General features: G+C 34.4%; 11 protein-coding genes, 1 long non-coding RNA gene and 5 pseudogenes across 18 annotated transcripts; 8 read left to right on the top strand and 9 right to left on the bottom strand.

Moving 5' to 3' along the window:
• Positions 1 to 11,123: 11,123 nt before the first annotated feature.
• LOC120135813 (light-inducible protein CPRF2-like) lies at positions 11,124 to 12,065 on the bottom strand. The gene has a single exon (XM_039152005.1). It carries the CDS (start codon positions 12,021 to 12,023, stop codon positions 11,259 to 11,261), a length of 765 nt encoding a protein of 254 aa, XP_039007936.1. The 5' UTR covers positions 12,024 to 12,065; the 3' UTR covers positions 11,124 to 11,258.
• Positions 12,066 to 36,008: 23,943 nt separating this feature from the next.
• On the bottom strand, positions 36,009 to 38,657 carry LOC120135855 (annotated as a pseudogene).
• A 1,353-nt stretch (positions 38,658 to 40,010) lies between these two features.
• On the bottom strand, positions 40,011 to 42,792 carry LOC120136041 (annotated as a pseudogene).
• A 547-nt stretch (positions 42,793 to 43,339) lies between these two features.
• LOC120136042 lies at positions 43,340 to 44,092 on the top strand (annotated as a pseudogene).
• Positions 44,093 to 47,082: 2,990 nt separating this feature from the next.
• On the top strand, positions 47,083 to 49,242 carry LOC120135829 (annotated as a pseudogene).
• Positions 49,243 to 56,160: 6,918 nt separating this feature from the next.
• LOC120136088 (LOB domain-containing protein 37-like) lies at positions 56,161 to 57,444 on the top strand. Its single transcript, XM_039152200.1, has 2 exons — positions 56,161 to 56,526; positions 56,622 to 57,444. The coding sequence occupies exons 1-2, from the start codon at positions 56,343 to 56,345 to the stop codon at positions 57,095 to 57,097; spliced, it is 660 nt and encodes a 219-aa protein (XP_039008131.1). The 5' UTR covers positions 56,161 to 56,342; the 3' UTR covers positions 57,098 to 57,444.
• Positions 57,445 to 63,535: 6,091 nt separating this feature from the next.
• LOC120136087 lies at positions 63,536 to 69,778 on the top strand (annotated as a pseudogene).
• Positions 69,779 to 70,829: 1,051 nt separating this feature from the next.
• Positions 70,830 to 73,844, top strand: LOC120135859 (casein kinase II subunit alpha-2-like). The gene is made up of 8 exons (XM_039152037.1): positions 70,830 to 71,183; positions 71,438 to 71,567; positions 71,689 to 71,883; positions 72,085 to 72,243; positions 73,012 to 73,094; positions 73,285 to 73,348; positions 73,453 to 73,521; positions 73,736 to 73,844. The coding sequence occupies exons 1-8, from the start codon at positions 71,098 to 71,100 to the stop codon at positions 73,793 to 73,795; spliced, it is 846 nt and encodes a 281-aa protein (XP_039007968.1). The 5' UTR covers positions 70,830 to 71,097; the 3' UTR covers positions 73,796 to 73,844.
• A 1,025-nt stretch (positions 73,845 to 74,869) lies between these two features.
• Positions 74,870 to 79,519, bottom strand: LOC120136086 (aspartic proteinase 39-like). The gene is made up of 12 exons (XM_039152198.1): positions 79,151 to 79,519; positions 78,943 to 79,063; positions 78,237 to 78,664; positions 77,973 to 78,129; positions 77,556 to 77,638; positions 77,340 to 77,436; positions 77,114 to 77,186; positions 76,742 to 76,945; positions 76,360 to 76,484; positions 76,158 to 76,259; positions 75,983 to 76,080; positions 74,870 to 75,311 (listed from the first exon to the last, which is right to left on the bottom strand). Exons 1-12 carry the CDS (start codon positions 79,420 to 79,422, stop codon positions 75,140 to 75,142), a joined length of 1,932 nt encoding a protein of 643 aa, XP_039008129.1. The 5' UTR covers positions 79,423 to 79,519; the 3' UTR covers positions 74,870 to 75,139.
• An 8,389-nt stretch (positions 79,520 to 87,908) lies between these two features.
• LOC120136081 (protein MRG1-like) lies at positions 87,909 to 92,095 on the top strand. Its single transcript, XM_039152196.1, has 11 exons — positions 87,909 to 88,108; positions 88,383 to 88,436; positions 88,584 to 88,597; positions 89,129 to 89,274; positions 89,514 to 89,549; positions 90,090 to 90,130; positions 90,255 to 90,356; positions 90,449 to 90,528; positions 91,016 to 91,185; positions 91,368 to 91,452; positions 91,764 to 92,095. Exons 1-11 carry the CDS (start codon positions 87,971 to 87,973, stop codon positions 91,852 to 91,854), a joined length of 957 nt encoding a protein of 318 aa, XP_039008127.1. The 5' UTR covers positions 87,909 to 87,970; the 3' UTR covers positions 91,855 to 92,095.
• Positions 92,096 to 92,423: 328 nt separating this feature from the next.
• On the bottom strand, positions 92,424 to 94,305 carry LOC120135858 (transcription factor MYB44-like). Its single transcript, XM_039152036.1, has 2 exons — positions 94,247 to 94,305; positions 92,424 to 93,586 (listed from the first exon to the last, which is right to left on the bottom strand). The coding sequence occupies exons 1-2, from the start codon at positions 94,303 to 94,305 to the stop codon at positions 92,524 to 92,526; spliced, it is 1,122 nt and encodes a 373-aa protein (XP_039007967.1). The 3' UTR covers positions 92,424 to 92,523.
• A 2,984-nt stretch (positions 94,306 to 97,289) lies between these two features.
• Positions 97,290 to 108,259, bottom strand: LOC120136079 (phosphatidylinositol 3,4,5-trisphosphate 3-phosphatase and protein-tyrosine-phosphatase PTEN2A-like). 5 transcript variants are annotated; one of them, XM_039152193.1, is made up of 14 exons: positions 108,218 to 108,259; positions 107,025 to 107,503; positions 106,718 to 106,819; positions 106,578 to 106,634; positions 105,687 to 105,752; positions 105,225 to 105,401; positions 105,040 to 105,126; positions 104,877 to 104,941; positions 104,733 to 104,809; positions 104,327 to 104,373; positions 104,118 to 104,248; positions 103,629 to 103,698; positions 102,999 to 103,525; positions 97,290 to 97,300 (listed from the first exon to the last, which is right to left on the bottom strand). In XM_039152193.1, exons 2-13 carry the CDS (start codon positions 107,463 to 107,465, stop codon positions 103,013 to 103,015), a joined length of 1,833 nt encoding a protein of 610 aa, XP_039008124.1. In that variant the 5' UTR covers positions 107,466 to 107,503; positions 108,218 to 108,259; the 3' UTR covers positions 97,290 to 97,300; positions 102,999 to 103,012. The 5 variants fall into 5 exon arrangements, with proteins under 5 accessions (XP_039008124.1, XP_039008123.1, XP_039008121.1 ...); XM_039152192.1 differs by lacking the exon at positions 108,218 to 108,259 and having other exon boundaries at positions 107,025 to 107,239; positions 107,321 to 107,694; XM_039152190.1 differs by lacking the exon at positions 108,218 to 108,259 and having other exon boundaries at positions 107,025 to 107,694.
• Positions 108,260 to 110,226: 1,967 nt separating this feature from the next.
• Positions 110,227 to 118,242, bottom strand: LOC120135857 (cathepsin B-like protease 3). Its single transcript, XM_039152035.1, has 13 exons — positions 118,236 to 118,242; positions 118,009 to 118,146; positions 112,812 to 112,885; positions 112,343 to 112,396; positions 112,167 to 112,247; positions 111,914 to 112,070; positions 111,798 to 111,802; positions 111,636 to 111,710; positions 111,406 to 111,531; positions 110,867 to 111,082; positions 110,583 to 110,696; positions 110,457 to 110,492; positions 110,227 to 110,367 (listed from the first exon to the last, which is right to left on the bottom strand). Exons 1-13 carry the CDS (start codon positions 118,240 to 118,242, stop codon positions 110,227 to 110,229), a joined length of 1,224 nt encoding a protein of 407 aa, XP_039007966.1.
• LOC120136080 (cathepsin B-like protease 2) lies at positions 115,223 to 118,018 on the bottom strand. Its single transcript, XM_039152195.1, has 11 exons — positions 117,936 to 118,018; positions 117,231 to 117,287; positions 117,056 to 117,136; positions 116,801 to 116,957; positions 116,685 to 116,689; positions 116,523 to 116,597; positions 116,301 to 116,426; positions 115,912 to 116,130; positions 115,603 to 115,716; positions 115,471 to 115,506; positions 115,223 to 115,380 (listed from the first exon to the last, which is right to left on the bottom strand). The coding sequence occupies exons 1-11, from the start codon at positions 118,005 to 118,007 to the stop codon at positions 115,246 to 115,248; spliced, it is 1,077 nt and encodes a 358-aa protein (XP_039008126.1). The 5' UTR covers positions 118,008 to 118,018; the 3' UTR covers positions 115,223 to 115,245.
• Positions 118,243 to 122,676: 4,434 nt separating the features above from the next.
• Positions 122,677 to 130,315, bottom strand: LOC120136006 (protein IRX15-LIKE-like). The gene is made up of 3 exons (XM_039152129.1): positions 130,310 to 130,315; positions 125,540 to 125,549; positions 122,677 to 123,700 (listed from the first exon to the last, which is right to left on the bottom strand). Exon 3 carries the CDS (start codon positions 123,695 to 123,697, stop codon positions 122,753 to 122,755), a length of 945 nt encoding a protein of 314 aa, XP_039008060.1. The 5' UTR covers positions 123,698 to 123,700; positions 125,540 to 125,549; positions 130,310 to 130,315; the 3' UTR covers positions 122,677 to 122,752.
• On the top strand, positions 124,979 to 126,076 carry LOC120136007. 3 transcript variants are annotated; one of them, XR_005517299.1, is made up of 4 exons: positions 124,979 to 125,124; positions 125,227 to 125,350; positions 125,463 to 125,646; positions 125,733 to 126,076. It is a non-coding gene; the product is annotated as an uncharacterized LOC120136007 (long non-coding RNA). The 3 variants fall into 3 exon arrangements; XR_005517300.1 differs by having other exon boundaries at positions 125,235 to 125,646; XR_005517298.1 differs by having other exon boundaries at positions 125,227 to 125,646.
• A 12,541-nt stretch (positions 130,316 to 142,856) lies between the features above and the next one.
• On the top strand, positions 142,857 to 143,939 carry LOC120135853 (triacylglycerol lipase OBL1-like). The gene is made up of 3 exons (XM_039152030.1): positions 142,857 to 142,984; positions 143,119 to 143,590; positions 143,690 to 143,939. Exons 1-3 carry the CDS (start codon positions 142,857 to 142,859, stop codon positions 143,936 to 143,938), a joined length of 849 nt encoding a protein of 282 aa, XP_039007961.1. The 3' UTR covers position 143,939.
• The last annotated feature ends 240 nt before the right edge of the window (positions 143,940 to 144,179 follow it).

Here is a 144,179-nt window from a genome sequence, read left to right as displayed (position 1 = left end):
GTCGTATCCCACTAAACTATTAAACCTTAATTAAATTCTCTAATACAATACCAAATGAAATGTCAAAATCTTAACGAAAGCGACCAGATATGGCAGGAAAATTGACTCAAGAAATTAATAAATATTTTATTTCTCCCAAAAGAAAATGTCAGTGACCGAATCCATTATTATCCAAAACTCTTCATATAAGGTCCCTCGATTCTTGTTTTAGTGTAACAAAATGGGACCTGGAAATGGCTATATTGATCTGATTGAATTGAAGGGTCGTGCATGGCCATGGAACGACAAGCAAAAAACATGATGCAAAATCCCATAAATTATTAATGCAATTAACTTAAATATGTACCTAAAGTGTTTCTAAATAAAGATGTTTGGAGGGCAAGAAAATTATTGGTTTGCTGCAGATGAACCAACGTAGTGGCTTTATTTTTCTCGTAAGCATTTCTTAATGAATCCTTTCATTTGATTTACGTTTGGATTTTTCATAAATGGGATTTTGGGTTAGAATCGGAACTAATTGAAGAAAAGGCACGTGGTTTGTTGTTGGAGAAGGGTTATTAGGGCATGTGAAACCCTTCTTTACATGCCCCCTACAAGGATTCAAGGTCCACTAGAGAGGTCAAACTCGGTGCTACAAGTATTGTTTGTTTCTGTTCTTTGGATTTCAAGATTTTATTTATGTTAATATTGGTCCGAATCATGGCTAAACTGAGAGGATAGACAAAACAATTGTCTCTTAAAAATTTTAAATTTTCGAATTTCGATTAGTTAGATGTTTTCTCGAGGTTCGATTGAAGGTACCATTCGGGTTGGACCCAAATAGGCTAGCTAATCCTTCCAAGCGCCAACGTTGACAAGTAACATGACGCAGGAGACAGAACCATGGAACAATCGTCCATGTTTGCTAACCTTTTATTCAATAACGTAGGACCCTCTCCAACCTTACATGAATCATCCCTTTGTCTCTCCTTTGTGAAATTGATGACTCACGTTGGCGGTAACCAATTTCTATGCTGTAAGGTTTAGAGGTCAACGAAAACCATAGATTTTACTATTTAAATTATTTTTTAGATGAACAAATCAAATCATATTTATCTTAATTGTGATGAATATCAAAATAATAATACAAAATTTTGGTTAAACATTAATATTCATATCCGTAAATTAAATTCCATAATGTGATGATTAAAATCCAAGTCTATTTCTTCCCCTTTCTCCTAGACAAATCTTAAAAGTATTTGGTTTTATTTTTTCAAAACCTAATTTTGAGGGAAGTATTGGCATAAGGAAAACAATTGTAAACATTAAACTAGAAGTTTTAAAGTACGTGGAGGAGTTCTAGGTCAATTTTGCATGAAAAATTATGTATATATATGGTACGTAGCAACATATATGTATTGATAAATTTAACTTCGTTTTCTTGAACCACAAAAACGGGAGGGCGTTTCTTATCCAAATAGTTAGCTATCCCAACAAAAATATTAAAATAATACTAATTGCAGGGGCGGGGCTATAGGGCCCGGAATAGCAAGGGCCCTTAAAAATTAGATTTATTATAATAAAAATCTCATTTTTTTTGTTTAACTCCACTTTACGAGAAATGAATTCATCTTCATGATCTCCTTATCCCATATCGTTAGGATTTGAGTTAGTAATATCACCAATCTCCCTATATACTGCATTCAAACTTTACAATTTTTAGTAAGGAAATTTGTAAGGGCCCCGGAAATAGCAATGGCCTATTTTTAAGAATTTGCACAGGGCCTTCAACGTCCTAGCCCCGACCCTGACTAATTGTAAAATAAAATCATGAGAAAATAATTTCAGTGATCGAAAATGCTTTATAATATACGATTTTAACCAACTTTTTTTGGATTTGCAAAAATAACCAACAAAATCGCAACGCGATTTCAAATTCGCAACATGAACTTCAATTTCGCAACACAGTTTCCAAATTCACAACTCGAACATGAAAATTTTCGTAACGCTAATTACCGATATAGGTAAACACAACTATTCGCAAAGCGAATTTCGCAAATCGAATTCGCCAATTTCGCAACTTAATTATCGATATAGGTAAACACGGTAGAAAAAATCCGGTCAAAAATCCGAATTCGCCAATTTGAAAACTGAGTTGCGAATTTGGCAAATTCATGTTGCGAAATGTAAAATCTCGTCTCTTAAAGAAAAAATCATTTCGACAGTTCGTTTGTTTGGTTAAAGTTAACTGAACGAACGAACATGAACATACCCTCGTTCGTGTTTGTTCAATTCATTTACAGGCGTATGTTTAGCTGAGTGATTCATACGTGGACTTAGCAACTGGGATGTCCCAAGTTGAAAACCACTCCAGTGCATTTTATGTCCTTTAATTTTTTCTTTAAGAGGCGAGATTTTACATTATAAGGCATTTTCGGTCACTGAAGTTATTTTCTTTAAAATCATTATCATAAATATTTATTGGGTTGAATAATAAAATGTATTTTACTTATAATTCAAATGATAATTATCAATATACTTTACATAATAAACTTTGAAGATAAAAAAACAAAATATTATTCTTATTGAAACTTGGCCGTCCATTCAAATTAATTGTCCATCGGTATAATTGACCATGCGACAAAGATATCCAACATGACTAGAAAGCAACGTTTTCTATCATTCATATAAATTCATTACTGGCAAAATGAAAACAAACCTAGCTAGCATATACAATAAATTTAATTCAATTAGCTAAACTATATCTTCATTTTTAGGGGACCATAACTACATCATCTATTTTAAGCAGTAATTTCATTTTTTTTATTGATGTTAGTTAATTGTATTAATATTTAAATATTGTTTTTATATATTTTTTGATGTATCATTTCGGATTACTATAAGAAAAATAGATTTTAATAATTGGAATTTACAATAACATTTGATGTAATTGTGAAACATTGCATTAACACTGGATGTGTAAAATTCAAATATTTACAATTCCACAAGATTTATACCACAAGATGTATCGTTATAATTTTAAATTTTATACGTAATGATAAAATAAATTGTTAAATAATAATATTAACAACGATTTTAAAATATAGTCACATAATTTATTTGTTTTGTTTAAAATATAGTTACGTATTGATCAGAACGATATAATCAAATCTGTTTCGTATAATATTATCGATGTACTTCCCTTTCAAATTATGGACTATATGGATTAAAACCCAAGTCTCAGTTCCTTTCGAGACACATAAATTTTTGTCTAGTTATGATATCCAATTGGGTCGATATGTTATCAGAATTAATGGTGGCATGGAGTTGTAGCTGACTCTGATATACATCAGAGGCCAAGCGAGGTCTGCCCCGCTTGCACGGTCGGTGAAGGCTCGTTGTCTGCCTAGCTTGAACGTGATTGTTTGAGCCAATAGTATGACTTACGCTTTTATATGCCATGCTTGATGGGCCTGAACTGCATACACCACTTGGAGGCCAGAGATGATGGTAATTGCTATACTTGCAAACCCTAGAAAACCTAGCTCTTATATATTTTTCAATTATATTCGAGCTAAGAGAATTATTTGAGGTCCAATTATCATTAATGTTGGAATGGATCTCGAATCATTTAAATCTTTGATTCGTAATTCAATCAGTTCGATAACTTTTGTTCCTATAATTTGTTGGAGATATCTCAAGTCCCAAACAAGAACCAAAATGAGAACCTAAAATGTTGGCTGGTGAAGGTTCTCTATGGGTGGCCTGGGTTAGTAGATATGTCATTAAAGAGCAAAATTTTTGGCAGTTTAAACCTGGTCCCAACGTCAGCTGGAGTACCAGAAGAATATTTAAACTGAGATCAAAAGCTATGTCTCTCAATTCTATTACGTGCACGGTGAAGGAAATTTATGAAGAGATTAGAACAAAAGGGCAGAAAGTACCTTGGCATAAACTTATTTGGTTCCCACTACATATCCCGAAGCATAGTTTTATCGTTTGGATGGCTCTTCAAAATAGATTGCCTACTCGAGACTGTATGCAAATCATGGGAATTAACATAGACTCTACATGCGTTAATTGCAGAAACTCTAAAGAGTCTAGAAATAATTTATTTTCTGAGTGTTCTATGGTTGTCTGCTTATGGAATTCTGTTTTGAATCAGTGTGGTTTAAATTCTTCAAATCTGTCATGGGATATTATGGTTAACAGAGCAAACTCACTATGGAAAGGAAAATCTCTTTTAACCTTCATTTTAAAGATTGCGTGGTCTGCTTTCATTTATTTCTTATGGCAGGAAAGAAATCATAGAATTTTCCAAGCTCGATCTAGATCATTTGAACAATTGTTTACTGAAATTTCAGATGTTGTTCGATTCTACCTTAGGGGGAAAAGCTTCAATTGGCTTGATAGTACTAATCTTTTTCTTTGTAATGCTTGGGGCTTATAGTTTTTACCAATCATTGATTTTGTCTAGGTTGTGCACTGATTTGTATAGGCTGTGCAGATTTTTGTTTGGTTGATTGTTTTGTAGCATAACTTTGTTATTTTGGGTAATAATATCTTAATTATCCACAAAAAAATGCCCCCTAGCTACATAGTTTTATTTCCATGACCTTCTTTGCCTGGGAAGATATTATATCGAGCAAAAAAGAAGAAAAATTCATGAGCACATAAGAGAAAATTCACCATAGGTTGTAAGAGGATTGTGAAAATCATAAAAACCCTAAAGAATTTTAAGTACATATGTATACTGGCATTAATATAATCATCTGATCATAATCTTTCTTCTAGAGGACTGGAGAACTTATTAATTCAACACACTCTCTTAATGCTTTTCCTGAATTTCTTTCATCAAATATATTATATCATAAACTTTTTAAAACGATTCAAAAAAAAAAAAAGATCATAATCTTTATTAAAATTATCTAAATCAAATATTACAACCCACTATTTGATTCGAAAGTAATAGTTCATACCTCTTGAACCCTTGTGCAAAAAGAAATTGCAGGGCCTAAAGAACCAACCCTTTTATACTGTACAGTGTTTCCTCTGTCATAGCTTACATGGACTATTGCACAAGCCATCAAGGCTAAAGACGGTGAGGAGGCCGCACATGCATAAAGCCTGTTTATAGGGCGGTTAGGTTAGCCCGGCAAACCTTTCCGTATGAATTGGGTCTCGAATAAATTTTGTTTCTGTATTTAGACGAGGTGATTACAAGGTAATATTTACGTATATCATTTTTCATTATCAGTAACATAAATACACAATGTAGATACACCCACTCAAACTTAAAACTTGTAGAGAGAAAGCAACACTCTATTTAATAACTGAATTCACTTGGATTTAATTAATTTTAAACAATGGACACGAGGAACATGCTCATGTGATTGAAAAAGAAAGATCCAGGTTGTGTGGAAGTTGGTAGGTGTAAAGGGGATAAGATCAACGTGGATCCTTACTTTATAACACTAATCTTTCTAACGTGTTAGCTTCAAAAGAGATTCGAATCAATAAAGTAGAATAATCCCGCAAGCTTCTTTCAACAAAAAGTCGACCAACCGATAACGACAATCTTTCTACTTCTCAACTTCAAGCCATAGCTTTTTATGATAAAAGTAATAATATATCTAAAGAGGATCTACCAATTGTATTTATAAGCGTGAAAATTCTAGAGGTGAGCATCGAATTAAGGAATTTTGTATTAATGCAATCATTATACTTGATAATTCAAAAACAATAATTTAAAACAAGAGATAAATTGTTAATAATCAAAATAAATCTTAATCTTATTAGATATATTACATATATTTGAATACGTCTCTTAATCTTATTAGTCTTATGTTTCCATATTTCTAGTTGGATAGTCGCTAGATATGTACAAAATAATTTGATTTGATTTATTTTTTATATTATCATTTTATAAGCTTGACTATATATATTTATCAAATACATAAATAAACAGTATAATTCTTTTCATCAAATACTTTCCTAGATTTTTTTTTTGGAAATAATACCCTTGGTGCATCTTTATTTAAAGTAGGAAATGCCTTTTTTCTTCTTTTTTTCTTCTGGTATAGGTTTAGTATGTACCTAACCCTACTAATATATGTTATTATATATATATTATAATTTTTTAAAGGTATTATAATTTTATTTCAAAAATATATATTTATACAAATTTTGATACATTAATAATTTATATGATTGAATGATTTTCATATTGATATTATGTTTTTGTATTTTTAATATCTTATTATATTTTATATAATATTTTGATTAAATTAGAAAAGAATATTACGTATTTTAAAAACAATATATAAAACAAGTATGAAAGATAATAAAAATTAATGAAAGTAATCCTCCATTTAAATGGATCAATTAAATGAGTACAAAGATTCGAATAACGTTAAATTTTCTATAAATTTAAGGAGTTATAAAATTACATTAAGATTATTTTTTTCATCCACAATTCAACTCCAAATAAAATATACCTTTGTAGAATCATAAAATGACGTTAATCACTGCCAAACAATATCGTCTAATCGACACCTGATTATCCTTTGGAGGCAATTGTTTTAATAATATGTGTGGGACACTTTTTAGATTTATGTAAAGGTAAATGAGTTTCAATTGTTTGCTTCATGCACTAAGAGTGGCTCAAAATTCATATAAACGTAAAGTGGGAAAAATCTTAAAATTATGACCACTTTCCAATTCTAACAAGAACGAGAAGAAAACAATATATATATATATATATATATATATATATATATATATATATATATATATATTACTGGGTGAATTCACGAGATAATGTTCTCGAACTTTTTTATTCACGATATAATGCACATTTCAGATTAATTGCTGGGATGGGGTGAATTCTACAGTGATCTCGTAGGACGCCATGCAATCCAGGCGATCTTGTAGGACGCCATGCAATCCAAGCGACATACGGGAGACATACGAGTGACATACGAGCCATACAAGCCATATACGAGCCACGAGCCAATGGAGAGGTCGCCATGCAGTATTATACGAGGAGAGGTCGCCATGCAGACGAGCCAGCCAATGGAGAGGTCGCCATGCAGACGAGCCAGCCAATGGAGAGGTCGCCATGCAGTCTGGGCGACCTTGTAGGTCGCCATGTAGTCCCGGCGACCTTGTAGGTCGCCATGTAGTCCCGGCGACCTTGTAGGTCGCCCCGGCGTCACCTAGCTCCCGAGACCATGCATGCACATGCAGCCAAGATAACTTCACGTGCTCCTGCTCCCCGCTGCATGCCTACAGCTATTGATGGCATGTGATCCTAGCTCACGAGACCATGCATGCACAATAATTGAACCATTGTTGTTGGTGAAATAATTGAGGCAGCCGGTTATATATGGGGTGTGCAAATCGCAAGAACATAAAAGAAAGATCACACATAAAAGAAAGAAAGAAAGGGAGAAGAGATTGCAGCCGAGAAAGAAAGAAAGGGAGAAAGAAAGGAAAGTAAGAAGAAGAAAGGGAGATAAGGTAAATTTGTTTATATTTAAATTAGTTTATTATTATAAATGTTAATTAGTTTATTAGTTTAGGGTTATATGATTGTTAGTTTAAGTTATAGTATACATAAATTAAAAATTATTTAATTAGTATATGTTTGATAGTTATATAGTTAAAAAATAATTAATTAGTTTGTTTTGTTAATAGTTAGTTATATAAAAAAATTATTTAATTAGTTATAATTCGAGTGGACTCAGGTCGACCCTTTGGACTTCTGCGAAGCATTGGATTTGGTAGCCATTCATCATGATCCTTTTTGGGCCAATATGATTCATTCGAGATCTGTCTGAACACATAGCTGTAGACATTTAATATCCTACGTAGGTGGAAGCATTCATCAACATAAGTGTATGCGCTTACACCAGCATACATACATGCAGCGACTGCATGAGCACATGGATATTTCCATGCCTGAAAACGACCACAATCACACCATTTGTGTCGTAAATCAACTCTAAATGTTTGGTCTTCTCCTCCGACGTTACGACGTATGCACGACACGACAAAAGTATGACCAACTCGGTCGAAATTATGAACAACCATTGATGTTGCCAATCGCTCATTTGCTTCCATTGATTCCACCACTGTAGGAGCCCAAGTTTTACCTCTATTTATGAGACTCTCAATTTCCTTGCCTTTGTCCGACCAAACTTTACCCAGTCTAAAGTACGTCTCTTTCACCACACTCGCTATTGGGAGATGGCGTGTACCTTTTAGTACCGAATTAATGGCCTCAACAAGGTTTGTGGTCATATGTCCGTATCTCCGACCTTCATCGTATGCTTGCGACCATTTTTCCCGCGGTATTTTTGAAGCCCACTTCCAAACACGCTGATCATCGTAAAATACCTTCAAATTCTCCAATCTCTTGTCAAAATTTGGTCGAAGTAGTTCGTATCCTGTTCCATAATATATTGTGTTAAACCGCAATTAAAAAAACCACGTAAAAAATACACAAATATTGAAATTAAAACTTACCCATGCTGACTATCTCGCTACGAATATGTGCGTTATGAAACTGGTCGATACTATTCTTGCCAATATGACGGATACAAAATGTCGGATATGCATACGGAGGTATCCAACGACTTCCTGGTAGTTCAATTGCCGCCAAAATACCCGTTCCTCTATCGGATATCAAGCAAACTCCATCTTCACGAACGACATATTGACGTAGATTGGTTGACTCATGTAATCCAACCATGGTTCCAATATCATCATCTTCTTCAAGTGGAACTGCAGCATATCTGACTGGGTTGGGGCATATCATAAACCTATACCTCAAACCATCAACTGCAGCTCGAATTTTTCTTTTTATCTTATGCTTCATTTCTATAAATGTGATGTCTTTTTTGAACATCATATTTATTGGTTTTTCAGACTGAAAAGCTACTCCGACCTCATTTTCCATAATCTGTCCATTATAATGGACAATCGTGAAAAAGTTGTTGCTCATTTTCTCTACAAATAAAAAAATAAATTAATTTAGATTAAAATATTAGATAAGATAATTTCATAAAATATTAAATCATTAAATATAATATAATATACTATTATATTATATTAATGATCAAATAAAATTTGTTATTTAACTTGATTAATTGATTAATTACTAATATTATTAATAATGATTTAATAATTATTATTAATCTAATGATTTGATATTTAATGATTTAATAATAATATGATTTAGTCATGATTACTAATAATTATTTATTATAAATATTTAATGATTTAGATTTGATACTAATTATTTAGTTATTATTACTAATAATCATGATTAGTTTGATAATTTTTTTTATTTTTTAAAAATATCAAACAAATTTGTTAGGCAAAATATCGTAATAATTCGTTGGCCGGATTATTTCATTCAATTAATTTTACTCCTTACTAATTTACACATACAATATAAATAAAACAAAATATATTTTTTTTAAACAACACTAAATATTTTTAAACACAATATTTTTTTTAAACAAAAATTATCTCGCACAAATTAGTTTATATAATCTAATATAAACTTACTATCTAACTAATTTACACATACACAACAACAAAAAATAGACAACAAAAAATAATAAATTACTCACGTATTTATGCCTTCCTCCTTTCCTTTCTTTTCCTTCTTTGTTTCTTTATTCGAATCAATTTCAACATGGGCAAATGTTGTGGAATAATGCCCTGTATGTGTAAACCGTTTAATTTATTTAAACAGCAATAGCTCCCACAAATTAATTTTATATAATCTAATATATTATAATATAACTTAAACTAATAAACTATTTCTTTATTATAATATAACTTAGTTAAAATAACACACTAATTAAGCACTAATTAATTTTTTTATAATATAACTTCAACTTCAATGAACAATCTAATATATGTTTAAAGACACTAACAAATTAATTAATATTTTTTTTATATTTAATAACTTAAACTAATTAACTAATTAACTAATTTTTTTTATATAATATAATATATAACTTAAACTAACCAACTAATAATTTATACTAACAAACTAATTAACTAGATTTTAGTTTTACCCTAAACCCTAAACTAACAAACTAATAATTTCATATAATAAACTAAATTAAACAATAAAAAATTACCTCACAAACTATGTTTGATCCTTTATCTTATTTTCTTCTTCTTCCTTTTCCTTCTCTCGGCAAAGTTTATATGTGCTTATGCTTATACTCCTGGTTGTTCTTCTCCTTCTATCCTAAACCCCATATCATTTATATAAAGCAAAAAATCGTTGTACAAAGTCTTTAAAATTTGACTATTGAATAAAATATTATTAGGATTGAATCGTATAACTATTGAGCATTGAAAGTCTTCAATTGAACATCAATATTTGTTGTATTTAACAGCTAAATTAACGCTGCAATCATACAGCTATGGATGCAACGCATGCAGCTACGGATGCAGGAATCTCCCAGCTAGCTATGGATGCAACGCATGCATGAGTGATACAGTTAAAGCTTGGTCGTTGCATGCATGAGTGCTACAGTTAAAGCTTGGTCGCGATGCAGGAATCTCCCAGCTATGGAGACTCCATGGCGACCTACCACCTACCCTACCACCTACCATGTCGTAGGGACTCCATGGCGACCTACCATGTCGTCGGGACTCCATGGCGACCTACCATGTCGCGACCTACCATGTCGCCGGCAACCTAGAATCGATCCTTGGTCGCCCCGAGTGCCCCATGCATGAACCGATCCTTGGTCATCCTTGGTGCATGGCCCATGCAGAGGTTTGCCGAGATCAGACCACGTGAACAAAGCGCATGCGACCTATCCCATGCCTCGTGCATGGCCCATGCATAGCACCAAAGCAGCATCAGCGAGCAACAGCGGCCACCAAAAGCAAATAATGATGGACGCCGGGCGTGCATGGCGACCTTATAGGACGCCGGGCGTGCATGGCGACCTATAAGGACGCCGGGCGTGCATGGCGACCTATGTTGCCACTGTAGAATTTACCCCATTCGAGCAATTAATCTGCCCAGTGCATCATCTCGTAAAATATTTTTTTTGAATCCATTATGTCGTGAGTTTTGCCATATATTACTACCAAACATTACACTAAAATACTCTGGTTTTTAAAAACAAACCGTTTGTTTTCTTCTTCATCCCATCAGTTTGCAAAAGTATTAATATACCCCAAAAGTAATTAAACCCACCATTATATATACATATATATGTGTGTGTCTGTAACCATGTTTAAGTGATTAAAGGTGGGGTTTGATCGGACATGACAGTAACGACATTATTGCATGGCCATGCAGATGAAAACTGCTGGAATTGATTCAAAATCAAAATCTGATGTACGTCCGATAATTTTCGTCGGAGAATACTGTGTTCGGATCGGAGTCGGTCGTTGTCTGTCGTTACACGGTGACAGTGGTAAAGAACGGACCTCAACCGGTTGGTCAGTTCTCTGTTCTCGACTCGAAGCCGGTTCACCTGGTTCCTTAAGTTTTCTAAATGCTTCTGTTTACGCATCCGTGACCTCCTGGCCGATTCCCGGTTGGATATCATACGTCTCCTCTTCCGTTCGTCGACGACGGAGGAATCCAGTTGGTTCGGTTCTTCCGAACCAGAGTTAGAGTTGTTTTGGTCTTGGGTTGGTTCATCTAAAACGGAACCCAATATTGCGTCGGGTTCTATTGTTTGGAAAGTAGAGAAAAGTTCCGGGCAATGATCCCACGGCGTGAAGCCGTTTTCAAAAGCCGGAAACGGATCGTTTTCCAATTTCGAACCGGAGGAAAACATGGCCGGAACTGTGGACAACATGACTTTAGTACTATTACTAATAATAATGGAAACAAAAACAAAAGCTTCTAAATAATATAAGGGAAAGGGAGGAAAGGAGGAGAAAAGGGAGGAAAGGAGGATAAAAGGGAAGAAAGGCAGCGTAGGAGGCTCATATTTATGGACGAACCCGAGGGGTATTGTCGGCTCCACGTTATTGCATGAATAGTGCATCTCAAGGGTATTTTGGTAAGTACATTACATTTTTTTATATACACGTATCAATTATAAACCGTACGTGTATAGATATTAACTTTTGAGTCAGGTGCAACTACGTAAGTTATACTACTTGTTTTCGTAAGCAATTTGGTTCCACTAATAAAGATAGGGTAATTTACATAAATTTTTCATTCATGGTTCTCAATTTTGATAGTTTTTTAAACTTTAATTAAAAATTTTAAACTATATAATGGGTGTATCTTAAGTAAAATATTTTAATTTTATATAAATAATAATAATACGAGCCAACGGTTTCATTTTTTCTTAGTCACGAAGAAACAAAATAGTGTGGGATCCATGGTAAGCACGTGGCGGATTATAATAGGAGGAATATGAAAAGAGCCAATAAATTGGGAGAATGCTGATGTGGAGCCAAGTATGAGAGGAAAAGGCTATGGATAATTTAATTGATATCTTTTGAAACTTACGAGTTAAAATGTTCTCTTTTAATGCAGGTTTTGGTTAGCAGAAAATGTTATTATTAAAGAGAATAACTTTTTTCGAATTTATATTTTTATGTTTGGTTCACGTATAAAATTATAATATGCTAATAACATATTATCAATATTATAATTTTGTAGTTAAAATAGTAAAAATATCGTTACCTTCAAATTCTTATGTATTATATAATTCTCACCACCTTTAGGCAATGATATCCATAGAATAATGAATTCTTTTCATATGTATTATTCTCAATTCTTAGTCTTTGTGTTTTTAATCAAAATTATAAACATAGTAATAATATACAAAGAATTTGATTTAGTAAAGTATTAATAAATTTAAGTAATTAAAATCATTTTATATTTTTAATATTTAATATATTAGTTATCTATAATTTTATAAGGTGGAAAATGAAATTATTGTAAAAATATAATTATTTAAAATAATATTTAGCTTTGAGTTATTAAAAAAAATGGATCTTATACATTGAAAAACAATATCTTTATTCACTCGAGATCACAATAATACTTTTTTACATTATATTTTATATAAATAAATATGATACTTATGAAAATTATTTAAAAATATAAGTTCGATATACTAATTATATTAATTATATGTTAAATGTATTTTTCCTTTAAAAGTTAAATAGTGTAACAATTAAAATATTTTTATAAAATTTCATTCGAATATTTATAATTTAATATTAAAGTTTAACTTGTTGGAAAAATAAACATATATCACAAGGATAATTTGGTAAAATATTCATCCAAGTAATCATATATTTCTCCAACCAAACATTGTAATCTTACATTTCTGTTAAACAAATCAAACAATGTAATACAATATTCTCATAGTAATGTTACATTTCAATAATCTTATTTTCAAAGATAGTTTTATATTCCGTGAACCAAATACCCCCAAGGATAAACTAATTATTTGGTCAATCACTTATTGCTTAGTTTCTATTTTAGTAACTCAATTATTATTTTTAAACTATACTTAATATTACATTTTGTTTTTGTTTTTGTCACCTATCGTTAAAAAGTTAATGATAATGTTGGTGTGTCATCCTAGGATAATGTCACATCAATAATTAAAAAAACTCATGTCAATATCATCGTTATTTGTTAATGGCAAGTAACCAAAATAAAACTAAAACAAAATATTATGTATGATTTTGAAAAAATAATAATTAATTGATTAAAACAAAAACTTAATAGTATGTGGATGGCGAAATAAATAATTTACTCTCCTTTTAATTTAAAAATCTAAGTGATAATAAACCATTTACATATTGTATATTTTTCCTGATCTTTTGAGGCTAGATAATTTTTAAAAATTGTATATTTAACAAAAATAAATAAATGAATTGATAAATGAAATTCTTAAAAAAAAAAATCAGATCTCCCTTTTCTCTCTTGCGTTGCATTGCGCCTTTTTTTTCCATATTTTTTCATTGCCAGCAATAACATTAGTCTTGAAGTAATTGCCAAACGTCTAATTTTGGATTAGTCGTCGATAATTAATTTTTTCTTTTTTTCGTCCTTATCATATTTTATAATTTAACTTATTATTTTAATTAATCTTCTCTTTTTTTTAAATGAAAAAAATAGGTTAGTTTATCTATTTTATAGAATGTCTTATTTTTTTTTTCTTATCACAATTAAATTTGATGTCGTCTCTCCATATCTCAATTACGCATATTAGATTATTTTGTTGATTTATTATTGTTTTGGACCACTTGCATAGATATTGATAGACACTGACAATCATCGACGATATGTTGCAATTGAGTTAAATATTAGTTCGTCAACAAACCTTCATCATCATATGTATTTTTATTTTAATATTAATAGTGTTATCATTACTGTCGATAATGTGTTTGTTTGTATCTATATGCTGAGTTATTTGATTGAGTATTCCTTATGTAATTCTTTTTTATTCATAAGTAACTAGTTTGTATAATTCGATGACTTTTAAAAACTATCCAATTTATATGATTAATCTATTCTATCTTTATAGTTTATTCCTATAATTTTATATATTTACTCTCGATTTATTAAAACTAACACACTACAACAAAATGAATTTTTAGTATCATTTTTAGCTGTAGTGACAGTTATTGTTAATTTTTAAAAAAACATTTATTCCATCAAATTATATTTTTTAAAAATATAAATTTCAATACTTAAATATATCATTGAGATTTTTTTAATAATCTAAATGATTTTAAGATAATATTTGTTCAGAACTTTCTCATTCATTAATAACACACACCCTATAAATACAAATATTTAAATCTATAACCTCTAAAAAAAATTACTCAAATATATCGTTGAGATTTTAAAATTATATAATTATATCATATTATACGGTGTAAAATTCTACGCCATGTTTAAGCTATTATTTTTCTTTAAAACTCGTCTTTCACATTGCGTCAGTGACAATTACTTGCTCTTCGTAATTAAAAATATAATTTACAATTAAAAATTTTGTGTTTATTTAAAAGTGGTTCGAACAAAGTTAAGGCCACGTCACTCTCAATTAATGATTTAAGATTAAAATAAACAAAATGTTTCAACTTTTGGTTTGTGGTTTATTATATATATATATATTCCTTTTGGTACAAAAAAATTATAGACTAAGGGTGATTCCCCACTTTAAGATCAACGCATATATAAGATTGAATTAGAATTTATAGATCAATCCTAAATGAATGTTTAATTAAATGAATGTTTATTTAAATGAATGTTTATTTCTTAACAAATAAAATATAAATTGTTGCTAGGTATATTATTTAGGCATCTAAGTGGTAGATATATGTCATCATCATTATAACATGTATTTGTCTTATATGTATCCAAACCACAATTAAAAAATCAAATATAAAATTAGAAAAGTTTAAGATTAGAAAAGTTTTTGATTTTTACATAATTAATTAAAATCTTATTTTAAATTAAAATGCTTAATTTAAAATTTAATGAATTTAATTCTTTAGTCAATGTCACGATATATATATATATTTATTTATATTTATATTTTTAGTACTTTTTTAAAATATAATTTTTATAACAGCAAGAAAACAAGAAGAAGAAGATGGAAAAAATACTGATCTTACATTGATGTTAATGATACAAGAATATGAAATATATTTAGCAGCCACCACTAAAATAACTAAGATAACAACTTATGTTAACTAACCAAACTGCCTAACTGAGTATATACAAAGTCGTCTGATATATGTATTATAGACCAGCTTGGTAATGAAAGAACGATATACATGGGAGAACGCAGCGTTTTGGTGAATACGTCCGCAAGCTGATCGGATGAGCGAACGTGAAAAAGCTTCAGAAAACCACTCCTGACTTTATCATGAAGAAAGTGGCAGTCGACTTCGATATGTTTGGTACGTTAATGGAAAACTTGATTGGTAGTAAGATAAAGAGTTACTTGAGTATAGGGGTGAGCAATTGATCGAGTCGAGTAAAAAATTTTCGAGTTGACGAGTCGTATTTTACAATTTGAAGTTGACTTGAAATTTTTTCGAGTCGAGTTGAAGAAATTCGAGGCGAGTTGTTCGAATTTATATATAAATTTAATTGTAATTATTTATAGTATTATAATACGGATTTATTCTAATTATTTTGTCTTTCTCTGACCATATAAGATATATATATTTCTTCATATTATTTTCACATTACAATGCTATTTAATATCACATACAATCTAAAATTATAAAATATATTTACAATATTATATTTTAAAGAAAGTGTTTTGAGTATAAAAGATTAGCGAGAGTATAAAGGAGTCAAAAAATGTGAAGAAAGAATTTGTACACAATTGTAGTCAAAAGACTAAATTGAGTAAAATGCAAAGTTAAAGGGCTAAATTAAAAAGAGAGATTATTTTTTAGTAAAAAAAATAAGATTGAAGTTACATAGGTATTTTATAGTGGTTGAGGAGAATGTGGTTTAAATTTGGTAAAAAACGTATTTAAAATGAATGATGAATTGAAGTAATACGGAAATCATACAAATTGAGGGACTAAATTGAAAAAATAAAAAATTTATAATCAAAAGTTGAATTGAAAGTTCATATATATTCTATGATGGTTTAGGAGTATGTAGTTCAAATTTGCTGAAAATTTAGTTAAAACAAAGGAGAGATTGAAGGAATATGAAATCAGAGATCAAATCGCAAATATGTCAAAATACTCATCTAATTTTTTGATTTTTCAAGTTGCTCAAAATTTTTAAATTTCAACTCGACTCAAAATCGAAAACTAATTGATAATTCGAGTTGACTCTAATAACTCGACTCAAATAACTTGAAATTAAAAAAAAATCGATTTTTCGAGTCGAGTCTTGCTCACCCCTACCCTACTTGCTTATCACATTACAACCTTGCGTGAGCCATGGTAATATTAAAAGACGAAAGCAGCGAAAGCAGCCAAACTAGTTCACAAGTTGCCACAGCCATGGCCCGGTATTCAGCCTCACAAGACTATTTCTTTGACTTCCAAGAGACAAGACTGTTTCCAAAGAATGTGCAGAAACTCGTTGTTGAACATCTCGAATCAGCGCATAAGCCATATTCCGAGTCAACAAATGCACTCAATTGCATATCAGAGTTTTCAGAAAACAATAAGCCAAGACGGGGTGATTGCTTTATGTTAGCAAGAAGATGATTCAAAGCAACCATGTGCAGTAGACGAGGAGAAGCCACAAACTGGCTCAACAAATGCACCGTATGAACGATGTCGTGTCTGGTATTTGTCAAATATAATAAACGACCAACCAATCGTCTATACTCCTGTCGATCATCCAACAAAACACACTCGTTGGCACTCAACTTCAATGAATGTATCATAGGTGATTCAGCAGGCTTCACACCCAAACATCCAGCATCTTCCAACGACTGTAGGGCATATTTTCTTTGTGACAAAGAAATACCAGATATGTTAAGGGCAATCTCGAACCCAAAAAAAAACGCAAAGGCCCCCAAACTTTGAGCTTAAAATGCTGCTGAAGAAAGTCTTGAACATCACTTAATAACTTCAAATTCTTCCCAGCAAACACAATATCGTCGACATAAACCAAGAGAGCTACAAACTCATCTCCAGACCCTTTGAATAAAGAATGCTCAAAAGGAGATTGGTGAAAACCTAATTCCAAAATAACAGGCGAGAAGGCATTAAACCATTGCCTAGACGCTTGCTTAAGACCATAGATGGACTTGTTTACCTGACAAACCATATTCGATCCTTTGAACTGAGTCTTGTATTTCAAAAGTAACTTCATGTAGACCTCCTCATCCAAGAGGCCATTCAAGAACGCGTTATTAACGTCCAATTGAAGTAAATACCAATCCTGAACAGCTGCCAAGGCAAGCAACAATTGAAAAGAAGTCATCTTTGCTAAAGGTGAAAATGTATGCATAAAATCAATTCCCTCAACTTGTATAAAGCCCTTAGCAACCAGTCTCGCTTTATAACGATTAATCGTACCATACGCTTTATGTTTTATGCAATAAACTCATTTACAATCGATTGTTTTCTCCCCTTCAGGCAGTGAAACCACTGACCTGTTGAAAAGTCAAAATCCAATTTTGTTGCATTCAAAATTTGGCATTGTTTAAAATCAAGATTCACGGTTGGTCCAAATGATTTGGTTGAAAAAGTAAATGGGAAAATTATTCATTTAGTCCCTATACTTTAAGATATTTCCAAGTTTAGTCTTTAAACTTCAACTATAAATACCCTAATCCATTTAGTTTCAAAATCATCCCATATTATTCTAGCTTTCTCTCAATACTAAAGAATTTAGAGAGTTTTCTTGAGAGTTGTTTTCTCCTTTTTATCAAGAGAGAATTATCATTGTTTTCTCTTTGTTAGATCGAGAGAAGTTGTAATTTTTATTTTCTCATAGTGAAGTTCTTATACATTTGCCCGTGGTTTTTACCCTATATTATTTAGGGGTTTTCCATGTAAAATTTGTGTCTTCTTTATCTTTTTTTTATTTTCTCAAATTATCAGTTGCGATTTTGCTCTATCCAATAGTCGTATTCTGTAACATGACCAAATCCGAAGAGATTCTATGGCAAGAAGCTCTTCATCCATCGCTTCTCTCCAAACCTGTGATTTAGCAGCCTAATGATAATAAGTTGGCTCACAATGGGAAGAAATATGGGCAACAAAGACAACATAATCATGAGACAATCTTGAGGATGAAAGATGGTCTTTAATAGGGTAAACACATGAATAAGAAACAAAATTACAATAATACTTCTGAAGATAACTAGACTTGTAAGTGTCACGAGATGACCAGAGAGGAAGAACTTGAGCAGTCTGAGTAACACAAGAAACATCAGCTGTAGGAATAGACTCTTCAATGTCATGAGAGCTAATATCGGGTACAATTGTTGTGGGAGTATCAACCTGCTCCATCTGCGGCTCATTAAACAAACAAGCTTCTTGTGTTGAGTTAGACTCATTAAAACCTTGTTGAACATCCACCTGACCATCTTGTTCAGAAGGTAAATTGAGAACACCCTCCTGCTGAGCAACCTCTTGCAAATCAATTACAACATTAGGCAAGGATAAATCCTTGAAAGGGTCAACAAAAAGATGTGAAACATTAACATTTTGAAAAGGAAACACATGCTCATGAACTACTACATTACGAGGCTTCACAATCTTTTGATTTTGCAACACAAATACCTTGTAACTCTTCACGCCAGGAGGATAACCCTGAAAAATAATCCGTAATGCTCGAGCAGTAAATTTATCCCGCTGTGAACGTAAAGTAGATACAAAGCAAAGACAGTCGAAAACTCGCAAACATTCATAATTTGGCAGATGACCATACAAAATCTCATGAGGATATTTGTTATTCAAGACTGGCGAGGGAAGTCTATTGATCAAATAGGTAGCCGTAAGTAGACAATCTCCCCGAAATCTAATCTGCACCTTGGACTGAAAAAAACAAAGCTTAAGCCACCGATAACAAGTGTTGATGCTTTCTTTCAACCTCCGAGTTTTGCTGAGGTGTTTCTACACATGAAAATTGGTGAATATTTCCTAAACTAGCAAACAAAACGGAGAAGCTAAGGTCAGGAGCATTATCAGACTTGAAAAATCATCGACCAATGTCAAAAAAGAATTTTGATTGTTATAAGTTCCATGTTTGTAAGGACCCCATATGTCACAGTGGATCAATTCAAAAGGGTGTGTTGTTTGAGAACAAGAATGAGGAAACGACAATCTTTGTTGTTTAGCCAAAGGGCAGATTTTACAAGAATCCATATTGCTTACATTCTTCAAACGCAAAGTATCTTTAAGAAGATTAAGGACCCATGAACTCGGATGTCCTAGTTCACTATGCCATGAATCTAAAACATTACATGAAACCTTATAACATGGAAAACTAGATTTGGAAGCAGGTAATTGCAGGAGGTAAAGGCTTTGGAACAATTCACCCTTCCCAATCACTCGACATAGGTCCTGGAGAATGTAGCCCGATTTGCAAAACACCACACTGATGTCATATCGACTTATCAAAGCACTAATGAACAAAAGATTAAACCGAAATTCTGGCACAAATAACACATCATGTAGAACAAAATCAGAAGAAAATCTGATAGTTCCAGCCCATTGAACAGGAACAACATATTTATCTGGCAAAATAATCGAAGCACTTGAAACATGAATCAAGGAATCGAAGAGAGATTTGGAAAGGCAAACATGCTTAGAAGCACCCGAGTCTAAGATCTAGCAATCTGACGTCTCAAAAGAAAAGTTATTAATGTGATACAAGATCTCACCCTGCATGGTCGTGTTGATTGATGTTAAAAAAATATCAGAGGAAGATTATGCGTGCAACTGAGAAGTGAGCATAGCAATCAACTGCTGACACTGTTGATGAGTCAAAGCATCATTTGAAGATGACGACAAATGATCCTCACCTGAAACTTCTACTGAATTGGCCCGAGCAGAATGATTGCTCTTGGCACCGGTAGAACCAGAAGACCAATTCTTGGAACCATAACCTGGAGGGTAGCCATGAAGCTTATAGCATTTGTCCTTTGTATGACCAAGAATGTGACAGTAACTGCATTGTAGAAGATTCTTGCTATTACCATGAGTGATCTTAACAGCAAAGGTAGAATCAAAAACCAGTTTGACAGATTTTTCATATCTTTGATTTTCTTCTTGGATGATCAATGAGAAGGCTTTAGAAATCGAGGGCAAATGATTCATAAGAAGAATCTGCCCTCTTATGTGAGCATAAGATTCATTCAATCCCATCAAGAATTGTATGAGTTACTCCTACTGTTGTTCTTCAAGCATACGTTTCACACCCCCACAATTGCAATTCAAGCAACTAAACAATTATTTAATCGAGAAAAGTTCATCCCAAATGATCTTTAACTGGTTGTAATAAGCACTAAGAGTCATTTGATCTTGAACCAAATCACTTAATCTTTTCTTCAGTTGAAACAGTCTTGGACCATTAGATTGCTGAAAGCGATCAATAAGATCCTTCCAAATCTCTGCAGCTATGGTATGATAAAGCTGTTGAAAAGTCAAGACAAGTGGCCAAAATTGGTGGCCTAATTTTCCACCGAAAGGTGATTTGAAAATTAGAAATAATAATTCACCTAAAATGTTGAAAAAAATGGAATGGAAAAATTAATTTTAGTCATTAGACTTTAGGGTATTTACAAGATTAGTCCTTAAGCTTTAACTATAAATACCCTAGCTCATTTAGCTTCAAAACCATCCCAAAACATTCTAGCTTTCTTCCAATACTAGAGAGATTTTAGAGAGTTTCTTGAGAGTTGTTTTCTCCTTTTTATCTAGAGAGAATTATCATTGTTTTCTCCTTGGTAGATCGAGAGAGGTTGTAATTCCTATTTTCTCATAGTGAAATTCTTCTACCGTTGCCCGTGGTTTTTACCCTAATTTTTAGGGGTTTTCCACGTAAATTTTGTGTCTCTTTTATCTTCATTTTTATTTTCTCAAATTATCAGTTGCGATTTTGCTCTATCCGATAGTCGTCTTCCGCAACAATTGGTATCAGAGCTAGATTAGAGTGTGTAATATCTGCTTATTGTCTTTGTGGTTGCCACCAAAAGGTGGATCATCCAACATAAGAAAATAAGAAGTTATTACCCATTCTTTGAAGGTTCCAGAGAACTATTCACGATAGTGAAATAGTAGGAGCTATCCATAGAAGAAGCTATGACAACGAAATTTGATATTGAAAAATTCAATGGGAGAAATTTCTCATTGTGGAAATTGAAGATGAAGGTCATCCTAAGGAAAGACGGGTGTCTAGCGGCTATCAATGAAAGGCTGGTGGATTTCACAGATGACATCAAATGGAACGAGATGGACGGGAATACTATGGCAAACTTTCATCTAGCATTAGCAGATGAAGTATTGTCAAGCATCGAGGAGAAGAAGACAGCTAAGGGGATATGAGATCATCTCATCAAATTGTACGAGGCCACATCGCTGCACAATAAAATTTTCCTTAAGAGGAAATTGTACACTCTCCGTATGCCAGAATCTACTTCAGTGACGGAGCATTTAAATACACTAAACACCTTATTTTCTCAGCTTATATCCTTAAGCTGTAAAATAGGAGAACAAGAATGTGTTGACAACGATGACGTTGCAACTGCTGTTCTACAAGAAGAAAATCGGCGCAAAAACAAGGAAGACAGACAAGTAAATCTGCAACAAGCAGAAGCGTTGACAACGATGAGAGGGAGTTCAACAGAACGTGGCCAAAGCAGCAGTCATAAATATGGTAGATCGAAGTCGAGGAGCAAGAAGAATTTAAAGTGCTACCACTGTGGAAAGAAGGGTCACTTGAAGAAGGATTGTTGGAGTCTAAATAAAAACTCCAATCCACAAGGCAATACCGCAAACACTTCAGATGATGGAAATGCTCTATGCTGTGAAGCGTCAACCACCGTGGAAGGCAGAAAAAGATTTGCAGATATATGGCTCATTGATTCGGGAGCGACATATCACATGACCTCAAGAAGAGAATGGTTCCATCATTATGAACCTGTCTCAAGAGGATCTGTGTATAGTTTTAATGATCATGCCTTAGAGATCGTTGGTGTGGGAACCATCAAATTGAAGATGTATGATGGAACAATTAAAGTTGTTCGAGATGTGTGGCACGTGAAAGGTCTGAAGAAAAATTTATTATCTTACGGATTGTTGGATAATAATGCTAGCAAGATTGAAACACGGAAAGGAATCATGAAGGTGTTCCGTGGAGCGCTTGTGGTGCTGAAAGGTGAAAAGATAGCTGCAAACTTGTACATGCTGAAGGGAAAGACATTGTTAGAAGCAGAAGCCTCTGTTGCCTCATGTAGTTCAGATTCTGCAATGTTATGGCATAAGAAACTTGGACACATGTCAGAATATGGAATGAAAGTCCTTGTGGAGCATAAGCTACTTCCAGGCTTAACAAATGTATCACTTACTTTGTGTGAGCATTGCATAATAAGTAAGCAGCACCGGTTGAAATTCAACACATCAAATTCTAGAGGCAAAAGTGTTCTAGAATTGGTTCACTCTGACGTATGGCAAGCACCAGTAACATCCCTAGGTGGAGCAAAATACTTTGTCTCATTTATTGATGACTACTCCAGGAGATGTTGGGTGGTACTATAAAGAAGAAGTCAGACGTGTTTTCAATTTTCAAAAACTTCAAAGCGCGGGTGGAACTTGATTCTGGAAATAAGATCAAGTGTTTCAGAACATATAATGGAGGAGAATACACAAGCGAAGAATTTGATGACTTTTGCAAGAAAGAAGGCATCAAAAGACAGTTCACAGTGGCGAACACTCCTCAACAAAATGGAGTGACAGAGCGGATGAACAGAACCTTGTTAGAAAGAACAAGAGCAATGTTGAGGGACGCAGGCCTAGAAAATTCATTCTGGGCAGAAGCAGTCAATACCGCCTGTTATTTGGTGAATCGAGCTCCATCAATTGCAATAGAGCTGAAGACACCAATTGAGATGTGGACTGGTAAACCAGTTGATTATTCAAACCTCCATGTATTTGGAAGTATTGTGTACGTGATGTACAACGCCAAAGAAATTTCAAAGCTGGATCCAAAATCCAGGAAATGAAAATTCTTGGGGTATGCTGATGGAGTAAAATGGTATCGCTTGTGGGATCCCACTGCCCAAAAAGTGATCATTAGCAGGGATGTTATCTTTGTAGAAGATAAACTACAAAGAAAAGAAGACGATGATAGCGCTGAAAAGTCAGAGACTACTCAGATACATGTGGAAAAAGAGTTTGAAGAATGAGATTCTTCTGAAGCAGAACCAGTACATGATGAACAAGAACCAGAGAGTTCTGAAGCTCCAACAACTCGTCAATCAGATCGTGTGAGAAGACGTCCCAGTTGGCACTCAGATTATGTTATAGAAGGTAATATTGCATACTGCCTTTTAACAGAGGACGGTGAGCCATCAACATACCAGGAGGCAATAAACAGCTCAGATGCTTCACTGTGGATGATGGCGATGCAAGAAGAAATCGAATCCCTTCATAAAAATAATACATGGGACCTTGTGCCACTACCACAAGGAAGGAAGCCAATTGGTAACAAATGGGTTTTCAAAATCAAGAGAAATGGTGATGATCAAGTGGAGAGGTATCGTGCAAGACTGGTGGTCAAAGGATATGCTCAGAAAGAAGGTATTGATTTCAATGAAATTATTTCTCCCGTGGTTCGACTAACAACAGTTCGAGTAGTCTTGGCAATGTGTGCTACATTGAATTTACATTTGGAACAGCTAGATGTTAAAACAACTTTTCTTCATGGAAATCTTGAAGAAGAGATTTATATGCTCCAGCCTGAAGGTTTTGAAGAAGACGAAAAGAAGAACTTGGTTTGCAGGTTGAACAAATCTCTGTACGGTCTAAAACAGGCGCCGAGGTGTTGGTATAAGAGATTTGATTCCTTCATTATGTGCCTTGGATACAACAGACTTAATGCAGACCCTTGTGCTTATTTCAAGAGGTCTGGTGATAACGATTTTGTTATATTGCTGTTGTATGTGGATGACATGTTGGTTGCAGGGCCCAACAAAGATCATATTGAAGAATTGAAGGCACAACTGGCTAGGGAATTTGAAATGAAGGACTTGGGATCAGCAAACAAGATTCTAGGGATGCAAATTCACCGAGACAGAAGTAATAGGAAGATTTAGCTTTCACAAAAGAATTACTTGAAGAAAATCTTGTCACGATTTAGCATGCAAGATTGTAAGCCAATTTCTACCCCTCTTCCTATTAACTTCAAATTATCCTCCAGTATGAGTCCTAGCAGTGAAGAAGAGAGGATGGAGATGTCTCGAGTACCGTATGCATCAGCAGTGGGAAGTTTAATGTTCGCTATGATATGCACAAGACCAGACATTGCACAAGCAGTGGGAGTGGTTAGTCGGTACATGGCGAATCCAGGCAAAGAGCATTGGAATATTGTAAAGAGGATCCTAAGATACATCAAAGGGACCTCAAATGTTGCATTATGTTACGGAGGATCAAACTTACTAATCAATAGGTATGTAGATTCTGACTATGTAGGGGATTTGGATAAAAGCAAATCTACTACAGGATATGTGTTCAAAGTTGCTGGTGCAGCTGTAAGCTGGGTTTCAAAATTGCAGTCAGTTGTGGCTACGTCCACAACAGAGGCAGAATATGTAGCAGCTACACAAGCCAGTAAAGAAGCAATTTGGTTGAAGATGCTGCTGGAGGAGCTTGGGCACAATCAATAGTATGTCTATATATTTTGTGACAGTCAAAGCGCCTTGCATCTAGCAAGGAATCCAACATTTCATTCAAGGACAAATCACATACGAGTTCAGTACCATTTCATTCGTGAAAAGGTGGAAGAAGGGACAGTAGATATGTAGAAGATTCATACCAAAGACAACATAGCATATTTCATGACAAAGGCGATCAATGCTAATAAATTTACCTGGTGTCGATTCTCCTGTGGCCTGTCAGAGACGTAAGCAACATGATGGTACAAGGTAGAAAGAATGGTGTGAAGATATGATTGTTCCAATCAAATCTTCAAGTGGGAGATTGTTGAAAAGTCAAGACAAGTGGCCAAAATTGGTGGCCTAATTTTCCACCGAAAGGTGATTTGAAAATTAGAAATAATAATTCACCTAAAATGTTGAAAAAAAATGAAATGGAAAAATTAATTTTAGTCATTAAACTTTAGGGTATTTACAAGATTAGTCCTTAAGCTTTAACTATAAATACCCTAGCTTATTTAGCTTTAAAACCATCCCAAAGCATTCTAGCTTTCTTCCAATACTAGAGAGATTTTAGAGAGTTTCTTGAGAGTTGTTTTCTCCTTTTTATCTAGAGAGAATTATCATTGTTTTATCCTTGGTAGATCTAGAGAGGTTGCAATTCCTATTTTCTCATAGTGAAATTCTTGTACCGTTGCTCGTGGTTTTTTACCCTAATTTTTAGGGGTTTTCCACGTAAATTTTGTGTCTCTTTTATCTTCATTTTTATATTTTCTCAAATTATCAGTTGCGATTTTGCTCTATCCGATAGCCATCTTCCGCAACAAAAGCAAGCTCGCCTTTGAAACTGAATTCAATATTCATGAATTCACAAGGTTGTTAGCTCGCATCCACGCATTGAGTCTTTCTGGAGAGGAGTCTGGAGCTCAGATGGAACTGTCAACAAATCCTACTTTGTTCTTGGCAGAGAGAGCGAGCACCATAGACCACTTCCAGCTATGAAAATTGTTTTTGGATAATGGTTGTGCAACCAGAACCATGCCCGGATTGTCTGACTGATCCAGGTAATACAGATTGTTGCCATTGTCGAAACTATCACTCAATGAATCAGGCATGATGAAGCGTGAAAAGAAAAAACTCATGATACCATATAACAGCAGGAAAACAAGATGAAGAAGATGGAAAAAAATATTGATTTTACATTGATGTTAACCATACAAGAATATGAAGTATATATAGCAGCTACCACTACAATAACTAAGATAACAACTTATGTTATCTAACCAAACTGCCTAACTAACTGAGTATATACAGAGTTGTCTGATACATATATCGTAATAATTTTATATTACAGAATTGTAATGGTCATGTGATGATAATATTTAAAACTTATCAAAACTAAATGATTAAAATTGATTCAATCTTTTAAAATATTTAGTTGATTTAATATTTATTTATAAATTTAATTAAGTGTAAAAAATTAGAAAAATAATTAATTTTTAAAAAATTAATTACTTCGTATACTCTTTTAAGTCAATAATAAATGGCATATTTACTTTATAATCTTATTAAAAGAATTATTGTTTCACAAATTCTTATTACTTCACTTAGTAACATCAAATTATGTCATTTATTATTATTAATTAAAAATCATGTTTGGAGTCGAGCCTCCTCAAAGTTTTTCAAGCACAGACTTAACCCAACCTGAAAATTTTATAAATAATAGTTGTTTTAAGAAGTAGCATTCAGTAATCCCAGGCTTCAAATTGTATAAAAACATCATGCATAGTGATTATATATATATATATATATATATATTAATAATAAAAAAATTCATATAATTTTTTTTATATATGATGAGCACAAATAAAATTTTAATATAAACACTTTTAATAAAATTGATATTTAATATAAGAAATTCGGATTCAAGATAGGCACATACCCACCCCAATCAATACATACATCCTACACTAGACTGCATGCATATTGTCACGCCCTTGGAACTTCGACGCCTCGGAACGTGCGGCCTTAGTCGCTTTCTTAGTGATCGCGGCTAAGTAAGCCTGAAAATATCCTAAGCAAGGATGCTTAGAACCTCGACGGAAGCTAGACAAGAGAACTAGCACAAGAAGGAAGATAAGAAAGCTTTGAGAGAAGAATGCTCTTATGATTTCTCAAAGTGAATGAGTGAGTACAAATGAGGAGGGGAGGCCTCTATTTATAGCTAAAGCTCCCCTCAATGAATGGCTAAGATCTAATTACATCGACGGTCGAGATTAATCTTTACCTACCAAAAACAAGTGGGCATTATCTATACAAATTTAAATGCCACCTAAGTCTTTGTGGCTTCTAGAAGGTCCAAACCCCCATTTGGGCTACTTCTCATGGGCTAACCTCGGTGTTGCGCTTTGGTCCGTGACATTCTGCCCCACTAGTTCCGGTGACGCCCTCGTCGCTCGTTTGGCATGATATTGGTCTATTCTATTTTTGAATTGCCAAAGTCCCTCGGCATGTTCCCAACTCCCTTCGTACTCGGGTTGCCCCTTCCATAGGACAAAGTATTCATGCCTTGGGCGGTGTCCCTAGCCGTCGAATAACCCTCTCCGCTTGTATGTCTTGGATCTCTTTGTCATATGAGACCGCTACTCCGACTGGCGCTCGGTGTGATTTGCCTCGATCTGGATCCTCGGTATCCTGATGGTACGGCTTGAGCAGACTAACATAGATAACGGGATATGCTCGGATAGTTGGAGGCAACTCCAATTTGTAGGCCATAGTGCCTACTCGCTTCACGATTTGGAATAGACCCTCGTATCTTCGCACAAGTCCCTTGTGCACATCCGCATGGCGCAAAACATTAGCCAACTTTGCAAGGACAAGGTCGCCAACTTCAAAGTTCACGTCTCTTCGTTTTCGGTCTGCCCACTTCTTGGTCCGCTTTCCCGCCTTGTGCAAACAAGCTCGGGCTAAGTCGTGTTGCTCGTGCCACTCCTTGGCAACGTTGTGTGCTGATGGATTGGGCCCTTCATACTTGGTAACAACCGTGTTGGGTGTCAACGGTTGTTGCCCGGTCACGATCTCGAACGGGCTTTGGTTTGTCGCCTCGCTCCTTTGCAAGTTGTAGGAAAATTGGGCCACATCCAACAGCTTTGGCCAGTCTCGTTGGTTGGCACTCACGTAGTGCCTCAGATAGATCTCTAACAGAGCATTCACTCGCTCAGTTTGCCCATCAGTTTGTGGATGAACTGCAGTGGAAAAGTTCAAGCTCGATCCCATCAGTTTAAACAACTCCATCCAGAACCTCCCAGTGAACCGCGTGTCCCGGTCACTAATAATGGTTTTTGGTATTCCCCAGTACTTCACCACGTGCTTAAGGAAAAGTCGAGCGGCTTCTACAGCTGGACACACCTTAGACACGGGTATGAACGTCGCATACTTTGAAAACCTGTCAACCACAACCATGATACTTGAAAGTCCATCAGTTTTGGGCAAACCAATTATAAAATCCATGGAAATACTCTCCCATGGGCGCTCGGGAATGGGCAACGGTTGTAGCAGTCCCGACGGTTTCTTTGCCTTGATTTTTGTCTTGTTGGCATACAAGACAAGTCTTCACATAGGCCTGCACATCTTCATCCATGTGCGGCCAATAGTATTGCTCCGAGAGTAATGCCAATGTTCGATCAACTCCCGGATGTCCCGCCCACTTGGAATCATGGCATTCCTTCATGAGCTCCTTGCGTAACTTCCCCATATCGAGGCACAAAGAGATGATGGCCTCGGTGGTAAAGCAAATCTCCTTCGAGCCAAAACTCTCGGGTTCGTCCCTCTTTGGTTCCCTCGATGATTCGTTCGGCCACAGGATCATGGGGTAATCATTCCTTGATTCTCTCGAGGAGAGTACCTTCCACAGTCTCGATGGCATACCTCCGGCTTAAGCCATCTGCAACACAGTTCACCTTCCCGGGCTTGTACTCCAAGGAAAAGTCGAACTCGGCAAGAAACTCTTGCCAACGAGCTTGCTTGGGAGAAAGCTTCTTCTGGGTGAGGAAGTAATTGTTGGCAACATTGTCCGTGAACACCACGAACTTGGACCTAAGCAAGTAGTGTCGCCATGTGCGCAAGCAGTATATAACTGCTGTCATCTCTTTCTCATGAACCGAGTACCTCCTCTCAGTCTCGTTGAGCTTTCGGCTCTCGTATGCAACCGGATGTCCTTCTTGCATAAGGACTCCACCAATGGCAACATCGGATGCATCAGTGAATACTACAAAAGGCTTGGTGTAGTCTGGCAACGCCAACACGGGTTCACTCACCATGGCCTCCTTGAGCTTTTCAAAAGAGTTGTGGTATGTCATGCTCCATTCCCACACCTTATCCTTTTTGAGTAGCTCGGTCAAAGGTGTGGCAATCTTTGAATAGCCTTTCACGAATCGTCGGTAATAGTTGGCTAATCCCAAGAATGCTCTCAGTTCGGTTACCTTGGTGGGTGGCTTCCACTCGTCAATTGCCCGAATCTTGTCCTTGTCCATCTGGAGCTTGCCACCTCAAATAATATAGCCTAGGAACGACACTTCCTTTTACGCAAACGAGCATTTTTCCTCCTTGACATAAAGCTCGTTCTCTGGTAAGACTTGGAACACCCTCCTCAAGTGTTCAATGTGTTCTTCCAATGTCTTACTATACACAACGATGTCATCAAGGTAAACTACAACAAAACGATCAAGAAAGGGTTGTAGTACCTTGTTCATTAATGTGCAAAAGGTTACAGGAGCATTGGTGAGGCCGAAGGGCATCACAAGGAACTCATATGAATCGTAGCGTGTCACGCAAGCAGTCTTCGGTTCATCGCCTTTCGCTATCCTGACTTGGTAATAGCCCGATCGTAAATCTGGTTTGGTGAACCACCTTGCACCACCAAACTGATCGAATAAGTCCGCAATGAGGGGAATGGGATATTTGTTCTTTACTGTGAGCTTATTTAAAGCTTGGTAATCTATGCACATCCGTAGAGAACCATCGTGCTTCTTTTGAAATAGCACCGGTGCACCATAGGGGGACTTAGATGGTCAGATGTATCCGGCATCGAGGAGATCCTTCAATTGTCTGCGCATCTCCTCTAATTCGGGCGGAGCCATTCGGCAAGGGGCCCGAGCGGGTGGCTTTACATTCTCCACCAATTCAATCTTGTGATCCACCTCCCTCATTGGAGGTAACTTCTTGGGTAACTCGGCAGGCATCACATCTTTGAATTCCGCCAATACTTGTCCCACTTCTCTTGGGACTTCTTCGGTCATTGTGGGTTCAGTTTCTAACAATGAAGCCACAAAGGTGGGTTCCTCCTTGCGCACCCCCTTTGAGAATTGAATTACGGACAACATCTTGGCCTCGATTCCAGGCCCTCGGCTCACTGGAACAATACATTGTTGCTTTGGATCCAGGATGCACAAGCAATCGGCAAAAGGCACTTTGAAAGCATTTATTCGATCCAAAAAACTTAACCCAAGAACAAAGTCGAAGTCATCGAGAGGAATTACCTTGATGGCTTCCTTTCCGGACCAACCTCGACGGTTAGCTCGATTCCTTTGCGACCCCGCAATTGGAACTTCCTCGGCATTCACGGTTTTGATGGATCCCGTTGCCTTCTCCATATGAAGGCCAAGTCTCTTGGCAATTTTGTTCGGACATGAACAATTCTGAGGCACCTGTGTCCACCAGTGCGCTCATCTTTTGGCCTGCGACGGTGATGTCTACGTACATCAATCCCTTCTTCTTGCGGCCCTTCTTGACCTCCATGGTGCTAAGGATTGAGCCAAGTTTGAGAGTCTCACTCTCTACCCCATCATTCTCCTTGATGGCAGCAACTTTCACAAGTTGAGGACAATCTCGTTTCATATGATTTCCTCCACAAGAAAAGCATGATAATTCCCCTTTCTTCTCCCAAGGATTGAAGAGCTTTTTGGGTCGATCATTCGGCTTCCCATGATTTCCCGTTGGCTTGTGAAAGTTTCCTTTGGCCTTCTCTTCCCCACTATTACCTTTGGGTTTCGACCTGTATTTGAGAGAGTCGATCCTTTTTACTTCAAACGGGGCAATAGCCTCGGCTGCATCTAATGCCTTGGAGAGTTCGGTCACTCCCCTCCTTTGGATCTCCATGTTGGCCCAACGTTGTAGTCCATCCATGAATGCAAAGTAACCTTCTGACTCTCCCAAGTCCGGGATTTACATCTTGATCTCTGTGAAGTTTTTGACATACTCCAAGATGGATCGGTCATGCTTTAATTGCTTCAATTTTGCTCGAGCCTCGAGCACAGCATTCTTCGGATATAAATGCTCCTTGAGTTCTCCCACGAACTCTTTCCACGTCCCGATTGGTTTTGTAATCTCGGAACAACTACGATGCCACCATAACATAGCAACATCGGTAAGATAATTGGAAGCAACATTTACCTTGGTGGTATCATCCCCGATACCCATGCCACGGAATAATTGCTCCATGCCCCATATGAAATTCTCTCTACATCTTGGGCAGTTCGACTCCCCTTGAACTCCTTCGGCTTAGGGACGTCGATCCTAGGTTTTGGTGCTTGCGCCTCCCCAGTCACTCCATTTAACACGGCAGCCTTGTAGACGAGTAGCTCGCTCTTGAGCTCCTTTACCTCCCGCATTATTTCGGCCCTCATGGCCAAATACATGCTCTCGAGGCCTCGGGTACGATCGTCTACATTCTCCGTCAACTCGCTGATTAGTGCTTGGGTTTCTTCACGGAGTACATCCTCTACGGACTCCACCTTCTCCAAGCGAGATTCAACCGAGTCTTGAGTCTCTTGGACTTCATTATATCGGTCTTCTAATCTACCGACCCTTTGCTCAAACGAGGCCACGATATCCTTCGAGCTCCCTCGTTTCTTTGCTACGGCAGCGCGAGTCTCCATCACTTCTCTTGTGGGGACCTCCTCTTGGTTGTGTTGTGCCATTTATAATCTTATTAAAAGAATTATTGTTTCACGAATTCTTATTACTTCACTTAGAACATCAATTATGTCCTTTATTATTATTAATTAAAAATCATGTTTGGAGTCGAGCCCCTCAAAGTTTTTCAAGCACAGACTTGACCCAACCTGAAAATTTTATAATAATAGTTGTTTTAAGAAGTAGCATTCAGTAATCCAGGCTTCAATTGTATAAAAACATCATGCATAGTGGATATATATATATATATAATATATATATTAATAATAAAAAAATCATATAATTTTTTTTTATATATGATGAGCACAAATAAAATTTTATATAAACAATTTTAATAAATTGATACTTAATATAAGAAATTCGGATTTAGAAAGACACATACCCACCCCGACCAATACAACATCCTACACTAGACTGCATATGCTTTATGTGTATATATATATAATAAATAAAATTTGGAATATATTAGAAATGTAGTACAACAAAAGAATGCAGTTTTAATCATGCGTACATCTCTTTAAGCTGAAACAAGGATGACAAAGAGAATTAGCTTCCGAAATGGCATAAAATATACCTACATATATTATCTAAGGAACGCTGCTTTGGTCCAAGCTAGACAGAGTTGCAGGACTGAGAATGGGAACGAGCACCATTTATACGACGACGGAGATAAATTGAACCCAAGTGAATCCGATGATGCATCGGAGTATTTTGGTTCTGGTATTCGGTTGATACAATCCAGAAACCATATGCAATCGCTGCGGTGGTGCAACCTGGACAGGCGGAGGTTGGGGCGCCACTCTTTGAAGGCGAGACGACTGCGTTTGATGTTGACCACCGGTAAGCTTTTGAACCAAGTCCCGGAAGTTTATAGGGTCGACCTTGTAAACTTTGGGCGTGTCGGTTGCAATGGCGAAATCGGCTTCTTCCCGGGCTTTCCGATCGGCTTACGAATCGAGTGAAGCGACGCAGGGAAAGACTTCGAGTCCTTTGACCCAGCCATAGAAGAAGATGATGAATAAGCTTCCATTTACGACTAATTTCTAAGTTTTTTTTCTTTTAATAAATCACTTGAGGAGATTGAAATTTATACTTGTAACTTTGGGCGGTGTCGGTTGCAATGGCGAAATCGGCTTCTTCCCGGGCTTTCCGATGGCTTACGAATCGAGTGAAGCGACGCAGGGAAAGACTTCGAGTCTTTGACCCAGCCGTAGAAGAAGATGATGAATAAGCTTCCATTTACGACTAATTTCTAAGTTTTTTTTCTTTTAATAAATCACTTAGAGATTGAAATTTATAACATGGTGACATAAACCGATACATACATATATATATGAAGAAAATAATTAAAAGAAAATGGTAGCGGCGTCGATGGTGGGATGAATCTGCAGATAAGGAAAGAATTCAACTATTCTTTTGTCAGCAGCAGCATTTAGCAGCCCGCCATGGTCAAAGTGCCGAATTTTGACCAATCTTCTTATCCATTAAAAAAATATTTATTTCCCTTTTGTTTTTTTCTTGGCACCATTCGTGAGTTCGACGATGTTTCTTTGAAAGGGAAGCAAAGGTCTGGAAATTTGTATTATCTTTAACAATATTAATTTATATCGATATTTGATGGATTTTAATGTAGAGAATTATCGGTATAAATTGATTTAATGAAAGTCATATAAATTAATTATTAATTTAATTACTGATTAGATTTTTTACACGGAAAAAAATAGTTTTATGTACAAAAATAAATTTATAAAAGTTTTTTCAATTAATGTGGAATGATGAAGGATTTTTTTTTAGAATGATAAGGATTTTATATAAATCATTAATTTCGTATTTAACTTTTAAATTACATTATTTTTAGTTTTTTAGGCATATTTATAAAAAAATAAAAAATTATTACAATAATATTAAATATTACTTAAAGTATTATTTTTAATATTATCACTCTTTTCCTTAAATTATTTTATAATATATTATCTATTAAGCTTCGATATTAGCCAGCTTATATGAAAGCGTTTATATCGTGGCCTCTTTATTGGACTATCTCTATTTATTAACCTCTTATTATATTGATATTAATATTTAGGGTAAAATACACTATAGGTAATTGAATTATATTTAATGATATTTTGGTTAATAAAGTTTTAAATTGTAAAATAATCATTAATTTATTAAAATCTTATAAAATTTACATTACACGTTATAATAAATTGTAAAAGCTTGATAAATTTAATGATACTTTTATAATATTGTGGTATTATAGTTTTTAATTTGATACATTAGTGTTATTTTTGTATTTTTTTTAATATATTATATTTTGTAAGATTTTAATTATTTTTTTTGTTCCTAATCATCCTTTCTGGACGCCTTAACAACAACCGTACGTCGTGTTCATACTCTATAACTACTAGGGTATGTAGTATGTGCTCACAATTTTTTTTCTGAATATTTAATTCAAAATTAATCGGATATCAATAATGCCATCAGACTTAAGCACCTCTAGGTCATTATCATCGAATCATCGAGGATTCGTTAATCCTCTCCTCACACCATAAGCATATCCCTATAATAGCTGTAGGCGACGAGCCATATTAGCAGCAGAATCCGTCCCTCCATCAGCAAAGAGCGACACGGTTCCACTGCCTTCCGACGGCTCATCATCATGACGCCGGGGTTTCTTTTCGACTGACCTTAGAGTTCTCTATTTATATATTAAATTAATTATTTTCACCATTGTTTTATTATCGTTTGACTCAACCTGGTCAAAGCATGATGAATGTCTGACTGTCAAATATGTGAGTAAATGAAGATGAAAAGAAAACATAAATTATGTTACTGTTAATAGCAGTCTTAATTTAGTAACTATCCAGTGATGGTACGCACAAACTTCCCCGCCTCTATGATTTTGACGTAATGTTAAAATTAACCTTCAATATTTATTTAAATTATTATTTTAATCTTTATATTTATTTTTAAAATATTTTAACTCTTAGCATTTCAATCTTTGATTAAAATGACTTATACGGGATAAAAATCATTAGTTTACTAATAGTCATATATGTTGCTATTGTGATATTTTCATGTGTTAAATTACTAAGTCACATAAGGTGATAATGTGGCATGTCACATAAGGTGATAATGTGGCATGTCACCATCCAAGGTGAATATGTGAGGTGTGCCATGTCACTCGAGGTGATTATGCGACATATGCTATGTCACTTAAGGTGATAATGTGGCATGTACCACATCACTTAAGATGATTATATGATATATGACACATCAATAATTTAACACTTGTAAAAATATTACATCAACAATATATGTTAGCTATTAATTAACTTGTGATTTTCATTCAAGAGAGATCATTTCGATAAAAAATAATAAAACATTAAAAGTTAAAATGGTGAAATATAAAAAATATAGATCAAAGTTGACCATTCATATAAATCTTAGGGCTAATTTTGATATTATGCTAATAGGCTTTCAAAAGTTGGATTTCACTTTTTGGACTTGTTAGTCTTAGGCTTGCTCTACGGTTTGGGCTTTCATTTTCTTGAGTTGTAAGAGACTGAGGAATATGGGTTCGGCCTTGCATTTTAGTTATTCTCTTTTAGTCTCTGGACTTGAATGTATGGACCTCTTTCTATTAATGGAAGTTTATGTTTTACAAATATAGCTCTTCATACAACATGATCATTGCCTTTAAGAAAGTTAATAGGTATATGCAGTTTCCTAGAAATAACTCCAGAGCAGAGTAGAGTAATGCTCCTTTGCCATCGGTTTATCTAGTATCTGTTCTTTTAACATCCATTTCTGTCCGCCGAGGTAAACCAGTCCGGCTTGATAATGAGTGACGGCACCGGCAACAACCAGGACGTGAAAAGTTGGTGGCTGTTGCCAGCAATGTCGAATTTCCCAGGCATCCACCGCTGGAACCCTTGCAGCATAGACCAAAGCTCCAACACCATACAGAACCCCCATCAGGATTTCGTACAAGGCACCGCTCTGGAACCCTTGCAGCATAGACCAAAGCTCCAACACCATACAGAACCCCCCCATCAGGATTTCGTACAAGGTTGTGTGAGTGCCTCGGGCTGCTGCCAGAACAGTATAAGCTTGTGAAGAATGGGTGCTACCCCAGACATGCCCATCCCAAAGAAGAGGGATGCCCTTATTTTGCGAAACTCGGGTCTCTGAAACATTGGCAACAAGGAAAACAAGATCGTTGTGATCCCCAAGGAGGTTATAGATCCCAAATAGAGGTTGCAGAAAAACGGATCACACATGAAAGAGTAATAAACAGGAGGATAAAAGGAAGTTGCTATAAGTGCAGCAATCCCATAGTCACTCTGAGCAGATATACGATAGGCGTTCAGAGTGGCACGAAAGGAGTGGCAGGTGCTGCTAGCTAGCAAGCAAAACATTGCACCACCCAGAAGGCGAAAAAAAGGCCATCGTGTTATTGGCTCCCTCATACCTTGCTGCAATTTAGAAAGAACATAAAAAGTATAGTTGCATGAACCTCCCAAGATGCAAAGTCAATCATTAACAACCAAAATAATATCTTAAGAACATGAAACATACCAGAACTTGAGAATCAATGGATTTCTGGAAGAGGAAAGCTCAGGTAAACAATTATACAGATGTTCCATAACATGCCAACGTGAGAGTGTAGGACTCAAATTCATTAAAGGATAGAAGTCTTTAACTCCTCTCGAAGATTTTGCAACAGGCATGTTTGTAAGGAAGGCAGACAAGTCAGGATATCTGATTGCAATTTGTGTAAATCAGCCTTTTTCAATGCATCAGAAATCTGCTGCAGAGCTTCTAGATCGACAACCTTTGGAACCTTCATTGCAGTGTATATGGTAAGGGAAAGGAAAATGAAGAACCCAATCAAATGCCTGAAAAAGGTAATAGTCATACCCAACATACCATAGCATAAGTGACAACATCAATCCACGATCTTACAAAGCAGCAGTCACCTCAGAAACATGAATTCATAGAGTATAATACTAAAGAAAGGAGTATATTTCAATTGATAACAGCAGAAAGTTACTTCACAAATCAAGACGTGTTGACATTTCTTCCCAAAATCTCTAGTTCTTCTCTTTCCAATTCTAAATAGAAAGGTCAAAACACAATTCATTTGCTCATCGCAATTTTCACATGCCAACCTCCTTTGAGAAAGCCAGGTGTACTAGAGTTGGTACATTCTGATGCATGTGATCATATGAAGACAGACTAGTGTGAGTTCGTACTTTGTCAACTTCATCAATGAACATTCAAGGAAATTTTTGGTTTATACATTAAAGTCAAAGGATCAAGTGCTACAAGTGTTAAAACAGTTCAAAGCTTGAGAGAGAAACGGGGAGGAAGTTGAAATGCATCAAAACAGAAATGAAGGTGACTCACATGGACCTTTTGATGAATATATAGAGACCAAAGCGCATGAGATTCGATATTATAAGACACCTCAGCAAAATGGCTTAGCTGAGAGAATAAATAGACCAAACGGAAGGGCAGATGTTTCCTACGTTCACTTGCGAGTTTTTGGATGCATGACACACAGGGCACATTCCCAAAGACTAGAGATGTAAACTAGACGTGAAACTTAACAATGATACAATCTATCTCATAACAAGTTTAGCCATAACTCATAAGTTATGATCCAATTCAAAAGAAAATAATCATCAATGGTGATGTGCTTGTACAAGATCAACCACTGCTATTGATAAGGTAGAGACCTAGCTAGCTAGCGTCTGACAACAAAACTAAAAAAGGGTAGTAGTAAACAAGAAAAAAGCTTACGTCCAAACATTCAAGTCTCGTTGTGAATTCTGAAAATGCTAAGCAAAATCTGCTTCATTGGCCATTTTGATCTATAATGGCCTAAAATATACTCATTGTCCCTCAAAAATCCAGGCAATGAGTGGTACTCTACCATCTGATACTTCATCTTTTCCCACAATCTCTTCCCTGTCCCATCCTGTGGGGCCTCACCAAACATATCTCCACAGCATCAGCTGGCATATTTGGATCTTCATCAACATCCATACTCTGCTTTCAACCAAACACATTTCATAAACTTAGAAACAACCCATAAATATTTAAGAAAAAGTAATCCTTATGCGAAAGGAACAAAAAATTTCATCCAACTCAAAAAAGAAATAAATAAAAAAAAGACCCAATAAGGAAAAGGAATGAAATGAAAAGAGAAAAGGGAACCTGAAATAAAACAAAGAAAGTTGAAGAATCACCAGCTAAGAAACCCAGATGGGATCCTTCAACAAACACAGAATTCTCAGGTGGAGGACTCTAAAACAATCAAAATCTACATACAAATATTAAGACACAAACGAAGAACAATTTATATTTAATAAGAAAGAAGATGGCAAAAGAAAAAAAACAACCGCAAAAATCTTAAGCAGAGCAAAGTCCGTTCCTAGCAACAAAGACCAAAATTTTAAGGGGAATGCGAAATGCCAAGTTAAGAAAACAATCAAAATTCACAAAGAAGGGAACATTGAAAGAAAGATGACAGAAATAAAGAAATAAATTCGTTAAAGAGATGCGGAAATACCGAAGGTGGTTGTTTCGTTTGGTTTCTGCTGTTTGAACGAAACAAACCAGGATTAAAATGTCATGATATATATAAATGACGGGGACATGTTTAAAAAAGGAAAATAAGGGATTAGATATATATTTTTGGTCAGATTCCGTCATTAACCCCCTATCCATGCATAAATTATAGATTTAATCCTTATTTTCTTATTTGCTCAATTTGGGTTGTGTACTTTTACAATTTTAAGATTTCAATCTTGGCCAAAAATGATAGGACTCAAGAGCAATGTGATTAAGCTAAACATGAATAAAATCTATAAATTACATATAATATGAAGATTAGTAGAAATTTGACTTGATAGATATAAAAGATTTAATAGACATTACTTATATCACGATCAAAATTTTAAGAAAGTACAGGATTAAAAATGACCAAATTTGTATATAAAGGACTAAATCCATAATTTATGTATGGTGTATGATTAATAGAAAATTGATCACTCTTTTTTGCAGTGGACCCCTACACTTTTATGGATTTTGCAGTAATATCCAATTAACTTTGAAAACAGAATTTGATTGGAGGTGTACTTGTCGTTGCTTGGAAACTTCATAACTAGAATCAGATGAATAGAAAAGTCTTCGTCTAAATCCTCACGTTATTTGCAATTCGATCCTACTGTTTATTCCAGGATAAAATTTAAATTAAGGTCTATATAAAAATACTGTATAAATCTGTTATTATTTGATGTTTCATTTTTTTTTCTGTTTTAATACAAAATTGAAAGTGGTTTGCATAGGTAAATAATTTGCTTGTTTCATCCCTTAAGATTAAATCAATTGAAATGTGATGTTTGTTGAAAGAAAAAATAATTTTCATTTTGAAAATTACATATCCTAGAAAAATATCTTTCTTTTTCATTGAAAAATTGTGTGGCGACAATTATTATTTTATATAGATTTTTAAAAGAAACGTAAGCAAGAAAGAAGTGTTGGTGGATGCATGAAATTTGAGTGGATTTGATTCGAGCTTTCAACAATGCAGGCAAGGTGCTTAAGTTGGAGTAACATACATAGAAAATTTGTTGTCATGGCAAAATTCACTACTCAAATTTATGCTGTATCTTCCATTGTATTTCACATACCAGGAAATGTACGTTTCAACAAACGTAGATTATATCTTAACTGTACCGTAAATGAATGGCGAAATCAGATTAAATGGTTAACACCCATCTGGTCGCTGTTGATCAATTTATTTTAATCCAAATTGTCGACAAAAAAAAAAAGATACAGCAGAAATGTGCAACAGAGAAAAAACCTGAGCAGGAGTCTTGAAACTTGATTTATGGCTGAAAAAAGAAGCAGGATCTGCAAGATAATCTATAATCATTCTGCAGACACCGCAGGTCCCTTCCACTTGAAGTTATCCGCATATGACTTCGGCTGCAAACAGATTTTACGAGATAATACATACTTCCTGTGGAACTCAGTTATAACATCAGGGGTCAATGAATACAATGGAAACTACCTAGATAATCTCTTAACCATATATTACATATATTGACCACCTAATAGGGGAGTATTTACTTGACCATTTCACCAATGTTTGAACGTTTTGCATCTAATGGCCGTTGTTCAGGATGTTGGGCACTCTAACTGGCATATATGGTCGTCATATATAACCCTGGTCTAGATGCCCAACCGAAGTTAAAAGCTCGACCCTTGTGCTGATATCAGTGATAAGTGCACTAGTAAAATGTCGATATTTAGATTTCAAAGCATCTTTAAGAAGATTCCAATGTGGTAAGAGGGCCTAAGAACTACAGTTTCTAGTACAGGCCATGACTTTAAATCAATCAAATCAGCTTTTGGAAATATAGCAGAAAATACTATGGACACACTTATCTATCTCTAAGTTAGAGTTTCCTTACAGATATAGGGTTTTCCTAAGTGCTTTCTTTAGAATGTCTCATTTCAAAGAGGGTGTTTGTATGCTTTCAAGATCTTTTGGTTTTTTTGGATCTTAAGAGAATCCTGAGGCTAGCTAATGGGGCAGCTCATTGGGTTGCAGTCAATTATTGCAGGAGGATGTGTCCAATGAATTGGTTTCAAACATCTTTGTGTGGTGTCTTGTCACAACTCACAAGATGGGTTACCATGTACCATCCTCGATATGGATTCCGGCTGTTTCTCTTTCAAGCTTTGTATTGCCAACCAAAAAAGAGGGAATTACTATGATTCCAAAGAAAAATGTCTAGTCAAGGATCAAGACAGTGCAGGGCCTGAATGCAGTCATTCCCATAAGCTAACAATGTTCAAAACCGATGATGCAGTTGTTTGTTTAATAAATTTCCTTAAGAAATTTAGAGTTGGTTTTTGTCCTTCTGCCTAGCTGAAATTATTAACCATGATTTTCATTCACAAACCTGCTACTATGTAGGCTCATGTCAAAGAAACAGAATTTGTGGCACAAAAGCAAAAGGAAGAGTTTAAAGTTTCAAACCTTTAACACTGGTGTCAGGCGCTTTTTAACCTGCATAAATGAGTTCAAGATTTAATACCAATTAGTTTCTCACAAAAGATAGAGAATAGTTCATTAAAGGAGAAAAACAGTACTGTAACAGAATAACATCTAATAAGTGATGAATCAAAACTGACTTTGCAGCAAAAGAGTGAAGGGAAATTTAAGACAGAGCATACCACATAATCCCCCCGTGTCTCTCAGCAAAAGACTTAGCAGCTTCTTCACTATCAATCAAGTGCAGAATCACCAACATTAGCATAAGGGTCCCCTGTTGATGTCCAACCCATCAATGGGTTCTCCCACCTGCACCATATTATTCAACGACAAGATACTATTGGTTTTGAAAATCAAGGGAAAAAACATCTGAGATATACTTCCAGCTGACCAGATGAACTTGTGGCGCAATTTCAAAAAACAAGTTTTCAACAATAAAACCTATGTTACTCGAACTAAAGCGTGTGTTCGATATGACCATCTGCTGACACGGGTATGTTCCAATTTTTCTAGATTTGTCTATGTATTTGAATTATCCTTTTGAAGGCCATATCCCTATACCCAAGTTCAAAAATGTGTTTGGAAGGAAGTGTAATGAAGAGTAAGAGCTACATAGAACAAAACCACAACCCAGAAAGAACCAAACAAAACCTTGATTCAATTAAAAAAAATCTTCAAATTGGGTTACTTGCAATAAAATACGCAAGGTTGAAGATTAGTACTAGCTTAATTCTATCTTTTTATTTTCTTCCATTTACAAGAATCGGCACATATTTTCTTCCATTTGCAATAAAATACTTAGGATCGCATTTAACTAGAAGAGTTAATAATATTCTAACAGGAAACTGGCAAATTGACACACAAAAAGGATCAGCTTCTACAACTTAAACAATAGGAAACTTAAGGTTAAAGGGAAAAGGGTGGAAAACATACTTTTGTGTTGACACAAAATTGATCTTCCACCTTCCAACTTTCCCAGATCCTTGTTGAGTTGCAGTTCTTGCAGGCGAGTAAATCACAACCTACGACGTAAATCAAGCGTCATGATAGTTCTATATTTCCTTATTCTTTCAAAAATTAGAAGAGAAAACTAACGATCGATAAAAAAATCCTAAAATTCGACTAAAAATGAAATTTACCCTCCTACGATGTTCGTCGGGGATTCCAGAACCATTCCGACCTCGCCTGGCTTGACCTCAACTACTGCATCTGATGAGAAGGTTCTCGAGAACCCAAGGCAGTCCGAGCCACTCGAACTTGGCTCGTTAGTTTTCGCAGCGAGTTTCGCGGCGGCCATCGTCTTCCTCAGAATCTATGCTCTCCTGAAAATTCAAAAAGACCTCTTCGATTTTAAGATCATGAATCAATTTTAAGCGAAAAGAAATGGTAAGTGAAAGAAAGGCCAAACTTTCCTATTAGCCCTTATACTATGTTAAAATTGTATATTTAGTTTATATTTTTCAATTTGATCATTTCTAATTTTTATACTTTTAACTTTTCGAACTCCGACTCGAATTCTAGCGGTGAGGTCTATTAAGTTAGTATTGCTTAAATAAAGATACTTACTCAAACATTGATGGAGTCATGAAGAACATGAGAACAGTCATGCCCTCCAAATTGTTTTGGTTTAATCAAATTTAGGTATTTATAAGTTTGAATATTAATAAATAAGTATTTTTCTTTTAACTTTTTAAATACTTCTAGGTTCTTAGTTACTTTGTTTTTTGATATTATCTTTTGTATATTTGTGAAATTGGCCCTAGTTTTGTCGTTTGTAAAATTTCCTCCTATGTTGGATATATAAAAGCCCATCACAAGCATATATGTAGAATTCTCATTGAAACTGTGTTCTTCGGCCACGGATATGAGAAATAGCCCTCAGATTAAGTTAGGCCTTCAAAATTATTTTAGACCCAAAAGGCCGACAAATACCAAGTAACCCTAGTTTCACATCGATTTCCCACCATATATGTTTCTCAAACCCTGGTTTCCCCGCGTACACCATTATCCATCTCTAAGTAGAAGAGGAGCTCCTATTCCCTTTTACCCGCAGCAAAAATGAAGTACAACCCACGCGTCTCCTCCTCTCGCCGCAAAGCCGCAAGGCCCATTTCACGGCTCCTTCGTCTGTCGTCGCGTCTTGATGAGTTCTCCACTTTCATCGGATCTGAGGTCCAAGTACAACGTCCGGTCCATGCCAGTTCGCAAGGACGACGAAGTCCAAGTCGTTCGCGGAACCTACAAGGCCGGGAAGGGAAAGTGGTTCAAGTTTATCGCCGCAAGTGGGTGATCCACATCGAGCGCATCACTCGCGAGAAAGTGAACGGTTCGACCGTGAACGTCGGAATCAACCCATCGAAGGTTGTAATTACCAGCTGAGGCTCGACAGGACCGCAAATCCTTGCTTGATCGTAAGGCCAAGGGACGTGCCGCCGCCGATAAGGACAAAGGCACCAATTTCTGCTGAGGATATAATGCAGAGTGTCGATTAAGGTTTTTTCTTGTTTTCATTTCACCTTATGATGTGAAGCTGTTGGATTTGATTGTAGATTTTTTTGCTTATGTTGTCAATTGGTAATACGATGAAGAACCTGTGATCTTGTAGACTTGATAATGCTATACGTTGCGATTTTTGTTATGGTATTTCCTTTTTTTTTCTTAAGATTTTTTTGCTGGGGTTTTTTAGTTGAGCTCGTTAGAATGACTTTCTCAATCGTTTGCTTTGAGCTCTATTGTTTTGATGGGTCAGGCTTGGATTGTTTAATTTTCTTGAGTGATCTTCAAAATTGATCCAGATTTATAATCTTGAATTCCAGATTGATGAATACAAATCACCTGAGCTTCAGTTGTATTGAGTTGCAGAGAAATTAGTAATAGGAGTTCACCTTGCTCGTTATTAGCTAGGTTTTAATACACATTAACAAAGTGTTATCAAGGCGTCTTATCCATAAAAGAGCCAACCCTTCAGGCCAAGCTCTTAGATATAGTACGATAACTCGCACGAATACATATTGCACGTCATGAGCTCTAGTATTGTTTTTGGTCAGGCTTGGATTGTTTATATTCTTGAGTGATCTTCAAAATTGATCCAGATTTAATCTTGAATTCCAGATTGATGATACAATCACCTGAGCTTCAGTTGTATTGAGTTGCAGAGAAATTAGTAATAGGAGTTCACCTTGCTCGTTATTAGCTAGGTTTTAATACCATTAACAAAGTGTTATCAAGGCGTCTTATTCCATAAAAGAGCCACCCTTTCAGGCCAAGCTCTTAGATATAGTACGATAACTCGCACGAATACATATTGCACGTCACTTCAATCAGGCTAGTGCTTTTTTTAACATTGTGTCTGGGGCATATAAAGGTTTAAATTCCTGGAGTTGTCCTCGACAACATTGCATTTACATTAAAAATGTTAGAATTTAAGGTTATAGATTCTCTCTTTGTCCTTAGGTTGCTTTGATTTAGAAAATGCAGCCTTAGTTCCTTGATTTGTATGCTTTAAGGCACAAAATTGTTGTTTTGTTTGATTCCTTTTGCACCGTGTATTAATCAGAAGCGCAACAAACATACACAATTAGAGTGCTGGTTAATCACCAAAATATTCTGAAAATGCTTCATCATCAATTGTAAGTTTGTACCTTTTATCAGTTGGCCTAGCAATTATATTTGTATTATTTCTTCCTGTCGTGTTTTGCATCATATTATAGTTATTTTTTACAAGTTGTGTAATTGCGATGTGACCGATCTGCTTATAGTTGATTTGCTGCTTTTGTGAAGATTTGAAAAGTAGAATTTACTCTTCGTTGAAAAAAAAGTCACTCCGATTCTTTGAACCTTTTCTCAGCTTCTCTGCAACCAAATTGCATGCTGAAACTTTTTTTTTCGTTTTTAAAATAAGATTTTAGTTTTGGGACATGTTTATTCCCAATGGAAGATGGTTAAGATAAATTTGGATAATGGGTCAGTTTCAATGACAATTTGTCGGTGCCACTTTTGTGTTGGGAAATATTGTCGTCCGACGGTTACAAGGATAGTGAGATGGCATCTAAGTTCGGTGGTTGCATCCAACATTGATGTAGAAGAAAGGAGTAAAGCTCTTGGATTTATCAAATATGCTTCATTAGACAAAGAGAAGGGCTAGCAACTCCAGTGGAGTGTGAAATCCAATCCATGGGACAAGTCTCAAATAAGGTTTTCTTAGCAATCCAGCCACATGCCTTAGTTCCTCCTTTAGGTGTAAAACGAAACAGTACATTACAATCATCAAGGATAAGGGGAAAAATATCATCTACAATTGCAGATATTGTCTACGCTAATAACAGATTAGCAATCACACTCCAGGATGATGTTCAGCCGCAAATGCTGATGAAGATGGCGTTCGCCAAGCTGCAGTAAAATGAATTTATTTTATATATTTTCATTTACAAAATTTATCCCACTCAGTTTTGCTCTATCGTCAGTCCTATTAAATTCAATTAATCCCATTGAGTTTATTTCGATAGTTTAAGCCGTAGAAGTCATAATGTGACGGTATGATCCATTGAGACGTTGGATACGTTTATAATCCCTTTGAGTGTTCTTCTTAGAGATCTCGGGTTCAAATAATTATGTTTGCGGGTATATGTGTGTTGTCAATAACTAAGAAAAATTATGAATATATATATTGTAATCGTCGTAGATTATTTAAATAATAACACCATTGATGTGAATATGCAATTTGTGCAAATTAAGCAAACTATTATTATTAATTTCTAATTACATTGTATTTACATAAAACTACAATGACAAGAGCCAAAATTTATTAATTACAATTTATTCAAAACAATGTTAGAATATGATTCTTAATATTAGGATTTAATTCTAATTAGTTATCATAATATTGTGTTCCAGTCTACTACACAAGTTTTTGGAACTAACAAATAATAATAATTTTACAAAAAATAAATCAAATGATAATAATAACAAAATACACGTAATAAAAGAATAAATTCTAATTAAAAAGAAATAGTATTGATAAATAATAATAATAATATCAATTTTTATAAACCGAACCGCTGTTTGTTTGGTTCTGAATGGAATCATTTAGCGTTGAATGTTGAACCGTTTAACATTCAGTGTGTTTGTTTTTCACCTCTGAATGATTCAATGCTGACTGATTCAGCAAAATAGTACTGAATGATTCAGCATCAAAGTACATTCTGAATAATTCAGAGCCATTATCAAATAGCATGTCACATTCAGAGTTAATTCATACATAGCCTCTGAATCATTCAGCATTTAAATCATTCAACGTTTAATCATTCTGAAGTAAACAAACAATCCCTTAGTAACTGAAATTATTTGGGTAAAGTACACTGTAGGTCACTAATTTATACTTGAATGCTTATTTTAATTATTGAATTCTTATAAATTATAAAATGATTTTTAAATTTATTAAATTATTATAAAATAATCACTATAATAAATGTACAAATTTAATAAAATATAATGATTATTATATAACAATTTGATAAATGTAATGATTATTTTATAAATTTAAAAAAAATTAACAATCAAAATGTTTATTTGAATATTGTGGAGTGACCTTTAATATACTTAAATGAGTTTGCACGACATTTTTTGTAACTTTAGTAACGGTTTGATCTGAACCGAATGACTTTATTAAATTATATTTTTTTTAATTTTTTAATTCAACTTCTGGGGTTCCTTTTTCTCTCTCTAATAACTTCCAGAGTACCGAGCTGCTGCAGCTCGGTGTTGGATTTTATAAGGAGAAAAAGAACCTCAGACGGTGGTTTTGACTGCTGTTGTTTTTCTTTGACAGCTTTTTGGCGGGAAAGAAAGTTATTTTGGTCGGTCGGAAGAGAGGCAAAAGAAAAGGGAATAAAAAAGGTACGTTATTCATCCTTTTTTATCTCTTTCTTTTTTCGTCCAAATTTCAGATAGTTGCGATTATATTTCAAGTGAAAATTGATTTGAATTCAATCCCTATGTTTTATACCTATGAGAAAATTCGAGGGAAAAACAATTGATTAATTTGATCTCGTTTCTTCTGTTTGATCATTGAATTTCAAATTTTCAAAGCAATCTGTGAAGATTATGAATTTCGAATTTGAGTTGCTTATAAAATTTCTGCAATTTCAATTTTATTTTTTTCAGATCTAAAGGAAATCATTTTTTATTTCTGAATTCGAATGGGGAAGAAGGAAACAATTAGAAAGAAACCTCCTCCTCCTACTAAGCAATCTGTCAAGAATGTTTATCCAACGCCACCTCCATTACCTGTTAAAGCTCCGAGTAATGGGCGGAAGAATGGATCAGCCACAACAGGGAACGACTGTGCTTCAACAACCACAAAGGATTTATGGGATAATCTGTTTGATGGAGGATATAGAGCAGATGTTACCATCGAAACCGATAACGGTGACATCATCTATGGACATGCTAATGTTCTTGTAAGCATTCCTTATATCCATCTCGATTTTTATTGTAAATACATCCTTCATTTCTGCTATTAACCTATTATATCTTAAACAAATTCTTGACGCAATCCCTTCACTGGTTATTTTTCAACAGGGCATGGCTTCCCCAGTCTTAAGAGACATGTTGAAAAGAGCAAAAGGATGTGGCCAAAAGAAACCAATTTCCATCCATGGTGTTCACCAAGATGCAGTTTGGGTTTTCATCCGATTCTTGTACTCTTCCCGGTAACCATTCTTTTCCTATTGCAGATGATAGGATTTGAACCCAAATTTGTTAATAAATCGTATGAATCAACTGAATTAAATATCCGGTATTTATTGCATCATGCAACTATGTGCTAAATTGTTATTGGCTTTTCATTTTGCAGTTATGAAAATGAAGAAATGAAAGAATTTATGGTGCCATTGTTGCTGCTGTGACACGCATATAATGTGCCTCAATTGAAGCGAGTTGTTGAAGAAGAATTGGAGCTTGGATTGATGAATACAGAAAACGTAGTTGATATTTTCCAGCTTTCGTGACTCTGCGATGCCCCTCGGCTAACTCTGATTAGTCACGGGTGATCTTAAAGAACTTCAAGGCTGTTGTTGCAACCCAAGGATGGAGAACAATGAGGAACAGGCATCCAGGACTTGAAAAGGAGCTTCTGGAATCAGTGATTGAAGAAGAAAACGTAAGTGATTTTCTTCCAAAAAAAGGCTTTGTTTTGATACCATTGCTATTAGCACCTAGATGGAGGCTCTTATTTAAATGTTCTTCATTTAAAAGAACTAATGTTTAAATGTAATTCTCAGAACCAAAAGGAGAAAATCAGAAAATCAAAGGAACGGAAGATTTATCTTGAATTATTTGAAGCAATGGAGGCTCTTGTTCATATTTGCAGAGATGGTTGCAGGACTATTGGTCCACATGATAAGGATTTTACGCAGAACCTGCAAAGGGCTTGAATTGCTCGTTCGTCACTTTGCCGGTTGCAAATTGAGAGTCCCTGGGGGCTGCATTCATTGCAAGAGAATGTCGAAGCTACTGGAGTTATACTCCCGTCTATGTGCTGGCTCAAAAGTTTGTAGAGCTCCTTTATGCAGGTACCTAGAAAAACTATTGTTTTTGGTTTCCTATGGTTAAAAGTGGTGTCATCCCACATATTTATCTAAAACTGGTTTTGGGTTAAATATATGTTATCATATCTCATGTTTTGTTTTTTCAAGGAATTTCAAGGAAAAGATCAGGAAACAAAGCAAGAAGGATGAGATCAAGTGGAAACTACTAGTGAATAAGATTTTGAGAACAAAAAGGATTAGAGGAAGTGTATCATTCATTGTGTCCTCAAATTCCATCTCTTCATGACGACCAAAAATATGCAGTGGAATTTGCTACATGACTATCAAAGGTTCGGGAAAAATTATTTCAAGAGATCTTTCCCATCACGCCATTTATGAACTTTACGAATAAAAACAATTCATTTCACCATTTTTTTTCTATGTTATCGTTCACACTCTGTGTTTACATGGAGATAAAAAAAGTGAAGATTCATCCTTGAAAAAGAGAGAAAATAGAGAGAGAGAAAAAGGCCCAAATGGAGAGAAAAAGTGTGAATACACGACTTTCATTGATCGGACCATAAATGACGTAGTGAGACAAATTCGTATAATAATTTTTCTAGGTAATGACACTTACAAAAGTGACATTTATTTGTAAGAAAATGTAGTTATTCCATTTTCCTCTTCTTGTAAAAAAAGAGAGGAGAACAAGCCGTTTGTAGAGTAGTAGTTCAATATTAACTATTGCTTATAAAATTTGTTAACTCAAGTTTTATATAAGTTATAAAATCCGACTTTTTAAGAGGATAAACTAATCTATTACATTTATTTGAATGTTGATTATTTATTTTATTTGAAAATATATTAAATTGTTGTTTAATTTAACAAAATATTCTAATTTAATGAATTAGCAGTTCTAGATTCTTTCTTTACATAAGCAGCAATTTAGCAGAAAGGCAGATCTGATTACCACAGTTGTTTCTGCTTAGAACAGTAACAACCTATCAAAATCTGCTGGATAATCCCCTTTATTCACGAGGGAAAGAAATTTTGAAATTAAAATTTAAGATTTAGGGGATTTATTGTGACAATTGGTCTATATCATTTATCAAATACGCTATAACTTTAGATGATTTTATTTGATGATCCATCAGTTTATATGGTACTGATTATATTTAGGATGGGTATATGTCAGATTTTTTACATATACGAACTCAATTCAAAAAATCAAATCTTGAACTCGATTTAATCTAAATTCGACCAAATTTTAGGGCAAGATATGCATTCAGTTGGACTTAAATATACATAATATTTAAATTATTAAGTAAAATAAAAATCCACTTAAAAAAATAAAAGAGATATTATTATAATTATCCCTAAAAAATAAAATAGAAGTACTTTTCCAAAGAAGTTGCAACTCTTCTGTCAATAAGGGTGCGTTTGGTTCACGGAATGTAAGATTACCAGTGGGAATGTAAAATTACCAGGGAATATGATTACTGGGAATGTTGTATTTTGTGTTTGGTTGGCTTAGTAGGAATGTAAGATTACCGTGTTTGGTTAAATGAATAAAATATTATTGGAATGTATATTTGACCAAATTGTCCTTATTATATATTTGTTTTTTTAACAAGTTGGAAAATATTTATATATTTCTTTAAAAAAATTAAATTCATAAAATTTATATAATTTTTTTACAAAATTGAAAATATAAAAAGGTTTAATGAAAGGGTAAAATTTTATTTTAACCCCTGAACTTCATATAAAATTTTAATTATAGACTTTTTTTGTAAATCTAAAATAGTTTAAGGATAAATTTATAATTTAACCTTCGTAGAATTTTTATTATTCAATGACAGAATAATGATATTTTGAAAGAAAAAAAAATTTAAGGACATTTTAGTCGAAAACTCTGGTAATCCAACAATACCTAAGGAAAGGGAGGTAATGTCATTCCCAGTAATATACCCAAAAAATCAACTATTGATAATCTTACATTACCAAAAATGAGATTCCCGGATTAATCAAACGAAAAAATGTGAATTTTATTCAAGAATCACGCATTACATCATCTAAACGTCCCCTAAGGACTATTATCCTCCGCTTTTGCCCGTATAGAAGTGCTCCTACCCAAATCCCTTGCTCGTTATCCGAATCTTTAGAATAGGGTAAACTGTCTCCTCTCTGCTCCACAATTTCAAAATAACTATGTTGACAAAGAGATAATTATGTCTATCAATTAGATTCATCTAAAAAATGAGAATGAGTTGTCTCAATCCCTGCCATTGAACAAAATCACGAGATATAAATTATATTATTTACAATAAATTTCAAATCAAATCATTTTATGACATTTCTTCCTATAAAAGGGTAATTATTATACTCTCAAAAGTCACTTATAAAACAACAAACTCTTTGTCAACCAAGACTTTCAGATATACCTCTCCGCTTGCCAAAGTTTCTGAGAAATCCATATTCTCTAACCACATGAATATCATAGCTTTCGTACTGACTACAGTGTATGGAAAAAAAATCTCTGATAAGTCCAATCTATTAGAGCAAAATTCAAGATGTGACGATTAAATTTATTTAGTTTATTAACTTACGAATAGTTATAAATATTGTTAGAGTTACTATAAATAACACTCAACATAATCGAGAAGGATTTCTGACCTCCATAATTTATATATGTATATTCTCATATTCTCCTTACGATACATTCTCTCTTATAGATAATCAATAGCGAAAAACTGTTTTTTTTTATTAATTGTAATTCTTCACCTAAATTAAAAGAGTTAAATTGACAATAACAAACAAAATAAATTTATTTTTATCGATGTTATTCTTATTAACAAATGTCAACAATAAAATTTTAATGTATTTATTTAAATATAATTTTAAAGAGTATATATAGATATTAAATTCAAGAGAACCCGCCGAGAATATTGAATTTTGTCGACAAAATTACAAATGAAGTCGTATAATCCAAACAAAACATTATATAAATGATGTTTATTGTGGAGGTTTACTGACAAATTATGCTGATAGGCTCCTCCTCATATCACTGACTCTCCCACAACTCCCACGGATAACCATCCAATTGCCATAAATATATACTTCTTTTTTTAAAATGTCATAAATATATAATATCTTAATATTAATATATCACAATTACAAGATAACATTTATTTATAATTTTTTAAATTGAGACTAAAAAATAATCATTAAAATTTTTAAAATCAGCTTTGAATAAAATTTGTTTCGATATATTTATTAATTTTTTTGATTATTTTGTTTTTATTTATATAATATATTTATTTTTATTAACTTTTTTAGGGATAAGACATCAAATTTTTTTATTAAAATTTAAAGATCAAATTATATTTTCATTATATTAGGTAATGATTAAATAAATTAAAATATAAACTTTTACATTTCTGATCCAGATCGATAGCTAAAGACTCGTCCCATCTAGGGTTGTTCATTCGGTTAAAACCGAACCGAACCGAACCAAATTAATTGAACTTTTTTTTTCTTTAACCGTTAACCGAACCTAATTTTTTTTTCGAACATATTAACCGAACCAAATAAATTTCGGTTAATTTTCAAATTAACCGAATTTTTTTTTTAAATTTTCTAATTTATATAAAAAAATGTTTTAAATTCAAAAAAAGTTTATAATTAATTTAAATAATATATAATTTTAAAATAAAAATTTCATATAAATTTTTAATTAATTAATATTGATTTAGGTTTAAAAGTTATTGGATCTTAAATTATCAATTGAGTTTTAAATGGTTTGGGCTTAGCCCATATGTTATATTTAATATTTTTTAATTAAAAAACAATTTACAATTAATTTAAATAATATATCATTATAAAATAAAAATTTTATATAATTTTTTAATTAATTAATATTGATTTAGGTTTAAAAGTTATTGGATCTTAAATTATTAATTGGGTTTTAAATGGTTTGGGCTTAGCCCATATGTTATATATAATATATTAATATTTTTTAATTAAAAAAACAATTTAAAATTAATTTAAATAATATATAATTATAAAATAAAATTTTATATAATTTTTTTAATTAATTAATATTGATTTAGGTTTAAAAGTTATTGGATCTTAAATGTTAAAATTCTTCATTACTTCACCTTGTTATTTGTCAACACACATTTTTCGTCCTACTAGGATTCAAACTCTCAAAAATAGGATAGAATTCTGCTAGGATTCAACTCCTAAAAATAGGATAGAATTTTGCTATGTTTTAAACTCCTAAAGATAGGATCCACAAGCACTATAAATAGCCATTGTAGCTCACTATTGTAACACACGATTTACACACAAAAACATAGAGGAAAGCACGGAAAGATACAAAGGCAAAACTATTGTAAAGGATTCGAAAAGGAAATAAAAGGTAGCATTTTCTTTTTTCTTTCTTTTGCATGTGCACGTTATTTTACTTGAAATTTGGTTTGAATAACCCAAAACGTAGGTTGCGCCGATGACCAAAACGGGTGGGGTTTCGAAGTTTCGAACCTAGATCTACCCCGAGGCTTATTTTTAAAAACTGGTTTGATTTTCGGATAAAGGAGGGGAAGAGCTTTTTAAAAATCTATATTAGTCCCTTTATTTATTATATGGATATTTTATTCATTTATTTTTATTATTCATGTTATTATTATTATATGTATATATATATATATTAAATTATTTTCATTTATTTTTTACTATATTTTACTATTATATATATATATATATTTCTTTAATTTTACTTATAAGTCTAATATTACTATCTATATATATTGTAATTATCTTTATCTAGTCATATATTTTTTTATACTTTTAATAGTTTATTTATATACCTATTATTAATATATATATTCTTAATTATTTTTATTTGATTATTTTTTTATTTACGTAATATATCTTATAACTTTATATATATATTTTTTATTATTTTCGTTTTTTATTTATTATTATTATATTATTTTTAAAAAAACCTTGTGTCTTTATCATTATTATTATTAAACATTATATTATATACTACTAACCTAGAGGGTCTATTTTTTGTCTTATTTCTTACTAAAGCCCCCATTTTCGGTGAATTGAGAGGGTATCTTTTCTATTTTTAAGTATTTGGTGTACATATATAGCTTATTTATTTTATTAATACTTTGATATATATATATATATATATTTTTTTCCTTTTTTCAAATATTACTATATACAATTATTACTTTACTATTTTTTTTTTCTTATCTTACTTATTTATTTTATTTTTCCCTTGTATCTTATTTGTTTTCTTTACCTTGTTTATCTAACACATTTCTCGATTTTTTTTAAATCAATCAAGGGTAAGTAATTAGGATCGAAACTTTACTTTTTAATTTAACTTGTCATTTTTCTTAATTAAGACAACTGGAAATTACGTAGTACCGAAAGGGCGGTTCAAGGGTGCTAATCATTCCTTGACCGTAACCGACTCCCGAGCCCGACATATTTCTGGTAAGACGCAGATCAGGTAAGAAATAGGGTATCCGATCAACCCATTTATTTTTAAATAAATGATCGGTGACGACTCCAATCCACATTTTTCAAGTCGAAGCCCAATTCTGGGGCCCAACCGAAAGACGGTTGCGACATTATTAAATTGAGTTATCATTCAGGTTGATAAAAAATAAATTTCATAATTTAAATACATAAGATTCCTGTGATCGTGACATATCAATTGCATTAATTGGAAGATTAAAGTTTTAATTAATAATAATATAAAGGTTAAAAGCAAATCCTAATTAATTACATGAATTAGTTGTGATTGATGAGTTTATAAGAATGCCTAAGGGATGTCATGATTTTTTGGTTGTATTATAGATTCCTTCACAATAAAAGCATGGCTAACACTTAATGATTTCCCCTATACTTATGCATATACTAAAATTTAAACTAAAATATGAATTCATCAAGTGATCTCAGTAATTAAAGAGATGCTATTTTCTTTTAAAGTCTCGAGTTTAAGCAATTACATCTGTGGGATGTATAAGTATGTCAATAATTAAGAGATTATGAATATATATTACATTATACCTCAAACTATTAAAAAAATTAAATTTAACACACTATGATATTGTATATTTTAATGTAGGTTTAAAAGGATTATTAACATTTTAATTACAATGTTAATAATCTTATGTCTCCTAATCTCTTGCAAAACCCTCGATGATTAGTTTCTAAAAATATTATATATTTTTCTCCACTAGCATTACAATATACATAGCTAAACCTCACAAGTCTAAAAATATTTTCGATACATGTGCATGCCATCTACATGCCAAATAACCCTAAAAAACAACCACTTTTTCTCTTAAAAAAAATTAAAAACCCTTAATAAAAGAGTACTTTAATTTGTTTTTATAGAAATAATATATTATAATGAGATGTAAAATAATTAAATAAATAATAAAAAAAAAGTAAGAAATAAATCCAACGGTGGAGCGACAACCATCCGCGGAAACACGGAGCCGCTTGCGGCTTTGGAATCTAATCTCTTTCACTTTCCTCCGTTGCACTCAATAGTTCCCGAGAAATAAAAAAAAATAAATCAAACCTTAAATTTTTTGAATCTTTATATTATTAAAGAATATTACGAAATTTAACATAATAATGTTATTTTAAAATAAGTTAGTAAATATTTAATAAAAAAATATTTTATTAAAGACAATATAATACTAATTAAAACAAACACACATTACCTTGACAAGGGTTGAAGCAAATAAAAAGGTCAAGATATTTTTTATTAAATGTGAATAATAACTAAAATTAATTCAGCTTGTTTTCTTAAAAAATTAAAATATTTTCAGCTGGTTTTTTCAATTGACTATTATTTAAGTTGAACATAATTATAGTTTAATTAATTTTTAGTACTAAATTATAATAATTCAAACATGCAGTTAAAATAAGTTTTCAAAATCAATTAACAACTCAAACATTTTTAAGCTTTAGAATAAAACCAATTATTAATGTCAAAATGATACAAATCAACGATGATTTTTATGTCAAACTGCATCATTAGTTCCTACATTATATATTTATATTAATCATAGGCTTTATTTATGTACTTTAATTTAATCCATTCCATACACGTAATGTAGAGTTTAATAGAAGAATTTAACCTAATTTTTATTCAAAATTGCAGTGGACAACTGAAGTATTGTTAACTAATAAACGCACCCACTCACTACCAAACTAACCAGAGTTTAGCCTTCTTAGTTTTCCTCTTTAAAACCCTTATTGATCACTTCCCCATTTCAAATCTCTCTCTGGCTATCTCTCTATCATTTTCCCTCGGAAGCCATTTTTATCGTCCTCCCTGTTCCTTGAAATCCAAGTAACAGTTTCGTCAACCCAGCGACCAGACCCTTGAAAAAGCTTTGGGATATATTCATGAGTTGCAACGGGTGTCGAGTCTTACGAAAAGGATGCAGCGACAGTTGTGTTCTACGTCCATGTCTACAATGGATCGAGAATCCCGAATCACAGGGCTTTGCCACCGTTTTCGTCGCCAAGTTCTTCGGCCGAGCGGGTCTCATGTCTTTCATTTCTGCCGTTCCTGAATCTCAACGCCCTGGTATTGCCGCTAAAAAAACCTTTTTCTTTACATTCTTGCCTTTTTTATTTCATTTTAATGTATTCTCAAGTTTTGGTAATGGAACTTTCAACCAGCTTTGTTCCAGTCGCTGTTGTTCGAAGCTTGCGGGAGAACGGTGAATCCCGTGAATGGAGCCGTCGGGCTTCTATGGACCGGGAACTGGCATGTTTGTCAAGCGGCGGTCGAAACAGTTCTCCGTGGCGGAACTCTACAGCCGATACCGGAATCCATGGCTCCGACATCGGAAGCTGCCGGTTCGGAGGACATGTGGAAGTTGCAAGAAACGGTGACGAGTTTGAACTCCAACTGTCGGTTTTCCAGTTCAAGATCTAAGGTTTCATCACATAAGCGTAAAACCATGGATGAGTTGAAGAAATTACAGCCGTCCGATCTGGATCTTTGCTTGACTCCAAATTTTAAAGGAGACCGAATGGATGATAATAGACGGCCGGGGACTCCGTCTATGAACTCGGAGGAATCCGTCACGACGACTACGTGCTTTGAAAGTGGGCTTGCAGATCATGGGAAGTTACTAAACTTGTTTGTTTGAGGAGAAAAAAAAAGGAGAAATGATATTCTTTTTTGGTGAATCTAACGCTGAAATGATTTGGGGGATTTAAATTATTTTTGGAGCACGTTTCCCCGGAAAATTCTTTTACCGGTGAGAGTATTTAAATTACCTGCATATGATTCCTCTCTTTTTATTTGTTTCAGTACTGTAAAAACTGTGCGTGAGAGAGAAAATAAGTATGTCGATGATCATCTTTTTTGTTATTAAACTGTGTTCTTCGTTTTTTTTTCATGTAAGTATGAAATTTAGGTTTTAGTGTCAATTAAAACCTATGTGCAGTTGTGCACCACGAACTTGGTTGATGAATAAATCAAAGTTCATTTTTATTTGTTGATGATAAATTTTTATATAATATTTAAGTTATTTATAACTTTTAAAGCTTTAAATTATAGTGAGAACAAATATTGAAAATAAAATTTTGAGTGTTTTTTACGTTTGCAATAGTTGTTATAAATGTAATATATATACTATTATTCCTAATAAATATTAACAAGTAGTAGAATCTATTGAGATTATGAATTCAAACCGTTATTTAAAAGAAATATTAATAATTAATATTGATTATTAAAATAAACAAATTTGCATAATAGTGATAGTACCAGCTCGTGAAGCAACCAAGCTACAGAACATAAATTGTACTTATCCTCCCACACAAATTTTCTCCCATGGTCATTGTGTCGTGTCCCCCACAATCCAAACCTAGCGCGTCTCATTCGTTTTCACCTCCCAAATACTTGGATAGGAGAATATATATCTATCTAAAATCTTATAGAGTTTATTAATTGAATATTAATTAATTTATTCTTTATAACTATAATGTAGTATAAAAATAAGATACTTATCAACTTTCTTTCTTTTTTCCCGTAATTATCCACAATAAATATTAAGGGAATAAATTTGAGAATTTGGAATAAATGGGGTTGGGGAACCTTTCGGCGCTTAACAGACAACTCATTGGCAGGCGGCTTTTGCCTTTTGGGATGGTGCAAAGAGGCGTATAAGAAAGTACTAGCTTCGTCGGTTGAAACTAGGGGTGTTCAAATAATCGAATTAATTCGGTTAATTGATCGAATCGAATTAATTCGGTTAATTCGGTTCGGTTATCAAATTAGTTCGGTCGGTTAACAGTTAAAAAAAATTTAGAATTCGATTAACGGTTAATTCAGTTCGAATTCGGTTAATTAAACGAATTAACCGAATTAACCGAAATTAAATTTTAAATATTAAATATATTATATATAACATATGTGTTCAACTCAAATCATTTAAAACCCAATTAATAATTTAAGATCCAATAACTTTTAAATTTAAATCAATATTAATTAATTAAAAAAATTATATAAATTTTTTATTTTATAATTATATATTATTTAAATTATTTGTAAACTGTTTTTTAATTAAAAAATATTAAATATATTATATATAACATATGGGCTAAGTCCAAACCATTTAAAACTCAATTAATAATTTAAGATCCAATAACTTTTAAACTTAAATCAATATTAATTAATTAAAAAATTTATCTAAAATTTTTATTTTATAATTATATATTATTTAAATTAATTATAAACTTTTTTTGAATTAAAAAATATTTAATTTTTATATAAATTAAAAAATTTAAAAAAAAAATCGGTTAATTCGAAATTAACCGAATTAACCGAAATTTATTCGGTTCGGTTAATATGTTCGAAAAAAAATTCGGTTCGATTAACGGTTAAAGGAAAAAAAATTGATTAATTCGGTTATAATTAATTCGATTCGATCGGCCACCGTTTTAACTGAATGAACACCCCTAGTTGAAACACGCAAAACCGTGGCCTCAAACTACTAAGAATCATCATAATTTAATATAATTTGAAAGTAAATGTGTAAAAGCATCAGTCATAGATACATGATGAATTTCATGCTTACATAACTTTCTAATCAAATGAAACTTCGTGTAAATCCTTCTATCCCATCCCACTTGATGGTATCCTTTCCTCATGTCATGGGAAGTGATGGGTTCCACCACATCACCACAAAATAGTTACATAGATAAAATAATAATTGTTCATAAAAAATAAAAAAAATAGTTAAAGGATTATAAATAATGTTAATTTATTTTACAACATGATAATTTATTTAACTCATGAGTTAAGTTGACACATTTAACAACTTAACTTATAAATACTAATTAAGTACTTAAGTATTAATGTAATAATGTTATATTAACGACAAACGTTTATCGTTAGTCAATTAACAGTTTACATTTAAATATATTATTTTAATTAATAATAAAAAAATTAAAAATTTAAATAATTTAAAGAATTAATAGAGATAAAAATGATTATTCAAACAAATTTTAATATTATATATATATATATTAAAATATACACAGATATAAAAATTATATCACTATAAGTAGTCTTATCGTAATGGTACACATCCCGATTTGCAATTAAAAAAAACTAAAATGAACCACATAATAGACTTTTAGTTCACATTAAAAAATATATCACCAATATCCTTTTAGAAAACGAATTCCCCAAGACCTAACAATACATTGCTTCAAGAATGGAGCGTGAAGCAGCGAAAAGATGGAGAGTGATAGGAACAATTTATTTTTAATCACTCATAAATAATGGTTTATTTATGGCTGCAACAAGTGGCCAAGTTGGAGCAGCTACCTGAAAGTATATGTGGAGCTGACGTTGCTATCCCTTGGATTTTAGGTAGATTTGGTAAGTTTTTAGTCGTATAAGCATAATCAGAGAAAATAGGTAAAATTAGGGGGAAATGAAAATTAGCAAAAATAGGAAAAATGATATTTATAAAAAATATGTTTAGCAAATTAAAATAATTTTTACAGTAATTTCTAAAGTATGTCAATAATTGTTAACAATTCTGTCAGATTTTTTTTAGTTGTTATTTCGGTTTCAATGTTTCGTCTTGACTAATCCAAACTGATCCGCGTCGCACACTTAGTTTTGGTGTGTGAGTGTCCCAACTGGAATTTTCTGCATACACAAGGACTTCAACTCGAGATATTGCTTAAGTGATATCAAGTTGCTTACCACTTGAACTCAAGACATTGTTGATGATTTTAATTTAATATAAAAACTATTATATTTATTAAAATAATGTTTATAAATATTATTTCTTTAATTTTATTTTCTTTAATTTTATTGACAAAATAATATGATAAATTAAATTAAAAGAGATGAATATTTAAATAAGTAAAGTACAAAAAATGATGTATGATTATGAAACAAAATACATAATTTAATCATAACACGAATGCCCCGATTAAGTCTCACTCCATACATAATGGTTTGTTAAAAAAATACTTTATAATGAAAAATTATTCAATATTTTTCTCCTGTCTATGTCTAATCATAATTCAGTACTTTATTATCTAATCTAACTGTTCAATGTTCATGCATAGACATAAGAATATTATAAGTTTATGTTTGTCACTTTATGATAATTGTCACCCATTCTAATAAAGATATACTAATAAAAGTTCACGTGACATGAATATTACGTTGAAGAAAATAAATAATATAAAGATAATACACATATAACATCGTCTTAGTATTTATATATATGATATAAAGAATTAAAACTTACATTATCATGTAAAAATTTATCATTTATTGAATTTAATTTGATTAATAATATTATTGATATAATATATAAGAGACATATGAACAAGAGATCTAAATGTTTAATATCTTTCTATTTATAGTTGAAGTCTTGACGAGGAATATAAATAGTATATACATTATACAAAAAGTTATAAGTTCAAAATCTATATAACTTGTCGAATATAAATATAAAAAGTGAAAATTCAAATCTAAAACTCATTTTCATCGGCTTAAACATCAATATTCACTAAAAGTACTAAAGGAATTCTTACAATAAATCAAATATCATTATGTAATACTTCAAACACATCAAATAAATACTAATTTATTTGACATTATTATTATTATTGAGATATCTAAAAAATTATAAATTCAAACGAATTTAAATACAAATGCACAAATTAATATATTTGAAAATTTTCAATAATAAACGTGCACATCAAATTTCTATTTAGCCCACATGTCTTTTAGTCCTTGTATCTCTAAGTTAAGGAATCTTATTCAGAATTCTTCAGTTCTATATTTAAACCCCAATTCCTTAACTTGTATGAATCTCCTTTTATGCTTCCCTTAGATTCTTCTTATACTCTTCTTTAACGGCATGCATTTTTATAATTTGTAAGATTATAAAAATATAATATATATATATATATTAAAAAACAATTAAGATATTGATTTTTTTTGTTGTTGAGAAAAACAATTAAAATATGGGCATCATATAACATGAAAATTAAAAGTAAATTTATATCATAATATCACCTAGATGGAGAAATGAAAAAGTACTTTATATAATGGTGTATGATCTCATAAAATACATTTAGCAAGAAGACAAAAGAGGGGGAAAACAAAAGAAAATATCAAAAGAAGAGAACGTGAAAAAAATTGATAAAATAAAGGTTTAATGTAAAAACAAGTACTCAAATCATTTTTAAAGTTAATTTTGGGTGTCTAAAGATTTTTTCGTTAAGAATAGGTACATAACGTTTCTAACGTTACACTTTTAGGTGTCTGGACCGGTAATACCTTTAAATTCAACTATTAAGTGACACGTGTCAGACATATAAAGTTTTTTTAAAAAAATTAAACATATATTTTTAAAAAAACTATAAGTCTGACAATTTTCACTTAACGGCCGAATTTAATGATAAACACCTAAAAATGTAACGTTGAAAACGTTAAATACCTATTCTTAATGAAAAAATCTTTAGACATCCAAAGTTAACTTTAGATATATAATTTGAGCATTTGTTTTTATATTAACCCTAAAATAAATGATTTATTCGTGATAAGTTAAATGTCATTATAGTCATATGAGTGAATGCAAGTCCAGAAATCAAGATTAATTGATAAGAAACTTAATGTTTTTATATAAAAATCTTATTTAAATTTTTTGGATATAAAAAAATAGACGAAAAAAGAATGTTACTTTTTTATTTTAAAATTCAGCTTAATTTTGGTTTTATGTAAATATCAAATATCAAAGTTAAAAAAGAATGCCACACCTCATTACATGACAAAAACCCAACTCCCACGTTACATATAGACAATCGGTTGGCCGGCTATCCTCACATACCACAAAAAAATCCAACCCTAAGTAGCCCACCTTTTCCTCTCATTCTTTTTCTCCGTTATATTTGCCTCTCACAGTGTTCATCTCTTTCTTTGATTATAATAGAGGATGTTTTGAATCAGTGGTTTGCTTTTGTTTTGCTCTTGTTCGTTGTATACCCTATGTTTTAGCAACTGAAAAGGCTCATGTTTGTTGCAAGAAGGGTCTCTTTTGCCAAAATTTTACTTGCATCATGTTGCTCCTGTAGGAGATGAAATGAGGGCTAAACTCACGATATAATGCCCTCAAAATAAATAATTCACGAAATAACGTTATCCCAACATTATTTGCTGAAATAGGGCGAAATCAACAGTGTGGCCGTAGGTCGCCATGCCTTCCGGGCGACCTACGACGTGGCTTGCTCTGCATGGGACATGCACAACCCAACCATAGGTCGCCATGCACTCCCAGCGACCTCCTAGGTCGCCATGCACGCCCGGCGACCAAGGAGGTCGCCATGCACTCGGGGCGACCAAGGATTCATGCATGGGGAGATCGTGCCATGCACTCGGGGCTCGGTTCATGCATGGGGCACTCGAGGCGACCAAGGAACGGTTCATGCATGGGACACTCGGGGCCATGGAGTCCCGGCAAGGTCGCGAGCAGGCGAGCATGCAGCAGGGCATGGATGGGCGTGCATGGGCGTGCTCCTTTGGCGAGATGGGCGTGCATGGGCATGGAGGTCGTTGGCTGGTAGGTCGCAGGGCATGCATGGCGACCTACCAGGTCGCTGGGCGTGCATGGCGACCTGGTAGGTCGCCGGGCGTGCATGGCGACCTACCCCCGGTACTGTAGAGGACACCACTTGAGCAATTAATCTGACGATCCCACTATTTCGTGAAAAAAAAAATTTCAACGCACTATCAACGAGATTTTGCCTGAAATGAGGGTTTAGTCCTTCTTTGAAGTTTGATCAGTCACTTTGTTGATTAAAGGTCCTCACAAAAGCTTGAACTTTTAAATTTACTCATTTGCCGAATTTCCCCAAACTGTACTCATAATTTGCGGGGCTTTTGTGTCACCGTTTTCACCAAAAACTTTGTGGATCACTTCCCAATGACAAGGTACCCACTGCTAGTCTTTTTCTCTCTTTCTTCTTTCTTCTGATAGCATCTGATTCATATTTTGTTGCTGCTTCGTTTTGCCTGTCAATATTGGCAATCGTTGTTTCTATTATTCTCCATGATGCAATTCAATGAAACCCCATCACGTCCCTTGCAACAAATCACTCCATTTTTAATTCCATCAATGAACAAAACCAACCAGAATCACCAGGTTCGTACAGGGCCTGGATTACACACCTCAAAGGGTTTAGCTAGATTCGGTGATGCCAATTGCATGGAACAACTTTTAGTCAGTTGTGCAAACGCAATAGAAAGCAATGATGCAACTCTAGCTCAGCAAATCTTTTGGGTCCTAAACAACATTGCACCACCTGATGGTGAATCCAACCAGCGTCTAACGTGTGCTTTTCTCCGATCTCTTATTGTCCGAGCAGCTAAAAGTGGAACTTGCAAAATGCTCGCAACAATGGCGAATGCTCGATGCAACCTGTCTATCCATACCCACACTTTTTCCGTCATCGAGTTGGCTAATTATGTCGACTTAACCCCGTGGCACCGGTTTGGTTTCACCGCGGCAAATGCGGCGATACTCGAAGCCATCGAAGGGTATTCAGTCATTCACATTGTTGATATAAGCTCGACACATTGCATGCAAATCCCCACATTAATCGACACCATAGATAATAGACTCGAAGGACCGCCAATGGTGAAACTTACAATTCCTGGTTATTGGATGGACTACATCATAAGCATGCTCGAGCATGTAGCATATATAGTCTTGCTTAGTTAGTTAGTTGAAATGTAACTGCCTTTCTGGTATAGCAGTTATACATTGATTGTATATAAAGACATGCAGAGTCTTGTACACACGATCAACAACAATGATATATTTTTCATAGTAATTGAGTTTTCTATCATGGTATCAATCGCTCAGCTGGTTCTGGGATAAGCTGTATTCCTACTGCTGCGTGGTAATTCTTGGCAAGACTTTTCGATTTCATCTTGCAAGAATTGGGATCATGGCATTTGGTGGTTCTGGAAACATTCTTGGCAGTTCAGAATCATTGAGACCCAGCAAGATGTTCACAAACAAAGGCATCAACATCATGCTTAATGAGATGAATTTCCTTCGATGGAAACAACAGGTTCTCTTAACGGTTCGAAGTCATCGGCTTGAGAGGCTGCTCACCGGAGATCTTCGATCCCCACCTGAAAGAATACTTGATGCATATGGCAATCTTGTCATCAATGAAGAATATGATGTATTTGTTGCACAAGATAGTGCTCTGGCCTCTTGGCTTTTGTCCACCAGCAGAGATCATCTGCTACCACAATTTGTTGGTGCTAAAACTGCCTTTAAGGTATGGGCTACAGTTCTTAAGTTCTTATCTAATCGATCAACTACCAACATAATGAGTTTGCATTGCAAGTTGAGGTTCATCAAGAAAGGAGATGAAAGTATGCGATCATATCTCACTTCGATCAAAGAGGTGTGTGATGCACTAGCTGCATGTGGCAGTGTCATTTCTGACATTGATCATATAGCTACAATTCTGAATTGACTCTCACTCGAGTATCAACCTTTTGTTGTTGTAATTACAGCGAGTAAAGATGCCTTTACAGTAGATGCGGTTCATTCTACGTTAATTGATGCAGAAGCTCAACTTAAAAGTTTTCAAGGACAATCTCAACCGCTTCTTAGTGCAAATGTTGCACATGTTCAGAATAGCAATCAAAGAAGATATTCTGGACAATCTACTGATCAACAGAATGCTGGGAATGAACGAATGACACAACAATATTCGCGTGGTCGGACGAGTAATCGAGGTCGAGGAAGAACAAGGGTGCAATGTCAACTGTGTGGAAAGATGGGGCACACTGTGGATCGATGCTGGCATCGGTTTGATCAGTCGTTTTCTGGAATTCTTACTGATAAGCATGAGTCCTTTAATACACAGTTAACTGGTTTTTATAGTGAATGTTATACCAGTGTAAACAGTGGATGTGCTCCAATGCAGACATTGTCTTCAACATCAATGCAGACCTTGTCTTCAACATCTTCCAGCTCAGACAAATGGGTTATAGACTCAGAAGCTACTCATCATGTAACTCCAGACAGTTCCAAACTTAACAATGCATCTGATTATTCAGGACCAGGTAAGTTAGCTGTGGGAAATGGACAAAATCTTGATATATACAAGTCTGGATCATCTCTCATTCGAACTAGATCTCGAGCTCTTTACATTAATAATCTTCTGCATGTTCCTGATGTCACTAAAAATCTTTTGTCTGTCTCTAAGTTTTCTAGAGAGAACGGGGTATTTTTTGAGTTTCATGTGAATCATTGCTTGGTGAAAGATTATAATACTAGAGTAGTGCTGGTGCAAGGATGGGAGACTGCTGGTTTGTATCATTTTGCTGCTGATAATGTATCTTGTGATAAGAAATCAAACTCAATGATAGTAAATGTAGCTACTAGCATAAACTTGTATGATTTGTGGCATCAAAGGCTTGGGCATCCTTCTCATGCATCATTGGTGCAAATTTGTAAACAAATTGGAGTCAATATTGCTCCCTCGATAAATAAAGAGAGTACAAATGTTTGTGTAGCTTGTAGAATGGGGAAGAGCCATAAAATACCGTTTCATGAGTCTAAAACAGTGTATGACAAACCTTTTCAGTTAGTTTTTCTGACCTATGGGGACCCTCTTACATAACTTCAAATGGTTTCAGCTATTATGTGTCTTTTGTAGATGCATGTACAAGGCACTGCTGGGTATATTTACTTAAGAACAAGAATCAAACAATGCATGCTTTCCACTTGTTTCATGCATTTGTTAAGACTCAGTTTGAGACAGAAATAAAGGAACTGCAAACTGACTGGGGTGGAGAGTACAGACCATTCACAGCAATATTGGCAAGTATGGGAGTTCATCACCGATTAACCTGTCCTCACACCTCAGAACAAAACAGTGTTGTTGAACGAAAACACCGGCATGTTATTGAATCAGCACTGGTCTTAATGGCACAAGCTTCTTTACCTTTAAGGTTCTGGTCATATGCTGTAAGTATAGCTGTGTACCTTATTAATCGAATGCCCACCAAGGTTCTGGATGGAAAATCACCATTTGAAGCCCTTTACAATAAGCTACCAGATTACAGTGGTGTGCGTGTTTTTGGGTGCATGTGTTTCCCACATCTTTGAATGTTTCAGCAACATAAGCTAGACTTTAGGTCTCAACCATGCACGTTCCTTGGTTATAGCGCTCATCATAAGGGATATCAATGTCTTGCACCAAGTGGGAAAATCTACATCTCAAGGCATGTAGTTTTTGATGAATCTTGTTTTCCTTTTGCAGGAAGCAGTGACAAAACAACTAAGACAGGTCAGATGTCACCTCGAAAGCTGACACTTATCAATGATGCTCATAGAGTGTGTGCTCGAGCTGATGATTACATGAACATAGGTGAAAATCATATTCATGTTCCATCACCTAGAAGCAATTCAGTTCGAGATTCTGAGTTGATGAACCAGTCTGCTGGAGATGGAAATGTTAACTCGGCTCGTCATGACACAGTTGATAGTGATATTGAAGGAGCTGGAATTGAGCAATATGCACATGATGAAAATGTTGCAGTAGATGAGCAACAAGGGTTGACACAATCAGACTCAGAAGATGTTGTGAGTTCCAAGGTTGCACCTAGTCATCACATGATAACTAGAAGCAAGAGAGGTATATTCAAACCTAAAGTGTATCTGTATGCAGGATGGTGAGGAAGAAGAGCCACATTCGATTCAAGCTGCACTTCAGTCTGATAAGTGGAAGGCATCTATCTGTTCAAGAGGAGTATGATGCCTTGGTCAGGAATAACACATGGACCCTGGTAAGATTACCTGAAGGCAGAATTCCAGTTGGATGTAAATGGTTGTTTAGGATAAAACAGAATATTGATGGCACGTTGCAAAGATACAAAGCCAGATTGGTGGCCAGGGGTTTTTCTCAAATTCCTGAACAAAATTTTCAGAATACATTCAGTCCAGTAGCAAAGTCATCCACAATTAATGGGATACTTGTTGTAGCTGTTCAAAAATAGTGGTGCTTGAGGCAGGTAGACATAAATAATGCTTTTTTAAATGGAGATTTGCAGGAAGAAGTTTATATGCAACAACCCCAAGGATTTGAAGAAGTGGACTCAGATGGAACTCCCTTAGTGTGTAAGCTAAATCGAGCCTTGTATGGATTGAGGCAAGCTCCTCGAAATTGGTATGTTAAGCTGAAGAAACATTTGGTACATATTGGCTTTGAAGTGTCACTTGCAGATTGTTCATTATTTGTAATGAGAAGAGAAAAATTTGTAGTTTATGTCTTGGTATATGTGGATGATATAATTGTTACTGGAAATTTGGTGTGCAAAGTTGAAGAAGTAGTCAGCTTGCTTGGTGAGAAATTTTCTCTCAAGGACTTGGGATAACTCAACTTCTTTCTTGGAATTGAGGTCAAATATGTGGGTGATAGCATTTTTATGAGTCAAAAGAAGTACATCATGGAATTGCTAGATAGAGTGCAGATGAGAAAAGCCACTCCGATGCCCACATCAATGGTCTCATCCCTCAAGCTGACCAAAGAAGCTGGCAGTCCTCTTGTTGATCCAAAGGAGTACAGAAGTCTTGTAGGCTCGTTATTGTATGCATGTCACACAAGGCCAGACATAGCATATAGTGTTAATATATTAGCTCAGTTTATGCATGCACCGTGTGAGCAACACTTGTCTGCTGTGAAAAGAGTACTTAGATACTTGAATGGCACCTTGGATCATGGACTTGTTTTGTCTCGAAATGACTCACCATTACAGATTACTGCATTTGCAGATGCTGATTGGGCAGGAAGCATGGATAACAGGAGATCAATCTCAGGTAATTGTTTGTATCTTGCTGGCAATCTAATCGTATGGAGTTCCAAGAAACAAAAGACTGTGTCTAGGTCCACAACTGAAGCAGAGTATAGGAGTTTGGCTGATGTGTCTTCTGATGCAACGTGGGTAGATGCATTGCTTGATAGTATGGGGATTGAGCTACAAGGCACACCTGTTATATGGTGTGATAACTCTAGTGCCATATCTATGAGTGATAATCCAATTTACCATGCTAAAACTAAGCATGTGGAGTTGGATGTGCATTTCGTGAGAGATAAGGTGGCAGCAAACAAATTGAAGGTGAACTATGTACCATCTTCACATCAGGTAGCAGATGGTTTCACTAAGGCATTGTCAAAAGATTACTTCAATGTGTTCAGACAAAGGTTGGGAGTTGTTTCGTTAAAAGAAGTTGAAGATGGAAGGAGCAGGGAGCATATTGGGTGGACTACATCATAAGCATGCTCGAGCATGTAGCATATATAGTCTTGCTTAGTTAGTTAGTTGAAATGTAACTGCCTTTCTGGTATAGCTGGTATAGCAGTTATACATTGATTGTATATAAAGACATGCATAGTCTTGTACACACGATCAACAACAATGATATGTTTTTCATAGTAATTGAGTTTTCTATCACTGGTGTTCCAATAGATTTCCCCCCAATGCTTGATCTTACGTATGAAGAGTTAGGGTCCTAGGTGGTTAACTTTACTCGGTCACGCAATGTGATGCTGGAATTTAGGGTCGTCCCTTCAATTCACGCCGATGGATTCGCTTCCTTGATTGATCAACTCCGTCTTCAACATCTAGTATATGTGGAAACCGGTGAGGCTCTAGTTATCAATTGCCACATGATGCTTCATTTCATACCAGAAGAAACTCTATCTCCTTTGCCTAATTCAAACTCCATCCTTTACACCTTCTACGGTTCGAATCGATCAATGTTTCTCAAGGCGCTTCGTGGATTAAACCCGACGATTGTTGTTCTTGTAGACGAAGATGCCGATTTAACATCAAATAATGTGGTGTGCAGATTGAGGTCTGCATTCAATTATCTATGGATACCTTACGACACAATGGATACGTTTCTGCCAAAGAGAAGCAAGGAAAGGGAATTGTATGAACCTGATATATGTTGGAAGGTAGAGAATGTTATAGCTAACGAAGGTTTGCAGAGGGTCGATAGAGTGGATTCGAAGAGCCGGTGGGTACAGCGGATGCGGAATGCGGAGTTTAGAGGAGTTGGTTTCAGGGAAGAAGCGGTTTCGGAAGTGAGGACAATGCTTGATAAACATATAGCTGGATGGCGATTGAAGAAAGAAGAAGATGATCTTGTTCTTACTTGGAAAGGACATGATGCTGTATTTGCCACTGCTTGGGTGCATGCTTGAAGGGTTTTTTTTTGTATTATTATAATAAATTTATTATGTATTGAGTTTTCTCTTTTATTAATATCTGATAATCTACCATGACTGTTTTTTCTTTTCTTTTCTTTTCTTTTCTTTTCTTTTAGTCAAACCTTTTGCATTTTTTTCCTTGATGAACATGAAAGTTGTATTTTAAGGATTTAAGTTTAAAATTTTAGGGAATTGAAACGACAGTCGGTCATTGGTTGATTCGCTGGTGGCTCTTTGTCGGATGGAGGCACAATTGTGATAAGCTCGGTCAATGGCAAAGAGCGAGCTGTCGGCATATGAATATAGAGATTGAAATTAGAGTTTTCAAAGCTTTGTTTTGTTTTTTAAAAGTTTGAGAAAAGTTTTTTTTTAGTTTTGATTTTTTATTTTTAAAAGAAATAAAATTATATAAATGTGACATATGTCACTTGACGGAACTTTTTAACTGTCACTACAATCATATACTTAAAATAGTAATGTTTATAACGTTAGACACTTGATTGATCGTAAAAATATTTAAATACTTAAATGAAGAAAAAATTAAACACTTATTTTTATATTAAACCATTTTAAAAATATCAATCTTATCAAATTTAAATATAATTAAAATCCATCAAATATAAATGTAATTAAAATCCATCAAATTTGAGTTCAATATCTATCCCTATTCATCACGCATGAATATATATTTGTATCTTCTTGTGATGTGATAATCCAACAAAAATCTCGAGAATATTTTCCCCTAATCCAATAATACTCTGCCACGTCATCAGATTCTCCTCTTACAGCCCCCACCTTTAACTCGCCGTATGAGAATCCCCACCGATATTTCTACAAAGAGTCCAATCCCCAGCTCAGCTCCCTAAATTTTAAAAAAGAAACTTAATTTTTGTCTAAATTTGAAATTAATAATTTAAAATATGTTTTTTAATAAAATAAATTAATCAGAATATATTTTTAAATTTAAAACTGAACTTTCAATTTTCTAAAAAAATGAAATTGTTCGAGAGAGATCAGTTTATTTATTTATTTAATAAAAATAATTTAGTTTTGGGTGCTTTTTTGGATTTTAAAAATTAAATTCGGGTCTATCATATAATCTTTTCAACGTCTTTAGCACAATTAAGCTCGTAGCTAGCTAAAATGGCCTAAAACTCATCCCCTCCCATTTTCTCAAAAGCCAAAACCTCCTTTGCCAAAACCGCCTTCTCTTGTATGCATGGAATTTGTCAGCCGCACCACCAGCTGTCCAGTTTATCTCCGTCTCTTGCTAGTCTGCGCCAGCGTCGCTTACCACCTCTCCTTCGGCGGGGATCGTTTCAATAACCGTTAGATCGAAGGGATCTCCGATTCCAACCGCTGTCAAATCATGTCCAAAGCTCGCGTTTATGCTGACGTCAACGTCCTTCGTCCTAAGGAGTACTGGGATTACGAGTCCCTCACTGTTCAATGGGGGTAAACTCTTTGAATTAGCTCCTTCAATCTTATCGTTTATACTCCACAGTCCACACCATACTTGACTACTTTTTAGATCAGCTGATACGAATTAAAGAATCTGTAATTAACTTCAATTAACTAGATCTTCCAATCTTAAGCACTTCTGTAGCTTTTTAGATGTAATCCTAATGTTAACTGTTCAATTCGGTTTGTTATCGGTGTGAATTGGAATTTCTTTTTTAATGTTTTTGTTTTACTGTATTCTGTTTTAGTGATCAAGATGACTACGAGGTTGTTCGGAAAGTTGGAAGGGGAAAATACAGTGAGGTCTTTGAAGGCATAAATGCCAATAACAATGAACGCTGTATAATCAAGATCCTCAAGCCTGTTAAGAAAAAGAAGGTTAGTACTTAATTATATCTATGAGATTTGAATAATTTTCCAGTAGATATATACGAGATAAAACTTAAGGTATATTCTTGAAATTTATAAATGTAATATTTGCTATTATTATTGTTGGCAGATTAAGAGAGAGATAAAAATCCTTCAGAATCTATGTGGTGGGCCGAATATTGTTAAGCTTCTTGATATTGTAAGGGATCATCACTCCAAAACACCTAGCTTGATATTCGAGCATGTCAATAGTACGGATTTCAAAGTTCTCTATCCTACTTTGACGGACTATGATATTCGCTACTACATATATGAGCTCCTCAAGGTAACATTATGCAGTTACTCGTATGTATGGTGATTACTCATATATGAACTCCATCATGGTATTTGTTTGGTGATTGTTTCTAGTCTTGGTCATTTCTTGTTGATTTCCCATTATTGACTTATCTTTTTTAAGCTTTTTGAGGATTTCTAGTTTGTATGTTTGCATCAGAGGATGATAGGAAAATATTTCTTTGCTTTGTAGGCGTTAGATTACTGTCATTCACAAGGAATAATGCACAGAGATGTCAAGCCTCACAATGTCATGATAGATCATGAGCTGCGCAAACTTCGCTTGATAGATTGGGGACTTGCTGAATTTTACCATCCTGGCAAAGAGTATAATGTCCGTGTGGCTTCTAGGTAATGTTTCGAAGACTTCACGAATAATACGACTAATTTTAAAGAGTGTCATTCCTTCAAAATGGCAAAACATTGAAAAACAATGAGCTTAAATATTAGTCCATGTCTGAAAGAAAATAAATTTCTTTTGGGGTTAATTTGTAGTACGCTTTCTGTGCTTGTACCTAGAGTTGGCTTTCCTTGAAAACTGAATTTGGTTTGTACTACAGTCGTAACGATACAAAATTTATCACAAATTTAATGATCCCAGGTAGGGGAAATTAGATAGGTACTACATTTAATATTCTTTTGAGTAACCACTAATAGACTCATTCAAGAATGCATCTGCCTTTCCTTTTGTTGTTATAGGTTCAGAGTATTAGTTTTGCTTAATATAATCCATCATTTTCCGACTTCTGCTGGGATAATGTATTAGCCTCTATCCATGTATCTTATCAGCTTAGCCATCTCATATTATCAATCTTGCTTTTAAAATCCTATATCAGGAACATCAATTCGTAACCATTTCTGCACCTTAGTGTCGTTTATCCGCCCACTATTCTTTATAGTTGCTGACTTGCTGCATTAACCTTTAAGGTTTTGAGTTAAGCATTTGAACCTTTGCGACTTTCATTTGATGGGGGATATGTATCAGGGGCATCTCTACATACACTGTCAAACCAGTTCTATTTTCACCACTTTTATCTTTTAAAAAATTTGGCCTTCTAATAAAGTATTTCCAGTTTTCGTGGATATCACAAACCTTTTGACTGCTATAATATAAATTCAGGTGCTCGGAACGGATGAGTTACATTCTTATCTCAACAAATACCATTTGGAGCTAGATCCTCAAGTTGATGCCCTTGTTGGAAGGTACATTAAACCCGAACTTATTCAGGATTCAAGTTTGTACTTAGTTATAAACAAATGTTCCGATTGCATCGAACCATATCAATGCATCTGCGAAGCCTGCAGTTCCTTGCGTAGATGATGATGGTAACCCCTGAACTAATGTGGAACGGTTGGTATTAATCCATTAATGTATTAATATGTTGTTTATCAGGCACAGCCGCAAACCCTCGTCCAAATTCATTAATGCAGATAATCAGCACCTCGTTTCCCCGGAGGTCATTTTCTTCTTTCGACAAACATCTACGAAATCAGAAAAATGCGAGCCCTGTCAAAGCTAAATGCCAAGTGATATTAATTCTTTGGGTGTTCTGATTTTCAGGCAATTGATTTTCTTGATAAGTTGCTTCGGTATGACCATCAGGACAGGTTAACTGCCAGAGAAGCTATGGTAAGTCTATATTCTTTCCTCTTTCTTCTAGTTTTTTTCTCCCTTCATGAACATCTCTCTATATTGATATATAAATGTGAAATGGATATGATATAGCAACCAATATCCGAATATAAATATTGGGTATGATCCTCCTCCAAGGCTACAGGGAAAAAAAGCCTAAAAAATCCAACAATTATACTCGAGTCCGAATAAAGCATCCTTTCGTTTGCAGGCCCATCCTTACTTTGCACAAGTCAGGGCAGCAGAAAGCAGCAGGATCCGGACTCGGTAACCCATTCCCCGGGAGAGGAAATCAGAACCGTACTTATTTGGGGTAAGACAATCGCTGTTTAATGTTTATTATAATATCGTGGTTGCCATTCCCTGTGTTAAGGCTGTTGAAAAGCTGTGGGCTTTCTCATTTACTTTCATTCGTCTCAGTAACTTTGTCTGAGAGTTTAATACATTTAATTTTCCTTTTCCTTTTCGTTTCCCCATTTTATTTTCAAGATATACCGCATGTTACAACGTAATCCTTTTGATCTTTCGACATTTTGAGTTGGGCTACTTAACTCTTTAATTCTGGTAGGTTGATTTAGCTTGAATATAATATTATTTTATTTCTTTTTTTATTTTATGAAAAGGGGGATTATTAAATAATATGTTAGTATTGTTTTAATAAACCTAGTAATTATTATAATTTTTAAAATATATTTATTAATAATTTTAATAATATTATATTTTTATATAATAATAATAATATATGACATTATATTTAATTTTTATAATATAAAATATTCTTTTTCTAATATTCTAGTTTTTAATATTACAGTTATATAATATTTATATTTTGATTAGTAATTAATAATATTTATTAATTTAATAAAATATATTAAGATTAATATTTTAATTTATAAAATTATAAAAATAATATTGACAAATAATCCTGATTAAATTATTCAAATATTTAAAAGATAATAACATTAAATTTTTGTAATAAATATGTATAACCTTTCTAAAATTTATCAAGTGGAAAAGAGATTCACATCATGCAAAGTTATTTTTCAAGAAGTATGCTATTTTGTGTAAATTATTTTTTAGAAAACCAACGGATCCTAATATTTAGTCAACATAACTTAATCATCCAAAGCTGTTTTTGAAGAAATATAATTTATTTTAGGTAAATTACTTTCCAGAAAGCCAATAACAATAAATCAGATGGACCCTAATATTTATTCAACATAACTTCTATCAATTCAACTAGTTAAATCGAAACCCAAAATTTTAATTAGGTTGGCCTCAAACTATACCCTAAAGTACATTGAAAAATTTGCGAGATGGAAAAGGTGAAAAAAAGATAAAACATTGTAAACCAAAACCACACACACACACACATATATATATATATATATTGATTAATGAGCATTTACGGATTCATGTTTATTGATTAATGAGTTTCTCCCTTTTTATCTGATTCAGTTTGGCATTTAATTGAAGAATTCTTTTGTATACTTTCCATCTTTGAAATAATGAAGGGGAAAAAAAGAAAATCGTTTTCAACCATAAAACTGTATCGATTCAGAAGCCATATCCCAAACCTGGATAATAACCAAAACCGAAACGGAGGTTTGAAAGACTATAGTGGCTGAAGTTCTTGCTCCGGAACGACTGCACCAACAGGTTTATACGTATTCAACGTTTGTTCTCTCCGTCCCCACATACCCCAAACTCCATAAACTGATAATCCGACCACTATTATTATGATGACGGCCACAACAACTGCCATATAGTTACGCTGCCACCATGTCCTGTATCATTTCCATCGCCTAATTAGCGTATCGTGACCTGTCATCTAATCTCCGTATTTTTCCCTACATATCCTTGTGATACTTGTGTGTGACATGGGTATCAAACATATAAAGAAAGTTGGATAAAGACCGAGTACACCTGTATCATGTACATACCAAATACGGCTAAAATACATGAATAATATCTAACGTGGGTACTTATTTCGCTTTACGTTTATAGTGTACAGGCTTTTATGCATGAACTAATTCATTATATCAGAGCCAATGAACTACTATCATTAAAGGTGAGCAAAACTCAACTTGACTCGAAAAATTGATCTTTTTTACTCGACTCAACTGGAAAAAGTTTCAAATTTGAATAAAGTTGTAAAATAGAACTAGAATAACTGATAATTTTTAGTAATTAGTGGATTACTTTTCAAGTTAAAATAGGACTTGTCAACTCGGACAACTCGAAATTTTATGACTTGACTCGATTGAACACTCGCCCCTAATTATCATATCCAAACGTAAATAGACAGAAATTTTGAGCATTTATGAATTTTGAGAGTAGCAAAGGTATCTTTTTCAGGTGACATAAGGCTGCAGCCTATAGGGTTCAATACCGTTATATAGATAGAGAGAATGACAAACTATGACAAAAAACAGGACATTAGAATAGGGAAACATACCGTTTCACGGAAGGCTCAACCTTCCATTGCACCAATTGATAATTTCCAAAAGTATCAGGAAGCCTCAAACGGTGTTCAGCAAGTCGAGAAATTATATTCTGGAAGATGAAATTCGTCAAGCAAAAAGCTGTAACGTTGTATCAAAAGCACTGCAATTAGCTAGAAGTATACTCACTGTTGCACTCTCATGAGAAATGTAAGTTGATGATCCTGGAGGGGTGATGGTCAATCTGACAAGAGAACCAGTTCCTTCGGATGTAAAATTCAATAAATTGACCTGGAATAATCCAAAAAAGAAAAAAATTATTTGAAACCATAGACAAAACATCAACTGTTCGGTATGATAGTTTAAAATTCAAAGAAAGTATTTGGTGAACCTGTGAAGCATTAACATCTAACTCCTTAGCAATGACCTCAGTCAGTTTGTTGATCTGAAGCTTTAGGTATGAGTAGTTGGTGCTGAATGACACGTCCAATTTAATTTTACCAATCTGAGTTTCCTCTGTTAAACAAGGAAATGTCATCAGAATGAATTCCACTGAAAGACATTCTAGATACGGGTTTTACACAAGACAGAGAAAACGAAACATGACATTGATGGTGTAGTACGAAATTTCACATGGAAAGCAAAACTGATAAAGTATTGATTGTTCATTCTTTTCAAAGAAATAAAAAGCAGAACAGAGTTCTAGTCCTTTAATGGGTTCAAATAAAATAAAAACCACATATGATCCTCAGAAAACCATGGTTTATATGTACCTGGAAGATCATAGTGTGGTGACCCACCAGGAGCTAATGTAGTTGGCGACTCAATTGAATTACCCTTCCCACGTGAAGATGGAGATGGTGATGGCGCACCAGGCATGTGCAGACGTTCCCATAGCTCAGAACAATTAGTCTTCCAGAAACCAATTTTTGAATGTTCGCGGTCATAAGTAACTAGAGTATTACGTACAATGATTCCTATTACAAACATATGGTTAGTTTTGAACAACGGTCTAAGAACTTTCATGGCATCAAAATAAAGCTTTGGATTTCAAATTGGAGACGTTTGGTCAATCTTCGCCAAAGAAGTTGCTACTTTAACAGGAATAACATCATGAAACACAAGTTATATGAAAATTAACGTACCTCCTAGAAGGGTTGTTGGATCCTTTTCATTTTGGAAGATACCAAGGCAATATGCACCGTGGATCTTTGAATGCTATATGAAAATATAAGATACAAGTAGAAAACACATTTCAGCTCAAATACAACTCTTCCTAAACCAACTTCACGTATTAACCTTAAGAAGAATATCTCAAGAGAGAAAGAAGTTCAATTAACAGAAAAAGCAATTAATGTATGAAAAGCTTACCTGAAACAAGTAATTCTCAGGTGATAGCGATAATTTTTGCTGATGGCCAAATACCATTTCAACTGTTGGAAATGTTTTTGAGAGTTCAGAGACATCACTGATGCAGAAAAACAAACTGTTAAATATCACAGCAAAGATAATTAAGTTTTCACAATAAATAATTAAAAACTGTTTAGGGTTTCTATTATGGTATACTGTACACAGTGTAAGTAATACCTGCTAGCAGTAGAGAAGCATATATCATTGTAATTTGGATCAGGGCCACGGACCTGCTTCAGGCTATTAAGTTCTTTAAAGATCTGCGATAGAAAGATGCAAAACTGAATTGTAATAGAAAAGGACAAAAACACAATAAAAATGAAAGTGCCGAGTTTGACTGTTAAATGTAAACCTGTTGGACATGTAGCTATCTCATGCCCCTACAACCATGCATAAAATTCCAGATAAATAGTACAATTGTTAGAATAAAACTTAACGGATCCTCCATACTACAGCATTAAGGAAGAAAAGTTTAAGTCATTTAAACTACACAAATCACTCAGCTTGGACACGAAGAGGGTCCACTAAGAACAGATTAATAGGTCTGCTAAAACATTAACAAAATATGATTCATTAATGGCAATTGAATCTTACAGCTTCTTTAAATGCCAAAAATGCTACTTCCGGTAGATACGCATATGTTGTACCACTGTCCAAAACAGTTCCATACTTTCCATCAAAGACACTCGGGTTCAGTTGTAGCTGCTTCCCCGCAACATGTATCTCTTTCAAATCAATGTTGTAATATGGACTGTTGCCATCCCGAAACTAGAGTAAATGTGTCAGATGTATTGAATGTATTTTAGGAAGTTGGTGACATATTCTATCTTGGAGATAAAATTGTCTACAAAAACATACCTCCGAACAGGATCTGAATAACTAAAGACCATGTCTGATGGAGCAGATATGCCTCCAAGAACCATAGCGCCCCCACCAATATCCATCCCTCCATAACATAATGAGAAAGAATCACTGATCACACCTTTCTCAACAAGTTGATCAACAACACTGAGATCACCACGACCCAATCCCATAATGCCATCAGCATGTTGACTGTAAAGGTCGCCAGTTTCCTCATTTTCACAACCAAAAACCGCGCGCTGAGGCACAAGTTCACTTTGATTCCCGAAGGACATGAAATCCTCACCAAGTACACCACTACTGCTACTCATTTCAGCATACTGTCTCTCATAAATGCATTGCTCCCTGTCAGCGTCACAATTGCAATCCAAAGTGCACTTTACAGGTTGGTAAGTACTGGACAGATCAGGCTGAAACTTCGGATCCTGAGAAAGGGAAGTTAGAAAACCTACTCGCTTAACCACCTAAATAAGATTTTTCAAAACCAACATAACTAAACCTTTCACTGAAATTTATTAGAGCTGCATCGCTATAAAACACAGATTATGAAGGGAAATTCATATTTAACAAAAAATAAAAGCAGCAAACTAAAATGTAAAGCTACTTCCAAGCTAATTATTATATATCTGTTTGAAAACAATCAGGAAAAAAATCACGAATGAAACTTCGAATTTGAAAAGGTCGAAAGAAATTTTAACATTACCTGATGCCTACCACATAGTTCGCAAGTGGCGCAAGGAACGTACGTCACAGTACTTCCGGTATCCACTATAAGAGCAAATTGCTGTGGAGGTGTTCCGATCCAAAGCAGCGCAGTGTAATACCTTCGAAATTTCGAATCCTATAAAATATCAGTTGAAAGAAAAAGGGAAAAATAAAGATCAAAAATCAATAATGTGATGATATTTTACCCGTTGAGGACAAGATCGTCGTCGAGTCTCATGCGAGCATTTGGATGGGAAGAGTGAGAATCAGATCTGAGGAGGTGACGAGGAGAGATGGAGGAGGTTCTAGAGGAATTCTTGGGAGAAGGATAGAGAGGGAGGATCACGGCAGAAGGCGCGCCATGGTAAGGTGGAGGGAGGAGTGGTGATGACAACGTGGAAGGATTTGATTGGGAGAGAACAAAGATGAGGAAGAATCCGAAGGTTCCAACGGCGATGTTAACGGGTGCCAGTTCCATGACAGGTGCGGTGGCTCAGGGCGGCTCTGGGAATTGAAGGAATCTCGAGAGCCAGAGAGAGTCAGCGCCACGGAGGGTACCTGAAGGCTGAAGTGAACTTTGCACCGAAGTAACTAACTAAACAAATAATATAAAATTAGGAGTTGGATGGAATATTTGGATTTGTCAGTTTTTCTCTAACCAAACGTTTCTACAACCCTTAAACGCTGCCGTTTTTCAGCTCTTTCCCAAATCTTGATCCGATGTTTGATTCGGTGTAAATAGTTTAAAACATTTTATTTTACTTATTGTAAATGTTATCAACGGTAAAGCAGTAAAGAAAATTTAAATTTACGAAGTGTTTGGACGCGAGGGTAAAATATTTTGTATTTAAAATTCGATAAATAAATAAAATTTAAAATTATTATTGGTTTTTTTTAATTTAATAAGTATTTATAATATTTTTTAATTTAAAATTCAATAATTCGTTCATTTTTTTTCGTTCAGTTACGTTTATCTATGTCCATTCATTTATGTTTGTTCTTTTATGTTCGTTTATTTATATTCAACTCAATCCTTAGACCCGTTTAAAATATTAAAATCTAATAAATTATAACCTTAAACCCATGAATATTTTAAAACTCAATTAATTTTAAACACAAATAGAAAATACTCAAATCAATTAAAGAAAATATAAATCTTAAAATTATTTGGAAATAAAAACTTCTTCTCAAATATAAACTTAATTAATTTTATGTTCGTTTGTTTATGTTTGTTTACATTAATTTACATTCGTTCGCTTATGTTTGTTTATCATCTTAAAGAACGAACACGAACGAACACAAACAAGCTATATTTATTGATGAACGAACACGAACCATAAATTTTGTTGATTTAGTTGTTCGTATTCGTTCGTTTGTTCGGTTAAAGTTAAACGAACGAACATGAACATACTCTCGTTAATATTCGTTCGATTCGTTTGCTGACCTAAACCTAGGTGTTTGGCATAAGAAAAATAGTTAAAACAAAATATAAATATAATAAAGGACATATGAATACACTCAACATATCAAGATATATACATAAAATACAAATATGTAAAGAATAACAAGGAGAAGATTGTTTCTATACTATAAGTTAATTATTACTGATTTTGTGGTTTAATGTATAAAATATAAATATTATTATAATTAAACAAATGTGAAATGTTATATTAAAATACATATAATTAAGAATTATATTAAAAATTTAAGAGTATATAATTATATTATTAATATAAAATTTTAAAAATATATTTCTAAAAATTTAAAATTTTCAGAAATATGATTGTCCTTAACGAAGTTAAATAGATACTATGATTCAAAAAATATAATAAGTTGATCATAAATTTGGTAGCAGACGATAAAGTTAGTTGATAAAAAAAGACTAATGTGATGTTGAAGATGAGTTGAATTGAATTTTAGCATGATGTATAAAAGTAAGCTTTATTTGACTAGATATCATATATTTGAGGATTGAAGGACTAAATATCAACAAAAATTAATGATTAAAATGAAAATATTATAAAAGTTGAATAATCAATTGTATAATTTACCATTTTCACACTCTACAAATATATCTGATTAAATTAAAAACTACTAAAAGAATAATATTTATTTCCATCACTAAAATGTTAAATGAGTACTACCATTAACACAATTTTTTTTAAAAAGAAAAATACCATTAACACAGTAGAGTTGGGTAAATACGACAAAGTTAAAAAAAACGGTGTTAAACAGGGTGATTTTCCTCAAAAATCACTGGTGATCAGTATATATATTGATTTAACACCGGTCAAATTATATTTCCAGATCTAGCACCTGTAGCAGTAAAGTATGTCCCCTGAACCGCATTATATGTTGATTTGCCGCCACGTGGAGTATAGCGCGCCCCTGTACCGCGCTATACGCTGACTGGGTTACACATGGGGTATAGCGCGCCCCTGCTCCGCGCTATACGCCACGTAGGGGTATAGCGCCCCCCCTGCTCCATGATATACGCCACGTAGGGGTATAGCGTGGATCAGGGGCCGCGCTATACGTCGTACCAAAATTATATTTAACGCAATCCCTGATCTGCGCTATATAATAATTACATATAACGCGGTGCAGGTATCGCGCCTTATATGTTTATAAATACCTTCGGTTCTCGCATCTCTCCTCTCTTATAAATTAATACAACAATTCCGTCAACGAGTAATAATTCTGGCAATCTTCTTATATTTGATTTAGAAGTTCGTGCGATTTTTCGTTATAAGGTAATTTTGTTATAATTTTTTAATTATACTTATTTTTTATTATCATTATTTGAAAAAATATTATACTAATTATTTTTAATTAATTTTTATGTTTGTAAAATTGAAAAGCGGGAGCATACGTCGAAATAGTTTTGCGATGCAAGTAAGAATATAAAATTATATTATTTAAATTATTTACGTTGATGTGTAAAAAAAATTTTGCGTTATATTTTCGTTCATATATAATTTATTTAATCAGGTTTGTTTAAGTTATTTTTTTGCAGATATAATATTGACGTACTTTTAAACTCAAAGAATGGCGTGACTTTCAGCTATTGTTTATTATGATGGTGAAATTCGAGAAGATGAAACTGGCGTTGTTTTCGTATCAAATGAGTATTTTAAAATATCATTCAAGAGAAACATAACTCTTAAGGAGCTGATAACGAAGATTTTGAGGAAGATTCATGTTGGAAGTAACAGAAGAATGTCGTCGTTGTAGTACAGATTTTCAATATCATTGTTACCACTAACTTATACAGCGTTCGAACTTTCGAATAATGATGATGTTCAAATAATGGTTGAAGCTCAAAGTAATTATTCAGACGCCATTATTGAGATGTACGCACATTTTGTTCAAGTGTGTGTTGTTCGGGGTCAATCTTTAAGCTCACACTATGGGCTGGCTGAACAAGTTGACAGTCCGACTACAGTAATGTGTAATGATTTTAATGCCATAATGAGGAGACATTCATCCGCAACTCCTTACGATATGTACCGAGGTGGGTCCATGAACAATCCGTATGGCAACACCGCGTCCAGTTCAAGGGGAAGACATTCATCTGCAAATTTCTTTGACCATATGGAGATGCCATCAGCGCAACCATCTGTGCAGTTTCCATTTGAAACAATGGCTTCAAGCTCCAGGGGGAGGCATTCGACTGCGAGCTTTTTCGATCTCAATGTCGATATGTCTTCCAGTTCAAGGGGAAGGCGTGCAAGTAGTAGGTTCTTCGACCTAAATGTAGAGAGCATGGAGGAACCATCATCTCCACCAGAAGAACCGCTTCGTGAGCCTGGTGCGGATGGTGCTGAGACTAGACTATTCATTCACCCAGAATCACCGCAATTCAACTCCGATGATGATGAAGTTCCAGGAAATGTGGCACAAACTGACCCTCCTGCACACATGTATGAAGCTGATTATGGTGCAATGTACGGGCCAAAATTTACGGATATGCCTCATCTTGGTGACTATGGATATTACTCATCAATAAATAATGGTGAGTTATCTTTAGGCATGGAGTTTTCAAGCAAAGAAGAAGCGATGATGGCTATAAAAAATTACAATATCTGTAATTCTGTTCAGTCCAGAGTCAACCGATCGACGACAAAAAAATATGTATGCTACTGTGCCCGACGTGAAAACGGATGCAATTGGATGGTTCGCGTATCGAAAATGAAGAGGAAAAACAACATATGGGAACTAACATTATACAACGGTCCTCACACATGTTGTGTTGGAGGTGTCAACCAAGATCATCCCAACTTGGACTCTGAAGTGGTATGCCAAGCCATCATGCCCATGGTAAAAGCAAGCTCTCATATAGTTGTTGCAGTGTTGATTTCAGCTATACAATCGCAGTATGGGTACACCGTCTCCTATAAAAAAGCTTGGTTGGCAAAACAAAATGCCATTGTCAAACTTCATGGCGAATGAGATGCATCTTACAACGAACTTCCAAGTTGGTTTAGGCTGGTGCAGACGTTGAATCTTGGGATAATTGTGGACTTCGAAACCTCCTATGCATACCATAATGATCGAGTTCTTCGCGATCGATGCCAATTCTACCAGGTTTTTTGGAGTTACCCACAGTGCGTTAATGCTGCCAAATACTGCAAGCTTGTGGTCCAGATCGATAGGACTTTCTTGTATGGAAAATACAAGCAAGTTTTATTATTGGCAGTTGTCCAAAATGGCAATCGCAACATTCTTCCAGTTGCTTTTGCTCTTGTCGAAAGAGAAGATACAAATTCTTGGGGGTTTTTTCCTCCGAAATTTGCGTGCACATGTTATCACGAGGGGAAAAATCTATGTTATTTCAGATCGCGGAGCTGGGATCAAAGCAGCAATGGAGTCTTTGGGTCCAATGTGGCAACCACCCTTTGTCTAACATAGGTATTGTCTCCGACACATTGCTGCGAACTATCATGGAAGGTACAAGAAGAATGATGAGCGTCAATTAATTGTGCGCATGGGTAAATGAAAGCAAGTTAGTAAGTTATACATTTTTTGATCAGGTTACGAACTACTTCCTCGAACGTTTGAATCAATGCTTTAAGATTTGCGGGCGAAGAACGAGGAAGGATACGATTACATCAGCCTCATCGATAAAGAAATGTGGACGAACACATATGATGGTGGATATCGATATGGACACATGACGACTAACTTGGCTGAGGCAATCAATTCAACCTTAAAGGGTGCACGTCATTTACCTGTAGCGGCTTTAGTGAAAACTACATATTTTTGTTTGGGGGAGTTTTTTGCGAAGCTCGGGGGACAAGCTCAAACCTGGATGCAAGGCGGTCATGTCTATCACCCTAGATTAGTTGCAGATCTACAGAAAAAAATTGTTGCATCAAATGGAATGTCTGTAACAAGCTTCTTTAGAAGGCATGAAATGTTTCGTGTCACAGAGTTACCACGACCTCTTCAAGGGATTGAAGCTGTGTCGTTAAGAGTAAATCTAAGGGACACAACGTGCGACTGCGGGTTTTTTCAAGCTCTGAAATATCCATGCTCTCATGTGATAGCAGATTGCTCGCATACACGTCAAGACTATAACCATTTTGTGGATCCCGTATACCTACTATATGAAGTTTTTAAGGTATACGAATTTGAGTTTCCCCCCATAGGTAATGATAAAGACCCTGATGAGGTTCAAGATTGACTTCCGATTGTACCAAATCCGAGTTTATTGAGGGAGCGTGGTCATCCAAAATCCAATCGAATTCAGTGCGATATGGATATTCGAGAAAGATCTAGACAAGACAGAAGATGTGGCCATTGTAGAAACCCAGGACACACTAGAAAAACATGTCCACTTCTGTTGTCATCAAGTAACAATTGATGAGGAAATGATGTATTTGTTTATCAAATAATAATTATTGTATTTTAATTTGCATTTATTTCAAGTTAACGTCATTCGATAATTGCTAATGAAGATTAAAAAAATGAACACAATCATTAAATTTTATCAAACTAATAACAATTCGGTATTTAAATACAACAAACTTACAATAAGAATTAAATGGTAAATGATAACCAAATTACAATAACTTATATTAAATGGTAATAAACAGAATTAACTGAAATATATTAAAAAAAGTACAACAAATTTAACAAAATAAAGTAAGTATTAACTGAGAAATAATAAAAAATTACAATTAAACAAAATAAAGTAAATACAAATATAATAAAAAAAATCTATCGATGCATGCGTCGCGAATGTGTTCCGCAGGGCGGTGGCTGTCGGTCTCGAGGAGGATTTCTTCGTATCACTGGTTCTGACTCCTCGCTGTCATCGTCGTCGTCGTCGTCACCATCGTCATCGTCGTTGTCGTCATGAGCAGGTACATTAGGTTGATGAGGAGATGATGGCGATGAAGCACCTCCATATAATAAGGACCCTGGAGGTGTATGACTGATTATCCCACCGGACTGCGAAAACTGGGAAAACCCAGACATTGCTGAGTGTGAAACTGTACAAGAGGTGTTTGTACTACGGTCATGGGTGATGAGGCTGAACTCGCCAAATATCCAGCATATGAACCCCAAGTTGAATCTGCAAACATAGACCCATAATAGCCTCCAAGAGGGGTCATCTGTGACGGTGGCGGTGGCGGGGTCATAAAACCATATGAAGGTGGCGGCATCTGGTAATGGAAAGGCGATGGCAACATCATATATGGTTGCGGCATCATATATGGCTGCGGCATCATATATGGATGTGGCATCATATATGGATGCGGTGGCTGCTGGGAAGGTCCTGCTGGTGCAGCTGAGGATGAACCGGAAGCACCTGCTCTCCGTCCATGAGTCGAGGGACGATGGTGCTGTGTCGGTGAACGTCTCTGTCGACTTCGTGGAAAGGTCTGCCCTCGTGCATCCTCGAGAAGTAGAAATGGTTTCTCGTTACTGTTGAACCACTCATAATAATCCTCAGCATACATCAAGAGGTCATAAAAAATGGGCTCTCTACGATGAAGGCACCGATGTCGATCCTCCCACAACACAACCCACCAATGATGCCTCACCAGCCAATTTGTATCTGTTTTGCCGCGTCTATCTAAGCTATGCAACTCGTCCATATTGCGAGGTACTTCTGGAATTGGTTGAAAACAACCAAACTGCCGGAGCACGCGATCAGTGGTGTGTCACTCGACGGTCGCATAACAGATCAGAGGGACCATCACCATCCAAACATCTGATGGACCCCTCAACTCAGGTGGGACCACCGCCCTCACATCATCAGTAGAATATGGCACCCATTCAAACTAAAACAAATAATATATAATTTTTATCAAAATAATAATATAATTATATAACTATAATCTAAAATCGATTTTTAAACATTAAAATTCATACTTGTGTGCCAGCCTTCTGATCGATTAGCACCCTAATTTTTTCTAAATCATCAAGTAGCTCCTGATGATTTTTCCTATCAGTAGACCACCTATTCAAGGAAAAAAAATTTGTTATATGTTGTATAAAATTATTAATATACAAAATCAGTTTTATAATTACCTCAGAAGTAGTGGAAATACGAATGGGTTCTTCACAACAGGACATAAAAAGGGCAATCGATACCATGCCCAAGACTGCAGCAGCAGGAGACATCCGCCGATAGCATTACGTCTGTAGTCAGTGGCTCCACACATCTCCATGTACAACAAAGCCAAAACTGCCGAGCCCCAACTGAATGATCCGGCGAGACGAAAGTCGCTAATATGTCGCAACCACATGCAGTGAACTAGGTTGTGCGATTTGTCCGGCATCTACAACCCTCCTATCAGCTACAGTATGCATGCCCGTGCATACATCTTAACCTCATCCTCAGAGGCGTCTGCGCTCAACTCCCGAAAATTGACATCTAACCAATTTAACGGTATCCTACCTCCGATAAAATTTTCCGGGACACGTCCTAGACTATCCCGACACAAAGTTGTCCAAGAACCGGAAGCTATCCCCGATATCACATCTCCATCCACCGAAAGCCCCAGGTGCATTGAAACATCCTCAAGCGTGATCGTGCACTCTCTACACGGAAGATGGAATGTGTGGGTCTCCGGCCTCCACCGCTCTACTAAGGCAGAAATTATGTCTGGCTCTATCTTACAGTGACCTTGATATCTACCTATGTAACCGAATTCAGTCTCTACTAAATACGACAAGACACGGCTGGGTATCACTAACTTAAGATTCCTAATAAAAGGATATAATACACGGTCATTTTCCTAAAAATAAATAATTACAAAAATTAATTCTTAATCTAATAATCATGCATTAAAGAAATCAACTAATTATTACTAATAAATTAAATTAAATTAAAACGTTAAAATGTTACCGTATTAGCAAAGTGTCGAGATATTTAATTCTTAATCTAATAATCATGCATTAAATAAATCAACTAAATATTACTAATAATTTAAATTAAATTAAAACGTTAAAATGTTACCGTATCAGCAAAGTGTAGAGATATATGATTTCCATCCGAGCGAAGTAGACTGTCTTCCATTATATATCTGCAAAAGAATTATATTAGTAAAATATTAAAAAAAGTAAATACATAATAGTAAAAATATTATAAAATATACCTTAAAAAATAGAGTATTTGAGAGAAATTTAGAGAATTTGAGAGAAGTTAGTGCGATAAAAGTGATTGAGGATGGATGTATTTATAGGGAGGATAGAGACGTGTAGGGTTGGGTATTTAGGGGTATAGCGCGCCCCTTGTATCACGCTATATATCACGTGTCATATACCTAAGTATAACGCGGATCAGGGGGCGCGCTATACCTACGTGACTTCAAATCAGCGTATAGCACGGTTCAAGGACACACTTTACTGCTATGAATGTTAGATCAAAAAATATAATCTGATCAGTGTTAGATCGATAAATATACCGATCACATGTGATTTACTAAACAGATCAGCTTACCAGCCTCTTTTCCCTCTCTTTCTGCCAGCAAGAAAAATCAGAGGAAAAAAAACATAAAATAAAGAAGGAAATGGGTAGCTCGTCCAAGGAGGAGACGGCAACCCTCGATGATACGTCGAGCGGAGACACTCCTCCCTCCAACTCCAATATATTTTCCGAGGGCGAACGTGTCCTTTCCTATCACGGTCCTCGTATCTACGAAGCCAAGGCATTAGTATCTATTCATTTTTCCTTATTTCTATTTGCCGCTGCATGTAACTGTTTTAACTCCGTCGTTTCACTACAAATTTTCATTTTTTATCGATTCGTTTTGGTTTCCTTTTTTAAAATATGATATTTATCCCATCTCGGTAGCTGATTTTAAGTAATCCGAAACTGAAGTGAATGAGTGGTTTCTTAGGTCATTGTAGTCCATTAATTTAGAACATTTGGGGTTTAGGGCTTATGCAGGCTGCAGTTGTAATTTCGATTTTACATGTTAGGTTCAAAAAGCGGAGCTTCGGAAGAAAGAATGGAGATACTTTGTCCATTACCTTGTAAGTCTACCTGCCTTAATTTTCGATTTTACATATTATATTTGAAATTCAACATGATGGTTAATCCAGTTGCATTGTGATCATGTAGGATAAGCTGAATATTACTCTTTTATGGTAATAAGAAATATTTCTTTTGCTGTTTTGCAGGGTTGGAATAAAAAGTGAGTATGTCATTGATAATATGCTATCCTTGGAATCTAAGTTACTTTTCCTCATCTATTAATTTATTATTTGAAATTTTCTTTTTATTGATTTGCATCTTAAGTTTTTAACTCGAGATGTGTCCTTGTAGAATTTTGTGTTAAGTTTCTCTAAAAATTTATTCCTTCAAACTCTGGAAGTCTATAATATCCCTTTGTATAATGATTCCTATTTAAAATTTCAGTGGCATTCTGCTTGCAGATCACAGTAGGCATTCATCAAATTAAATATGGGATTGTTTCGTGCATTTGAGCAAATATATTATGTTTAACCACTTTTTCTTCTCATTTTTCCTTTTGTTTTATTTAACTTTGCATTTTTTGTTCTTACACTTCTTTTGGATAATAATTCATTTATGCAATTACAGAATCCTGAAAGGTAATCCACAACTTTATATAGTACTCGTATATGTTTGCTTTCATTGATTTATATATCCACTTTTTGTAAAAGAGAAATGGAAATCGTTACTATGGTTTTGACACCTTGCACAGTTGGGACGAATGGGTAGGTGCTGATCTGCTGATGAAACATACTGAAGAGAATGTCATGAAGCAGCAAGCCCTTGACAGAAAACTGGGTGTTGATAGAAGTTCAAAGTCTGGGCGTTCAAGTCAGTCCAAGCCAAAAAGCTCTGCTGGTTAGATGAACTCTTTCAACTTATTGGCTTGTTTATTTAGACATGCTAATTTGCTTTGTTTTTCATTGTGCACGTGTATGTTCATAAGTATGGTTGCCCGTTAGGGGATCCTTTATAAAATGGAGCCATAAGTCTATGGATGCTGTCATTATCTTCATGTAGAACCTGTTTTATTCTTTACTGTTTGCCATTATTCGATAATAGATGCATCAAATTTGCTTTTGCTTTTATTTTTCTAGATGTAAAAGCAGATAAAGAGGACCAGAAGAACACAGGTCAGTTTATTTTACATTTATTTTCTTTTTGTATTTTCCTGTCTTTATAGATTTTTTTCTTTCATGATTTCATCTATGGCGTAAATATTCTTTACCATTAGTGTTTTCCTATCCTTTCCTTGTTTGGGGGGGGTGTCCTATAAAGCACTTTTCTTGATTTTGACATTCTCATGACTTACTAGTTCTATGGTGTCTGAAGTTAAAGAGTTGTATTCTTATCTTATTCAGATCGAATGGACATGACTTTTTAGTTGCATTTGTTTTGTTTTTTGTTTTTTTATTTCCTTGTTAACATATTAGCATTGACTGTAAATTGTCCAGAGTTCTGGCAAAAGGTGGGAGGAAAAAATCTTCACATGCTATTTCAGTTGCATTATTGGTCTCTCTGTCTATATTGATTATATGTAACTTGAGTGAACCATCGATTCAGCGTTCACTTAGTTCAATTGTTTGGCCTACTGTCCGTCTTAAGTACTATTGTTACTGCTTGCAAGTCATAAACCTTTTCTATTAGTGGTTAATGTTTTATATTTACTGCAGCACCAAAAGGGAGGAAGAGAAAGATTGACTCAGGTGTTGAGGTCTGGTTTGTATAATAATTAGTTGAATACAACTCTTGAGATCTCCCCCCCCCATTTCCAGTCTACATCCATTGCTTCTTACCCTCTTTTTTTGCTTTTCAACATTTATTTTAATAATTGTTAGAAAGACAACTCGTCCGTGGAAAAGCTTGTCAAGATCCAAGTTCCATCAACCCTAAAGAAGCATCTGGTTGATGATTGGGATTTTGTTACTCAACAGGATAAGGTGCAATAACTTCTGAAGTAACATTGTTAGGGCATATCATTTGGCTGGTACACTAATAAACTGATTTGGTGTAAATAATGTCTTTTCTACAGCTGGTTAAACTTCCCAGATCACCAAATGTTGATGATATCTTGACAAAGTACCTTGAATACAGATCAAAGAAGGATGGCATGTAAGTTAAATGTTTTCACGCCTGCTTGAAACAACCATGATAAAGTTATGCTAAAACTTTTGAATATGTAATTCCCAAGTTTGGCAAATTCTCCATTATTGCTTTCTACTTTCCATCTAAATTTATGATGATATCCTGTGATATTAATAATATGTTCCAATGTTTATACATTTCCTTCTAAAAAATCTGTATATGAAATAAATTTTGGAGTAATATTTTATAAGGTGCATTTTGAATGAATAAGGAAAATTGGTCGTAACAAATTATTTGATAGAGAAACTCCTCTGTATATGAGTTTAAAGGAGAATTTTAGGACAATAATTTTCAGACTTGCTTATTATATTAGCTTGATGGTACTTATTACTAAGCAATTCTCTGCGAGAATTGTCTACCTCTTAAATCCAAATCCTGTTTTCTAAGATGTTTTTCCGAAATAGGCTAAGCTTACATTAGAATCAGTGATGGTCTGTTTTCTTCATGATTACAGTATGACTGATTCAGTTGGAGAAATCTTGAAGGGAATTCGCTGTTACTTTGACAAAGCTTTGCCTGTGATGCTTCTCTACAAAAATGAGCGTCAACAATACCATAAATTTGTCCATGATGATGTCTCTCCATCGACTATATATGGTGCTGAACATTTACTACGTCTCTTTGGTATGGCTATCTGTGTGACTTAGAACTTTGAAATGCATTAATTTACTTTCACCTTTAGTTTTGAAGATTTTGTTTCACCTAATGTGCCATTTCATGCATTTCGTTTAGCTTTGTTGTTAAGTATGTGTAAAGCATTATATTGATCTCTAGAACCCTAGACTAAATGCATTTGGTCTTTGCAGTTAAATTCCCTGAGCTATTGGCATATGTGAACATCGGAGAAGAAACCTTAACCCGGTTGCAACAGAAGTTAATGGATTTTCTCAAGTATCTACTTTCCCCCTCATCTTTTTTTATCTTTTAAACTACCATCTGCAGAGCGCTCAATCTTTAATTGTGATTTAAATTCAATGGAGATAAAAGTTTGCAATCATTATCGTCACAATGACATCTAAGTAGAATACATAACTGCAATTGCTATTTTCTAATTTACATTCTCTTGTAACTTCTTATTCGTCTATCCAAATCAGTTTGGTTAACATATGCATGTTTCCAAACGCATACACTTTGTATTTCCACTGTTTTTAGTTCAAAATTTCCTTTAAGTCAATTTAAAAAATAATTCTTACAGAATGCAGCTTTCTGCAAAAGAACCAGAGCACCTTGTTTCTATCTGCATATGAAGGATCTAGAGTTTCAGAAGGTAAGGGAAAAGGGAATGATGAGTAGAAACAGCTATTCCAACTTTGCTACCACAACCATTTTCGTCATTAATAGTTTTTAATTCAAAAAACGGTTGAAACCAGTTGCAGTATTCGATGATCGGGTGGTATGCTGCTGTCCTTTGATAAGGAAAGCATACAATTGTTGTAACAAATGGAATTTGCCATTCTTTCGTTTTACACTATCCCCATTCCAGGTGCTAGGCTACATTTAACCCGATATATTTCGTAAAATCATTGAGAGAAGTTGCCGAAGCCTTTTATTCCATTTTTAACTCGAACTGTTTGTTAATGATTGTTGTTGTAGGTATATGAAGAAATTCGATTCTTGATGCGTACATGTCTTGATTATCTTTAGTCTAGTTGTCACTTTTCGGTTCCTGATAGGAAAGCAAAAAACCATGAACCATATAACCTCCTTTGTTTACCAAATTAAGAAATTCTTTCCGTCTTTGCATATTAAGATAAGTAATGGATCATCAAATTAAGAAAGCTTGAAATACAGAAAATTCCAAGGGGTTTTTGGCATGTGAAATTTTAAATTTTAAACGAGTCTTCCTCTCTTTTGAGTCTAAATTTCCTTTAAACCCATATTTTTCGCATTATCTGTACATTGAACAAAATTATTAAGAAAGAAAAACAAAAGCCCTTTTTTTTTATCTTTTACATCTTAAGTTCAGTCGATCCTAGTAACCCCAACTCGACTCATTGGCATGCCATTCCTAAACCCCATATCCAAACACATCACCGTTCCCTCTCCTCCAGAAACGCCGCCGTTATGCTGCTGCTGCTGTTGCTGCATCTGAACCATGTAGTTCCTCACCTCCACTCTAATCATTTCTTGCAACACCGCCATAAACTCCGCGCTGAACCCCATAATCCCTCCTACCTTGCCTTCATTTTTTGCTTCGTTCCTCGTCTGAGCTGACTCGGTGACTGGGAGCGTTGACACCGACACCTCACATGACTCAGCCCCGGGTAAAGACAGACTCAGTGAAGTCTGTGGATCGTTAGAAGACGAAGCCGCTTCGGCTCCAGGAGATGGCATAACGTTGACTCCACCGGTCCTCGGGATGGGCTTGTACACGTGTGAAGATGACAAAACGGGTACGCTCGAATCGCTCAAATCGGATCCCGATTGGCTCCCGGGGCTCATGTAAAGCCCGGCACTCACCGATCTCTTCAACGGTTGTCGCTCCCCCTCATCTTCTCCCAAATTACCATCATACCCTCCATTCAAAGCATTAAAAAAACTCTCTTCCCCGACCGACAAGCACTTACGTTTGAGCGTCGAGTTCCAGTGGTTCTTAATGGCGTTGTCCGTACGACCGTTGAGGAGTCTGGCTATGGTGGCCCACTTGTTGCCGAATCGGGCATGAGCTCTGACGATTGTCTCGTCTTCCTCGGGGGTGAACACCCGGTGCTCAACTTGGGGTGACAGCTGATTACACCACCGGAGCCGGCAGGATTTCCCGGATCGACCCGGAATTGATTTGCTGATCAACGACCAGTTTCTGGCTCCATGCTTTTGGACCAGCTTTTGAAGCAAGTCATCCTCTTCGGGGCTCCATGGACCTTTGATACGATCCATTTCTTTTCTGTTTGAAGTGCTTGTTGTTACAGCCTTGATATCAAATTTAAAAGCATTCAAAGGAAAATTGGTTCGCCGGATATATATTATCGGGCTCCTTTCAGTGGGGTTTTCTCTTTCCTTTCTATTTTTTTTCCCTAGTTTCGGTCTGAAGTTCAAAAAGAAAACGAATCAGTGACGGGGGTTATATAAGAGAGAAGAGGGCAGGAACCGGTTGGAACGGTGAGGAGTAAAGTGAGAAGAAGCGTTATGGGCACCTACTGTAAAAGTTAAGCGGTTGGGCAAAGGGGGTTTGGGAAACAGCTGGCGAACAGACACGTGTCACATCTAAACTGCACTGATTTTAACGTCACTCTCTCTTAATACTTCTTTTTAATCCTTTAGAGCTTTTCTGTGACTCTCTATCATTGGATCTATGTACTAAAATTTTAATTGAATCATTCATTAATATTTTAATCTCTTATTAAATTAAAATATATAACTTTTACATAATATATTATTTGATAGAATAATTTTACACCAAAAAAAGGGAGATTACCAAAGAAGCTTCCTCGAAATAATTGCAAGTGTTACACGCGCTCTAGAGTGGATTGTGGATCGCTTGCTTCTTATTCACTGTTCTGAAATATATATATACAGACAGAACCGAACTCTGCGTACAATAAGAGATAGAGATGAAATCGGTTGACTAAGGTTTGAGTCTGACTTTGACTGAGAACGCCAGCCTGGAGAGCATTTTCGTGATGAATTTTTTCTTTTACTTTTCTTTTTTCTATTCAGCTGAAAATAAAAATAAAAATTGGCGCACGGAAATGCTGAACTGTCACAAAACGACAAGATTGGTCGCCGAATCGGAGGGCGAATCATTACCGCCTTTGTTCTTTTATTTTATTTTCTTTTTTTAGTTTAAGTTCCAGCCTGTAAACCTGCCACTACCTTTAACGGCCTCTGTCTTATTTAACTGCCACGTGCCGATCACCCGTCGCTTTCTATCCGTTCTCTTTTCACTTGCGTTTACTTGTACGGAAGCAGTGAAGGAAGGAAACCCCGTAATTTGTTTACCTAACCACGTTTCAACGTCTTCCTGCGGGGTAGTTATGCGGTGCGGCGTTAAAAAAATGGTTAATATATGACGTGAGTGGTTAAATAAATGATCGGTTAAAATTTAGGCCGGTTATGTTATATTATTTAAATAAAAATATTATAAAGTACAATAACATATTAGGTATCGCTTATATAATGTAATAGGTAGAATTTATATTGACTTATTTTATAAGTAAATCGGTATATTTATACCGATAATATTGTAAATTTACCTATTACATTATAATATGTTGAAAGTGTCTATATTTTTTTATAAAAAAGATCGATATTTTTTTAAAGTTATGTAATTTATGTTTCAATTTTTTAATAGTGTTTTATGTTTTTCACCTACAATATTAATTTAATAATTTTATTTGCACAAAAAATTATTTGATTGTTTTGATATTTTATAAAATAATATTTAGAATTTAAATTTAACAATATTAACCAAAGATGATAATAAATATGTAATATATATGTTTATTGTTTTTAATTTAATGATAATATATACCGTAACATAAAAAATAAATCATTAGATACATATAATTACTAAATTAATATCTTAAAAATCACTCAAAAGATAACCTTAAATTAATGTTTTCCACAGTGAAAAAAGTATGGGCACTTCTATAAAAAAGATAGATATTTTACAATATAAGCGCTACCTATTACAATATATAAGCGCTACCTATTACATTATATAAGCGCTACCTATTACATCATATTTTTACCTAATATATTGTAAAGTATCGATCTTTTTTATAAAAAGGATATATACTTTTTTTAAAGTTATGTAATTTATGTTTCAATTTTTTTTAATAGTGTTTCATGTTTTCCACCTACAATATTAATTTAATAATTTCATTTACACAAAAAATTATTTGATTGTTTTGATATTTTATAAAATATTATTTAAATTTTAAATTTAACAATATTAACCAAAGATAATAATAAATATGTAATATATATGTTTATTGTTTTTAATTTAATAATAATATATACCGTAACGTAAAAAATAAATCATTAGACACCTATAATTACTAAATTAATATCTTAAAACTCACTCAAAAGATAACCTTAAATTAATGTTTTCTACAGTGAAAAAAGTATGGACACTTTTATAAAAAGGATAGATACTTTACAATATAAGCACTACCTATTACAATATATAAACGCTACCTATTACATTATATAAGTGCTACCTATTACATCATATTTTTATCTATTAAATTGAAAGTGTTCATATTTTTTTTATAAAAAGGATCGATACTTTTTTTAAAGTTATGTAATTTATGTTTCAATTTTTTTTAATAGTGTTTCATGTTTTCCACCTACAATATTAATTTAATAATTTCATTTGCACAATAAATTATTTGATTGTTTTGATATTTTATAAAATAATATTTAGAATTTAAATTTAACAATATTAACCAAATATAATAATATATATGTAATATATATGTTTATTGTTTTTAATTTAATAATAATATATCGTAACGTAAAAAATAAATCATTAGACGACTATAATTACTAAATTAATATCTTAAAACTCACTCAAAATATAACCTTAAATTAATATTTTCCACAGTGAAAAAATTATGGACATTTTTATAAAAAATGATAGATACTTTACAATATAAGCACTACCTATTACATTATATAAACGCTACCTATTACATTATATAAGCGCTACCTATTACATCATATTTTTACATATTATATTGAAAGTGTTCATACTTTTTATAAAAATGATCGATACTTTTTTTAAAGTTATGTAATTTATGTTTCAATTTTTTTTAATAGTGTTTCATGTTTTCTACCTACAATATTAATTTAATAATTTCATTTGCACAAAAAATTATTTAATTATTTTGATATTTTATAAAATAATATTTAGAATTTAAATTTAACAATATTAACCAAATATAATAATAAATATGTAATATATATGTTTTTTGTTTTTAATTTAATAATAATATATACCGTAACGTAAAAAATAAATCATTAGACACCTATAATTATTGAATTAATATCTTAAAACTCACTTAAAAGATAACCTTAAATTAATGTTTTCTACAGTGAAAAAAGTATGGATACTTTTATAAAATGGATAGATACTTTACAATATAAGCACTACCTATTACATTATATAAACACTACCTATTACATTATATAAGTGCTACCTATTACATCATATTTTTACCTATTATATTGAAAGTGTATATACTTTTTATAAAAAGGATCGATACTTTTTTTAAAGTTATGCAATTTATGTTTCAATTTTTTTTAATAGTGTTTCATGTTTTCCACCTACAATATTAATTTAATAATTTCATTTGCACAAAAAATTATTTGATTGTTTTGATATTTTATAAAATAATATTTAGAATTTAAATTTAACAATATTAACCAAAGATAATAATAAATATGTAATATATATGTTTATTGTTTTTAATTTAATGATAATATATACCGTAACATAAAAAATAAATCATTAGATACATATAATTACTAAATTGATATCTTAAATCTCACTCAAAATATAAACTTAAATTAATGTTTTCCACAGTGAAAAAAATATGGACACTTTTATAAAAAGGATATATACTTTACAATATAACATGTAAAAATGTGACAAAACCAGTTTCATTATGACAAAACCGATAAAATTTACCTAATATGTTGAAAGTATTGACACTTTTATAAAAATGATAGATACTTACCGATAACCAAAATTTACCGGTTATCAATTTTTTTAATAGTTTTTCATGTTTTCTACCTAAATCATTATTAGTCTGTCAACATAATAGATAGCGCTAAACCAAATTTATTAAATATCTTTTAATGTATCCGGTAATACCGTATATTAACCGTATATTAACATGCCTTTCCTGAGACAATCCCCTTCCCAGCGACCTTCCTTTTGAAACTTAAAAAAATAAGAAGAAATAACCGACTTTTTTAAAACTTAATTATGGAATTAAAGAAGGGATTAAGGGGCTGATTAAATTAATGGGATAATTAATTAAAATTGTGATTAAGGGTATCCGTATCCATTTTATGTCACCTGTTTGGTGGTAGATTTTTTTTTACTTAATAATCGATGTTTTGTCTGAATTTTTTTTGGTTAATAATCTCTTCTCCTTTGTTTCTGGATTTAATATGCTCGGTCGGTAATTTATTCTCAATTAGCTAAAATATTTTTGGATAATTAATACATCTCATTTTATTCTTGATAATTATATCACGTGCATCAGCTTCGCTTCAAAGTTCAACATAGGAGTATGCAAAAATACTCGACCCATCGATCCGAACTTAAAAAAATTTAGTAAAATGTTTTTAAAAATACCCGGCCACCCGATCCGACATTTCTCGGGTCGGGCCCGGTCGCAAAATTGAATTTTTTTCGGGTATTCGGTTATCCAAATACCCTATTAGGGTTTTTTACGGTAGACTACTTATTTGGTCACTTATATATTATCTAATTTATATTTTGGTCACTCTATTATTATTTAGGGCAAACTACCTATTTGGTCACGATTATTATCTAAATTATACCTCGATTACATTTGAATATTTTGGTCACTCGTATTTAAAAATGGACAATGATACTAACATGATATTTTTTAATTATGTTTGGATGTTAGACTATGAAATTTGAAGTTTCGAATATTTAAATTTGTGTGTGTTTTTTAGTTAATAATTTGGAAAAAAGGGTATCCCGGATACTCAATTATCATATACCCACAACATCCGAGTCGAGACACGAGCCGATAAATCAATTATCCAAATATCCGGGTACCTGACACATCTGGTATCGGAAAACCCGGGTACCCGGTTCAAACCCAAGGAAACACGTGCGAGTTGCTTCCATCAATAAAGCAGGGCGTTTGGGCATTATAGGAATTTTGTAGGAGTGTGAATGGGCCGTATGGGCATTAAAAGATTTTCTGTACGGTCGATGACTACATTTACGTAATTGTATCACGTGCATTTTCATCTATAGCGAAATTTTAAAATATTTGTTTTGGTCGGTCTATACTTTTAAGGGGGGAAAAAGTAATGACGAGATTTTAAAATAATTGATGTTTTATTGAATTAAGTAATTTTAGTGATTAATTTTTTTTTAGGTTTCGAATTAGAACATTAGGTGCATTAGTATAAAAAAGATGCACGAGCGTTAAATATTAAATTATTGAGATTCTTTAGACATATATTATCTTATATTCATTATAAATTATAGATGGTTTAAGGGGGCAAGTGAGAGAAGTCGGTCTTAAAAATTTAAAATTATCATATATTTTAGTTTTATTATATATAATTTTTAATAAAAATATTTTATGATGTATAAATAAATTCATCTTATAAATCTTATAAGTTTATCCTTTTAACATAAAATCTTGTTTAGGTTTGCTATATACTAATAAAAAAATTACGATAAATATTAATAGAATTAGTATAACTTGGAGAATTGGATACAAAATGGATTTAAACGGTAGCTGGTAATTTTTAGCCGTTAAGCTGTTTACTTGAGGATAATAAATAAGTTTATAAATATTATATACGAACCAAACAACCTCGGTGATAAATGAACTATTATTTTTTTAGATTTCAGGTTCAAGCACCAGGAATATCAGAAGTATGAATGGTTAAAAATTATCTTTAAACAAATATTGTATTAAACTTACCTCATATTAATAAAATAATTTATAAAAGTTATTAATTAAAATTTCTCACGAAAAAATAATATATATTTAAAAACATTTAAATTCATATTTTATACGTTATAACATAATAATATCAATCAAGTTAAACTTAATTAATATTATTTATTAAAATGTTAAAACTTTAAATATTGAAAACAAAATTATATTCATCACACTTACATATACATTTAGTATATAAATTAAATACCTTCTATCAAATTAGTAATTAAAGAATTTTTGCTCCCATATATTAAAAAGAATGTCGTTATCAATTTTTGAAAATGTCTTTGGAATTATAAAAGTTTATAAATATTACACTTTCCTACATTTATATTATGAGTGTCCATCCGCTATTGATTTTTTTTTCATACTAACTCGAACCGAAACATATATATTTTGTCATTGCCTATAATTGTTAAACTTCAAGAAATAGTAAAGAATTATAATTTAATTATTTTATGACGTTTCTAATATCAAATTCTTCAGTTACCTAAATACATATGATACTAAATCAGTAAATTATATATACAAATCATATGAAAAAAATAAGTAAATTGTAACAAAAAAAGAATAAAGTAAAATCGGATCCGATAACAAGAGTACAAGACCTCGAAACTTAAAAGAGACATGTCCGGACACGTGGAAGAAGAAGGGTGCAAATATGGGAATCCGCGTCCAATAAACTCCCCACTGCTACAGAACAAAAACGACAGTTGTTGCTGTTTGTTTTTAATGACTAAAATGAAATTTTGTTATCATACTTCAACCTCAGGCTAAGACCTTCCAATGTCTCCCCTGTTTGTTTTGAAATCACAGCATAATTGTAGAAAAAATAATTAGTAAAATATAACTATAAATAACTCGGGGACATTTATCAATACAAATTAAAAAAAATAAAGAATATATCATATTTTATTTCAAATTTAACTTTATTAATTATAATGGTTTTATAAATATGTTAACATATAAATATAAATAATAAAAATTATTATTTTCGGTAAATCTGTCTCCTTTTAACCCGTCAATGAGATAAGCATAAGCATAGAGGGAAACCACACTATTGCCAGCTATAAGGCATTTACTTTTCTATTTCTAAATGATTTATTTATGACGTTGTTTTGTCAAGTTCATCGATTATTTAAAGTTATAAAATAATTATCTTACTATTTATATATTATAAACTCATCATTTCTCGTTAAAAATTTGATAATCATCTAATATGAATATAACTTACTAATCAAGATACGCTAAAATAATATTTTAATGGTATTTATTGGCATCATCGATGCTTTCAAGCATTGGATTGACAATATAATATTTCAATCACTACTACAACGAAATAATGTAAACGAATATAAGATCATAAAATATTGTTCAAACAATTATGAAATCAAATTTTATTATATCTAAATCAACATATTTACGTATAACTCAAACAACAACTATTTTTTTTAATAAAAATAACGAATTTAGAACATATAAATAATTAGAAGATCATTTTATAACTTCTAATAATCGAATGATTTAATAAAATAATATATTATAATTAAAATGTTATTTTATACTCTTTAACGGTAAAAAAAAACTCAACAAAATAGCAATACATAGTCGAGAGATATTTTTGTACTTTACCTATATATTTTTTTTATTTTTTTTAAGAGTTAATCGAAAAAGACAGCTCCCATTTGTTTTTCAGTGTTATATGTCTCGGGATTCGTTAAGTGGGGAATGATCCCATGATTCCCGCATCACTTTTTTCCCTCGTACTATTTATAAATTATTTTTAACATTTTTATAATCACATAAATTTAATTTAGTTTAATTTATTTTATTTATCAAGTTAGAATTTGAATTTTAAATATTATTTTAAAAAACAAGTTTTTATTCTATTAGTAGTTGATAGCTCTAACAGTCTTTATATATACATCAAATCAAAAATTTTGTTGGCTTTTAGTTAAAGCTGAGCGTTTGAGGCAGTCCATAATATTATAGCTGAGGAAAGAAAATATGGTCAAAAACCATTCAAAGCTTAAAATGGATATAGTTTCCAGCGAAAGTCTTTATCTTATTTATTAATTAATCAGTTGCCTTCTTTTCTGCATTTTTATTGGATTATATTTCACCCTCTAGCATTTATACCTAATAGCCGACGCGTTTTGTTCGCGGAACTTTGAAATCTCACGTATGAGGTATTTTTTTAATTAAATTAATATATTTTTACGGTTGTATTTGAATTTAAATTATATCACGAGTAAAATGAAATATTATTATTTTTGTTTGAGTAAATGTGTCTGTGAGATACATATATTTATTGTCAATGATTAATTTTTTAAAAATATATATTACCTTATAATTAATTTAAACTATTTAAAACTATATCGTAACTAGATTTGTTTAACTTAATTTTAATTTGATATTAAATATATTTCGAATTTGAGTATAATGGTGTATTATAATGTCATATAAAACCCTTAATTTATTTTAAATAATATATAAATTTTGTTGATAATAAAGAGTCCTGAAAGAAAAACCAAACTAATAAAACCACAAGAACATCATTGAATTTGGACAAAATTGGTGGTGGGTGGGAGAAAGTAGCAGAAGTTAGTGGGTTTTTAACTAGCCACCAGCTTATGCTGTGTTCTATATGAACACAGTTGAAAACCATCAATGATTTGCCCTTCAATGCTAAAACACACAAACTCATGTTTTTTTTTTTGAACTTTCATTGTTTTCATGTGCATCAATGGCTAAACCATAGTTCCATAGCCTTCCAATAGTATAGGGTTTGGTCTAAGTGGTGGAGCCCCCCATGTCCCCGTCCTCTTGCCTGTGGTTCGGTTAAGGGTCATTGTCTTTTTTATGTGTATGAGCTTACTTGGCCTAATCGGTTTATATCCGTATGTTATGATGTGGTTTGCTAGTGGCCATTGGGATTTTATTATATTTGTAGTTATTTGGGCACTTTGTTTACAGAATTTTTTTCTGTGGTTTGATAACGACAAATAACTGTTGCACTTCAATTATTTAATTTGGTTATCAGTTATTTTTCAAATTTTCCTCTTCAATGATTTGGTTGGACTTTAATATAATAAGATAGGTGGAACGAGAGACCCTAATACACTCAAAAAAACAAACTTCTATTGGCCATTATCAATCAATTTGCCATCAAAGTTGAGCAAAAGGTAAAAAGCCAGATTGGGATTTGTCTTTTTAAACCAAATAACAAACTTCACCAACAAATTCCGCACAATGTAAATGGGGGTGTACTTGTAATTCACTTTTCTCTAGGCCAATTTTCATCTATTTAATCTTTCTGCTAAAGGGAATATAATTTTTTAAAAAATAAAATTATAATCCAACATCACAAAGAGGGATGAACACAAGATAAGATGAATTGATTTTCAATCGTTTCAACTTCGAATTAAAAATTTAAGTCTTCCATTCAACTTTTACCCTGAATCCGGCTTTTACCCAACTCTTCTATCATTCACAAAACTCACCTAAATCTTAATTTTAGAAAAATATTCCTAACTTTTAAAATTGAATCGAATCAAAATTCAATTATTTTCAACATTTCCAAACACAAACAGATAAATCAAAATATATCTAAATAATTCACTGGAATAAATTCATATCAAACCTGCAGATGAGGAGAATTTCGTAAGTTTTTTTGAACTTGTCACGTCTATGGACAAAACTTGCAAAATTTGACATTGTTTAAGTTACAATAAAAGAATCAGTGGGAATTTCTCATCTCGATCTTTAGACAATGTTTCACCAGCTCACTCGCTTTCATAATCTTCTTCGTCGCCAAAACTGAAGACAGAAGCATCAGCAGCCATGGCTTTGATATCACTTGCGCCCATCAACTCCACACTGGGGAGCTCAAGTCCCGTTGATGGTTTGCCACTTCCATTAATCGCAATGTCTTTGGAACTACTATTAGATAAAAGCTCTTGATTTTTGACTGATAGCATCGATGTTCCTATTTGCTCGGATGAGGGCGTCGATAGATTGCTGGAGGTTACAGGTCCGACTGCAGCAGCCGGTTGAGTTGGCTTGCTTGTTGAAGCCCCTGATTCCTCTTCGTCACTGTCCGAGAATATGTCATCGCTTTCTTCAGTACTCGAAGCTTTGCTCTGTTTCGAATTGGCTTTGACGGCTCCATCCTCGACATAACCTGAGTTACCCTCGGTACCTCTGTTAGCAGAATCGGATTTAGAATTTGCCTTTGGTGCGTCGTCGTAGTCTACCATTACTAATTCAATCTTGAATCCATGATATGGCACATTTCTCTACAGATCAAAGGTAACAAACCACTACAAAACATGATGTCTGAAACGAAGAAGAAACCCCTTTCGCACACTTGATGCATTAGCTTCTTTAGAAGAATTTTACCTTATCGAAACCATCAAGATCCGAGGCATTGAGTATTGTTCTGTTCTCTACCATTGTTGTATTTAACCAACTAAAAAAGAAGGTACAAAGAAGGTATCAGCCGTGTGAAACTGATAAACTACGTCTTAAACAGATTTATGTCACATTAAATGTTCATGAAGAATGGATATTCATAGAGGCAATCAATCAATTGCATTACTATATTATACTCCGACTATTCAGTTTTCTTTAGTTACTTACGTCCAACTCTCATGTTCGATGCAATACCAGACATGAGTACAAGAGTATGATACCTATATCCGGCAATCACGTTCGAGTACAAGTAACATACTCATATCGCACACTCATGTAAGTCCAAGTAACATGGTTCAAGGGTTATAAATCAGGGAAAAAGTTAATTCATTGGAAACAAGATCTAAAAACTTCTACGATGAAAGTGAGTTACTTTCATTTTAATTAAGGAGTAGCGGAAAGAGAAATGTTGCAGACCAGTAAAAATCGCCTTGTCGGTCATGAAAATGGATTTTGAAGTCACCCGCTACTTCTGAAAGACCAGGCTCCCTGGGAAGAGCAAAGATTACTATCCCTTTCTTAGGTGCCTTAATCCAGAAATCCTCTGGCTGCAATTGCAAGTGCATTAGCAGAGTATAACAGATATCACGACAACAAAATCTAACACATTAAAAGATTTTTTTCACCATTAAATTCTTTGTTTTCGGATGGTTGCTTGTAGAGAAGAGAGTTCCTGAGATGAGAAAATTTCAGCTGTTACCAATTTGCAAATAATGCACTTCAAAGGAAACTGCAAGATATGGAAAACAATGATCATCTTTTATTTAACTTCCATGGATACTGAACATGCTGGCATTGCCATTGGGCCAAGATGTATCGGCCCGCTGCTTCGGGATAGGTGCGATATGAAATGAGCAAAAGTGAATCTAAGGTTCTTGAGAAAAACTGAAACGGGTGGAATATCGATTAAAATTGCTTGACGTTCCTATAGTATGGTACTTGCAAGGTATATAATTGAGATAAGGCTAATTCCTATAGTATGATACATTAAGATGAAGACCGTAACGGACTACATGAAAAATCAAAGCATACCACTGTGATCAGAGATGGTAATGGAGGGCCTAATCCAGTAAGGACACTTGTGAAGCCGGAAGCCCCTAATCATGCACCTATAAAACAATAACTTCAGTATATTATTAATGGTAAACGGAACACAGTTTTAAACAAATGACATACCTACGTCCAGGCCGGTTTTCTCCATGGAAGTGTGTTAGGATCCGTCCAAAGTATTTGACATATCTCTAAGAAAAACAGGAAAAAAGATTATCCATGGATGTCAAGAATTTATCTGCATAAATTATCATAAATTCATAATTTTTCATAGAATGTAATGACTGACAATCTGACTTGGGAGAACCAGAGCTTTCCCATCTACGCATCTTTTTTGGTTGAAATAATCAATCGCCTCTTCAGCTGTGGGAAAGAACTGAAGAAAGCAAAGTGATAATAAAATCACAAAATGAATTGAACATGGAGCTAAAAAATCAAGTTCACTAATACAGTGACGAGCTAATTAAATTCCACCTTAAGGAATAAAAGAAGACTGCAAATCATTAATCCTGTCCTTCCCATACCAGCTTTACAATGAACAGCCACTACATTTTCGATGTCCTCTTTCAACCATGAGTAAGCACTTTGACAAAAGGATTTGATGAGATGAAGTGGGGGGCAATTGTGGTCGTTAAATGGGAAACTTGCAACCTGTAAATACGTTTGATGTTAGATCTAAGGGCAGCAGGAAAAAATAGCATTATAAAAATCCCAATGTAGTAGAAGGTACACGCAAGAAGCTCCATCATTAGGTAATAACAAACAATACATGTAGTTCCCAAAATTGCACATGATATACCATGCGGCATATATAAAGAACCAAACAGCATTAAAAAGATGCATATACTTATATCTAAAGTTGATATCCCACAAGTCAAAGCACAAACCACTATAATGCAATACGGATTTAGCGGGCAAATAGAGATGAGAATAAACCTTCCCCCGGAATAGTGATGCATCGTACAACCTCTCAGAACAAAGATTGTACACTTTGTATCTCCCCTGTATAAAGAAATTGTTGACATAAGATTAATGACTAAACGAGTACGTCAGAAAAGCCTCAGAAATCTAAGGCAGGCTTACCTACTCACAGACATCATACATGCATAATTAATCCAAAAACATAGAGCAGCTAAAAGTCTAGAATGTGATATTACCAACTAGTAACAAAAGTTGCAAAACTAAACTTCGAACTTTTTAATATGCAGAAAAAGAAATATAAAGAAAGGAAAGAGAATGATATTACTATTGAATTGCTTTTAACTAACCCTAAAATTTTGTAGCTAATGTACTTAGTCTTGCAACTGTGCCTCAACTATACTTACTCTTCAATTATGATTTAATGAGATAAACGTTGACCTTTCACAGTTAAGAACAATGGAAGAAATACTATATGACTAATGACACAGCAGCACATTCTTCCACCATATTATAAACAAAACTTGAACAACTATAAATCTCCTTCGTATCCATGTGAATTCTGTAAATGTTTAACTATATCATGATGTTCCTTGAAACATAGAAAATATTTCCAAATAGTTCCATATTGTTTTTACTGCAATGATATGCATCTCAAATTGTATCCCCTTTTCTCATCTAGTCACCCATATTATTAGTTGATGTTGAACCCCTACTCTTTTTTTTTCTTTTTTTGCATTGTTGTTTAGGCAAGATTTTACAATTTGCAGATTCATTATTAAGACTCTAAAAATTCCACTTCAAAATATTTTCTTATTTAATTGAGGGAGCACCTCTGATCTCCCCCTAGTTCAAGATCTATCCAATAAACAGATAAAAGAGTCCATTGTTATGCATGCAACATCCTACCTTGTGATGAGTTTCAAAAAACTTGATCACTTCCTCCATTTTATTTCGGTAAAATCCCTGCATCAAATATGAAGTCCATAAAACCAACAATTGAACTTGCACACTAAATTTCAAGTGCAAACCACATAAACCTTTTCTACCTCAAAGAATCCAAGAAGCCCCGAGCTTAGATCACCAGCAGGAAACCCCATAGCAATTATATTCTCAGTGATATAAGTCATATCCAAATCAAACTCTCCCTCCTGTAGAGCATGCATTAAAAATCTTTTCATCACATAATTCATTATAATCTGGTGTCATATTAGATACATACATCTAAACGATAAGGAATTTCTGATCATAGTTAGATAAAACAATCATTTCATATTAATATCTAAAACCAAGATACCAGTGATTGATGTCAGACATTTTGATTGAAATGTACCATTAACAACACAGTTAGGATACCTGGTATCTTCTTTTGTTTTGGGAAACCATATGGCGTGTTTTGACCTGCACAGCCTTCACTGCATTCAAAGATGAGTCAACTATACCCTTTTTAAATGATTCAAGAACAGCTTGCGTTCCTGTAGAGGTTGGTTCTGCACGATTATCCGGTGGTAGAGTCATCGATTGCAACCGCAATCCAAGGCCACTGGTGAGTCGTGCAAAAGCTGAGGTCCCTGCATTTTCAGCTTGAGATGCCTGAGGCGGTGCTATAGGCTGTGATAATTTAAAATGTCTTGTCCAAGAAGATATGCCAGTGGAGGGTAAATCAAATGTTGTGGGGTCTGGTGAGGAAATGGTTTTCACAGAAACAGTAGATGCATTGTCACCAGCCTTTGGAGGTTCAATATCATAAGCTTTGACAGGAGGTTCCACATTGTTGGCCATTGAATGACTTTTCATATCATTAGTATCATCTGGCCGTTTAACATCAGTGTCATCTTCAGCAGAGGTTTCAACACCAGAAGCTTTAGTTTGAGGCTGAGAGGAGGAATCAGTAGATTCGGAGTCCATTCTACTACTCAAATGCAATCAAAGTTACACCGGTAATCTGAACAAAGGACATAACTCTAAAACTATGAGTAAAAAACTCATTATAAAATCATCAATGAGTTGCAATGCCGATTGAAGGAATCAACGAAAAACTAAACCAAGCAAAAACATGTGTTTTGCTTACTGAACAAAGCATATTCTTCACACTCAAAACATTGTCTTACATTTTTTTATCCTAATAGACAATTTGCTTTCAGAAGCAAAATTTAATGGAGCCAAAGAAGTTTGAAATCCTCTGAAACAATTTCGAGCAATGAAACCATCAAAATACCGTATATTGGAACAGTTATAATTGACAACTACTTTAAAGGTAAACTGTTCCAAAATGCAATTGTTTTCGTTATATGTATAAATTTGTTGAATCGCTACTTTTGCATTGCTCTTGAAATATTTCAAATTCAAATCAAATTGTTTTCTTTATATGTATAAAACTAAGCACCAGAACATCCTAACTCGACAATGTGCAATTTGTAAAATATTAGATCTGGAAACAAAGCTTGAATAACTTTAAATAAACAAAATCAAAGAAATGTTCATGAATTTCGCATTAACAAATGCAATTAAGATTAGCGGCATTTCGATTTTGAAAAAGAAAACTTTACCAGAATTTGGATCCTTGGAATACGCGTTGCAATTGTTGAAGATGAACAAAATCTTCAACTGTTTGTTCGATTTGATTTAATTTGCTTGCGTCGAAACTAATGTAGCCGGTTGAAAATAATACCAAGGATTAATATAGAATTGTCTAAACTCATTTTTTTAAATGGTGTCTAATTTTTTTGCTCTCGACCGTAATAATTATTAAAAAATTAGTTAAGTGACACGTGTCATTTTTATATAATTTTAATTTTTTTTAAAGAAACCTTAAAATTATTATTATATTTTAGAAATCTTATTTTTATAAAATTACAAAAACTCTAAATACATAAAAATCTCTAAAATTAATCTAAAATCCCTAACCCTAGTTTCTACTTTGCAAGTCACGATCGATGTCGCCGCCTCCCTTTTCGATCGACATCGTTTTCGCCATTGCTCGTGCCGACGGGTCTCATGGAGTCGCGTAAATGTCGTAATTTTTTCATTCCATTCGTAAGATTTAAATCGTGATTGCGGTTCATTGGTGACTGTTCATTGGATGAAAGTGCGATCGAGGGTAGGTTCAGTCGACGACAACGATGATGGTAAAGACCGACTTAGGTATGAGGATTAAATTTAGAGTTTTTAAGTTTTTTTATAAAAATTTTCAAAAATTTTGGATTTTAAAAAAATAATTTTAAGATATTTAAAAAAAATTCAAAATTACTTGAATATGACACGTGTCACTTAACAGTGAAATTTAATGTCTATTACGAATCATGCACCTAAAGTAGGGATGGGCATAGGACTCGAATCTGATGGGTTTCGACTAGACCTGACTCGATCGGGTTAGATTTTTTTTTTAAAAATTCAAGTTCAAGTTTAGAGTGAAAAACCCTGACCCAAGAAAAAAACATACAAATTTACCTTTATATTTAGGGATAATTATAATAATGTCCCTCTATATATTATTTTTTTTCAATTAAATCCCTATTGTTATTGAATAAAAACAATTTTTGAATAAATTATTTCGGGCCAGGTCAAGTTTGGGTGTATATTTTTCATGTTGGGTTGACCAAAAATCCGACCCAACCTGACTCATGCTCATCTCTAACCTAAAATGACAATGTTTGTAACGTAGGCACTTGGATTGACTAAAAAAACTTAAAACTTAATATTTTATTTAAAAATTTACCAATGAATTTTGTTACCACAATATATTTTAGATGAATAATTAAATAAATGATTAAATATGTAGTTTAGCATTATGAATTTGATTTTTTTTCATTAGATATTTAAATTTATTTATGATTTAATTTGGTATATAATATTTTCTGATTCAGTTCAATACTTGAATTTAATTTATTGGTTCAATCTAGTCCACATGATAAATGATTTGTTTAGACCGATTTAAACCATGAAGTTAAATTCAAATATTAATTTTGTCAAAAAAATCAGATATTAATATGAATAAAAAAATCAAGCTAAGATATTTAATTAGACAAAAAATATTATAAGTTAAAAATGATCTTTAAAATTAAATCTAAATATTTAATTAGACAAAAATAAATTTAAATATCAAATTGTACATTAAAACCAACGATAAATAGTTGTATGTATATTTAATAAGATTGTTTAGTCCAATTATACAATTATAATAACAACAAAATTCTTTCCCATTATACTTCTATAATCATATTTAGTCTAATTATTTTAAAATGAGTCAACTCGGATTGGATCAAGTGCAACATTCCTTACTGCCAATACCTTCATAAATTTTAATGCATTTTACAGATGATAATATCAATCAAGCAGGGCATTTTGTTCACATTAAATTTAGTTTTCAATGGTACTTCTGAAGAATGGTTTTCACAAAATTCATATATTTACTTATTTTAAATTTTTGATTAAGCTGATTTATCGAATCAATAGGTTACGAATTTAGGTGGATAAATATTGAAAAATAATTATTTTAATTGATAATGATAATTATTACGATGGTGGTGTTGTCATTAAATTATGATATCAGACGGGCTTAATCTATATGAACTTCAGCGTCTTCGACAATCCCCGGATCTGCAACGTCGTGAAGATTTTTGGCGGATGGCAAACCGGCTATGCCATCGGATTCGATACCGCACTCATCTACGCCCCTTATGATCTTGAAGTAACCATCCTGTTCCGAGTAACATGATAGTCAGCATTTGAGCATCGTAAAGACGGGTTTTAAATATGTATGGAGAAAAAGTTTGATGGAAAACATACATCACCCCAACCTCTATTCCATTGGTTTGCAAGAAGCTGCAATGGATGAAAAGATGAAATATCAAGATATTCAATCAAGTATATGATTTCCGAAATATTTGGCTGAAAATAAAAGGTCAAACATACCCAATAATCTTCTCCATCATCTGAAGTTCCCCATCCAATCAGCTTAACTGCATGGCCTCCCAAAAAACTGCCTGTCACATGTTTGTAAACTCCGGACTTGTAGTGAGCAAAATCCTGTAAAAAGCACGAAGAAGCTTAGAATATAAAACCATGTTTTTGTACTTCATTTTTTTGAAATGTTCTTGTCCGACACACATGGAATTCACGCCAACCAAACCACTTTGGAATTGCTCACCAAGAGCAACAGGAAACTCAACAAGAAAAGCATTGAGTTCTTTCTTTACCTCATAAACAGTGAAGGAGACCTGAACTGGTCCGTTCTTATAAACCTCTGCCATGATATCAGCTGGATTTGACTCGACCCTATATGCATTGACACTGTAGTGTTTCGATTTATTCCAGAGAAGGCTTCCATTAACACAATTTTTCACACAACTGGGAGTCGAGTATACAGGGCAACCAGGGTGAGAGCAACCAATGTCATCAAAGTATGGATCACACTGCAAGATGGAGAATATAAGATTAAAGGGCAAATAAATTAAGCTATAATTTTAGCACTAAATCATGCTAGATGTCCTCTAATACGGAGAAATCACCGGGTTTTTAATGAAACAATCTTATCATTTCATGTTTACTCCGGTTATATTTTTTTATTGAAATACCTGTGACTAACAGTTTTGTCCTTCCATATCCGGATAACCGGACATGAACATGAGGATATGACCCCCCAAAACATTGCAAACTTAAACCTATGTCCACCACTCACAAACAAGTCCAAGTAACATACTTTCTCAAGGAAGATTATGCTTGCAAAAATGAATACCTCTTCAGTGACAACACCACTGCCGACCAAGTATTCCCATGCATAGAACGGATACCCTCCACCACAACCATCTCCACATTCAGAGCCACAGCATGCAAGTAGATCATTAACAGACAGAGAAACGTTCTGTAATGAAAGATTTTGCAAGAAAATTTTAATATCCATAAACTGTAAATGCTATCTCTTTTTCTTTCTTTTTTAAGGAGAAAGAAAAAATGTGTTTCATTTACCAAGCCTAAACGGATACAGAATCGATCAGATAGAGCTTCAACAGCACCAAAAGCCCAGCAAGAACCACAGTGACCCTAAAGCATAAGCACAGCTATACATACTAAGAATTTAATTATAAAAGAACAAGATATTAAAATTGAGGGAAATGAAAATGTAGTTACCTGATCTTTAATATAGAAATAGATCCAAGAAATGGTTCAACACATAAAGAAGAAAATCATCAGTCCAATTTGTTAAAATAAGTCACAAAATTTCTATAAATCAGCACATAAATCACCGAGAATTCTTCCAATTGTGCTACATTGTGGCCAAGCTGCTCTAGCATCGAAAGCAGTTGGTAAATTCAAAGATTTGTCATGAGTTACCACAGGAATGCCCAGAAGTTCTTTCTTAGGTGTTGATTTGACTCCAAGAAGGTGCTTAAACTCACCAACCTATGCATCAAAACAAAAAATTTGGACTAGTAAGAATAGAGAAATAACAACATAAACGACAAAGATCAGTGATGAGGCCCAAAGTTGCTGAATTACAGTGTAATTAGAAAATCTCAGATTCAGGGTAGCTTCCCATCCAGCCTTGGGGTTTTCATTGACTTGTTTTACGATTGAATCCTACATGATCATGGTGAGAGTAAACAATCAATGGCTATCTATTTAACAATTGAAACTCCCTTTTTTTCTCTAAAGGCATCAACCTGAGAAAATACCTGAATGATCCGAGAGTTAAGCTTGACTACTGAAAGTTGTTCCACAGCAGTCACCTGCCAATAATACAGCATCAACTAAGGTCAAATTGCAAACCTTCAAGGATGAACTATAACAATCAAACCAATGGTTTATCTAGCAAACCAATGATGGCAGCCACACGTATAATGCAAATCTACCAGCAGTCAAATAAACTCCACTGAAGTCTCTCAATGAGAAAACTGGTTTCTGTTCATTTTATATTTAACTAGTTTATTTCTTTGCATCAAAGACAAGGTGAACTAAGAAAAAAAATAGTCTTTTCACCACTATTGAAACTCGATCTGGCAGAACATGGGTTCTAGATATTGTTACTAGTTATCAAAATCAAAACAGTATCAAACCTACAGACATATATACTCCAAACAAAACTAAAAAGAAAAACAAAAATCGGACCCAGATTAAGAAAACGAAATAAAGACTGAAAAATACCTTTGGGTGAACCATGGAGAGAAGCAACAAAAAGGTAGCCAAAAACAACAGGGGGGAAGCCATATCCTTCGTTTCAAAAGAGAAGGAGAAAAGAGATACTGAGGATTACAAGGGTCCTATTTCTTGAGAGCATCTCTTTTAATTAAGATTGTTAACAAAACGACAAAGGAGCTTATATGGTAAGTCAGACCCAAAAAAGAGCTTAAAATGGTAATGACATTAACACCAGCCTTTGGAAGTTCAATATCATAAACTTTGACAGGAGGTTCCACATTGTTGCCCATTGAATGACTTTTCATATCATTAATATTAGCTGGCCGTTTAACTTCAGTGTCGTCTACCGCAGAGGTTTCAACATCAGAAGCTTTAGTTTGAGGTTGAGATGAGATATCAGCAGATTCTGAGTCCATTCTACTACTCAAATGCAATCAAAGTTACACCTGCAATCTGGACAAAGGACAGAACTCTAAAACCAAGTAAAAATCGCAAATCTAGTCATCAATGAGTTGCAATACCGATTCAAGCAATCAATCCAAAACTAAACTAAGAAAAAAGCATGCATTTCATTTACTGAAACCAAAAAAATATTCTTCCTTCTCACAACATTGTCATTTTGATTTAGGAAGCAAAAAATTCAATGGAATCAAAGAAGTTTGAAATCCTCTCCAACAAATTTCCAGCGAAGGATGGAACCATCAAAATAACGCATTTTTTAGCAGTTATCATTGGCAACTACTATTGATGCTTAATAAATTTCAGTCCAAATTAAAAATAAAAAAGACCTACTACCGAATATTACTGTTCTAAAATGCAATTGTTTTCTTCATATATATAAATTTGATGAACCGCAACTTTTGCATTGCTGTTTTGGGAAACCAAAATTTCAATTTCAATTTCAAATTCAAATTCAATATGAAATTGTTTTCTTTATATGTATAAATTTGATGAATCGCTACTTCTGCATTGCTTTGGGAAACCCAAATTTCAAATCCAAAATGAAACTGTTCTCTTTATATATATAAATTTAAGCACCGGCACATCCTAATTCGACAATGAATTGAAATGCAATATCTAAAAGACTAGATCTGAAAACAAAGCTTGAATTACTTTAAACAAACAAAATCCAAAAAATGTTCATGAATTTCGCATTAACAAATGCAATTAAGATTAGTAGCATTTGATTTTGAAAAAGAAAACTTTACCAGAATGCGTATCCTGTATACGCTGCAATTGTTGAAGATGAGCAAGATCTTTTACTGTTTATTTGATTTGATTCGCCTGCGCCGAAGCTCATCTCCGCAATTGGAAATAACAAATAAGAAGAAGAAGAAAAGGAGAAAAATGGGCCTCTCGGGTCAGAAATTATAACCGCTAAAATAGTAGTTATGCTCGGTAATGGGTTAACGATTATTACAACGGCCGAAAGCTCATCACTTTCTTCGAACCTCAGCCCGAGGAATAACGAACCCGGTTTGGGCTGCTTTTTAGATGAATAATTTAACAACTTGTTGTTGGGGCAAAACCGATACCGTAAATTTAATAATATCGAGTAATTTAAATTATAAGAATAAAAATTTGTTCTTTCCGAAAAATTTAAGCTTGAATAGTTACATTTATTAGACGTACATACATTATTAATGATTAAATTTTTTAAATAAATATCGTCTTATAATTATTCTTTATTATTATAGAAAGTAATTACAATAATTGTTAACTTTTTTAATTTAATTTAAATATACATTTAATACTTGAATAATATTTTTTATTTTGGTATTTAAAAAAAATTATTATCAAGTTAGTCTTTTAATTCAAATTTTATTTACTATTATCTCAATATTTTTAAATTGATATTAATTTTTGATTGCATAATAATATAAAATTGTATCATGCCACTAATGATATTTTTTTAAATTTTCAAAAATTTATATAATAAATAATAAAATATTTAAAATAAAAATATATTAAAACTAATCGACTAATCTCACCAATTTCTCTCTAATTGAATAATCTAGTTTTACTCATTTATTTATTTTTATTTATACCTTCAATATATTTTTCATTTTACTATTATATAAAGTTTAATTTTTCATAATATAATATTTTTAATTTCCCGTTCACGATTTTCATTTGCTTCTCCTATTTTTATTTTTACTTAATTTGAGTGTAAAATCATGATATTGGGGAAACAAGTAGAGCGATTGCTTCTCCTATATGATTATAATACGCAAACATGCACATGTAAATCACAAGTCTAAATTCTAATCATGTGGGTACATAAACTAAATATCACGAAGCGTAACATATCTACATACATCATGACGTTCTTGCAGGGCGAGCATAGCACTTGAAACCCCAAAAGTGGAAACAAAGATAACAGTTCATGCACTAATAATAGATTACGACATCAGGTAGGTCTGTCTAGATGAGCATTCTCTTAGAACGAAGCATCTTCGACGATTTCCGTATCTGCAACTTCGTGAACGAGGTTTTTTGTGGATGGCAAACCGGCTACAACATCAGATTCGATGCCACACTCGTCTACACCCCTTATGATCTTGAAGTAACCATCCTGCAACAAGAAAGAAGGTGGTCAAATATTTAAGCATCGTAAAGACAGGTTTTAAACGAATATGGAGACCAAGTTTGATGGATAACATACATCACCCCAGCCTCTATTCCACTGGTTTGCAAGAAGCTGCAATGGAGAAAAAGGTAAAATATCGAAATATTAACTCGAATCGGTAAATGATTCTAAGATATTAGCCTAAAGGTAAAAGCCATTCAAATATACCCAGTAATCTTCTCCGTCATCTGAAGTTCCCCATCCAATCAGCTTAACTGCATGGCCTCCCATAACGCCGCCTGTTACATGTTTGTAAACTCCCGACTTGTAGTGAGCAAAATCCTGTAAAATGCAAGAAGAAGCTTAGAATATAAAACTATGTTTTGCTCGGCCTCTTCATTTTTCTTGAAGTATCCGTGTCCGACACTCATTTTCCACACATGGATATGGGGATTCATTTTTTGCCAAACCACTTTGAAATTGCCCATCAAGAGGAGCAGGAAACTTGATAAGAAAAACATCGAGTTCTTTCCTTACCTCATAAACAGTGAAGGCGACCTCAACCGGTCCGTTTTTATAAATCTCTGCCATGATATCAGCTGGATTTGAGTTGATCCTATATGGGAGAACACTGTAGTGTTTTGATCGCTTCCAGAGAAGGTTTCCCTTAACACACTTTTTCACACATATGGGAGTTGGAAATGTAGGCTCACAACCAGGGTGAGAACAACCAACGTCATCGAAGTATGGATCACACTGCAAGATGAAGAAAATAAGATTAAGGGGCAAATTAAGGTAAGCTGTAATTTTAGAACTAAATGACGCTAGATGTCCAGAAGTTTTAATCTAATACATAGAAATCACCACTCATAAACAAGTCCGAGAGTAACGTAGCTTCCTAACATCATGCTTGTACAAATCAATACCTCTTCAGTGACAACACCACGGCGCGCAAAGTATCTCCATGCAGAGATCGGATACCCTCCATTACAACCACTTCCACAAAGAAAGCCACAGCAAGCAACAACATCATTAGCGGACAGAGATATGTTCTGTAAAGAAAGATTTTTTAAGTAAAAATTAACGTCCATCAACTATAAATGCTATCTCCTTCTTTTAAAGAAAACGAAAAAGTGAGTTTCATTTACCATGTCAAAATGGATACAGAACCGATCAGATAGCGCTTCAACAGCACCAAAAGCCCAGCAAGAACCACAGTGACCCTAAAGCATAAGCACAGCTAAACATACTAAGAATTTAATTATAAAAAAACAAGATATTAAAATTGAGAGAAATGAAAATTGAGTTACCTGATCTTTAATGTAGAAATTGATCCAAGAATTGGTTCAACATATAAAGAAGAAAATCATCATCAATCCAATTTGTTCAAAAGACAAAAAAATTTATAAACCAGCACATAACTCACCGAGAATTCTTCCGATTGTGCTACATTGTGGCCAAGCTGTTCTAGCATCAAAAGTAGTTGGCAACTTTAAGGATTTGTCATGAGTTACAACAGGAACTCCCAGAAGTTCTTTCTTAGGTGTTGGTTTGACTCCAAGAAGGTGCTTAAACTCACTAACCTTTGCATCAGAAAACAAATTTGGAAATAATAAGCATACCCATATAGCGACGTGAGAGGGAAAGAGTGGTGAAAAAGCCTAGCAAGTTGACGACTTACTGAGTAATTAGAAAATCTAGGATTCAGGGCAGCTTCCCATCTGGCTTTGGGGTTTTCATTTACTTGTTTTACAATTGCATCCTACAAGATTATGGTCAGAGTAAAAAATCAATGGCGCTCTATATAACAATTGAAACCATTTTCCCTTTTTAAACACATCAAACTGAGATAATACCTGAAGGATCCGAGAGTTAAGCTTGACTTCTGAAAGTTGTTCCACAGCAATCACTTGCTGACAATACAGATCCAACTAAGTTCAAATTGTAATTTCGGGGGCTTAACTATACCAATCTAATCAAATAGTTTGATATGATCCACCAAAAATATCAAGTTAATCAAGCAAACCAATAAGCAAAACTACTAGCAGCCAATAAACTCCCCTGAATTCTCCCATTGGGAAAACAATTTTTATTTTGCTTCTTATATTGAATTAGTTTATATCCTTTCATCAAACACATGGTGAGATTGGAGAAAAAACAAAACAATCATCTTCTCACCAATATCAGCTCAAACAAGTCAACCATTTGTGAGTTCCAATCTAAAATATTGAAACCGATGATGGTAGCCATACATTAAAGAAAAACAAACTACTAGCAGTAAAGAAGCTCCTCTAAGGTCTCTTGTTGAGAAAAAAACAATCATTTCTTTTAAGTTCATATCTTTGCATCAAACACAAAAAATAATCGCCTTTTCACCCTATCAGCGCAAAAAAAGTCCACGATTGAAGAGTTTCGATCTAAAAGATTGAAACCGTTCTGGTAGATTCTTAGATATTATTACGGATTATCAAAGTCAAAACAGTATCAAATCGACACACACACATATACCCCAACAAATAAAACAAAAACCGTATCCAAATTAAGGAAGACCGGAAATTTACCTTCGGGCGAACCGCGAAGAGAAGCAACAAAAAGGTAGCAGAAAACAACAGTGGGGAAGCCAAATCCTTCATCTCCAAATAAATGGGCAAAAAGAGATGTTGGGGATCACAACGTACCTACTGCTTGGTAGCTCCCCTTTTTGTGCTGTTAAGAAATGTAGAAACTTCAAAGAAGTCCCATACTTGACGGAATCATTAGGTGTTGGGGGTATTAATTATTGGTTTGTTTTCGGACTTTAAAGCGGCGATGACGTCGAAATGGGAATTCTGACACCCATTATCGTGGCATTTTAGCTATACCCGCCATTGCTAATTCTATCTAATAAGATATATTTTTCTTCCAATTATCTACTTATCTTATCCTATTTTTCTTGTAGGGACGTTCAGACAGCTTCAATGTTGTGTCTTTAAAAATACATTAATAGAGCTAACAGTTGCTTTGGGTTGGTGGTTATTAACTTCTTTTAGTTATTTAGTGGAAGATATAAAATAATTTATTTTTAATTAATCATTTGATTCGTTTTTTAAAATTGAAATATTAATTAAGTTATAATATTTTTTAAAAATGAAATTTTAGATATTCCTAAATTAAAATATTTTCTTATAATAGACTCATTGTCAGTTTAATTAAGTAATTAACTAATATAAGCAAACTTTAGCCGTCCAAATTCATCTGTCTCCTTCTATTTTCTTTTTATTTATTTACATTTTATTTACTTATGGAATCGTTTAAGAAAGTAATCTTTTAAGTTTTTTTTTTACTTTCATTCTTAATTTTAACATATTTATTGAAATCGTTACAACGATCAATGTATCTGTTTTCAGTAATGAATCGAAGGAGGTGGACGAGAACAGTCGTTCCCTAAAAATTTAAAATTATCATATATTTTAAATTTTTTTATATATATTTTTATTAAAAATCTATTTTTATCTCTTAAAATTTATAAATTCATCCTATAATATAAAATTTTACTTTGCTACTGTCTATATTCTTACAAGTTAGCTTACAGTTTCTCCTAACAGTAGTAGTTGACTCTTTAGACCTAAAATCAGTTTAATACTATTTCTGAAAAATATATTTTAAAATTATTTAAGTTAAAATTTAACTATATAATATTATTATCAAAAAATATTTTTGGATAAATTACGCCTCGACATTCATCTCTAGATGATAAGAGATCAGTCAAGTGTATTTTTCAAAGTTGACCCGTTAGAGGGTTCTAATATTTTCTAGATGCAACGAAGTTGATTGCGCTAAAACATAATTATTTATGTTTTAAGAGTTTTAAAGATTATGAATATCTTTCTGGGCAGAAGAGATTATTAATAGTTTAGTTGCATAAAAGATACTTTCTAGGATAATTTTTTTAATTTAAAAGGGAAAAAACAAGAGAAGAGTTCAATGCGACACTGTTATCCTTATTGACATGCTTACTCTAGATGAAACCAATTAACACACCAACATGACAATGGTTAGAGCAATTACATTATTAATCATTGCTGTTATTATTAATGACCCCGTCATAATTCATAAGCATAGAGTAAACGGTCTAGCCAACTGTAGGAGTATGAACAACAAGCCCCTTTTCATCGACCCAAATCCGGACCCTATTGGTCCTGTAGTTCAATGTCATCGGAGATCCATCCTCCCCCACCTTGACGGTCAGATTAGGATTCTCACTTTCGGTCGTATTCTTCGCCAACCCTCCATCTTTGCCCACCAACTCTGGCCACTCCTTCTCTGCTGTCAAATTTTGGACAGTTCAGCACTTTTAAACAATAAATATGATTTATAGAATTTTTTTTGGGTAAATGATTTATAGAACCTAATTGTATGTAATTTAAGTAACAGAAGATATGTATATAATATTATAACAATGAGTCATGCCTCGTTGCCAATAATTGTAAGGAAGCTAAGATTTTCTTTTCCCTTTTTCATATTATAACATTAATCAGATACCCAAGTAGGCATTAGCTTAATTAAGCTTATATTAAATTTCCACATTGTATATTTATTTAATATTTAGTAATGTTATATTCTTTCATTAAAATTCTTTTAAAATATATGCATTACATACTATAGTGTTTTTAATGTTTAGTTAATATTAATTCCATAATACATAAAAATTTGAAAACATATTTTACATTTAAGAGTTGGGTTGAACTAAGTTTAAGACTTGAAATTATAAATTTGAGTTCAACTCATACTTTAATCAAGTCTAATAATTTAATCAATTTTTTTTGTTAATACTTAATAATATTTTAATATTATATTCATGTTATTTATTTAAAATTGTACATTCACATTCGTTCATTTAATGATCATACAAATAAAATGATATATTCACGGGCATTAAATAAATACATTATCTATATTTATATAAACATCCATCGAACATTTTAAAAAATATTTGAAATATTTTTTTCCAAAAAAAAAACAAAAAAATATAAAAAACATGTTTCTAAACATAAATATAAAAAAATATATTATATATAGATAAAAAAGCACTCACACAATAAAAGACGCATTAATTATATAGTAATTGAGCGATAAACACGTTTTATATAGTTTTTCAAACGAGCTATAAACAAATATACACAGGCTTTCAATGAAGATAAATTTATTTATTATAAATATAAATAAATTAATAATATTTCATTTATATTAGATTTGTTTAATAAATAAATAAATTTGAAATACAATTCACATTCTTACATTTAACATATAATGAACAAAAACCAAATTAATCTTGAATTATTTTTTGAACTCTATTGATTTATGGCCATATATTAGGTAAACGTTATGTATCAAATAATAGTAAAATATCTCTTTCAATTTTTTTAAAATTACTGTCATTTATAACTGATAATCCGTCGGCAAAACTCCAACAATAATGATTGCCGTTGAAAGAAAAAACTACTGTTTTTTATTGATTATTTATTATATTGTTCCTTTCCAAAAATATTATACAACTTCTCTTTGGAAGTTGGAATTTATATTATATTCTGGTGGCGTTTGGTTCGCTGACATGTTTCTGAGGGAATTGAAATCTATGAAGGAATTGGAATCTGTCAGGAATTAGAATCCAATTCCATATTCTGTTTGGTTGACAGAAAAATTGAATTGGAATCCAATTCCATATTTTGTTTGGTTCGCAGACATGTTAGATGAATTTGATTTCAGTAATGTAAAATGACAAGATTGCCCTTCTTATCTTTTTTGTTTAATTTTAGTTTGTTTTATAAATTACATGTAGTAATATATTATAAAAATTTTAAAAAATTAAAATTTAATTTTATTGATTGATTATTCATTTTTAATAAATTATAAAAATCATGCTGATAAACATCATAAGTTAAAATCATCCCAATTAGGGATGGTCATGGGTCGAGTTTTTGGTCCACCCGACCCAACCCGAGAACAAGGGAACCTCCATCCGAGACCCGACCCGACCAAAATAAAGTTTCACCCGACCCGACCCGAATATATGAATTAGAAACCCAACCTGAAATAATAAAAAAATTATTTTTATTTAATAAAAACAGTGACTTAATTGACAAAAATATATATAGAGGGATATTATTGTAATTATTCATAAATATATAAGGTAAAATTATATATTTTTTGGGTCGGGTCGGGTATTTTTCACCCTAAACCCGAACCCGACCCGAATATCACACTTAAAAAAAACCGACCCGACCGACCTGAATATATGAATTAGAAATCCGACCCGACCTGAAATAAAAAAAAATATTTTTATTCAATAAAAACAGTGACTTAATTGAAAAAAATTATATATAGAGGGGTATTATTGTAATTATTCCTAAATATATAAGGTAAAATTATAAATATTTTTCGGGTCGGGTATTTTTCACCCTAAACCCGAACTCGACCCGACCCGAATATCACACTTAAAATAATGACCCGACCCGACCAAAAGAAAGTTTCACCCGACCCGACCAGAATATATGAATTAGAAACCCGACCTGACTCGACCCGACCTGACTCGACCCGACCCGACCCGAAATAATAATAAAACATTTTTATTCAATATATGAATAAGTTACCAAAAGATTGATGAGGACAGTATGGTCAAATTTTAATTCTATCCAACAAGGGAATTGAATTTTATCATAAAATGAATGTAATTCACTTTCCCTCATTTGATGGAAAGTTGAAGCCATGAGAGATTCCAATTCCCTTAGAAAACTTGAACCAAACATGGAAAAGTAGTGAAATTGAATTTCAATTCCCCTAATTACAAGGGATTCATGCTAACCAAACACCATCTTATTATCATGGGTGAAATAAATAATTCACAATTATTTATTTGAACAGTTAATTATAAATAAGCAAATTATTAGACACGAAGACTGTATATCAACCTCTCCAAAGAAAAAAGAGAGAGAGACTGTATACCAATCATGATTTCATGGACCAATCACTTTCACATAATTACATAAGAAAATATTAAATTCAACAAGTAGTTGAATTGTATTAATATATAAATTATTGAATAAAGGTGTAATTCCTTGTACACACACGTAAACTTTAAAGGTCTCCTTTGTTCACTATTGATTAATTGGGTCCTTAATTAATTATTTAAATACTTATTTTAATTTAAACATTAAAATTTTAATTTTAATTTTACATAAAAGATATGACTATATTAATTTATCCCTAAAATGAAATTATATTTTTTATTACACAAAATTTATTTTTGACAAGCACAGCGCTTCACAGGGAAACATAAAAGTCGATCTTGAAATTATGATGATAAATATTACAAGCGATCTTTTTTTTTTTTAATTAACAACTACGAAACTGGAGCTTTTGTTGTTGACGATGAAGAATTGTTTTTATTGCGACAGTACTGGAAGCTGTTCTCTTCCATTCTTTCAACCATGAAATGTGCGAGCATACCATTACGTTCCACCATGTTCTCCTTACACAAAAACTCATCCCCAGAAATCTGTTCGACGTCTCTGTAATAATCATGGACAAATATATGTGTTTTAAGGTTGCTCCCTTTCTTGCTTCTCGCCAACACGCCGGCGGTGAAAATCGGCTGCATTCTTCCGGGACTTTCCGTTCCGGCGCCTCTCGGCCCGTCGATTAATATCACATCCCAATCCACTTCGTAAACATGATTCGGCAAATCGTTGATCCCAAGCTTACACTCTGAGAACAGCAGGTTTTGGACCGGTCGGCATTCGTTGTGGATTTGTTCCTTGGCCGAAGCTATAAGCTCTTTCGTTTCACTCATCTTCGTCGTGTATTGGACATCGAAGACGTCAATCTCGGGATGCAACTCTTCGTAATAAGCGGCGTAATACCGGTTTTCTTCGATGAACACCGTGCGGCCGTTGTGGTTCAGTGATTTCCAGAGAAGGGTTTCCGGAGTTAGCCCGAAAACGAGGAAATTACAGGGCGAGGAGCATTTTCGGAGCACGTCGGCGATCGGCTTCATCTCGGAATACGGCATGTGGTAACTGTCGTTGGATTTGGAAGCATAATGGAGGAGGGTGTTGACGACGGTGGTCGGCAATGGTGCTGTAACACCACCACCTGCCACGGTCGTGATCGCGGCCGCTGCGACGGTTTTCCCGGTTATCGACTCTCGGGTGTATACGAGAGTGAGAAGGAAAGCTACGGTGAAGAAGGAAATGAAAGCGAGAAGCCATAACTTGCTGGAACTTCCTTGTTTTTGGATGTAAGGATGGAGGAGGATTAGCTTGGCATTGCCGGTGTTGTTCTTCATTTTTTTTTCTAGTGGGTTTTCACTTGAAAATCTGAAATGTTTGATTTAAACAAAAAAATGTACAGAAGGTTGAAGCCAAACTTTTCAGACAACATCATGGTGGTTCAGACAACCTAATATTAATATTCTAGAAACCAAACTTAACCTTAAAGGCCATTTTTTTTTAAAAGCAGTTGGTTTTGTTTCCATGCAATTTCTATACGTTGGTTCGGTATTTTTTTAAAGTACACACACGTAGGGTGAAGTTAAAAATTGTGTGCTAAATATCCAAGCAATTTGCCCCGAATACCTTAAACGATTAAATTTTAAATTTTAAATATGCAAGCAAGTATAAATTTAAATTTAAATATTTCTCGAATCAAATTTAAATATTTTTATTTTTATTTAATAAATTATTATTGTTGAAGAATGGTGAAACAAAGTGGTTGGAGAAGGGATTGGTGGGGGTTGGGGACTAATGTTTGCGACGCAATAACTAATTACAAGCCAAAAGTCGTTTTTTCATCAATTTCAGGTTTAGTTTTCACGAAACCTTTATTAATATGATTTCTTAAATAATTAGTTATCGTTGAGGTTGACAATTCACCTGCTTTCAGATTCCCTTATGCAGAAACAAGGCATTCAGATGGAATTTAAATTGCATAATTATATAACCAAATTTAGTTGAATATTTCTTTTGGATGGTTTTGCCGTCTGACGAACAAATTGTTTTGATTTCTTATCATTGCTTGATGGAAAATTTCCAGACTTGTTTATGATGAGTAGCTCTTGACCCTTATTAAATAATTTATGTATTTAAATAAAATTCTCATTAAAATTGAAAATAAACAATGACATGACAAAATTCACAGAAATAATATTTTATGAATTCTTCTTTCAAGTCGTTTATGTCTCTCCTAATTGTAAATTCATCTTACATATTTTTAGTTATTTACTTTAATTGATAGAAATTATAAATTACGTGGCTAGAAGAGTAAACAATTTTTGTGGTTGGTAATGTTGTCTTCTGTTAAAGAAAACGTCAATCTTTCGCCATTGAAATTAAGCAAAGTCTGAAAGATTAAAAATAGAAAACAAAAGAAAGAGGAAATTGAAAGCATATGAAGAAGGTAATTAAGAAAAAGGCACATGTTTCAAGTGCATTATTAGTTAGCTTAAGAAGATGGGGCAGATGGGATGTGATATTCAATAAGGGGTAGTAGAGATATCCTATAGAAGATGTATATTAGTGAAATATATTAAGTAAAACATATAGATATCAAAATCCCTCCGTTCCTCGTCTTCAAGAGAGATGGAACTGAAAGGGCAGTAAGAGCAGACTTGAAAGGAAACAGCAGACAAGTTTGCAGATTATTCTTGACCCCAATGGTATAAGTAGAGACTCGGGCTTTGTTGCCTTTTCAACAGCTGAAGAAGGATCTCGAGATGTAAGATATTTTTCTGTTTCCCTTTTCCCATGTTTTTGAACAGATTTTCTCTTTTTTTTTCTTATTGTTCCTGACATTTGTCCTGTGTTGTTTCTCGTGGAGATGGATAGTAAAATTGTAAATTAGCCAACCACTTTATGCTGCCGTTGCTCAAAGGAAAGAAGAAAGGAAAGCCAGGTTGCAGCTATTCGTATATGTAGCTTCTTTCTTATTCTATTGAGTTGAGGTGACATGCACGTGTATAGTTTTTCTTTTCTTTTTTCCTAATGGACCTGGAGTTAAAATCAGCATGAATGTATATAATACTATTAATTTTTGTTGTATACGGACGGGAACAGTTTTCTCGTATGCATATGGGACCTGTTGTATGCCTATGTATCCTCCTGGCGCACCTCGTTTTGGAAAGCAAATATTCCTGTAATGATGTCAAACTTTTTGATGCCAATGCTTCATCCCGGGCAGCAGAATCTACGCCAAGGAGGTAGCCCGATGCTACAAACACTTCCCTTCATGCGGCCACAGGTTGATGGGTTTTCTTTGCATATCAATGTATCTTACTCCGACATCTATGTATTGATGCTATCTATTCATCGGATTCCGGTGACCAGCGAACAGGAGGTCAACCGTCAGGAATAGCGAACATGCAAAACCACCGGAACAACAGAAAAACATATCACAATTAACGCTCAATCAGCAGGAGAAAAGTAAAGATGCCGAAAGAATGTTTGGGCCGTCCCTCTCTCTGGATTTTTGTAGCCCACGCTAAGCCGAGGCAACTGACAATCTTTCTCAGTCTGTTAAGCCTAACAGGCTGTTATAACAAACTAACCAACTGGCTTCAATGAACAAGCCTAACCATCAATGGTTGTGTTATTCTCATTATTAGAACTAATATCCGACTTCCACTGCTGTAATCTCTTATAATAATTTAGTTATAATATAAAACATATTATAATATATGAACCCATCGAGTGATCTCAATGGTTTAAGAGAATGTTATTCTCTATAAAGATCATGGGTTCAAGCAGTTATGTTTGCAGGTGTATATACATTATCAATGATTAAGAAAGATTATAAATAAATACTACTTTATAATCAAACTAGATTATTAAAAAAATAATTACATTAATAATTGCATCTACCTCTATCTATACCAAAACCACAAAGAGCAAAAATACAATAACATAAATAGAACCGTCCCATTGTTTAAAATGATTAATCTTTTATATATATATATATTAATTGATCGATTTAAGTTTTAATTGACCTAATCAATCAATTTAATATCGGTAGCTTATTTAGATTAGGGTTTAAAAATAGATTTTATAATTTGGAATTATATATTTAAGCTTTTCATACATTTATATTGTTCAATTAATTTATTTTATATCATATCCATATGGTAATATAACTATAATATAATCATGTATGATAAAAAATTATAGTGTGATTATAAAGAGAGAAAGAGAGAAGAAGAAGATATAATATTATCATTAAACTTGAGGTCATAAGTCAGTTAATACCAATTTAATTAGGAATTTGATAAAATAAAATTTTATTTAAAATTCAAAATAAAAATTTTAAATATTGTTTTATAGGAACCGACGAAGGTTTACAACCCAACTGTATAATAAGAATATTTTGCTAAACAAAAGAAAACTTTTGAATATTTTAAATATTTTTTTTTATAGAAACTGTCGCAACCGTCTTTCGGTTGGGCCCCGGAATTGGGCTTCGACTTGAAAAATGTGGATTGGAGTCGCCACCGATTATTTATTTACAAATAAATAGGTTAATCGGATACCTTCTATCTTACCTGATCTGCGTCTTACCGAAGATATGTCGGATTCGGGAGTCGGTTACAGCTAAGGAAGGATTAGCACCCTTGAACTGCCCTTTCGGTACTATGTAATTTCCAGTTGTCTTTAATTAAGAAAGTTGTAAATTTAAATTAAAATGTAAAATGACGATCCAAATTACTTACCTTAGATTGCTTAAATTGTACCCTTAAAAGATCAGGACATATATTAGATAAGGAATGCAAATAAAACACCTAAGGTAAAATGGAAAACAAATAAGATGAGGAAAATATAGAATATAAAAATGATGGTAATAATAATAAAGATATATAAAAAAATTAAAAAAAATAAAAAGATATATATAATAGTAATAAAAAAAAACTAAAATAAATAAATAACTATAATCAAATATGTGCAAATAAAATAAAAAGGAATAAATGAATAAATAAAACATAATAAAGGTGAAATAAAATAACATACAAATTTAAAGTGATAAGAATTAAATAAAATGTCCATATGTATATAAAAAATGTAAAATAATAGCGTATAAGGTAAAATTAATAAAAACATATAATAATATTAATTCCATATATATATAATAACTGAATATGAGGAAAAAAAATCTATATAATAGTAACGGAAAAACTAAATAATGAAGATAAATATAATAAGAAAAAGAGTAAAGAAATAATAAGATAAAATACAAAATGTATACACATATAAATAAATAAAAAATACATAAAATAATAACATGTATTAGATAAAACAAATAACTAGGAGCATATAAATATATTTAATAATAATAATAATACTAAATAATCAAATATTAGGGAAAAAATATTAATAATAGTAGAAAAAACAGAATAATAAAAATATAATATAATAGTAATAATAAAAAAAAGGTAAAAACAGAAAGGAAATGTAAATATATACATATATACATAATATACCATAATAATAAAAAAATAAACGTAATATATTAAATAATAAGAAGCAAATGGATAAATGAAATTAAAAACTAAAACGTTACTTGATCTTAATCAGGGGTTAAATTGAAAAGAAGGACGAATCCAGTGGCCAAATTAAAAGAAAAATCAGGGTTCAAATTCAATTCTGGGATCAAAATGGAAGTTTTGAAAGAAAGCGAACAAAAACGCGATTCACCCCCTTTTCATCAAAACGCACCGGTTTGAAGGAGATTGGGTCGGGTTCCAGGGTTGGTTTCACGGGTTGTATATATGTAAATAAACGTTTTTTTTTTCAAAACATTTCTCTTCTTCTCTCGCCGAGCCCTTCCCCATTTCTCTCTTTTCCTCTGCTTGGTTCATGTGTTCTTGATGAACACATGAACGCCGCCGTAGTTCCCAGACTCCGGCTACCGTTGTTGGCGCCGACCGCCGTTCATCAGCGACAAAATATAAAAAAGTTTCGATTTTTTAAGAGCCCTTTGCCTCCTTTTTCAGAATATCCGAATACTTTCTTTTGAAAACAAGCCTCGGAGTGTAAATCTAAGATCGAAGGTTCAAAAGATCCACTCCTTTGTCATCGGCCAAAACGTTTTTCTTTGGTGATTTCAAGCACAAAACGCGAGTAACTACGCATGCAAGTAGCCAAGAACGAACAAAATAAGGTAAAAATGCTACCTTTATTTCCTTTCAAACGTTGTACAAAGATTCGGCTTGCTTCTCTATATTTGCTATAGATGCGTGGTTGTTTCCGTATTTTTGTGTATATCCCCCCCAAATACAATGGGGTTACATCTTATTTATAGTACAAGAAATAAACTGTCCTTAGAGATTGAATCCGAGTAAGACTCGGTTTGGTTGTTTGGAGTCCTACTAATGCACGTTGCTTTGCTTTTGTTTCACGTGCTTACGTTTGTTGGTGGTTGTTTGACATTGAGGAGTTCAAGGCGCCGAGATAACCGGGGATGAATGCCGGTGAGACATGGGACACGGGACTCTCGCATGGGGACAGTTACGGCGTTGGCTGGAACTTGCTAGGGTTCTTGGAAACCTTTGCTTGCTGGGTCACGAGTCTGCTGGGCCTGGGTCGCTTGGGCCATTTTTATTGCTGTATAAAATAATATCATATGCATGCATATTATACAATGTACATAGTGCACACTAAAATAATGCAACACATAGATATTGTATAATATATTGTTGTAAGCAAGGACGGAATTGTGTGTTTACAGCTGCCCCTCTTTGCTTATTATCGTGTAACGAGAATATAGCAAAGATTAAAATACACAAATTACGTCCATATCGAATATCCTAATGCCCTTCGTTGTGAAGTTATATATGTATATGGCCCCTTCGTCGTGAAGTTGAGCCTTGACTTGAATATCCTTCGTCGTGAAGTTGAAATCCAAGTATTGTTCCGAGTCCAATATCCTCTGCTGTGAAGTTGAAATCGGTTCTGGAACTGGGAAATGATTCGTTGACAACCAGTGGTCCCTTCGTCGTGAAGTTGAACTTGCGTTGTCTGGAGACCAATATCCTTCGTTGTGAAGTTGAAATTGGCTCTAAATTGGAGAAATGTTTGGTGACAACCAGCGGTCCCTTCGTCGTGAAGTTGAACTTGCGTTGTCTGGAGTCCAATATCCTTCGCTGTGACGTTGAAATTGGCTCTAAATTTGAGAAATGTTTGGTGACAACCAGCGGTCCCTTCGTCGTGAAGTTGAACTTGCATTGTCTGGAGTCCAATATCTTTCGTTTTGAAATTGAAATTGGCTCTGAATTGGAGAAATGTTTGTTGACAACCAGCGGTCCCTTCGTCGTGAAGTTGAACTTGCGTTGTCGGGAGTCCAATATCCTTCGTTGTGAAGTTGAAATTGGCTCTGAAATTGAGAAATGTTTGTTGACAACCAGCGGTCCCTTCGTCGTGAAGTTGAACTTACGTTGTCTGGAGTCCAATATCCTTCGTTGTGAAGTTGAAATTGGATCTGGGTAAAACCTGCAAAGATATGCATATATGTGATGTTATGGATGTCATGCTCTTAGGTATGCCTAAAATGCATATGCAACATATGTTATTCTGAGCTCTGGAGAGTAATCTCGATCTCCGGTGGCCTGTCGTTGTTGACTCTTGAGCTTGAAGTTCCGATCTCTGATCTTGAATTATTCAAGTGTTTGATGATTTTTTTTTTTTTTTTTTTGAAGATGCTCCTCAACCATCTCAAGCATGTGCATGAGCTTTGATCGGCTTCTGGGTACCTGTACTTTTCAATGAATCTTTGTACAGTAATATGCGATTATCTTCCATAAAAATAAATAAACCATTAGGTTTAAATCTAATTCAAGATGCTTAAAAGGAATTGGAGGAAAGATGGTCTTTATTCATAAGAGAGGAGAAGAACAAATAATACATGGCAAACATTCTAGAAAACGAATACACAATGATGTGTAAATGAATGTCTTAGATCTCGATAACGTGGGCACTTCTGAGTTGAAAAGCCGTTTGGTGACTTTGAATGCAGCCTTTGCCAAAGGATCTTTGAAAATGCGACAATGTTTGGGAGGGTGCAACATTTCTCCGATTTGTTGAGTTCGTAGAAGATTCATGTGGCGGGATGCTTCCACCGTTGATATCCAAATCGCCCTTTCCGGGTTTTCAACTTGGACCTATCCTTAGTTGCAAGACGCCCTTTGCGGGTTTTCATCTTGAACCCACCTTATTTTCTCTTCTTTTTTCCTCTTTTTTTTTTTTTTTTTTAGGGCGCCCTTTCGGGTTTTCACCCTAAACGTTCTTCCCTTTTTGTTTTTTTGTTTTTTTGTTTTTTTGTTTTGTTTTTTTGTTTTGTTTTTTGTTTTGTTTTGTTTTGTTTTGTTTTGTTTTTTTTTTTCAACTTAGGACGCCCTCTCGGGTTTTCATCCTAAGCGAAGTATTTCTTGACTGCGTCCGAGTTAATGGGATGTGGCAGCTCAGGTCCATCCATTTCAGCCAGGATAAGGGCTCCTCCGGAGAAAGCCTTCTTCACGACATAAGGTCCTTCCCAATTTGGCGTCCATTTTCCTCGGAAATCTTTCTGGACTGGCCAAATTCTTTTTAGCACTAGATCCCCTTCACGGAATATTCTCGGGCGCACCTTTTTGTCATGTGCTCGGATCATTTGTTTCTGATAGATTTGACCATGATGAATGGCTTTCAGTCTTTTTTCATCTATCAGATTAAGCTGATCATATCTGGATTGTGCCCACTCTGCATCATCCAGTTTGACTTCTGACAAGACCCTGAGAGACGGAATCTCGACTTCAATGGGTAGCACTGCTTCCATTCCATAGGCTAGTGAAAATGGAGTTGCCCCAGTCGAAGTTCGTACCGAGGTTCGATAAGCGAACAAAGCAAAAGGCAACTTCTCATGCCAGTCTTTGTAAGTTTCAGTTGTTTTTTCCACTATCTTCTTAATATTTTTGTTTGCTGCTTCTACCGCCCCGTTCATCTTTGGTCTGTAAGCAGTGGAATTGTGATGTTTTATGTTGAACTGTTCGCAGGCAGCACTCATCATCTTGTTGTTCAAGTTTGTTGCGTTATCGGTGATAATCCTTTCAGGTAGACCATACCGACATATAATTTCTTTCTTCAGAAACTTGCAAATAGTGGATTGAGTGACACTGGCGTATGACGCAGCCTCTACCCATTTCGTGAAATAGTCAATTGCTACGAGAATGAAACGGTGACCATTCGAAGCCTTCGGATGGATTTGCCCGATAACGTCCATGCCCCACACAGAGAAAGGCCATGGTGACGTCATTACATGAAGCGGATGAGGTGGAACATTTATCTTGTCTCCATAAATCTGACATTTATGACATCTCCTAGCATAGTTGATGCAATCACTTTCCAGTGTGGACCAAAAATATCCGCATCTCATTATTTGTCTTGACATCATATGCCCATTTGCATGTGCTCCACAAACTCCATCATGTACTTATTCCACTATCATTTTTGCCTCTTCAGCATCGACGCACCTTAACAGAACTTGATTATGGCTTTTCTTATATAAAACCTCTCCGTCAAGGACGTATCCTGCTGCCAACCTTCTAAGGGTTCTCTTATCGGTTTCGGTGGCTTTTTCTGGATAACTCCGATGCTTGATATACTGCAGAATGTCGTAGTACCAAGGTTTAGTATCTTTCATTTCTTCAATTTGGTAACAATGAGCTGGATACTCATACGACCGCATGTTAATTGGCATCATTTCAGACTCCCCGCCAGCCTTGAATGTGGCTGCCAAGGTAGCTAAAGCGTCAGCCATTTGATTTTCTTCTCTAGGCACGTAGTGGAAGGTGACTTCGTCGAACTCTTCGAGCAGATCCAACACTAGTTTTCGGTACTCTAATAGCTTTATATCCTTGGTTTCCCACTCTCCTCGGAGCTGATAGATTACTAAGGCTGAGTCTCCATACACACGCAAAGTCCTTATATTTTGCCCCAGTGCAGCTCGAATTCCCAAGACACAGGCTTCATATTCTGCCATGTTATTGGTACAATCAAAGTTCAGTCTGCTGGTAAATGGGTAGTGACTCCCTTCTGGGGAGACTAGAATTGCCCCGATGCCATGTCCTAGTGCATTTGATGCCCCATCGAAGTGCATTCTCCAGGAACCGTCCGTTGAAATGCTTGCTTCCTCTAAAGATATGGCCATTAAGTCTTCATCTGGGAAATCAAAGTCCAGTGGCTCATGGCTCTCATCAGTTCTGCTTGCCAAAAAATCGGATATGGCGCTGCCTTTTACTGCTTTTTGGCTCACGTATTCGATGTCAAATTCAGACAAAAGCATCTGCCATCGGGCTAATCTTCCGGATAGAGCAGGTACACCCATCATGTATTTTAGTGGGTCTAACTTGGAAATTAGCCAAGTGGTGTGATACAACATGTATTGCCGAAGTCTTTTTGTAGCCCAGACCAGGGCACAACAAACCTTCTCAATAGGGGGATATCGGACCTCGCAATCGGTGAACTTCTTGCTTAAGTAGTAGATGGCTCTTTCCTTCTTCCCAGACTCGTCGTGTTGACCCAGGACACACCCCATGGAGCTCTCGAATATGGAGAGATACAAAAACAGAGGTTTTCCTGGGATAGGGGACATCAGGACAGGAGCGTGGGACAGGTACTCTTTTACCTTCTCAAATGCAATTTGACAGTTTTCATCCCATGCTCCAGGGCTATTCTTTCGGAGGAGACGAAAGATGGGGTCACATTTGTCGGTTAACTGAGAGATGAACCGAGCTATGTAGTTTAGTCTGCCCAGAAAACCTCGGACTTCTTTTTGGGTTCGTGGTGGAGGTAGATTCTGGATAGCCTTAACCTTATCAGGATCGACCTGTATGCCTCTCCTGCTGACTATAAAGCCTAGTAGTTTTCCAGATGTTACCCCGAAGGTACACTTGCTAGGGTTTAGTCTCAGCTGGAACTTTCTCAATCTCTGAAAGAGCTTCCTCAGATTCTTGACATGTTCACTCTCGGTATGTGCCTTGACAATCATGTCGTCGACATAAACCTCGATTTCTTTGTGCATCATGTCATGGAACAGGGTCACCATAGCTCTCTGATATGTTGCCCCAGCATTCTTTAATCCGAAAGGCATCACTTTGTAACAGAAAGTTCCCCACATTGTGACGAAAGTGGTCTTCTCCATATCTTCAAGATGCATCTTGATCTGATTGTACCCCGAAAATCCGTCCATGAACGAAAAGCATGCGTTCCCAGCCGTATTATCCACCAGAGTGTCTATGTGTGGCAGAGGAAAGTTGTCCTTGGGACTGGCCTTATTAAGGTCCCGGTAATCGACACACATGCGCACTTTCCCGTCCTTCTTCGGCACAGGCACTATGTTGGCCACCCACTCAGGGTATTTAGCTACTTGGAGAAAACCGGCATCAAATTGCTTCTTGACTTCCTCCTTGATCTTAAGGAGCATTTCTGGTCGCATTCTTCTCAATTTTTGCTGCACAGGTTTGAATTCTGGTTTGATTGGCAGTTTGTGAACTACCATATCCGTGTCTAGTCCCGGCATGTCTTGATACGACCAAGCAAACACATCTCCGTACTCCTGAAGTAAGACTATCAGGTTTTTTCTTGCTTCAGTCGAAAGAGTTGTGCCGATTTTGACCTCCTTTCGATCTTCCTCAGTGCCCAAATTTAAGATTTCGATCGCCTCCTCATGTGGCAGTATTTGCTTTTCTTCTCTTTCTATCATTCTCAACAATTCGGTAGGCAAGTTGTACTCCTCTTCATTATCGCATTCATCAAATTCCCCAAGACAAATGGTTGATTCAAAATCCACCTCCGGATCAGGATCATCAGTGCCCGCATTATCGTTGTCTGGGAACCTGAAAGGAGGAAGATGTGTATGTGTGAGAGGATAATATCCCACACGGAATGGTCAAGAACTAACTTTGAGAGTAACTGGAAATGAAGTACTGGAATGAAGGAGATAGATAATGAATAAAAGAAAAATTTGTTTGCCATGAAAAAAGAAAAATGCATCCTTTATTAAACTTAAACAAAACATTTATTCACCCTTACAAAAGATCACCTATTGCCCCGGGTATAGGCAAATAGGGATAGTTCGAATATTACTCTGAAAGATTCTTGTAAACCACATGTAGTTCTTCCACCGACCAACTGCTAGGTACGAATCCATGCGGCAGAGGGCATATCCTGGATCTATCTTCGTTGTCAACATCTTCTGTGGTCACGGCATTAACGTTCAGATCTTCCAGAGCCGTTTGTAACTCGGACATGGTGGTCTCAAACACATAACCACCTGACTTGAATGTTCTGAAGAGCGGCGGGAATGTCATAGGCTTCCATTGGAGTTCGTTTCCAGTCAATCTGGCTAACCTTCTCTCCCGGTTCTTTTGAATTTCCTTTCTCTTTTCATGATAACCGGGCTGAAAACCGAGCCCAAATTGGTCTAATTTTGGGATAGGACGGACAGGGTTGATCATTCCTTGCAAATATTTCCCAAAACCTCTCCCGGTTCTTGCGCCTCGGCCTAGGGTTTGCTTGATCTCCATCCTTGTGCATTTGGAGAGTCGAGGTCTTGGGATTCTTTTTCCTTCTGCCACGAATGTGGCATTCACACACTCCAAGGAGCGGAACGAACATTCTACCGCTTCCTCGTCTACTTCGATGTATGGAGCCTCCGTGGTCACGCTTGCCACGATATCTTCCTCAGCGTTGATAATTACCAAGGCCCCGTCAATGACAAATTTAACTTTCTGGTGCAACGTGGAGGGTACTGCACCTGCTTGATGAATCCACGGCCTTCCCAAAAGACAGCTATAAGACGGCATGATATCCATCACAAGGAACTCAACATCATAGGTGGCTGGTCCGATGGTCAATGGTACCTCAATCTTTCCGATTACCTCTCTTTTGGTCCCATCAAATGCTCGGACCACATTCTGACAAGCTCTCATATGAGAGGTATCTATTGGTAGCCTCTTCAATATAATCAAAGGCATCACGTTCAAGGCTGAACCATTATCGATTAAGACACTTGGTAAAGCGTGCCCCTTACAGTAGGTAGTGATGTGTAACGCCTTCGTTCGGCCTCTTCCTCCTGATGGAATCTCATCATCTGAAAATGAGATGAGATTATCAGCTTGAATATTGTTTACCAGTCGATCCATCTTGCTGACTGGTATGTCTTGTGGCACGAACGTTTGATTAAGGACATTCAACAACGCTTCTCGGTGTGCTTCCGAGCTTAAAAATAGTGCTAGCATTGAAGTACGTGTAGGTAAGTTGTGGAGCTGTTCTACAATGTTGTACTCGCTGTGCTTCAAGATCTTGAGGAACTCTTTAGCTTCTTCCTCCTTTATAGGCTCATTGACGACTAGCACATCTTCTTTGAATGGCTCCAGTGGTCTTTGCCCCACTTTACTATTACCTCCTCCGGAAGTACTCGCCTGACATTCGTACTTCCATGGAACTTGCCGATTGTCCTTATATTGAAAAGGCCGCGGTGCGGAGATTACCACCTTGGCTGGTGTTGTCACTATCATACTTGCCTTAGGGGTAATTATCAAAGGACTACCCCTACCAAATTTTCTATCTGATGATTCTCCGGTGGCACAAACATCTGCTTCCCAAGAATCTTGAATTTCTTCGTAAAATTCCAACTCCTTTCGATCCATCATGAGCTGGATTAACAATCTGAACTCTGGGCAATCTTGCACTTTATGCCCTTCTTTGTTGTGGTAACAACAATGGTTACCATCTTCGTTTTCTATCGTATCTGAATATGGTGCAAGAAATCCTGCCTTTACCATTTGGCTCCATACCCAAGCCAAAGGAGATTTAACCTCTGAAACACTCAATTTAACTTTCCTGCCCCCTTCGGTAGTAACGGCATTGATTCCTGTCTCTTGATGATTGGGCAAGGGATTCTGGGCGACATTTGGTGCTCCGGAGTTGAAAGTGATCCAATTCTTGTTTCTCATCCGTTGCACAAGTCTCTTGAATGCGAGACAACTTTCAATCGAATGCCCCTGCACACCGCCATGATATTCGCAGTGGGCGTTCTCGTCATACCATTTCGGGTAAGGGGGATTTATTGGATTCATAGGATAAGGCGACACTGCATGAGTGTCGAAGAGCTGTTGGTATAATTCTTTATACGTCATGGGAATGGGGTCAAACTGCTCCCTTTCCCTTTCTCTTCTCGGTTCCCTCTGGTTCTGTCTAGAAGTACCGGATGGTACAGCTGCTGTGGAATTTGAGCTTGAGATCGTAACCCCCTTGTTGACGTTGTAGGTGTTCACATTGTTGATCTCTCGCTCCTTGTTTTTCATGGGAGGTTTTTTACTGGAGTCTCCTCCCTCAATCTTTCCTTGTTTAATGGCCAACTCGATCATTTCGCCGGCCATTACTAAATCCGAAAAACTCCCCGACGTGATTGCTACCAAATGCCCGAAGTAAGGTGCCCTCAGGGTCTGTACAAACAGCTTTCTAGTTTCCTTTTCATCCAAAGGTGGATGAACTTGCACAGATAAATCCCTCCATCTCTGTGCGTACTGTCGGAAACTCTCGTTGTGTTTCTTCTCTAGGCTTTGTAACATGACCCGGTCTGGTCTCATATCGTTGATATGCTTATACTGCTCCAAGAAAGACTTGGCTAAGTCTTTCCACGTCTTAATATGAGTTCGGCTAAGCTGGTTGTACCACCGAATAGCCGAACCGGACAGGCTCTCCTGAAAACAATGGATCAGGAGTAGGTCATTCCCGCCATATCCTGTCATCTTTCGACAGAACATAGTGATATGGGCTGAAGGGCAACTGTTTCCGTCGAACTTCTCAAACTCAGGAATTTTAAACTTTGGTGGAAGCACCAAGTCTGGAACTAGGCTTAGCTCCATTGCGTCCACTCCATAATAATCATGGTCTCCCTGGACCATCTTTATTTGATCTTCTAATATTTTTATCTTTTCTTCCATCTTTTTGGATTTATCTTCCTCGTTAAAGTCTGGGACATTATAATCATCCGGATGATCATCAGGGATGATTGTAGAAGTTTGTATCTTCATAGCAGGTGCAACTTTCGCTTTGGTAGCGAATGAGTCCCCGGGTAGTGCTGCTTTCCCTTTAGTAGCAGATGCGTCCCCGGGTAATATTCCGGGTGAGAGAACCACTTGCGGGGTTGGTGGTATGGCCACCCCCTCGGAAGAGATGCCCCATGATGCACTAGCTTGCTGTAGACCTGACAACTTGGCTACGATTTGGTCGACCAAGGACTCCTGATTTTTCTTGATGGACTCAAGAGTGCTTTCACTGTTCTGAGCCATCTTATCTTCTAGTTCCTTTTGAAGTCTTGCCATGTGCTCTTCGATTTTCTCCATTCTGGCTTCCATTTGTCTCTTTTTTGCTCGAGTATTGTGCGGGTGATGTGTATCTGATGCTTGTGGTGGTAAGCTCGGTGTCTGAGACATGTTCTGTTAGTTAATACGAATGTAAAAACATGGAAAATATAAAATAAATAAACATGAGATATAAAATGCAAGAAATGCAATGTATGATGTATGCAATTGGAGGCATTGATCCAGAAAAGTGTTCATTATTATAAATAATCCTTATTCAGACAAAAATGTTTTATCTTTTTTAGAGACATAAAAACAGATTAAAGGTACATTTGGACTAAATCCTCTAGACCCCGAACAGCTTCCAGTAGGTTGACAAGTCTTCTGCCTTCATCTGTCACTGGTTGAATGCCTTGTCGAACCACACCAGCTTCCCTTGCTAGGCCGTGAAGATGACGGGCTGCTTTTTGCACTTGATCCAGGAAATCTCGGATGGTTGCGTCTCGGGCCCTCACCCTTCGCTGTGCTTGTTCCCAACGGAAACGCCATTGTAATCCTCCGTCGAAAGGCACTATCTGAAGCTCGTTTGCTTGCCTCTTGAACCCATCTACAATAGCTTCTAACTCAGCTATTGTCTTGCCATCTTTCTCATGTTGTCTTTCTAAGTCAGCTACCCGAACTCTCAAGCGCTGGTTCTGATATTGACTATCTGCCAAGCGTCTTTGGGCAGTCTTTATCTGTTCCTTCCAAGCTTTCTCATCAGGCCCCTCAAACTTCCTTTTCAGGCTATGAGCTTCGTCTTTCCAGTATTCAGAGGTTACCTTCAACTTGGAGTTATCCTTGACCTTATCTTGATACCCCTTTCTTAAGTCTTCAAGCTCAAAACGGACTCTTTTTTGTTCTTTTCCATTTTTTCTGCCCGATCTTTCTGAGAGTCAGCATCAAGCTTCCACTGATAACGTTCAGCTTCCAGTTCCTTTATCCTTTGCTTCAGCTCATTATTCACAGCTTCAAACTCAGTCTTGGCTATCTCGAGTTCAGAAGGGACATGCCTGAGATGTTCTTCCATGGTTCGGGTGTCATCACAGTTTGGCACAGGGATGTTGTCATTCTTTCTCAATCTTCGCCACTCCACATAATCCGGAGTGAGCATGCTTCTGGCAGCTACAACATCCATCCGGAATACTTTTCTCCAAGAATCGGCTGCTTCTTTGATCATCTTCTTATAGCTATCGCCGTGATACTCAAACTCTGACCTAGCCAACCCGCACGTTGCTGGGACAAACTGACGTGCTCCATATTGTCTAAGTGCTAATAGCGGAGCATACCCGACTGCTCCCCAAAGTCCAAGTAAGGTCACAGTGTCGGAGTCACCACATCGAAAAAGAACATCACTAAGGAATAACCAAGGGGCTCTCCAGACAATATCTCGGTCTTGAAGATGCGTAAAGACCTTCATTCATTTTTCTTTCGAAGCGCCTTCATGCCATTTTAAGGTAATAAATTCACCTAGAGGTGAATAGGTGGTGCTGAAACGGCGGTAGGCAACCCCGTCAGTCTTCCAGAAGTGGCTGTGAATCCAGACTTGAAGGAGCTGAATGCACCCGGTGAATCTTCCTCCGCCAGTTCTTCGGCAATGATTGAGAGATCGAAATGTCTCAGCCAAGATGGCAGGTGCTGGATTGACTCTTCTCGAGAGTTGTTCGAATAGCTCCACTACGGTGGCATCGATGTATCCCAAGGTCTTTGGGAATAAAATTAGACCATACAGACCTAATGCAAACAGGTCTATTGTCTTCCACTCATCGGGATGGTGCTTCATTAGTTGTTTGATATGAAGCCAAGCGATTCCTTCTCCACTACCCTTACATCGAGCTCGGTCAGTTACCCATTTTTCATCAACTCCGGCAACCTTAGCTAATGCATTTTTGAAAGGTTGACTTTTAATGTGCTTAAGGTAGGCCCGCTCGAGTTTGATGTTTTCACAATGCAGCAGTGTAGTGTATTCTTCTATGGTGGGCACCATGTCTTCCCGGTTAAAGGTGAAGCAACTGTATCTCGGGTTCCAAAATTGAACCAAGGCTCTAATTAAGGGCTCATCAATCTTAACATGAAGCAGAAGTGCAACATCACCGTACCGTTGGCTGAACTTCTGTTTCACCTCATTCTTCCAACTGTCCCAGATGTCCCGGAGCTCTTGTATGTCATTCTGCTTTAGGCTGATTGAGGCGTAGCTAACCAGCTCTGACACATAGCTGTCTTGAAGACTGTCTCCCTTTTCCTTCTGAGTCTTCTCGGACCATAGTCGTACCTCAGGGTTTTTAATCTCTTGTATTACAACACCTTTATCCATTAATTCAGATTATTTTGTACGAAATGAACGTCTTTTTAGGGATCAATGGCCTTTTGTTATGATGCAAATGCTAAAAACAAACACAAAGGCAAACGGTTAGTAAAATAAAAATGGAAATAAATAAAAATAACAAGAAATAAATGGTAATAAAAACATAAGGAAAAACAAATGGTTAGGAAAGAATTGTCCTGGGTTTTGGAATGTGGTTTTGGGGTAGGCTCTATTTCTTCGGAGTCTCCTGGTTTAGGTTCTAAAAACGGTACCCGAGTTCTCCTTGCTGGTGCCCCCTTGGGTTTACCAGACCCTTAGTCCTAAACCCATCACAGGCTTGTGTGGACGAAGTTAAACTCGAGGGGACACATTCCCTTATGTCTATGCGGAGAATAAATTCACACGAAGACATAAGGTATATGAATCCCGAAGGCTACTTGCTAGGCATATGCGGTGAATAAATTCACACGAATGCGTCGCTTTCACCCCCACTTAAAACGGGTTTGGAGCTCGGGTTTAGAGCCTTAGATGAAAAAAGACTTTAAGGGCTGAAATCATTGAGAAAACGATTAGTACAACTATTTACGCGAAAAAATATAATCAAAAGTAAGCAATAAGGATCGAAATGTTACCTTAAAATTTAAACTTACCCTTTTCGTTGAAAAGACAACTGGAAATTACCTTAGCCTGACTCACTTACCTGGTCCCCAGCGGAGTCGCCAAGCTGTCGCAACCGTCTTTCGGTTGGGCCCCGGAATTGGGCTTCGACTTGAAAAATGTGGATTGGAGTCGCCACCGATTATTTATTTACAAATAAATAGGTTAATCGGATACCTTCTATCTTACCTGATCTGCGTCTTACCGAAGATATGTCGGATTCGGGAGTCGGTTACAGCTAAGGAAGGATTAGTACCCTTGAACTGCCCTTTCGGTACTATGTAATTTCCAGTTGTCTTTAATTAAGAAAGTTGTAAATTTAAATTAAAATGTAAAATGACGATCCAAATTACTTACCTTAGATTGCTTAAATTGTACCCTTAAAAGATCAGGACATATATTAGATAAGGAATGCAAATAAAACACCTAAGGTAAAATGGAAAACAAATAAGATGAGGAAAATATAGAATATAAAAATGATGGTAATAATAATAAAGATATATAAAAAAAGTAAAAAAAATAAAAAGATATATATAATAGTAATAAAAAAAAACTAAAATAAATAAATAACTATAATCAAATATGTGCAAATAAAATAAAAAGGAATAAATGAATAAATAAAACATAATAAAGGTGAAATAAAATAACATACAAATTTAAAGTGATAAGAATTAAATAAAATGTCCATATGTATATAAAAAATGTAAAATAATAGCGTATAAGGTAAAATTAATAAAAACATATATAATAATATTAATTCCATATATATATAATAACAGAATATGAGGAAAAAAATCTATATAATAGTAACGGAAAAACTAAATAATGAAGATAAATATAATAAGAAAAAGAGTAAAGAAATAATAAGATAAAATACAAAATGTATACACATATAAATAAATAAAAAATACATAAAATAATAGCATGTATTAGATAAAACAAATAACTAGGAGCATATAAATATATTTAATAATAATAATAATACTAAATAATCAAATATTAGGGAAAAAATATTAATAATAGTAGAAAAAACAGAATAATAAAAATATAATATAATAGTAATAATAAAAAAAAGGTAAAAACGGAAAGGAAATGTAAATATATACATATATACATAATATACCATAATAATAAAAAAAATAAACGTAATATATTAAATAATAAGAAGCAAATGGATAAATGAAATTAAAAACTAAAACGTTACTTGATCTTAATCAGGGGTTAAATTGAAAAGAAGGATGAATCCAGTGGCCAAATTAAAAGAAAAATCAGGGTTCAAATTCAATTCTGGGATCAAAATGGAAGTTTTGAAAGAAAGCGAACAAAAACGCGATTCACCCCCTTTTCATCAAAACGCACCGGTTTGAAGGAGATTGGGTCGGGTTCCAGGGTTGGTTTCACGGGTTGTATATATGTAAATAAACGTTTTTTTTTTCAAAACATTTCTCTTCTTCTCTCGCCGAGCCCTTCCCCATTTCTCTTTTTTCCTCTGCTTGGTTCATGTGTTCTTGATGAACACATGAACGCCGCCGTAGTTCCCAGACTCCGGCCACCGTTGTTGGCGCCGACCGCCGTTCATCAGCGACAAAATATAAAAAAGTTTCGATTTTTTAAGAGCCCTTTGCCTCCTTTTTCAGAATATCCGAATACTTTCTTTTGAAAACAAGCCTCGGAGTGTAAATCTAAGATCGAAGGTTCAAAAGATCCACTCCTTTGTCATCGGCCAAAACGTTTTTCTTTGGTGATTTCAAGCACAAAACGCGAGTAACTACGCATGCAAGTAGCCAAGAACGAACAAAATAAGGTAAAAATGCTACCTTTATTTCCTTTCAAACGTTGTACAAAGATTCGGCTTGCTTCTCTATATTTGCTATAGATGCGTGGTTGTTTCCGTATTTTTGTGTATATCCCCCCCAAATACAATGGGGTTACATCTTATTTATAGTACAAGAAATAAACTGTCCTTAGAGATTGAATCCGAGTAAGACTCGGTTTGGTTGTTTGGAGTCCTACTAATGCACGTTGCTTTGCTTTTGTTTCACGTGCTTACGTTTGTTGGTGGTTGTTTGACATTGAGGAGTTCAAGGCGCCGAGATAACCGGGGATGAATGCCGGTGAGACATGGGACACGGGACTCTCGCATGGGGACAGTTACGGCGTTGGCTGGAACTTGCTAGGGTTCTTGGAAACCTTTGCTTGCTGGGTCACGAGTCTGCTGGGCCTGGGTTGCTTGGGCCATTTTTATTGCTGTATAAAATAATATCATATGCATGCATATTATACAATGTACATAGTGCACACTAAAATAATGCAACACATAGATATTGTATAATATATTGTTGTAAGCAAGGACGGAATTGTGTGTTTACAGAAACCGATGAAGGTTTATACATGGGAGGGTCCACAGCGGCTTCATGAAAGCCTTGGGGATGCAAAATGATGTAGGATGTCCAGAAGAAGTGGATCACGATTCATACTACGGTGGACGCCAGGCTCCGTTGGCTTACTACGACATAAGGGACACGTTGAGAACACTTTTGAGGAAAAATCCGGAAGCCAAATTTATAGTGACGGGCCACAGTTTGGGCGGCGCGTTGGCTGCTCTTTTCCCGGCGATTTGCTTTTACCACGACGAACGGTTGTTGCTCGACAGAATGGAGGCGATTTACACGTTCGGACAACCCAGAGTCGGCGATGATGCGTTCGGGAATTACATGGATATGAATTTGAAAAAGCGCGGTATAAAATATTACAGATATGTTTACTGTAATGATGTGGTTCCTAGGGTTCCTTCTGACCGCGTGTTCAAACACTTTGGTAACTGCGTTTACTACGACAGCAAATATCAATTGTCGGTAAAGACACAATTCCCTCTCTTTTTCCTGTTACTCAAACTCAATTTTACTGCTAATATATTTATTAAAATTTGTCTGGGAAATTTATTTTGAATGCAGATAGTTGAGGAAGTTCCATATAAGAACTACTTGTCAATTTGTGGGGGTATTTCGATGCTGATAAGAAGCTTCGTTCTGGGGAGAAAGTATGGAGAAGATTACAAAGAAGGTTGGCTTCTATTTGCCATGAGAATCGTTGGATTGTTGATACCTGGTCTGCCTGCTCATTGTCCCCAAGATTATGTAAACTCTACTCGTCTCGGTTCCCATTCCCACCATCATCTTCTTTCTCACCATTTTCACCATTAAAAGCGGATCTTGAGAAGTGCATGCCCTTGCTAGCCTGTACCAGATCCGCCATTGGATTTGGCTTTGCACTTTGAAGATTTCATGAGACAAAGAATTACTATTATATTAACATTTGTTTTATCCCATTCCCAATGTCTTTCGAGTTGTATCTTTTTTTTTCCAGTCTGTTGCAAGATCTAAGTTTTGATAGGAAGTTCGTTTAGGGTTTACCAACGTCAAATCAGTCTTTGAATAATACTTG

The sequence above is a fragment of the Hibiscus syriacus genome, unplaced genomic scaffold (genome assembly GCF_006381635.1).
Source record: "Hibiscus syriacus cultivar Baekdansim isolate YM2019G1 unplaced genomic scaffold, ASM638163v2 tig00110621_pilon, whole genome shotgun sequence".
Lineage (NCBI taxonomy): Eukaryota > Viridiplantae > Streptophyta > Magnoliopsida > Malvales > Malvaceae > Hibiscus > Hibiscus syriacus.
This window is presented reverse-complemented; position numbering and strand designations above follow the sequence as displayed.

Excerpts from the sequence above, each read along its gene's own strand:
- LOC120135813 (XM_039152005.1), bottom strand. The coding sequence starts at position 12,023 with ATGCACTATTCATGCAATAACGTGGAGCCGACAATACCCCTCGGGTTC.
- LOC120136088 (XM_039152200.1), top strand. The coding sequence starts at position 56,343 with ATGAGTTGCAACGGGTGTCGAGTCTTACGAAAAGGATGCAGCGACAGT. Across the intron at positions 56,527-56,621 it reads TCCTGAATCTCAACGCCCTG|CTTTGTTCCAGTCGCTGTTG; the intron begins GTATTGCCGCTA and ends ACTTTCAACCAG.
- LOC120135859 (XM_039152037.1), top strand. The coding sequence starts at position 71,098 with ATGTCCAAAGCTCGCGTTTATGCTGACGTCAACGTCCTTCGTCCTAAG. Across the intron at positions 71,184-71,437 it reads TCCCTCACTGTTCAATGGGG|TGATCAAGATGACTACGAGG; the intron begins GTAAACTCTTTG and ends ATTCTGTTTTAG. Across the intron at positions 71,568-71,688 it reads AGCCTGTTAAGAAAAAGAAG|ATTAAGAGAGAGATAAAAAT; the intron begins GTTAGTACTTAA and ends TATTGTTGGCAG.
- LOC120136086 (XM_039152198.1), bottom strand. The coding sequence starts at position 79,422 with ATGGAACTGGCACCCGTTAACATCGCCGTTGGAACCTTCGGATTCTTC. Across the intron at positions 78,665-78,942 it reads AACTATGTGGTAGGCATCAG|GATCCGAAGTTTCAGCCTGA; the intron begins GTAATGTTAAAA and ends TCCCTTTCTCAG. Across the intron at positions 75,312-75,982 it reads GTTGAGCCTTCCGTGAAACG|GACATGGTGGCAGCGTAACT; the intron begins GTATGTTTCCCT and ends GAAATGATACAG.
- LOC120136081 (XM_039152196.1), top strand. The coding sequence starts at position 87,971 with ATGGGTAGCTCGTCCAAGGAGGAGACGGCAACCCTCGATGATACGTCG. Across the intron at positions 90,131-90,254 it reads AGATTGACTCAGGTGTTGAG|AAAGACAACTCGTCCGTGGA; the intron begins GTCTGGTTTGTA and ends AATAATTGTTAG. Across the intron at positions 90,529-91,015 it reads AGATCAAAGAAGGATGGCAT|TATGACTGATTCAGTTGGAG; the intron begins GTAAGTTAAATG and ends TCATGATTACAG.
- LOC120135858 (XM_039152036.1), bottom strand. The coding sequence starts at position 94,305 with ATGATTCGCCCTCCGATTCGGCGACCAATCTTGTCGTTTTGTGACAGT. Across the intron at positions 93,587-94,246 it reads TGTGACAGTTCAGCATTTCC|ACCGAAACTAGGGAAAAAAA; the intron begins GTGCGCCAATTT and ends TTTGAACTTCAG.
- LOC120136079 (XM_039152190.1), bottom strand. The coding sequence starts at position 107,576 with ATGGACTCCGAATCTACTGATTCCTCCTCTCAGCCTCAAACTAAAGCT. Across the intron at positions 105,753-106,577 it reads TTTTTGAAACTCATCACAAG|GGGAGATACAAAGTGTACAA; the intron begins GTAGGATGTTGC and ends TTCTTTATACAG. Across the intron at positions 104,810-104,876 it reads GAAAACCGGCCTGGACGTAG|GTGCATGATTAGGGGCTTCC; the intron begins GTATGTCATTTG and ends ATTGTTTTATAG.
- LOC120136080 (XM_039152195.1), bottom strand. The coding sequence starts at position 118,007 with ATGAAGGATTTGGCTTCCCCACTGTTGTTTTCTGCTACCTTTTTGTTG. Across the intron at positions 115,717-115,911 it reads TCGCCTTCACTGTTTATGAG|GATTTTGCTCACTACAAGTC; the intron begins GTAAGGAAAGAA and ends TGCATTTTACAG. Across the intron at positions 115,381-115,470 it reads GGAATAGAGGCTGGGGTGAT|GATGGTTACTTCAAGATCAT; the intron begins GTATGTTATCCA and ends TTCTTGTTGCAG.
- LOC120135857 (XM_039152035.1), bottom strand. Across the intron at positions 111,532-111,635 it reads TCTGTATCCGTTTAGGCTTG|AACGTTTCTCTGTCTGTTAA; the intron begins GTAAATGAAACA and ends CTTTCATTACAG. Across the intron at positions 110,697-110,866 it reads TCTCCTTCACTGTTTATGAG|GATTTTGCTCACTACAAGTC; the intron begins GTAAAGAAAGAA and ends TGCTTTTTACAG.
- LOC120136006 (XM_039152129.1), bottom strand. The coding sequence starts at position 123,697 with ATGAAGAACAACACCGGCAATGCCAAGCTAATCCTCCTCCATCCTTAC.
- LOC120135853 (XM_039152030.1), top strand. The coding sequence starts at position 142,857 with ATGGGACACGGGACTCTCGCATGGGGACAGTTACGGCGTTGGCTGGAA. Across the intron at positions 142,985-143,118 it reads CTTGGGCCATTTTTATTGCT|GTTTATACATGGGAGGGTCC; the intron begins GTATAAAATAAT and ends AAACCGATGAAG. Across the intron at positions 143,591-143,689 it reads ACAGCAAATATCAATTGTCG|ATAGTTGAGGAAGTTCCATA; the intron begins GTAAAGACACAA and ends TTTTGAATGCAG.